General features: G+C 38.1%; 1 protein-coding gene across 6 annotated transcripts; it reads left to right on the forward strand.

The window, feature by feature from the left end:
* The first annotated feature begins 4,025 nt into the window (after window positions 1–4,025).
* On the forward strand, window positions 4,026–97,824 carry ZDHHC14 (zinc finger DHHC-type palmitoyltransferase 14). Of its 6 annotated transcripts, none has more exons than XM_041469816.1 (10): window positions 4,026–4,151; window positions 5,065–5,597; window positions 56,921–57,093; window positions 66,081–66,239; window positions 77,066–77,203; window positions 80,798–80,846; window positions 84,018–84,120; window positions 85,847–85,956; window positions 88,372–88,474; window positions 96,581–97,824. In XM_041469816.1, exons 2-10 carry the CDS (start codon window positions 5,347–5,349, stop codon window positions 96,980–96,982), a joined length of 1,488 nt encoding a protein of 495 aa, XP_041325750.1. In that variant the 5' UTR covers window positions 4,026–4,151; window positions 5,065–5,346; the 3' UTR covers window positions 96,983–97,824. The 6 variants fall into 6 exon arrangements, with proteins under 6 accessions (XP_041325750.1, XP_041325749.1, XP_041325748.1 ...); XM_041469815.1 differs by having other exon boundaries at window positions 4,048–4,151; window positions 4,784–5,597; XM_041469814.1 differs by lacking the exon at window positions 4,026–4,151 and having other exon boundaries at window positions 4,743–5,597.
* Window positions 97,825–135,985: the final 38,161 nt, after the last annotated feature.

Below are 135,985 nucleotides of genomic sequence, written 5' to 3' on the forward strand. Positions count from 1 at the left end.
AGATCAACCTGAGTCACAGATAAGAAATCAGAAGAGTACATACTGCAACACTCGAACCTACAAAGTTTTTGAAAGGAGAATATTTGTCCTACCTACTGTAAGATTTCAACTATGTAGTGCCTCAAACCTAAAATTATCATTAATGTGAATAAACAATAAATACTTTGAGGGATAATGGTGAATTGTGTGAAATATTTTGTGCTTTTTGTAGAGGAGCTTTCAAATTGTTTTGAAAAAAACTTCAAAGAGGTATTGATGTAAAAGATATGATTAACACTTTAAATTCCAATGCAATACAAGTACTGATTAGGGACTAAAATAGGCTATTGTGAAAAGTACAATGTGTAGGACTGGATGATCCTGGTAGAATCAAAATAGACTCACTACTGAAGATAAAAGAGTGTTTGTTCTCTGAGTTTGACTTTTAGAATTATTGTTCCCAGCACTCCTCAAATTCCTTTATGTATTTCTCTCAGTTAATATGCCTGAGGTTCACTTCTCAACTACAATGCCTTAAAATCCAAGGAAAGACTGTGGCATGAGACAGCAGCTTGAATGAGGTGCTGGTATTGTTTACAAGTGTTTCGCTATTGAAGAGTGTTTCTGAAATTAGCCTGAGTGCTACCTGTGAAGATAAGCCAACAATGACATTTTTGCATAAACCATTAGCTCTATTTGTGAATGTCTAAAATACTCCGTAATCTCAGGAGAGAACAGTGCCATTTGACATGATACAGTCATTAATATTGTCAAAGCACTGAAGATAGAGCTCCAGCATTATGCTAATAGAAACCTAATGAAGACTAAAAATGCTTGTCAGTGAACCAAAAAAAATCTGTCAGCAGCCTTCTGAATACATAGGTGCTGTATTCATTAAGAAAGAAAGAAAAGTTATTAGCTGTTTATAAAGACCATTTCAAATAATAAGAAATGCTGTGATATCTAAGTTATGAGATTGCAGGCAAACTGTTGACAACAGGCACTACAAGAGGAGGAGGAGATGGGAAGGAATAATGTAGCAGCATCTATTATATGTGTGGAAAAAGGATGCCAATGCATTTTCATGAGAGATGATATCAGAAGCTATTTTTACTTCCTGCTGCCAAAGGCCTACTTCTTTACACCTTGCAGATAGAGACCCCCCCCCCCCATATTTTTCCCATGTGTCATTAACATTGCCAAATTATTTCTGTGTATCAATAAAATGGATTGTAGAATCACCAGGAGAGTGTCTACCAGGCTACTCTGTGTAATTTGGTTACCAAAGTAACTCATTTCCTCCAAGGAAGGGGAAGTTACCCAGTGCTGGCCATTCTGTTCCACGGTCCCTTTGTTATCAGGCACTGTTTATGGATAAAGAATTAGTTTATTGTATTAAAGGGATAAATATTGCATTTCAAAATTCAAAATGAAATTATGAAAACAGAAAACACGTTGCCTGAGAACTCAGCTGCATCCTTACGTGGTTTTGCTGTCTCTCCAAGGACAACATTCAGCCATGAGAGATGCAGGTGATTGTAATCAACTTTTTTTCTCAACTTTTATAAAAAGTTTGCTCAGTTTGCTTGTGGCTTTTCTGAACTGTATTGATTCCTACCGCACGTCCCAAACTAGTCCATTCTCTATAGCTTACACAGCTCTGCTAGTAAATTGCAAAACTGTAAAAGATGAATCAGTGAATCTTTGTTAGCACTGGTTTATACCTGCTTACTCCTTACACATCATAAAATTATAGAATTATTTAGTTTGGAAAAGACCTTTAAGATCATTGAGTTCAACTGTAAACCTGACACTGCTAAATCCACCATGTCCCAAAGCACCACACGACGGTGATTCCATCACTTCCCTGGTCAGCCTGTTTCAATGCTTGACTATACTCCTAGTGTAGAATGTTTTCTAATATCCAACCTAAACCTTCCCTGGCACGAGTTGAGGCCATTTCCTTTTGTCCTGTTGCTTGTTACTTAGGAGTTGAGAGAAACCAACCCCACCTGCCTACAACGTCTTTTAGGTAGTTATAGAGAGTGAACTCTCCCCAAGCCCCCTTTTCTCCAGGCTTAACAACCCCCACTCCTTCAATTGCTTGTCATAAGGTGCTCTAGACCCATCACCAGTTTCATAGCTCTTCTTTGGATGCATATCGGGAACGTACTAGGCAGAAACGACAGCAAACAGCTTTGAGAGTGGTTCTGCCTTAACTGTGGGAAGCCTCCCTGGGCTTTCTGCAGGCAGCCCTGCCACCAGTGTCCATGTAAGAAGGGCTTGGTGCAGGGTGGCATTTATATAAAAGCTTTCCCTTTGTGGCTCATACCTTTCTGGCACATGCAGTACTTTCTGGGATGTGCAGTGAGGATCTGTACGAACATGTCAGCATTGGTGGACAAACCTTGTACTTCCAGCAGTGTGCCCCAATGTCCATCCTGGCCTACATCAGGAATAGCATGGTCAGCAGGAGCAGAGGGGTCATTCTTTCCCTGTGCTTGGCACTGGTGAGGAAGCACCCTGAGTGCTGTGTCCAGTTCTGGGTCCCTCAGTTTAGGAAGGATGCTGAGATAGGAGTCTGTCTGGAGAAGGGCAACAAGGCTGGTCTGGAACACAAGTCCTAGGAGAAGTGGCTGAGGGAGCTAGAGTTGTTTACCCTGGAAAAGAGGAGACCCAGGGGAGACCCTATCACTCCCTACAAAAACCTGAAAGGAGGCTCTAGCCAGGTGGAGGTCGGTCTCTTCTCTCAGGCAACCAGCAATAGGACATGAGGACACAGTCTTAAGCTGCCCCAAGGGAAGTTTAGGTTGGACATCTGGAAGAAGCTCTTCACAGAAAGAGTGACTGAACGTTGGAATGGACTGCCCATGGAGGTGGTGGAGCCACCATTCCTAGAAGTGTTTCTAAGGTAAGACTGGATATGGCACTTAGTGCCATAGTCCAGTTGACAAGATGGTGTTATTTCATACGTTGGACACGATGATCTCAAAGGTCTTTTCCAACCTAGCTGGCTCTATGATTCCAGCAGCAGAATGGAGCATATGGATGCCGCCGGTGCAGCAGTGAAGCATTGGCACGCCCGAGAAGCGGGGACAGCCGTGCTGGCCCAGCACCGGGGCACTCGAGCGCTTTGGGCGGGTGGGAGAGGAACCACCTCTGACTTACACCGGGTGACCCGGAACGCGGCGGGGCTCCCAACGGGACGGATGAGGGGTTCCAGCGTCGGCCTTCCGGCCTGACTGAAAGACAAACTCGGACGCAGTCCTCCGCGGCGGGGGAGAGCACGTAGGGCTGCCCGGGGAAAAGCGGGGCCGTGCATGGGGCGACGGATGCGGGGCAGGCCGGGGACAGTCTCTGCCCGCTGAGAGCCGCCGGGACGGCTCAGCCCGGCCCGGCCCCGCCTCGCCAGGACGGTTCGGAAGGCATGCTGGGACTTGTAGTCCCGCGCGACGCCGTCCCGCCTCCAGCGGCAAAACTACAACTGAGCGAAACTACAACTCCCAGCGGGCCGAGGGGCGTGTCTCAGGCGCCGTGTCCGAGCCCTCACGGGGCGGGGGCCGATCCCGCCAGGTCGGGCCGCGCGGGCGGGGCTTCTCCGTGCCCACCGTTCGCTGGCGGGACTCGCCCGCCCTCGGCCCGGCAGCGGGGCAGGACGCGGCTGCCGCCCCGGGTTGGCGGCACACACCGCTCGCGGCTCAGCGGAGCGTGGGTCGGGGGCGGCTCGGCTGAGCGGGAGGCGGCGGCAGTGGGAGCGGGGCTCCAGCGCGGACACTCTCTGCCCGGCTCGCTGCCCTGCGCTTCCAGCCCGGCCGGCGGGCGGCTGCCTGCGGGGAGGTGGCGATGGAGAAGAGTTAGTGCAGTCACCGCGCTCCAGTGGCCGGGGAGAGGGCCGGGCCGGGCCGGCTGGTGCGAGGGACCTGCTGCCCTGTCGCCGAGAAGCGGCTGAGTGACCGACCGGCCGGGAGCGGCGGAGGGTGCGCGCCTGTGTGGTCCCGTCCCCCGCCGGCTCCTCCCGCGGGCGGGCGGGCGGGCGGCCGGCGCTGCGGTGGTTACCGCCTCCCCCTGAAAATGAAGAGGTGGTGGCAGCTGCTGCTTCGGGGTCTGGCTGCCGGGGGGAAACCTGGATAGAGGCTCGTAAAGAAGGGTGAAGAGAAAGTCGCCGCTCTCTGGTTCGCGAAGGGGGAAGCCGGGCGTTTTTCTTACCTTGCTGCGGGGCTAGAGCACAGCGAAGCCAGGGACGCCGGCGGGAGCCGCTCCTGTGCGCCGGGAGAGGGGGCGGGATGCGGGGGGGGCCCCGGCACCGCCGCGGGCCGTGGGCGAGAGCCTGCGGCGGGGCGGGGTGCGAGCGGCGGCGCTGAGCCGGGCGGCGAGGATGGTGCGGGGAGGGAGAAGTCCTGGCAGAGATCTAGCGGCGGAGAAGCCTCCCTGTCCCCTGCCTCCCAACCTCCCTCCCGCGGGGCCGAGGCGCTGGGGAGCATGAGGCGGCGGCGGGGACCTGTTGTGTAGGGGGAGGCGCGGGCAGGGAGGATGAGGAGGACCCGCTCCCGAAGCGCTGGTGTCTGTCGGCGAGCGGCCGTGCCCCGGGCTGCCACGGGCTCGGGAGAATCCCTTCCTGTGGAGTGCTGACAGGGGAGCTCTGCGCCCCTGGGTCTGCGCGGAGCGGCGGCCGCTTCCCGCTGGACTGCGGCTTCAGGAAGAGGAGAGCTTCAAGTGTTCTTCGGAAGCTGGAGTTGCAGCCTGGTTCCTTACTTGCCTTCTCTCTCCCCTCCCCCTTAATGATTTGTTTCGCGTGTCTCTCGAGGGAACGAACGTCTTAGGAATGGTCATTTTTAGCAGTGGAATCTGCTGCGCAAAGGAGGATTATAACAAATCTCTATGAATGATAGACTCGATTGCTAAACCTTGCCTTGACCAACCTTCTGACCCTCGGAGAAAAGTCTCAGGGTCTGCGTGGGAAGGAAAAAACCTTCCCATTTGAAAATAAACTTGATTAAAAAAGACTGATTTTTTTATTTTTTTTGAGAGCCTAACTGATTTATAATTACTTTTTTTTTTTTTCTTTTTGTCCTGTTTTGTGATAAGTTGTTTTTAAAAGGATTGTCCTACGTGGCTGTTTTGTGACTGGTGGAGGAAGGAAGGATCCCTCTCAAGTGTTTCTGATATGACAGCTTTGGTTTCTGAAGAGTTAAGTGGTGTTTGCATGATACACTTATTGCTAGTCTGGTAGCAGACTTTTCATCGTTTTATTTGCTTTTTTTATTAACTGGGGCTGGTGGAGAGGGCTCTCTTGGTCAGAAAAATATTTGCACATATATCTTTGTATATATTTTTGGTGGGGTTCTCCCCACATTTTACTCTTTCTTGATGACTCCTGGAGGTGGTAGTGGGCCCATGAAAGACTGTGAATACAGTCAGATCAGCACACACAGCTCTTCGTCTCCCATGGAGTCTCCCCATAAGAAAAAGAAATCAGTTCCCAAGAGAAAATGGGAGGTTTTTCCTGGAAGAAACAAATTCTTCTGCAATGGGAGGATCATGATGGCTCGACAGACTGGAGTCTTCTACCTGACTCTTGTTCTCATCTTGGTCACCAGTGGACTCTTCTTTGCATTTGAGTAAGTGACTTTAAAGACTTCATATATTCCTTCTCCTCCTCTAGTTATTTATTTTCTGGCTGAAAGCAAAATTAACGTTTTTATTTAGGAGAGGATGTTGACTGAATTCCACCAATATTGATTTATATAATTGAAAATACCATCTGATAAGATGCTGAGGGGTGCACAATACAGTTTGGGTTATCATACTCTGTGGAAAACTAATGAGAATTGAAGTTGCTTTTGTGGAAAACTAATGAGAATTGAAGTTGCTTTTATACCATAGGTTTCCATCTCTTGCTGGTGTTGAAAGAGGAGTGTAAAACAGCAGGTTTGGGATGACCAGGAAACGATGAGGCTCCTCATCTGTCAGTTACTCTGAGAATCAAAACTGGCACATGCAAAAATACTGACTCTTTGTCACAGAACTGAATGCAAGAAAGGCAGTACTTTTCATTAGTTGATTAATCAGGAATGATTTTGTTTTCTCTTGACGTCATTTTAATAGCTTGTAGATGAGAATTCGAAGTGAGGAGAAAAAAAAGAGCTGTACAATTTTGCATGTACCTAGCTTTCCACCACTAGGTAACAGCATTACTTTCTCTTTGTGATAACTTGTATGGGAGTTTAGTCTTAGTTTAAGCTACATTTGCTTTGGAGGTTTTGACTGTATTTTTTTAAATAAGCTTCTGGTGTCCTTCTAGGGCCTTTTTCTCTGTAGCTCTGGAGTCCTTTTCATCTGTATAAAGTGAACACACAGTGACAGCAAATCAAATGTACTGATTTTTGCTCTTATATTGTAGTAGTTAAATTAACTACACATGGCAGTAAAGAGTTAGGCACTTGATGTGAGCAATATTATGCAACTTTTATTTACTTATTTAGGAACCAAGTACAAAGAAGTTCACACTGCTAAAACACGTCCTATAAGAATAATTGAGTTATCTTAAAGTGTTAGTGCTCCTTGCCTGCTTTAAATGATTGTGGTTTGACTTGTGGCAGTAAAATATCTTCAAATTACTTTTTTTCTGCAATAATAAGAACTGTTATATATAACTAAGCTTCATTGCTGCCTCCAGAAATTGTTTTGCTAAGCAATACAGTTGAAAACCAAAGGTCATTCATTACTTGGTGTCTTCAAGCAAGAAGATAAGGACATTAACAAACCCTAAATTGTACCTGTTAAATGCAGATCATCTTAACAATAGTGATAGCAGTAAAGAAGGTAAAAATGCTCAGCAGGTAACCAGTAGCTAAATGTATATGTGAGCTCAGTAGATGAATTGTCATTAGTGGGCTCCAGGTTACTTTAGAGGGGTTTATTAAATGTGAATCTTCTGCAGACATTATGAAGCGGCTTGAGTATCATTTGAGTAGTTGAAATAACACAGACAATGATGGTATCCACGCTGCAAGTGTGTTTACTTTGCTGGTTTTAAATAGGTATTAAAGGTGTAACTTTTAATAGTATGATGATAGTATTGCATTAGGACTGGGTGCTACTCTCTTCTGTTTGCCATGATTAAGCTTTTGGAAAGCTTTTCTATGTGGGCTGACACTGCTGTCTGTGTGCAGTCTCATCACCTTCAGCACAGCCTCTGAAGCCTGCTGGACTTCCTGCAGATACCAGAATGTAAATGTAGGATTGGAAGTATAATGTTCTATTATCAGGATTGTACAACTGATTTATTAAGCCACCATTTGCAATTTATTTATATGTTTTAACACTTTGATCTTTCAGAGATAAATTTTCTTTGCAGCTGCATGATTCAGAACTGCTAAAACAGGATGAGCTGTTAGCTGTTCATCACCTTCTGATTTCATCACTACTGTGAGCTACATGCTCTACCAGAGTTGAATTCTGCAACTTTCATCGCGTATTGGAGAATATTTGCAGTGTAACCATATGTGATTGATAAGATTTGTAGTCAAGGATTTTCATATATACTTGGTGCTTATTCTTACTGGCAGTCTTAAAGCAGGGAGGAATCTTGGGCTTTATATAATAGAACTGTATAAATTCTCTGTGTATGTACTGGTCTTGAGTAATTATTGTATCACATGCACTCCTAAGGAAAATCAAAATAGAAGGTGACAATGGTATTTCATTTTTATAATGATAAGGTAGATTTTGGTCTTTAGAAAGCCCTTGCCTGAAAAATTATTACTCATCCTCTGAAGGCTAATTAAAAGCCAAATCTAAAGACTGTGAGAATGGTGTTCAGTATGTCTGTGATAGTTAAACTGCAGAGAGTTGTTAATGTTAGAAAGAGGGGAGTCTCTTAATGAAGTGTTACTTTCAAGCAGTTTCTACTTGTGTCTGTTCCTAGTAGTGTAAAGTTACTATTTATTGATCAGTGATAACATCCTGAGTGTTAAGTGTCACTGCCATTATTGGCTGATTTGATTATGGCATTCCTCATTAACCAGCCATTTATTGAATATGACAGAAATGTCTTTCAATCCTTCATGTGCCTGTGGAGCAGAGTGGTTTTTAAATCAAACTGTGCCCTGTGTGTCTGAAACGTAAGGTCAAACTGCCATTGAAGAGGAAGGTATCCTGTATGTTCTTGGAATTGTTTGTTCTTTTTTTGCTACAGTGGAAATAAATTCTTTTGTTCCCTTTGGTTTTGGAAACTTGAAAATGGGTACTCATGGTTCAAGTCATTCCCTAGTTACAGACTGGGAAGTGGGGGAAGTAGGAAAGATTACTTTGACAGCTAATTCCTTGGAAAGCATCATGCTAACATAAACAGTTGCCCTTTATACTTTGGCTTCGTTTGTTCCTTCAGTGTGATTTCCCTCCCTTCTATTTTACTTTTGACATCCATACATCTAGAGCTGTATCTCATGTGCTTTGGAATACTCTTCAGGGAAGAAATACATTTCTCAGAGTCAGCAAATCCTGTGTCTCCAAAAGCAAATGTATGTCACACATCTTGACCTGTATAGCTTTTGACATCGAGTCATGCCTTTGTAATCTTTGTTTCTTTATATTTATGCTTTTGTGCTTTTTTCCTGCCTACTTTCTCCAGCTCCTGCTTTCAGCTGATTTTATTCCTTTCTCTCTGTTGACTTTTATCTCTCATATACTCAAAGTACATCACCACTTCTTCCTTTTATCATTTCACTGTTCTTTTTCATTTTCAAAGAGATAAGCCAGAATTTGCTTAAAAGAAAAACAACAAACCATGTGTTTTCAAGCAGGTAAAATATTTATAAGTCCTGTTTCCCTCCCTTTCCAAAGGAAGAGGTTGCAAATAACAAGGAGTTTTATTTCTGTAACTTGTTTATTAAATGTAAGATGAATTATTGCAAGCACTTATGGGTCCTAAGAGGGATGCTGTGCTGAGTTTTTCTTAAAAACAATGCCTATTTTAAATTGCTCAAGATGAGACACCACAAATTACTGAATTTGTCTTTGAAATTTGGCGATGTTACTTTACCTTGAAACTTTTTTTCTAACCCTAACCTTGGGTTATTTAGCTGTTTCTTCTTTTTTCTTGTAATTCTGGCCTTGTGTTGCATTTTGGTTTTGTCCTTTGCCTTGCACCAGTACACAGAGATTTTTCCAAACTATTTAGCACTCATTTATCTAGGTAGTTTCATTTAAAGCTTAGAAAACAAATTCCTCTCCACAGAGCAAAGATAGCATCTGTAACTGAAGGACAGATCTGTTGCTGTGTGTAGCCAGTTCAACCGTTGCATTTACATGTATGTGAAGTCCTTTATTTGTGCAATAGAGGCAGAACTAACATACTTCATACTTACTGCACTTAGCTAGGTGTACATATTCAAAAGAAATAAGAGCTTTTTATGCTCATGGTCATTTGGGGTCCTGTTTCTGTCGGTTACAGGAAAGCAAAATGGAGCCTGAGTGACATATTTAACACAGTAGGATTTGTGGAACAAACATATTGTTGTTAAATGGCAAATCTCATGTGGATGCACAAGATCACAAGTTCCAGGGAGATGGCTGACAACCTCAGCTATGTTGCTACTGTCAGTTGCCCCTGGGTGCTCCCTTTCCTCTTGGGTCTCACTGGGCAGGTATCAGGAAGGAACATGTCTGCACCTGGGCTGCTTCAGCTCAGGCAGGCAAATTAAACTTCCCATAAAACGTGGGTTTAAGGGAAGATGCCGACTGAACTGAATTGACTCCGGCACAGTCGTGTTTTCTTCTGTCAACTTATTTGCAGGGTGAGTGGCTCTGGAAGAAGGTTGAAACAGATGGTAGGATGCTGGAAGGGCTGAAGCAGTGCAGCTTTTTTCTCTGTAAATGTGAATCAGAGCTCTATCACTTCTGATACCATTTGACGCTTGCACTGATTCAGCAAGCTGGAGGGTTTTGTAGTTTGTTTGTTTTGAGCTAACTAACACTTGATATTTTTAATTTTTTTTTTTTTTGGTGAGCATTTGTGTAATTGCATTTTCTTGCAAAAGATGTATGCTGGAAAATTATTTAAACTGAGGCTGTTTATGTGCATATGTGTGTACAAACCATTGATTTCTGTGCTCTCGCAGTTGCTGGCAACCTGCTCCATGCCTCCCACTTTGAAAACTGGTGTGACTGGAGGACATTCATGAGTCACACTTTCTGATGCTATGTGTGGATTGTTCAATATTGAACTTCTGTGGTGGAGTGGTGTAACTTGCTGCTCACTGCGACAAACCTCTGTGTGTAAACACTGTTGTCAGTAAGCTGAGCATTTTCACTGTGGTATCAACAACCCTTCTCATCTTATGGCAGGCCTTTTCTGCTCTTGCAAGAGGTGGTCTCTTAGCATGACATTGTATGAAGTAGGTGGAATGTTCCTCTAGTTACATCCTTTATCTTTGTTCCTCTGCTCTTAAGACAAGTAAGTTACTTGTGTCGCTTGATGACCCTGTCCTTAAAATACGAGTTCTTAGAAGAAAGTGCTACCAATTCAACTTCAGCTGTTAGAGGCTGCTCTAAACTTATAGGGCATTTCTAGTTGAAGATATCAAAATGGATTTTAAACCAAAAATCATAGTGTATAAATGAAAGTTATTATTCAGTGAGAGAACTGCATTATTTTCTATGTGGAAGGCAGTCACTGCCTAATTGTGCATGGTGACATAGGTGAGTGCAGTGTTGAGTAGATGTTTTTTTCACCCAGTTTTACTTGGTTGTTTTTTTTTTTTTATTAAACCTGTCAATAAAATTAAACCAGAGGAATATTTCTGTTCCTTATTTAGTCATGCATCTCTGATAACTTAGTGAAAAAGACATGGAATACAGTAAGTCTAATCTTTAGGGTTTATGCTTTGTATTGAGCAAATGCTTTCTAAGGGACAGTATGCATTCCAAGCAGAATGTTTATTCTTTGCACTTAATTACCCTGAAAATATTAACTGTCAGAATCAAACATCTCCCATGTACTGAGTATATCTAAAACTTTTTTCTTGATGAGGGACTTTTCTTCATTACAAAATAAGAATCTCCTACGTTTCTCAGTGATCTGAGCAAGGGTGTCTGCTGAAGTTTCTCCCTGGTCAAGAGAGTAGTTTTGTACTACCATATCTCAAAAGTAGCATGTCATTGAACAGGTATGTCAGTATAAACTTGTAAACTTGCTTTGAATGAATTGTATGATATAAATTAAAATCATTCTGCCCAAAAATTAACTAATGGAATTTGATATTAGGTCATGCACTTCTCTTTTTAAAGGCTAGGTCTGTTTACATGGAAATGGACAATGATTAAGTGCTTCATTTTTCAGAGTATAATTCTGTGAGCATAACAAAAGGAAGGATAACCTCTCATGTTTTCAGAAGTCGTGTCTTTGCTTCCCCTGAAACTGCAGAAACTTTTAATGGTTTTGTAACACCAACCTGCTTTTCAAAGCAGCTTTTTTTCTTTCTTTATGAGGGTGTTTGATCTGTTGGTTTTGTTTTTGTTTTGGTTGGGGATGTTTTTTTTGTATTCAGCTTAGTTGATAGCCTTTATCTGCTGTTTCATGGAGAAGTTTTGAACACTTTTTAAAAGTTTTTCTACTTATATTTCCATCTTTTCTTTATGGAGGTGCAGGAAAATAAAAATAGGGACTATAGTGGTATCATGGGATGTTGGCTTCTCAGATACTATAACATTTGGGGACTTCGAGGAAATCATTGTGTAGCTTTGAATCATTAATACACATGCATCTTCAGAGTGAAATGTAACATTAACAGTCAACTTTGCCATCCAAAGCCTTGAGAAATTCAATCACTGCTGGTGGGTGATTTCTAGGCTCACCATAAGTGTTGTAGATAGGCATAAATCCTTACCTGGAATATTTTATATTCTTTCCAGAGTAGGTGGAAAAATGTAATTTTAATAGTTTAGTTCTTCTTTATATATATATACACACACACGCATACATGCGTGTGTATGTATGTATATGTTCAAATGTTTACAAATGCTGTGGCTAATACTTCTCTACATCTTGAATCTCCAGAATATGAGTTTTGACTTGTAATCTTGTGACAGTTGTTTGATACAATCTATCTTAATTTATCACTGAAAAGTTTGAGGTTTCTATTGTTGATACCTGCGTATTATGCCTGTTTTATTTTGTCCTTCCCTAAGTAGGAGCTGGTGTCCCTTTGTCTGAATGAATGTTTGTTAAAGGTATAAAATGTATCTTTTGGAGACTAGTGTAGTCATGTTAAATAAGTTTACACTATTGAAATCTCTGTCTGTTCTTCTTGGAAGACTGGTATTGTCATGTGGCTGTCTGGAAGTTTTCTCGTATCAACTCTGCAGAAATTTTAATTTGTGTTTTAAAGGAAAGATGGTCTTTCTCAGGTGTTTTTTCAAGCTGGTTTCTAAGGAATCATGTTGTATGTTTAGGTTCATGTGAAATATTTGTTTAATTCATGTTGAAAATTGGACTAATTATGCAAAAAATACCTTTGCTATATGATTTAATTTCTGTCATAGCTGTCATGTTGCATTATTATTTTGTAAATGGCATTTCATACAGAACAAAGTATCTCAGTGGATCTGGAAGACCAAGAAATTTTCTTTTGCGTGTGGACAGGGGGAGGGAAGGCAAAATACCATATTAAAAAATATCTGGGTTTTTTTGTAGATTTTAACACCTAAGTTTTACTTTTTAAATAGTTAAAAACCCCAGCAAACTAAAGTTTCTAATGGAAATGGTCTCTCCATTCTAGTGTAGCATTGAACTGTTGACTGTAACACTCAAACACGAACTAATTACGGAGAAAGTGAATATTGCTGCAGAAGAGGAGAAATCTGAGAATATTTTTAACTTTCTAAGCTGCATGCTTGTTTCAAAATGGCCCAGTCAAAAAACCCTACAACACTAGCTTAAAATACTGGAACATTTTGAAAAATTGCTTAAAAAGTTGAACAGCTTTATCTAGGAAATTTTTCTTATCCTGCTAGGTTGTTCTTGCAAGGGAGGCTGTAGTAGCTGATGATCACCTCAGGTGTAGGCTACTAGTAAAGGTTTGCACAGAGTGCAAGTTCAATTTCAAGCAGTGCAGTTCATCTTTCATGTGACAAAGCTGATGGAGAAAAGAGGAAAATCTCCTGAAGTCAGCTGGAACTACCAAAAGTTTATTAAACTTCATATAGTTACAGGTCATTTGTATTTCAGAACTTAATACAAAACTGTAAAGTGGATAAATTTTTTACAAATCAAAGAGACAATTTGAGAAATCAAGAGGAAGCCGACATGTAATAGCCCCAAATAAAACTCTGTTTATGTTTCTCATGTTGCAGAAGTACTAAATGATGCTAACATAAAACATACTTAAGGAAGAATGCTGAAGTTGTTTTGAAGTTTCAGTTTGGGGCAAAACACGCCCTGTCCCTTACTGTGTGGTTTCTGTTTGTATTTGAGCTCCTGCTCATATGCAGTGAATAGGCAAAGGGGGTGTGCATCAGTGGAGCTCTTACCCAAATGGATCCTGGAACTTCAGCTGCTAAGTTGATAGTGTGCTGTAGTGCTATATGATTATATATGATGATACAATTCTGTGTATGATCACTTCCATTTCATCAGTGTCCATAGGGTTTATTCACATTAATGTGGGATGGTGCCTAATCAGGTCTTACATAAATGAGCTCGGTTAATGAGATCACAGCTGGTTTTGTTTTATGTTTTTTCACCCCTGCTGTCCCCTGAAGTTGCTTATTGCAACAAATACTGGCGATGTGCATTTGTTGTAGTAAATACGCAGTCAGTTCAGCTGCTTCTATAAATTTTACTCTTATTTTAAAAAATAAACTATGAAACAAATCAAATAGAATACTGAAAATCAAACTGAAAACCAAACACCTGAACTCATAAGCTGATGTATACAAAATCTGAAGTGAATTTTTTAGTTTAAGTGCAAAATAACGTTTTTACACTGTCTGCATTGAATGAATCTATGAAAATAATTTGAAGGCTTTAGTATACATTTCTTGTACATATGATCAATATATATCAGCTCTTAAGAGCAAGGAACAGATATATTAGAATTTACTAGTATTTTAACATAAATACTTCGTATAATACTACAAATTATGAATGTCGATTAAAAATGTGCTCAGGAATTGGAAGCTTCCTCTTCCCGCCACCTTGCAAAAGGAGTACCAGTACAAAATTTCTCTGATTTTGATAAATTTTGTATCCCCTCTTTTTTGGACTGTCTGTCTATATCAGGAGCTTGCATGTCCATTGCACTTGTGAGGTACCCCACTGGTTACGAATGCCATGATTCTGGGCAGAGAAGCAAATGTCAGATCAGCCTGTACTTAAATTTTGCTGGCATGCTTGTTTGTGTACATGGTGTGGGTTTTCATGTCACATCTATGGATGTTCCTTAATAAACACTTGTATTAGCAAAACGGGTTTTCTAGTGTGCATTAGTGTATGGAAGAGTTAGAATTGTTCCTTATTTGGAACTGTGTAGAGCAGTTAAAATTACTACAAAGAAAAGTAAAAGCTAGAATAGCTGTGACTTGTCTCTCGTTAGCACTGTAACTCAATGTAATTAATAAACTTGCTTCTCGAGTGTGATTTTCTTAGAATTGAAGCTCATGTGTCTATATGAGGAAAAATAGAGTTTTAAAGATACTTTTATTATTTAACATGATTTGAGCTCTTTCTAGGGCTGAGAGGCACGGGGTGTGGGAACAGCAAGTAAACTCTATCATTAGTCAGGGTAGATGGGTTCATGAAGTGTGCTGCATGGTGTGATACCAAAGATTGGAGTGCACGGTTAAAAGAGGATATTCACTTCTCATTTGCTTCAGTGCATTAGTTTGGAGAAGAGAAAGCTCATGGGGGAATCCTATTTAATAAGTACCTGACTGGGGAGAGGGAATGAAAAAAAAGAGCCTTGGACCCTTCTCAGTTGTATTCAGTGACAAGACACAAAAAACATTACCTTTAAAACAGAAGAAAGAAGGGTGGGGTTTCTTGGCTATTTCTTTTTTTTCATCTGCTTGCCTGTTTTGTTTTGATTTGTAGGGTTTTTTTTTTTTTCCTGTGAGGATGATTTGGCATGGGCATAGGTTGCCCAGTGAGACTATGGACACACTGAAAACCAACCAGATATAGACCTGAGCAGTCTCCTCTAGCTGACCCTGCTTTGATCTGGAGAAGTTAGACTGAATTTTCAGAGTTCCTGTCCTACCTCAGCTGCTCTGTGTTATCTGTGAAAATCAGAGAACTTACCATAACACAGCAAAGCAAGATGTTTTTCATCTAGCAAGATAATTTTAATCTTTTGATGACTCATTTATCACCTGCATACTTTGAGACCTTCAGTTTTATCTAATAGTAAAATGTGAACTTAAAGTCTCAATCTAACAAAAGTGGAAGTCATAGCTGTTCTTTCTGACCCTTCTCTTTTTTCGCATTTGAATGTGCCTTTCTCAGTTCAAAGAGCATTTTCTAACAGTTTTTTGGGGTTCTTTTCGTGGTTTTTTTCTGCTGTTCTCAACCGCTTTGCCCTCTACTATTTATCTGGCTTTTGCTGAATTAAAGTTAGTATTTTATTTTCTTCTAGATAACTGCACTAAATTTAATAAATTTCGTACAGAAGAATGTCTCTGTATACAGTTGTTCCAGCAGTGTTGTATGTTCATCAGGTTGCCTTAGTCTTGCTTTCATAAATTTTTCTCTCCTTCTATCAATATTCCTAGACACTTGTTCACTTTAAATAGGCTAAGATCACTGTTGCTGTAGAAGGGGTTTGAAGGCAGTAAAGTTGAAAGACTGAATTTTTCTCTTTCCATAGTCATAAAAAATGAGGGTAATCTTTTTTTTTTTCCCCCCTGTAATCTTCACTGTTTGCCTATATCATTATGCAGACATGTGAAATCATGGGGTCTGTCTCCTAGTGCTTGAGCCAGGTCAAAAAGTCCTTCAGATGCTGCAGGTTCAGCTTTCTCCTTGAGCCTGCTACTTGACAAAACCAGCTTCAGATCAGCTTCTGTACCTTAAATGATAGTGTGTTCCAGCTTCTAAACTGCTAGATATGAATGAAGTGGTTTGTCTGAAAAGCTGCTAAAGCTGGATTACTTATCATTGGGAAATGGAAAACACCCCAGATATGTCAGATTAGTCCAAGCTCCCTTTAAAGGGTGATTTGCTTAAAAAATTAAATGTGTAAATAATTCCAGCAGGGCAGGTGTCCAGTTCTGGATTAAAAACTGGAAATAAAATAATAAGAGAAGAAATCTTAAATGATACAGAGTGTATTTTATTGAAGCAAAATATATATATGTGAGTCTCTATGTTCCATAACAGCTATAAGAATTACGTTTCTTCAAGGTTGGTGAAAGCCAAGGGGAACATCTTCCCATACCACATATCCAAAGCACTGTTTTTTTTAGGGTGAACTTCATGTCTGTAGACCTGCCTGCTTTGTTTGAGAGGCCAGAAGTTGACATTCTGCTCAAGAATTCAAACAAAACCTGAGAGTATTTTATAGGAGCATCCTAGTTTCCTTTCTGTTTACAAGCCTCCATTGCAGGAAGATCAATCTGATGGTTGTAGAGTGCTGAAAAGGACAGACCCACCTCTTCCCTTCTCCACACCTCAGATGTCACTTCTTTTGTCTTGTTCTGCTGTGTCCCCCACCCAATGGTGAGCCACTTCAGGGAGTTCCCTTCCTGCACCTAAACTGTCCTTCCCTTCCGCCCACACAAAGAAAAACTTTCTGCTGCTTTAAATCACTGAGCTGAATCTCTGAAAATTCAGAAAAAAATGTTATTACTAGTGGGAGGCAGGAGGTTGAGAGATCATCTCCACTGTGATTTGGAACTGTATCCTAACTTTAGGAAATTTGTTAAGTAGTCTTGGCTCTCTGGCATCTGTGAGGGTGTGAACAGAACATCTTAGTTGCTTAATGAAAATGTACAGAGTTGGACTTCTTAACCATACTTTATTTCTGAAGTAACTGGGTTGTAGTTTGTAGGACTTGAACTGCAGTGTCTTTCAAATAGCACCCCTTAGTTGTTCATGTCTTAGAGATTTTCTGATTTTTTTTTAAAAGACATCCAATTTGTAACACAACTCAGCAGGGGCAGTAACTGAAGCAGTGTTTCTTCCTGCATCATTTCTTGGATAGTCTGTGTCCCCCATTTCCAGACTGCAGAGCCAATGCATTGTATTGCATTTGATAGCAGAGCCTGTGGAAAGCTCCGTGAATGCTTCTTGACTTTAGTCTTTATAAAAACAGCTGAGTTAGCTCAAAATATGCTAAACTGAACCAGGATGGGAGTACTGTCAATCCTTGCCATTTCTCTTGGCTTCAGCTGAGACAGCAAACAGCATAGGGAATAGCATGTTTCTTCACAGTCCCATTTAGTTGCCTGCTTGGGTGGGGGTTTTGTTTTGTTGGTTTCTTTACTATGGTAAATGTTGAAACTTTCAGCTTAGGAGGTTGTAAGAAGGACGATAAAGCAGTTAATGGAAATCTGAAGAGCTGCATGCAAGAGACTGTTGGAGTGTATGTCTCTACTCACAGTGTGATTTAAAAATGGCTTTTAAAATGATTTTGTTAAATAAGACACCTAAAGCTAATTAGAGCAGAAGGAATTGTCTATAGAGCAGAAGACGGGGAAGAAGCTGTGGACTGAAATCTGACAGAGATTAATATAATTCAATATAAGACCTTGGAAGGGTAATCATTCTTTTACAAGACTGAGAGCTCAAAAGGCTTCCTTCACCTTGAGGTGAAGGAGGAGGCTTTGAGACTTCTCATCACTGATGAGATCAGTGTTCACCTTTAGAGCAGCATATGGGTTTTTTTCCTCCACAGACTCTTTTAGGATCAAGCTGCACTGTGCATTGTTTTTAATACTAACCTCTGAAAGCTGGAATCTCATTTCCGGTACTTGAGTATATCACAAGTAGTGTGCTGGGGGGCAGAAAGGCATTGCAGAGGAAATTGCAGAGTCCTACAAGGACTGGGTGGAGTAAAAAAATATTGCTTTTTTACTCAGCTCATACTCGAGAAGGGTTTTGGAAACAGGCAATTGACTATGAATGTGAAAATCCAAACAGTATGATTTGTGAAAAACAACTGACATACTTGAGTCCCAGTAAGTGAAACTGTTATGGGCTTTTATCCAGCTCCATTGAAAGGTAAACATGCCCTTCCCAATGCACATACCTTTCTATTATTGCATCCTAGAAAACTTTAACCAATAGTTCAGGTTGCTAAATGATAGTCTGAAGGTGCATTTACGCAGTGGTTGACTGTTCTTGGTGAAAATAAGTTTATTTTCTGTTCTGAAACTTTTATAAACAGTTGTTGGCACTGGTTCTTGCTCTTGCAACAAAGAAATGCCTTTTGCAAAAGGAGATCAAAAGTTTGTTGCTTCTTAGTTCAATACAAAAGAAGTGACATTTTATTGAAATAATACTGTCACATATAATAATATTTTAATTTCAGCTTTATAAGTGTTATTTCTGACTGCCCAGTAAATGTCAAAAAATTGGGGAGTGTATAATTTGTTACTGAAGTTGATCCCCACAGATAAGAGTTGCATAGTTCTGTTATTCATTCAGAATGAGTGCAACCCTAGGCCAGCTGTACTTGTCCTCATATTCTGATGAAAAGATGGACAGTTTTGGAAGGTTGTTCAATACATGCAGAAGAGTTGGGGATTGAGGGGGAACAAGAAGTGGAGAACTGAACTGCTGTAGTATTTGCTTCTGGAAATACATTTCATATACTCAAGGGAAAGTTGTTTTGTTTCCATATTTAGTTAATACCTATAGGTAAGGCAGTAATAGCTTTGAATACACGTGCTGGATTTTTCAGTTGTTACTGTATCCAGTACTGTAGACATAGTTGGACTATACTCTTAAGTTGCTTATGCATACTGTGTCTTGTCAACATCCCTCTTACCTCAGAGCCTGAAAGTAAGAAATAAGCATATGAAAAATGGGTGTGAATAGATACAAAATGTTGACAAGACGTGATGAAATGCTGACAATCTTGCTTCATCAGTGCAGAGCTAAGAATGCTGGGAATGACAGCATGAGGCATAGAACTTTGTTATTTGACTCCTTTGGAGTTTGGTTATTTATATAATTGTTTTAAGAGTGGGTCAGGAAAGAGAGCTGTAATAGACAGTTATGCTGGTAGTGCTTTGAGGTTTCAAATTCTTTTTTGTGGTTTTTTTTTTCTTTCAGTCCAGAAATACTCTTCACTTTTCTTACCATTCTTGATTTGTCTTGTGCTAATCTTTCATGACAGGGAACCTCTGTAGTTCTGACCAGCATTGTTCTTTTTTTGACTTCCAGTATGATAATGGTGAGAGAGACCTGGGGGACAGGCTTGCAGATTACGTGTAGAAGAGATAGTGGATTATTCTGACTCTTGGTTGTACATAGGCAGGACTCTGTAAGTGTGGTGGTCTCTCTAAGAAGTGTGCTGTGTTGTCTTCATAAAAGTACTGACATTTGCCAAGAACTTGATTTTTAACAAGTAAAATTTGATACCTGTGCCTCTGCTGGACATGCCTCTCTGAGGGCAAGGCAGAACTCCTTCACTGAAATTACAGTTTCGAGCAATGCCAGCCTAACCATGAGTTTGGTAGCACAGCTGGTTTTGGGAATTAAGCTCTGCTCTTTGGGGCTGCTTTAACCTGTGGCTGTAGGCAGCATAAACGAAGAAGCTCTTTAAACTGCTTCATTCACTACTTGCCTTCCAGTTTCTGCAATCTCAGGTTCTGTACAGTGTTATTATGCCGAAATCATCTTTGTGTGAACTCCAGTTCATCTCCAGAACTGTCCTACCTAAAGGTGGGGAAGGGAAGCAGGATTCTCTGGGGGTATTTGAGGTGGAGGTCTTAAAACTAAAAGGCATATGACAGAAGAAGGGGAACCTGGCAGAAGAGTATCAAATTTAACTTCTACAGGCCTGCAGGCATTTTATTTCTTTTTGGCAGTCTTGAATGTAGCAGTCTTAGAGTTTGTTTTAGAATAGCTTTTCTGTGTGTAATTATTAGACCAGTAAGTTCCCAAACAGGCACTATTTCTGTTCTTTTCCACATACTCCCTCCCAAATCATTATCTTCCCTTCCCTTCTCTTGTAGTACTAGCACCTTGCATGTGCTTGTTCTTTACTGTTACATTATGTGGATTGATGCTTCTTCCTCTGGGTCTTTTCAGAGAGACATAAAAGGGACAGCACTGCCTCTTCTGCTCAACAGTGTAGTTACTCTCTGTAGTTACTGGAAGAAACTGGGAGATGGTCTTTGCAGGCAACAGAGTACATTTGTGAATGAATGGAATTGGGTGTTCTGCGCAGGAGGCTGCTGCTCTGCTGTATGAATCAAGGTGGCTTGATGCATCACCTGTTTTTAACATGGTACCTAATGCATTGTACAGAATACTTGATCTCTTGTGGCTAAACACTGCTTGTATAGGAATAAAAATATAAACCCCACTTTGTAACCCTAAATACTGAAACTGCTTTTCAGAGTTCTAAGTAAGTTGCACAAGTGCAGCTGTTTGATTTAAGTACACATCAGGTGTGAAACGTGGTGTATGAAAGTGACCAGTGGAACTGCCTAGGTCTTGATGACATGGAATTCGTAGCAAATGTAGGTTAGCAAGGTCCATGATGCAATGGTTTTTAGTGTTTACACTTTTCATTTTGTGACCATTTTATGTGCTTAAGACGCTATTCTTCACAAGGTAATGTAATGCAGATAGTTTGATAATTACACCAGTCCTATATTGACTGGTTTTGATTTTCATATTGTAGTGCTTCAGAACCTTCTTGCTTGCTATCATTTTTTTGTCATTACTTCCAACATAATTCCTGTGTTCTGATTCTGACAATCAGCTTTCATTTGTGCTTTTTATATATCAGCATTAAATATTAATTTTGTTTTGTTTTGTTGGTGCAGAAAACTTACTGCTTCAGCTTTGGTCATATATCATAGTTCTAAATTTATTTTCAGTTTGTAAGATGACTCTACCTTTTGAGTAGACAGCTTGTGTTGACTAAAGTGGACTAAAGTTCATTTATCAGTGGAAGAAACTGAGGAGATCAGCTTGGTTCTCCAGTGACAGCACTGGTCTAGTATGGATAAAAAAAGAATAAATACATCAAAGTAGTGTTTAACTGTAAGTAGTAGTTGTAAGAGGGTCAGGTGTTGATCAGACTACAGGCAACTCAGAGGTGTGTGCCTGTGTGTGACAGACATGCTGGATGAAAATTTTTGCTCCATTAGAGATTTTTTTCAGCTGTTGGTGAGCAGGCCCAAAACCTAGTTAATACTAAACAGCTGTCAGGATGGAGAAGCAAAACTACTTTTGTTTTGCTGTTTGTTGTTATTTATTATTCCAGTCTGACTTGGGCTAGGTTTTTTTGCAGTAAGATTGGCACTGGCTGCTTCCTCAGCTAGTTATGAGGGCTCCCTGCCATTTCGAGTTTATTTTTCTTGCACAAAGCCTGGGAAAAAAGATGACCTTGTTCTGAAGGTCACTGTGTCCAGATGTCTTTCTGAGCAATGGGAGTGAATGCATTTCAGAACTACTTACCCTTCATATATAATATTGTGCCACTGACTGCCCTCATTTAAAGCAAAGACCCACAGGACACTGAAGGGATTGCAGCAGTGGTGGAATGAATGAGGAGCATGTCCTGTTAAAGCAGCTGAATGCCATGGATTCTTGTATTGACAGGTTCCACTGGAATTCTGGAATTTTCTTTAAGCAAAAATTCATCCACAAACAAACCTTTTTCTAGGTTTAAAGGAGACTAAACTAAGTTTTCTAGTTTTAAAGGAGAGTTATCTTTTTCTTCTGATAAGACATCAACTAAATTTTACTGCTGTTTGTGACTTTTGATACATGAGGCTGTCTGCTGGGTGAGGTTGAGTCCAGTAGTCTGCATCTGTCTCTTCATCATCTCATGGTTGTGAACACAGCTGTGTCATCACTTTAATAAAGGTAGATCTATAGGGTGGAGTTTGACACATGAAAAGGAGAAAATGGCCACTGAGAGATGCAATATTTAATTTTTTTTTTTTTTTGGGAGGCACTGTATTTTAAGATTGTATCTTCCCCGTTTTTTTTCTACAACCTTATTTTTTTCACATGCTTATACTTAAAATTGTTCTTCAGAATCTCTGTTTTCAGTTTGTATTCTGCCAGCAGGACTAACACAGTCAAACCAAACCCTTCAGAATAGTACATTTCTCCTTGCAGCATTGCTTGGTTAGATGCAGGATAGCAATTCAACAAATTGTGTGCTTTGTGTTGTGCAAAACAACGATGCAAAAATCTGTAAAAAGAAACCTATTCTTAATGAGGGGTACTGAACTATGACAAATAGGGCTTTAAAAATCCATTCAGAAACCAGATTAGATCTGATTATTCTTCTCAGATTTGAATGATTATTTCTGTGAAGTGAAATCTTCACATATTTGGAAGACATCACAGGCAATATTTATGATGTGTACAAAAATTGTTAAATCCTGTTAGCATCAGTGTAAACTGTTACTGTAGATTAGAAGTGGCATGTATTTAATTACTTGAGCATGTTGCTTTTACTGGAGAACTCGCTCTCCTTCCTAATAGTCGTGGGGATGCATGGAGTGATACAGGCAATATAATGGAAGATACTGTGTTTCCTGGGGTATTTCTTTCCTAACAATGGATAGGTTAGGTTGTTAAATTGAGAAATGTTTTGAATATTTCTGTTTTGATTTCCTGAATGCCTTCCCTTTTATTTTTCTCAAAAACAGAGGACCCATTACTAAAACTGGCAGTTTTCTTAATCAAAAGAATTTATTCCTTCTCTTCCCCCTCCCTCTCATGACCTCAGATAACTTTAAAAAGGCTGGGGTTTGTTTTAGTTAGAGGGGATGATGCTGAGAGAGTTGCATTTATTCCTTTGGTTATGTATAATTATGATAAAAAAAATGGTTTTCCACATTGTTTAGGATGTGACAGGACATTATGACTTTTAAGTTGCAGGAGAAAGAATTCAGGTTAGAGCTTAATAGATGTTAGGAGAAAAGAACCTTAAGTATGAATGGGAACTGAAATAAATTTCCTAGGAAGATTATGGAATTGTCATCACTAGAAGTTGTTTGCAAGTCATGGTAAATCTGAAGTGATTTGTGATCTTTTCTTGAAGAAGAGTAACTTCCAAAGATGATTCCACTGCCATTATTCCAGAATATATCTGTGAAATACTAGAAGGATTTTATCTGGAACTGTTGTTTTCATGTCTTTATTAATAATGTAGCACAGCTGGGGGTTGGGAGAAGGAGTGTGCTGTATATTGAGTAGAATACAAATATGTCAGTTACGTAATGCATTGCAATTATTACTATGTAGAGGTGATATTAGAAAGTGAACTTTCAAAAACAGACATGCTGTTGTGACTCAATTAAAAGTTTTAAAAGGAATCTACAATCTAGAGTTTAGAGTAAGCGTAGTATACTATTTATGTGTGAAGAAATCAAATTCACTGATGTCTTAGGAAAGGTAATTCATGAAGTATGACATGAAAAATTTCATAGGTTGCCCAATTGATTGGATAGTATTTTCCAGTCTTAATACATTTTAAAAAATCATTTTGTTATGAAGCATGATCTGTTTGTCTGTTCATATTAATCATCTAGTTGTAAATATATTTTATTGTTAGTAGGAAAAATCACACCCCACCTAGTGAACATACAACTTGCTTATTGCCCACTAAGGTGATTCATTTAGTCTATCTCTTGCAAAGCCCATAGGGTTTTTGAAACAGATGGTACTGTAGTCCTGGGCATATTTTTTTCAGATGTTACCTATGATATGTATTTTGTTGTAATAGGGAAGAGTTGGGGCCTTTTATTCCCCCTGGAAGAATAATGACAGATGAGAAGAGCTTGGTGATGCCCACAGCTGCTTTGATGGCTAGAGGTAGGTTGGATCAAGTAATTAGGAGTGGTGTTTAGCTCTTGCCTGCCTAATTTCTTGAATAGTGTGTGCATAGTTTCTGGGAAGCCCTGGAGCTGTATATGCACACTTATCAGCTGTCCTGACATGTGACATGGAAAGGGCGAGTGCCTGCAGCCATATTCTGCCACTGGGGAAGCTTATACAGTTACCTTATTAGAGACTGTGTGGGCCTGTATCCTAAATTTTTTGAATTAAGATCAAAGGTAGGATGAAACTTAGAAAATTTTCAAAGGGCTTCCATGTGATTTACAGAGCTCTAAATATGTGAATTTCTAAATTATAGTATGCGTCACCTTCCAGTGACAGAGTTAGAGTAGCATTGTCAAGAGATACATTAAAAATCAGAAGTGTGTGAAAATATGTTTGATATGGATTACATAAAACAAATGCTTATGGAATCTGTTCTTACTCTTTGCATTACTAAACTACTAAATTTTAATTAACTAGTACTTAGGATTATCTTAGCAGGTTTACCTATCCTATGTTATCTTTGGAATCAGAATGAGTCATGAAAACCTCAATTTAGCCAGATAACTTAGAGATAGACAAAGGCAGGCAACCAAAGCAAAGGCAAACAAACTGCAGAACCAATCTTGAGTTGACTGGGCAGAGAACAGACTGACCCACAATGGCACATGGAGGGTAGTTTGTTTCTCTTGCACTGTTGAAGTACATCTGGGACAAGGCTATTTATGGAAATAATCTCTTAAATATATGTGAGACCAATTTGAGAGTGAGTAAACACCTGGATCTTGCAGCATGGCTGTAATTACCATGCTCTGTTTGAATGTTCAAGTAATTTGAATAGGTAACAACCAGCTCTGAACAGGTTCTTTTGCAGGTCTTTGACATCTGGTTGGTGTGCTGTAGGTAGTTGTTCTCACTCACTGCTGCTGATAGTCTCTACAGCACTCAACAAGCAAAGACCAGCTGACCTGGTCTGCTGGTTACAGGTCACTTGTAGCTTGTTTCCTAAGGTGTGGAATCTTGCCTCTTGCTACTCTCTGTGACCACAGCTGTGATGGTGCATTAAAAATGAGAGAGAAGAGCTTTGTGTTATGAGTGGATGCCAAACTATTTTACTTTGTGTGTGCTTCTGTTTTGCAGCTGTAAAGTTTTATGTTATTAAAAAATATTCAATGATTAACTAACTATATGGGAATGGTAAAGCTTTCACAGCTGAATGTTAAAATTTTTGGGATAGGAAGGGGTCATAACTGCCTGGTATATTAATTGTGCATCAGTCTGAGGAGGGAAAAAGGCTACCTGTAGATTGTAAGTTCAAATATATTCCTCCCATTCCCCATCACATGCCTGTTAAAAACACTACTTTTGAGGCATCCTCTTCAGTGTATGAAAGCTCTAAATGAGTTTCTTTGTAGGCCTGCCTTGTTTCCTGGCAGTGGGACTTTGCAACTAATTTCATCATTGTCCTGTTTTGTTGGGTTCTCTTCCTTTTTTTCCCCTAAGGCGTGGTGTACTGTGGCAAAGACAAATTTAAGGTAAATAGTGTTACCTGTTTTTCAGAAATGGTAGTTTAATTGATTGTAGACTTTATTGATAGGGTGTATAAATAGGAGCATATTGCTGTGGGTGGTGCTAGACAAATCAGTTAGGGCTTGGTGTTGCCCTAACCCATTTCAGTTGGTCCTTCCAAGAAGTTTTCTGAGAAATGTAATTGAAATTGATACTGGAATTACTACTTGGATATGTTTGAGAATTAGCCAATAGAAGGGACAAGGCCACAGTTCTCCTGCCATCTTTCTTCTGCTTCCATTGACTGATAAATATACATTTTTAAACCTTTAATATTAGCTGGCAAAGCATGATTCATATCTCAAAGATTAGAAAATAACGTAACTTGCAGAATAAAGATACAATACTTGCAATGGTTTGGTTCTAAATTCACAGCTATGCTTGCATAAAGTTTGTGTGTGTTTATCAAGAACATAATGTTCTATTTTTTCTATTAACTACTTGAATATATTTTATTGTGTTGAATTTTTGACAGAAACCGCTTCAATTTTCTGTGAATCTAGGAATATTTAGTCACAGACTGAAAAAAATTAATCTACTTGTAAATATTAGGAATACTTGAAAAAAAATACCTACTAAGTAGATTTAACTCCCTCTTATTTATATTACTTCATTGAGATCAACCCAAAATCATGTAGTAGTCTTTATTCTCAGTTGGTATTTTCAGGTGTATAACTTCAGGTTAGGTGAAAACTTTGTGTTAAAGAGACCTAGGTGTCTCAGTGCCTTTAAACCAGCAGGCAGTTTCTTCATATATTCTGCTTTTTTTTTTTTTTTTTTTTTTGTAATGTGCTATGTAAATAGCCATCATAGCTCAGACTGGCTTAGTGACTTAGAGCACTTTCTTTGGGGCACACTTGTAGTTTGCTTTATTTACTTTTTTGGGGTTTTTTTCTGACACTAGCTTATGTTAGATTTAGGCCTCATATTAAGGTGAGTACAATTGGTAAAATTAATTGGGAAGTCTGCTTCTTATATGTCATTTCATAATGATAGAATTATGTCTTTGGTATTTTAGGTCAAAAATATAGTCACCAGAGTACTGCTCTTCCTAGTTTGGCAGCTGTTAACATACTTGGATTTTGTATGTGAGGTTTACCAACATCACAGAGGTTGATTCTGGAAAATGAGTAGACTACATGGTTTTGTGTTTCCAAAAGCAAAAAGCATTGATTTAAAATACAAATCTTATAATTATAGTTCTTGGGAAAGAGAAAATAGGTCATCACTTGAATAATAGCCAGTTTCATTACTATTGAAAGATAGTGGTATTTCTGTGAGTACTATCAGTGGCAGAATTTTGCAAAGAGACAATGGTGAACTCCTTTGATATAAGACAAAAGGTCGCAAAATCAATGATATGTGGGAGTTGATTTTTTTTCATTTACCATTGAAACTTTTCAGGTTTTCATTAGGTTTACACTCAGTAACTTCAGTCACAGTCGAGGCAGAAACATAAACTTTCTGATGAGCAAGTTCATTATTTATCCCATGCAGCCTGTTCTTTCCTTTTTTCAAAATCCTATGTGGATCTTTTCTAACTTTAAATATTTTGCTTTATTCTACACTTCTGTATGTTATAAAAGATTTTTTTATTGCAAATTTTTTTCTGATTCTTGTCTGTAGTACAGTCCTCTCTCAATCTCTGAAAAGTGCAAATTGAAATTATCTTCTGATCATTTTCCTAACTTATTAAAATGCTACTGCAGAGTCCATGAATTTGCTTTCTCTGATTTTCTGAAGTTAAGGAATGGAAGTATGAAGTAAAGCTTTCTTCCAGGTTTTTCTTTGGAGTTTGTTGTCTACTAATTTGTTGCTGATTTAATGCAGCAATGTGGCAGATAGTTTAATTAATTTCTTTTGTATGACTCTTTTCTTATATACACTTAAGAGTAATCTGAAAGACTGAAATTAATCAGAATGGGTATCTGCAGGGTATTCTGGAAATCTAAATCAAAGTTTGTTTTGGGTATCTTTTGGAATGCGTATTGCTATTGTGCCTTCTATGTGCTGTAGTTGGGGTTTGAGTAGATCCTGTACTTTGGCTAGCTGAGCCAAGATTATGTTGTATGGAATTTGTATAAATAGATATGGGTCTTCGTTTCTAACAGATAATGAAGATTATATTAAATCAGCTGTAAAATCTCCTTTGCAAATGAGCCAGTCTGACTTCCTTCTCAGTGAAAAAATAGTTTGACTTCTCACGATGATTTATTTTGTTGATGCAAACTATTTACAATATAAGCAGTATACATGGAAATACTGTTTCATTTCTGCCATGCCTCTCTTAAAGTTTCTGGAAAGAGCCCAGACTGTTTTCAGTATTTGTTTATGGATGAGATTATCCAAAGATAAGGGCAGGGAGATACAGGACTGTAAGGACAGTTCATTTCTAAACTTCAACAAAACAGTCAACGTGCCTCGGTGAGTTGGAGATGACTAGAAACAAATATAATCATGGGTGACACAGAATAGCATAAAGCCTATTGCCATCTTTGTGTTGGCAGCTCGGCTACATCTGACTGTGCAAGTCTTGATCTCTCAGCCTCTTTCAGTGACATCTTATTGCAAGTATCTGGCAACTCAGGTTTAGCAAGACAAAACAGCCTCCTCTTTCCACATCTTTGATCAGTAGTAGCAGTAAATGTACTTCCTATAGATTTTTGGCTTGTTAGCATTGAGTGATGGCCACTGGACATGCAATGACACAAATGGATTTCCCTGACTTTTCTCATCTGTCATGGCAATAACAGCAGTAGATTTTAGTCTTGTGTGTAGGCAGTGGGAAATACTCTATTTCTTGAGTACTTTGTATGTGTAGCCCCCAGCTCCCTTGCTGCTTGCACAGTGGTTTACTTTTGGTGTTCTGCCAGATGTTTGCTGGGATTTAGACATTTACAGAGGAAGAGGGATTTGTAAAATGTCTGCTGTAAACTCATGGAAAGGTATACAGGAAATACTGTTATAGATTACATGCTTTATATTTGTAGAAATGTTTATAGAGAATACTGTGGTTTTTAGAATTTTGCTGAAAGGGAGTAAAGGCTACCTTTGAACATGAAGGAAAACTAATTTGGTGCTGTTTTATTTCATGGCTGTCTGTAGACATGGCATCTGGTTGTGGAGCCCTGTCCTGAATTAATCAGTAATGTATGGTCAGGAGACTGAAAGATGTTAAAGCAAATCTACTTAAAGATGAAGAAAAGAAGTGGTTTGAGCAATTTTATGGACCAGTTATGGTTTTTATAAAGTAAGCATGTTTTTGTGCTGCTTTTCAGAGAGCAGGAGTCCAGATCCAGGGATTCTTCTGAATACTGTAATTACTAAAAATCTGCTCTTGCATAGTTGCTTATGGGAGAAAGCAAATGTTTCTCTTTGTTACAGTCAGCAGAAATGTGAATAACTCCCGTCAAAGTAAGAATTACTCCAAATTATTATTTTGGGTGTGTCAGTCATTTCACAGAGTAAGTAAAGAGTGGCCTGCTCTGGCACAGTTTCTTACTTCATAAATTTAGCCTTGTTATCAAAATTGGTTTCCTCCTTCCTTGCAGGCAACAAATTACATTACATCATACTTAATAGAAATGCAGCAGGAAACACAATCTTACTTACCCAGTTTCACAATAGCCACAATTATTTTTCCCTTATATGTTCAAAAACTCTTATTTTTTAACTTGTCAGTCTGTGCTTTCATTGCTCCTAATATATATACTCAGAAAAAGGTATTTATGTTTATAAGTGTAATTTTATAAGAAGAAAGTAGTGAAGCTGCTTTTTTAATCTTCATAAAATCCTTCTAAGATAACTGCATTTGCTCTCTGGGAAAATGCCATGGAAAACCCTCAGATATAATACCTGCCCCCAGCACCCTCTTACCCTTCTCCCGCAGTATCTCCACTATAAAAGATATTTAGTGGAGTACTAACTTCTTTGTCACCTCTGCATTTTGATTTTAATTAGAACAAGCATGTTGTTAGATGTTCTTTAGTTCTTTGTACTTTCTCAAAATCGTGCAGAAGCTTTGTCCCAGTCTTTTGGAAGTTATAGAAAAAAGCTGGAAAAGAGAGAGTAGATGGACAGCATGATTGTGTGCACTCTGGTCCTTAGGATGTCTAAGATGACAATAAAATGTCTGAACATCATTTCAGTTCTTCTTCACCTTCCTTGTGTGGTGGAATGCCCAGTAGAGAATTTTGAGTGGTTTTTGTATACATGCACGCATTGTACACGGTGTTTTAAAGTGAGGTGAATATACTCAAATTTTATTTAATGTAAAATGTAATTAATGTGCTTTTGTATGTTTCCCTTATTTTCTCTCTCTTGAATTCTTTTAGTCAGAAGTAGATAAACAGTTGAAACTTTAAAGTTTTTTTGAAAACTGGGAGCTGAGATGGCATGCTCCCTCAATTTATGCCTGTGATCACATTCTGAGTGGAAGGAGAATGTGCACAAAGTCCTAGAAGTGCAGATCATGCACAATGAAATGTAATACAAGTGAAAGAGTGATACTGCCTTGGATATACTGTAAGTTTTCTCTGATGAAAACAGCATGCCAAATGCAACAGTTTGGGTTTTCATCATGTCTTTTTTTACTCACTGAGATACTTTTAGGCTATTGGTTACAATCTCAACAGTAAGCCATATAATAGTCTATATCTGCCTCTTTCATGAAAATATCTGTTTGCTTTTGAATGTTCTTTTGTATATACTTTAAATTATTAGAAAATACGTGAGAGAGTTCTGCAATTGTTTGGCCTGCTTGGCCAAGAGAGTCTGTGGCAGTTGAAGAGGCTGGATCTCCAACTAGAGAGAGGAACTATTGCAGCTGGTGGTCACGGAATGTTTCTTTGGAATTCATGCTGTTACCTGTCTTTTCCTTGTATAGGAGTTGAGATAGGCAATGCTTTGGCTGCATCGTTTGCTTTTGTGTGTGTCTGACTGAGACAGATGCCACATTTTCACTTTGAGAACCCTCTGAACTTGCATGCATAATATGTAGTTAAAATTTGATTTAAATGTTAGCTAAGCCATATAGATTATTCTGCTTGTTTTTCACTGCTGCTTAGGTTTAATGGTATTGAGCTCTGTAGAGGACAGAGGAATTGGCAAGTTTGTTTTCAGCAAACACATGTCATCCACTTGGCCTAAACAGGATGCTTGTATATATTTTTAGCATAATTGACTGTCTTTCTGGTAACTTCAGATATGTAAACTCCTGGTTGTGATGTATTAATGAGGGTTTTTTTCTTGGAAATAAATGGTCTCTTAAATCATGCTACTATTTATTTTGCTTTTATATAACAGCAAAAATAAACAGTTGCAGCTTTCTCGTAATAAAGTTGATATCTATGGGATTATTGTACAAGTGGACTTGGGTGCACAAAGATGTTCAGATACCTGGCTTCCCGCTGGAATCAGTAGAAATTCAGAGAGACACCTCAAGTACATTTTGGAACCTGGCCACAGGTAGTTTTAATGCTTTTTAGGCCTCATGATAGTTATTTAAAGTGATCACTAGGTGAACTCTTCTTTAAATTATTACTTTATTGGTTAGAACTGTAAGGTTCTCTTGTGAGAGATATTGATATGATAGCTATGTATCACAGCAAGAATAACCAAATTTCAAAAGTTTTATGTAGATCTGTATATACAAGCAAAGTTTTTCTTGCTTGCTGCCAAAGTGCTGTACAGTTGTGTCCTTTAAGGACTTGACTTTGCTTTAGGAGCTGTGAAAGACAGTTACTGTTTTGGTAAATAGCCATGGTTTGAATATTATATTAAGCTGCCTGCTGACAGAAATTATTTTAATTGAGAATGTAATTAAAAAGAAAAAACTAAACAAGACAACAACAACAACCCAAAGCTGCTCTCCTAATTTATTTAACCTTCTTTAAAAAAGAACATCAGTGTTTGTGAGGGAGACGAAGATGGAGGAGTAAATATGATCAAGTACATAGCAAATTGAATTTGAATATAAGGAAGGAGGATGTTTAGCATCCTAAGGATGCTATTCTACCTTGTGGATCTCTGAAGGAGATCGTTACCTTTGGCAAAGAGGATAGCGATGAACTTTTAGGGTAGTGGGTGTGGGCTTGATTAAATTGCTTGTAATAATGTATTTATTACATGGTTTTCTTTGGGAGAATTTTTCATGGGGTTTATGGCTAGAAAGGGCCATTAAATTGCCAATTCTGGCATCCTTTACATACAACAAGTCTTTATCTTTCATTCAGGTCTCCTGATGATGAACCTTTTGACTTAACTGACCAAAATGCAGTTTCAGTTTGTGCTTAGCTAAAATGCATTTGCCAGAAGTATATCCATCCTTCATTTAAAGATGTCAAGGGAGTGAGAAGACACCACTTTTTGTGCTAGTTTTACTCTCACGGTTGCTTAACTTCCTTGTTTGTAGGAGAAAAATGTACTTCTGCATTATGGCAGTGATTTAAAATTGATCCTGACTTTTCAGGTTGATAACATGTTTAACAGCTGTATCTGTAGAATAGGAATGCATATATGCACTCAGTATATACACGCTCTGTCTTAATCCCATTTAACAAATTTTTTTGTTTGGAAATTATGCCCTTTGTCTTTTACATATGATATATTAATATAGTACAAAAATGGCAAATTGATCTGAACACATGTTTTTATTGTGCTTTTATTTAATACAAATATTTTAATTCAATTCTGTAAATTAATTAATGGAAACCCAGTTATTTCAGCTTTTTATTAATTATCTTTGCTCTGAATTTGTGGTGCAGAGCTTCCATTAAACAGCATTATCAGAATAGGATTGCACAAACATCTGCCATAGATTTTAATAACTTCTCATAGTTATTTATGAGCATGTGCTAGTTGGATCTATAATTCTTCTATAATTCTTTTTTTTTTCCACAATATTCTACAGGAGTTGTATTTTTATATTTATATTTTTGTCTCAGGTGTTCATGTCCCTAGTATTCATTAATTCCCACACTATATAGGGACTGAAAAAGCATTTTGGCAGTGGACAAAGTCCCTAATGGCTTTGCAGAGTCCTATGAGAGGGTTCTCTTCAGCCAGGTTTTGGGTTATTAGAATCTGACCCACATAGTATTAATAGACCTTCAAATACGGTGTTATTTTCCTTTCCCTTCATTATGTTGCTGTGTGGCATGCTACTGCATTAAAGTGCAGAGTTGCTTTCAGTATGTATGTTTTGGTAGACATTGGTGAAGTTTTCTGTCTTGTATTGTTTACTTTTGGTCATGTTGTGTGTCCTCCCCTTACCCTGTAACAAAGTTTGGCCTTTCACAGGTAATCCTCTTATTTTTAGTATATTGACCTACATTTTTCAGCCAAGTATATATATTTTAGAAGCTTGGGACTACTAGCCATATTGTTGACTTTATTTTAGAATTTAGTTGTAGAGTAGAGCTCAGTATGGTGTTGAGATCTGGGTAGTATTCCTACCTTTCCCAGGTCTCTTTTGGTTATTCTCATAAAATCAGAATTTCTGTAAGTCACTACTTCTGGGATTTTTTTTTTTGTTTGACTTAAGAATGTAGAATTTAACTAAGAAAAGTGCTCTGAACTCTCATGTGCAATTGAATTAATGGTAATTTTGTGTTAAGTAAATACAAAATTCTACTTTTATATTTAATGAAAATACCATGCAAGTACACTTAGTCTGGAAGATATGCTGCTGAGTATTTCAGTTTGACACCCAAACCTTGAATGTTTTTTGCCTTTCTGTCTGAATTCTTCCATCTCAAATTTTGAGGTAATGCTTTATAGGTTTTAGGGATGTGTTTTCAGGACAGTGTTTTGTAAGATGCTTAGTTGATTCAATTATGAGTCTTATTGAATACCACACCAGGAAACTAAGGAGTCCACCTTTTTACAAAAACTTGAGTAATGCTCAGTAAGAAGGTCTCAAACTGTATTTCAAATGCTGAGAAGAAAACCAAGTACTGAGTAGTTGCTCAGTAAATGTGTGTTGATTCTTTTTTTTAACTGAATCAGGGAGCAGCCTTGTGGGTGGTGGTAGGATGTAATTCTATAAATAAAACTCTCCATAATGCATGCACAGAGGGCAAGGGCAGATCAAGGCTCCCAGGCATCTTGCCCATTGCTTCTGGCAATGCCTTTGACATTTGCTGACTTTGGAGTGCTTGATTTTGCAGCTTGATTTATCTCTAGGCACGGTGTGCGTTCCAAGCTGTATGACTAGGAATAGCCTGCAGAACCTATGACACAAGTGAGATATGGGACGGAACAGCTTTTAAAAGTTGATTTTGACAAGGGCCGTTGTAAGGTTGAAAAGAAAAATGTCATGCCAGAAAAAAGGTCAGGCATTTAAGAACAAATGACTGATATACCAGTGTATTTGTAAACTGTGTTTAATCATTGCTGGGGACAATCCATAATTTATCTGCTACTAAGGAAAAGGAACATGAAATTTTCTTCTCAGAATGAGCAATCTAGTGTGGGAGCTATTCATCAAAGTTTGAATGTCAGAAAGGTCATGGGAAGAGATTTGTAAAATTTTCATAATTCCAGAAATAACCCCTTCGGCATCCAAAAAGAAACTTGAGTATTTAGGAAAGAGCCTAGTGTATCTGATACCATCCTGCAGCAGGGTGGGTCAGCTCTGTGATGGATGTTCTGTTCAGCAGGGCTGTATGTTTTCTCATACCTCTCCCTTCCACCCTGTGGGAAGGAAGGCGGAGATAACACATACGTTTGGGGAGACAAACAGAATTCATGCCCTTTGCTGCTTATGTGTGTCTTGTTTTGGTTTTGCTATTCTGTATGAAAACCAACAGTATACTTTAGAGACCCTATATTAAACTTGCTGTTAATTAAGTTCTTCAGATAAAAATCTCCCAGCAGGAGATTTTTGAATTGGGAGGATTTAAACTGGAGCTCTCATACAGGGCTTCCTGCTGTAACATGCTGTGCTCTCTGTGAAGGCTCTACATAACAGAAATGTCAGCATATGCAATGTATTTATCAGCCTGTTTGTTAATATTTTCTATTCAAATGTTTTCTACCTCTCTTCAGTTTTGTCATGTCTCTTTCCTGTCCTTATTTTTAAACACATTCTATCTCAGAATGGTTTTCCTAGTATATTTCCTAGTATATTTTTGTTCAAGTTCCAACTCTTAAACTTGTTAACATCTTGTGATTGCACATAGGAAAAGGAAATGTATTTCAGAGATTTTTTTCCCCTGGATTAGGTATGTCAAGATGCAAAATATTTGGTTGCATATTGTAAATGTCTGTGAAGTACTCTTGGAAAATTCTATTTCCAAAGAGATTAATGTGAAGAATCAATATTATTCCCTTTTTGCTCAGTTTTATTCTCCACTCCCCCAAGAGTTTAATAATCTCTGATCAGTACTGATGCAGGTAGTAGCAGAGAATATATTCTTTTCAAAGCAAAAGTAGCAGGAATAACTTTATTTTCTTTAAAAGCAAAGTATGTGGCTTTTAATACACAAAAAGGTCACCAAATGATTGAATTGTTTGGACTGGAAGAGAGCTTAGAGATCATCTGTTCCAGCCGTGTTCCACTAGAGTAGGTTGCTCAAAGCTCCATACAGTCTGGCCAGGAACACTTTGGGGATGGAGCATCAACCATGGAGCAGTAAGTGTGCATTGTCAGATAAAGGAACGCTTGCTGCATAATTGGTAGGTTAATGTAAATCTTGCAGGGAAGTATTTGATGGCAACAGGCAATATTGCCATGAGTAGAAAAAAATCGTCTAAAAGAAATTTCCTGTAAAATAATCCAGGCAGAGAGCAGAGGCCATTCAGGAACATTTTAGCTTCTTCCCTTACTGTTTCCACTCTTTGAGTAGAACCAGCATGTAACAAAGTTTTTGAAATGTTCTCTCTTCCTTGATCTAAGGCTGTTGATACAGTTCATATAAAAATGTGAAGCTTTCAGAAGAGTGTGGTTTTAATAGCAAAAGATTTAGTTTTAAGCATTTTGAGGACAAAGATCACAATGAACAAAAATTTCATTTTTCTATAGAGATTAAAGTGTGGCTTCTGTTTGGTTTTTCAGTAATGCCTGGTGTTGCATTAATGTTTTGAATTTTGCCTGTTTTTTCAACCATTTAATCTGTCTGCATCCACTTTCATCTTCTGTCTAATATTCTGTGCCATTTTTTTCCTGTTTTTCATAATCTAGAGTACAGCCTGGCAATTTTGTTCTTCCTGTATAGTGCTGATACTTGTAGTAAAAGATTGGCACAGTCTTTTCTTGAAAATTGATTTACAGAGGAGTTGTGAATTTACAGTCATATGCTACTGCTGTATGAGTGTATATAGAGAACAGATTTAATTGTAATGATGTTTTGAAGTGCCTTGACCCTTCTGAAAGTGGCTCCAGAAAGGATGGGAACTGCTGTTCTTTGTCTGAAAGGAATTAGCATTGCTCAAGAAGTGCTGTGTAATGCTTTTTTTGATGATACATAGTACATTTTTCAGCCAAGGGGAAAAAAAGTTACTTCACAGCCTGGTGTTTGGAAAAATGGTCAGAGAAATCGAGGAGGTTTGTTCTGGAGTGCATCACTCCTGCTGCAAAGTTAAAATGGGTTTAAGTGCACTAATCAGAATTTATTTTTATGTATTTTAAATAATTCAATTCTAAATTTAATTTTATGCTTTTTTTGAAGATGGGGCTTAGCTTTTGATAGAACATTTTCTTTCTGATGGCTTTCTTTTAGGCCAAAGAGACTTGTGGAGTTGCACTGTTGATTTTACGTCCTTTTACATGTATCAATGCTGCTCTGCAACAGACTTGCTGGTTTTAAACCAATTGCTGAATTGGAATAGTTAGGACTGATGAGAGAAAACAATGTCAGAAATACTTCTTGTGAGCTTGATTTATCAGATGTGTCCTAGGAGAGAATTTCCAGCTTTGCTCAGGCCAAATATATTTTTTATTCCTTGCAGTACCGTGTAGATTATGATTAGTAGTACCATAGTGTGAAGATACAGCTGTAAAGCTCTCTTGTCAGAATGAACTCCTACTGATGTTCAGACTTAGAGCTAGCCAATGTTAGAAGAGGCAAGGTTCTTTATGTTGACTTTTAATATATTATTTTTTCAGTGTATTGTCAAATTCCCCCTTTATAGAGGTTTAGGTCGGCTTTTTACAGTTGGTTTAAAAAAAAGCATGACTCTGGCACTGCTAGTGCTAAGCCTTTGCTTTGAACCTTTTTTCATTTTCCTTCCTCAGATTTCTCAAATTCCCCTGCACTAGCTAATGCCTGTGTCACCTGTCTTTGTTCTTCAGAGATAAAACTTCTAATTAGATTTTGGATTGCTCCATAGCTAGATACAGTTACACTGGAAGCACTTCAACGCTCCTTGGGACCATGAGGGTCAGAACACACGTGTATGTAGGTGTGTGTGCACACAGTTGTGTAAGGATGTATGCATGTGTGTCTCTGCAGACTTGTGTATGATACTAGATTCTTGTTCTTACTCAGGACAGGAAAAAATATTTTTATTCAATGACGTCTAGCAAATTCCTAGGGACTTGTGAGATTTACACGTGCAGCTATTTCAGAAGAGTTTAGAGTTTGTACAAATTCTGTGACTCTGCATGAGGGGATGGATTTTTGTGCAAAACATCTTTAATTCCCTGTTTTGCCTGGGAAAACAGGGAATTAAAGATGTTAGGGAGCTATATAGGAAGCTTCTTATTATGGTGAGAAATCAAGATGCTTATAATTTCATATACACAATTCAGGTATCTAATCTCAGTTGCAAGTCCTTGGCCATCGCCTTTGGAAGCTTTAATAGAAGACTAATTTTAAATTTCTGTAGCTAAAAAACTCTTAAAGTCTGGATGATACTTAACATGATGTGTTGTGGAGTATTTGATGTATCCTGTTACTGTATCTGGTATGTGACTGCCAGCTTTTCTGATTGCTTTGGTAGCAGCATGATGTAATGGTGTGCTGAGAGTGAAATTAGTGTTATTTATAATGAACATTTATTTCTAAGCTTTTAGTAGTTGTATTTAGCAATACTATGAGTAAAAATAACATTTTGAAGTGGTTTTGAGGAAGCAAAATGAAATATTGAGGCAAAATGATGACTTAATGGCTTACTGCTTTACAATAGTGGCTGCTATTACAGCAGGATTTTTTCAAGTAGCAGTGAGACAGCAAATGTAGTACTAGAAAAAAAGACCTTAAATCTGTTTGTGTTGGCTGTCTGCTGGCGATGAATTTCATGCTCAGCCAGAGAATATCAAAGTGAGTGGCTGTAAAAACCCTTGCAAAGCCTTGGCAAAGGTTGAATATGAAAACAGGTATCGAAAGAATAGTAAACTTCAGAAGTTTTGGGGAAATACTAGTGTTTGTTTCCAAGAGTGAGGCAGCAGTTTCTTCAGGTTACTGTTACCAGAAGAGAGCAATGAAGTTCTTAATCCACTCCCACCGCTGTGCCTATGGCACTTTACTCTCCCGTGCTCCGGTTCTGATGCTCCATGGACAATGCTGTGATTTCCTGCAGTAGCTGGTGCAGCTGGAATCACCCTTTGCCATCCCTTTGCCATCCCTTCATCTGCAGAGGGAGCTGGGCTGGCTCCCAAGGAGGTTGGCATGGGTGGGGAGCAGGACTGGGCAGTGCAAGGGGGTGTGGGCAGAGCAGGACTAATTGACTCCTTCTGTCACACGGAGTCCTACCTTTGTCTGTAATCTTTCTGCTTTTTCATGCTACGGGGCAGTCATTTTCCAAATGCACCCTGCATTAAAGTTCTAATTTTGTGCATTTGAAAACCACATTGCTGGTGTGTCCTACCAAAGCTGCTCTGCAAGGGATCAGATTTCCTTGATCTCTGGCTGATGGGGTTTTTTTTAGGACTTGCAGATTTTAGACCTCACCTTTTAAACATATCTTTTCCCACTTGCACATTACAGTGACTTAAAATTCTTTTTACTGAAGTTGGACTTTTTAGACTTCATATTTTGCATATCTTATCAATATGCCTATTGTAACTTATAAATACTCTGAATTTCTTACAAACTGTCTGCACTAATCCTTTCTTGTGAAGCTTTCAGTACAAAATGTTAACATAATTTTCTGCCTCAGCTCCTGGTTGATCTTTTTTGAATGATATGCGTCTCTTAATGTAAGGATTAGTATTGGTTTCCTGTAAATTAAACAATTTAGATGAGGATAATTCTTTTGGCTAAAAGTCTTTTAAATGTGCAGCTTTAACATTATTATTAAAAGTTTTTTACAGACAGAATTTTACTATTTTTATACAAGTTAATCATTATTAAGAAGATTATTATTTAATATAAGTGAACTTTTTCCCAGGTTTTCAGGAGTTCATCAAGAATATATTTTTAGCTCTTAGCAAAAAAGTGTAAATTTGAATAACTGTAATCAAGCCTAGACTTTCCCTAAGTCACTTTACTTGCTATAGATCAAAGATACAGACTTTTACACGTTTTAGTTGGGGGTAATTTGCAAGTTCCATCACTTTCTGTTATCTGTAGATTGATTTACTATTATGTGTGCCTTGGGTTTTTTGTGTATGACTGAATTTATAATTTTTCTTCTTTTTTTTCCTGAATTTTTTTTTCTTTGAAAATTGGATTTAAACAGCTGTTTTCAGTGAAGCTACTTCATATCTTTTCTTAAAACAAAGTTGCTTCATAGCAGCCCTTTTAATAAATTAGGGTTGTTCACTGTAGTACTAATCTGGGATCAGTACTCTGCTTTTAAAAAGTGTACTAATTTGAGAAAAAAATCACTGAAGCACACTGTCAAGTAGAGGGTCAACCACTTCATGTTGGCTTTTTGACTTACATGTGGAAAATGTAAATTGCCAAAGCAGCTGGGGTAAAAATGTGATTGTACTGGCAAATGCAGTGGACTGTGTTCTTCAGAAATTCCTCTCTATTCTTTGTCTTTTTTATTAATGGGTTATTCTGCTTTTGTGAGCTCCTGTTATGATTTAGATGAGGTAGAGGTTTTTGGCAATCTGGAGTAGAATAAGGGTTTGGGTCACTGTGCAGGTAATTTTGCGAAGAGTGTGGGACCTTGAATTATGCAATGTATGTCTGGGTAGGGCAAGAAGCAGGAATTTCTTTGTAAGTATTAGTATTTCACCTCAGTTGATCAGTAAATATGGAAAGAATAATAGTGGGAGATGAGACTTTCATTGTACTTTGTTTACTTTCTTCAGTTTGGTCTTTCAAAGTGTGTTCTAAAGCACTTTTTGTGGTCATTAAGGCAAATTCAGAGTTCTTGTCAGAATTGGTTTCAAAATGCAGTTATTTGTTGCTTGCTATTCATATGGTAACATATAACTACTTTCTTAGACTTGTTACAAAAGCTTCCTATTTAATTTCTGGTTTAATATGCTGCTTTATTCAGTTTTCTGGATTATCATTACCGTTATTTCGAATTTTTCACGTTGTATCTTCCAGGCTTCATATATTCAAATGCAAATGTCTGTTATTACTCTTCTGACCTCTCCTGCAAGAGTCATTCAGGTTCAGTTGTTTCATGAACTTTGCTGTAGCGACTGCAGTTCCCATCAATATTGGTTCCTCTGCTGTCCTTGTAGCTGGAGAATTCTTTAACCCTATGCTGTGTCTGTGTATCCAGCTTTCACATGCGTGTGGAAACCAAAACTCTGTTACTACTCTTTGGGACTCCAAAATCCAAAATCTGGGTACTGACTTCATGCAAAAACAAGTTTAAGTTAAAGCTTGTACACACAGGGAGAATCTGTATTTCCTTCCTAATGCCTCTGTTAGACATTTTTGCTTTGGTGAGTAGAATTACACATAAATTAACCTAAAGTGGATTGGGTGATTTACCTATAAAGGATAAAGCTGCTTCAGCTTGCTTACAGTCCTGCCTTTAATTAAGATGATGCAACTCTGAGTGCAAATGAGACATGATTAAATTCAAAGTGCAGTTAGTAGTGTCTTTCCATTCTGCTTCGTTAGACGAAGTGAAACAAAAGTGCCAAAAGAAGCATTGCTGGTTGAAATAATGCACAAATCTAGTCTTAAGTGTCACCTATGTAACACATGAAAGTCTGACTATATGAGGATTTTTATGAAGTGTATTTTTGTACTTCATCAACAAGATGGCTCTTGCTGGTCATTGCCACTGTGTTGACCCAATTTACTCAATATCATGTCCCTTAACAAAACTAGTGGTGGTGATGTGCAGGTAGTTAGTACAAATACTTTCAAGAAAAAAACGTTGTTAACTAAGGATTGTCTGTCTTTTGGATGTTTGTATTTCTTCAGGGATCTTTCTTTTCTTTTCTGAAGCTCCAGGCCATGCAAGGACATGTATTTTTGTATGGCATTCATCATTCACTGCACTGTTGGGTTTTGGTGGGTTTCTTTTTTCCCATTTCAGACTTTGCCATTGATTGCACAATCACAGAGTGAGCTGCAGGGCAGAGAGGGAAATGTACTTTCCTGTCATTCAAAATTTGCTTTTGTTGGAAAGGAAGAAGTGCTGAAAGGAACAAAAATGAAGCTATTCAGTTAGTGCTGCATTGAAAATGCCTTTCCCCCAAAAAATATTCTTTTCTCTTTTATTGTAGGTTTGTAGCACTGGAATATAGCTCTTTCCTGCCAGTTTGTGATAATTGAAACCACCGAGTTACAGCATCCCTCTGTATAAAGAGGCTCTCAGGTGTAGTCTCTGTAGTTGTTTCGCTACTGAGCAGAGGGAATTGTCTGGAGTCTGCAGTGTTGGAGCAGTGAAGCATTTGTCAGGTGCTGAGATAGTCTTATTACCTAAGTAGGAATAAAACAATTGGTTGCATTTTTATTTATAAGAGCTGTTTATCAGGATGTGTCCCTGGACAGGCATCTTCTAAAAGTTTAATTTCACTGTGAGCACAAGGTGCTGTTTTATGGCTGCTCTCCATGTCTCATGGTAATGTGCATGGTGGGTGGAAGCACAGCCAACACTCAGGACTCTTCAATAAGGACAACAGGAGAGGGCTGTGAACTAAGGAAAGCTGTTAGCTGTTTTGAAGGAAGGGATTTTGGTGCTTCCCAGCTCAAATGGTCAGTAAGCATCACTACTGAGTCCATTTGTAGTCCTGCTCCAGTGTTAATCCTTTCCCAATTTAGAGGTGTTTGTGTCATCTTAGAGATGGCACTGAGCATTTGGCTTTTGGATTAGGCTCATGTGATTCATTCTGTGTTTGCTGGAGTTGATTTAATCAACTCATACAGGCATTGGGAACAAATGGAGATTTGCTCAGTTTCTTAAGCAGAGATTTCTAACAGTAAATGCTGGAGAGACTGATGTGGAGATGTGCTTTTCTTGCAAGCAGAAGGTGCAAAATGCCTGATGTCAGTATTCAGGATTTAAAGAAGGAAAGTGAAAAATAAGGGAAGTTTGAAAATGTAGGAGGTCTTTTACCCATGGAATCATAGGATTCACTTATAATTTACTTAAGCCTAGAAATCATATAGTTATTTAAGTATTGTCACTAATTATGTGTTGTAGTGTGGAGAATATATATCAACACTAACAATTTAACTGTTGTTCTATCCCAAGAAGATTCCAGTTCTACTAAGTAAAATCATACAGCTAATATTTTTGCTTGGCACAAGAGGAACTTGCAAAGTAAACAAATTTTACATCAAGTAGCACTCTCATGTAATACCAACATTTTTTTTGTAATCCAGGATTCAGAGAACTGCTATATAACAAAATGAAAAACAAGAGAAAGGAGCAAAGTCAAACTTCCCTTGTTGCTGTGATGGTAATGATAGAATTTGCTTTGTAAATATAGTTCATATCTCTGCAGATGACAACCTATTTTAACTTAGATAAGTGTTTTGAAGAGCCTGAGTGGAATTGGAATTTCCGTTTCAAAAAAGTTTTGTCTGTAAAATTCTGTGGAATTCAAGAGCAAAATGTTGAAAGGGCTAGGGATTTTTATGTGCTTTGGCTTATTTCTTTGATCAGTCATCTCAATTATAAAGGGCTGGAGGTATTGCTTAATAGCACCTATTCATATTATCTCTGAATGTCTGATGCTTTCCTTTAAAGTTCAATATTACTACATAGTACTTACTATGCTGGAGTCAATCCTACGCTGTGCCTCAAATTAAATGGAGGTGTCTGATTTTTCCCTGAAAATATTTCAAAGCTTTTCTCTCTTGTAGCTGTGTTTACAGTTTAACTGAGTATTATTTGACATCTCTGAAAGTTGGTGATCATCTCTTTATTAGCAATCAACAATAAGTCACAGACAACTCTAAACAATGAAACCCAGCATTTTTAAAAACAAACAAGCAACCATCTCACTTCTCACCCTAGCACTTACTCCCTGGAACATTGTGTCAACACAAGGCAGGAGTGGAAATGACTAAGCAGGCTGAGAGGAAGAGGAGCTTCATCTGGACTCTCAACAAAAAGTTACTCTCAGCATGTTGGTGATGGAGGAAATTACTTTGGTCTGTATGGACTACTGTTATTCCTCACAGTAGCAAATAGATAATATCTGATTGCTTCAAGGCTCAGAACCTGAAATTCAGAAAGTCTAGGGCTTTTTTTTTTTGAAAGAAATTACTTTCTTGGAGCATGTTTTTTTCTCATTATCATTCACTCTACAGAAAAAAATAATTCACATATCTCTAGAAACTTTTTACCCCCCAGAACGTTGAAGTAATTTCCTTATTGTCTAAAATATTGACAAAGATGTGCTGCTTGTACTTGGAAAGAAACTTCCTAATGTGTCTGTCAGCATCAGGTTCCTACTAAATATATTTGAAAACCAGTAAAGTTCTTGTTTGCAGCTGAATTGTATCATTTTATAAAGCAAGATTAAAACTTACGAAGGACCAACACCTTGTCCATTTAGGAGAGTCTGGAACACTTTTGGCTTGATAAATTTTCTTAATTTTTTTGTAACCATCGTATTTTTTTAATGAGACAACTAATAATCGGCTTAGTAACATATGGAGTTTCTATTTTAAGTCCTCCTCTTTTTTCTTCCCCTGTTGTATTGTGTAAGCCAAGCAGTGTTTCCTGTTAGTAATTATTTGTATTTCAGTATTACCTAGAGATTCCAGCTGATTGCTTGCTGCTTAGACAGTATTTTTGTACAGTAGTGTCCATCAGGGTCCACTGGCAGCAAAAAAAAGTCCCCCAATAAAAATAAATAACCAGGGAAATTTTTATAATCATGAAGAATTTGGCACATAATTTTGTCTTGAATGTGTCCTGGATAGGTGTATGCTCCAAAAAAGGAGAGGGATCAGAGTGTGGTGAATTGCCTTTGCACAAGGTCACGCTACAGAATGCTAGCTGATCCAGGAAGCCAGCTTAACTGATTCCCGGTCTCCTGCCCCATGCACTGAACTGTTTCTGACCTCTATTGTAATGGGCCTCTCGTAGGTTGATCTGTCTCCTTTTTGAAAGAAAATAAAATATTATTTCATCAACCAAAACTGAAGTCCAATGCATACGTTCAGTGTCCTTCAAAAGAAACAAAAGAAGCAAAGATGGATTTTTTATTTAGCAACAGTTGGGGGATACAGTATTGTTTGTGCAATAGTCATTAGGTCTCCAGAGATTGTTTCCTAAGGACAGAAAAGCTGAGGAAGTGAAGGCATTGGCATGGTGTCGAAGCAGCTGCAGAGGGTTGGCTAAGCTACAAGCATCTGACTGCAGAGTAGTTCAAAAAATAAGGAAGGCTTCTTTGTTGTTTTGAAATGCTTATATAGTTTTAGCTAATTTTAGTATGAATATTATAATGTCATGTACAAAATAGAGATGATTGCACTGTAGTGTTGTAATGTAGCATATTAACAACTGGGAGGTTTACACCATATATTTCAAAAATATTTTCAGTACTTATTTTGTAATCTAGACACTTCCCTATACCAGCTTGACTCTAATAGACTGCTTCTGGCCAGTGATGCTATCAGGGCCTTTATTTGCCCTTTTGCTGATTACCTTGGCATAGAGATTTAATATTTAATTTAGATCTTCAGTACCATATGAGAAATACCTTGAGGTTTTTGTCACGGGCAGTGTGCCTGCAGATTTTCTAATTACTTTTGTCAATTGTATGTATGTTTCCATGAACAAGAGAGAAGTGGTTAATAAAGTACTAATGAATAAAACTCTCTCAAAGATTGGATTCATATTGGCACTAGGTCCTATTACAATTAGTGTTAATCGTGTTCCTAAATGCTGTCCTTTTCCTGGAACCTTATCCTAGGGGTAGGACAGACTTTCAGAACAAGTGTTTACTTTTTTTTTTCAGGTTACAGAAAAAATACAGCTGAAGATGCTATGAATAATTATCACTGCTGTTGAGAAGCAGCAGAATGTGTTCATGTTCAAAGAGGGAGATTTGTGCTGTCCTGAGGATGCTCACAGTGAGATGATCATACCCTCTGCGTAGTACATGAGCCTGAAACACAGGCCTGGCAGTGATTCTGGGTTGGCAGATGTGGACTGTTACATTTTAATGGCTCTTTAGCATTCTGACAGACTGAAAAATTGCAGAAAGCTCTTATCTTAGTGTTTCTCAGTGTTAGTGAGGATTCAGACACTAGTAATAGGGCTTATATGAATTTGTGGCTATGAATTTTAATTCAAGAGTAGGTGCATTAAAAATCTTTTAGGAGAATGAATACAGCTGTACTGGTGACTTGGTATTTGCTATGCTGCTTGCTCTTTTAAGGTTTGTAGCTTTTCTGAATAGGATAATTGCAGTCGTAGCTCTTGCATGTTTATTTCCCTCCAGACCTAGTATTTTCTGCATATTTTAAACAAGGTTGTTAGTATGTATTTGGGACATCGAGGTTATTAATGTTATATTGCAGTTTAGGACAAAAATGTAATGTTTCGTATTTAAATTAACATAAATTTGAAATAGAAGTTTCTCTCTAGATTAGAGTGTGGTTTAGGATAATGTCTTGTTTTTATAAGATGTGTAGCCTTCAGTCCTTTTTTCATCCATTCAGCAAAATCTCATTAGAATCTTCTGTATCCTTGTAAGCTTTGACTTCATGGACAGAATAAAAATGTATCTGACAAACTGTCAAATATGAGAAAAGAATGGAAGTGGCCTAGGAAAAAGGGGTTTTGTATACCTGCGAAGAAACACAAGCTTGTGCTCCTGGTCTGTCCTTTATTTGTAAATAGAAATTGCTTATTCTGCTGCAGTGTTAGATGTACACTTTGCTCTGTCATTTATTCACTGTGATCTTTAGTGTAATTTTTAGAACTAGGAGCAAGATGCACCAAGGTTGCTCCTTTCTGAACACTTGCAGACAGAAAATGCTATAAATCCCCATTATGTTGCTTCTTTTCATAGAAAAACTATTCAGAAACTGGGCACAAACCTGAAAACTCCTGAACTTTGTTGTCATGTAAGGGACACAGAAAGGAAGGAGGAGCGACACACTGGGCATATATCCTTTCATTTAGTGTAGCTATTTGAAGTGACACAAGCAGCATGCTTCTTAGTTCCATGTAGCTCGTGTCTTTGGCTGTAGTATGTTCTGCCAACCTGAAAGGCCAGCTTTACCACGGAGAAGAGATGTAATCAGAAGACAAGTTAGAAGAAGCTGTAGAAGGTTACCAAACTCTGGATCTTCCTCCTGATTATGGTCTGTTTGTGTTGCTGTGTATGAAGCCACTGATTAATGCAGGGTAGCAGCTTCTCTTTAAATTCAGTTGCAAATATCCTCAAATAAATTGGGACAATGGGCGAATGTTGTCAAATCTGCAGCTCTCCTCTGGTGCTGTAGCATGAAGAATGTGTGCATTCAGATTTGGCAAAAGAGCCCAGGCAGCTTCTCAGGCAGGAGAAAGTCTGAGGGACTGGCAAAGCAGCAAAATTTGTTAAAGAATGAAAACAACAGGGCAAAAGGTGGAGCTCATGATGTCAATTCTTGAAGGACTCAGTGAAGTAGGTTGGACATTGCTGATGTACATTTAGAGATGGTGCGCTACAGTGATGTAGGCTGTAATGTGATGTCATTTTGTACAGCCAATTGCAATCTTCATTTTATTTTAGCTTCTGTGCAATTGTTTTAGGTATTCAAAAGATTTCCATTTCTATTTAGCTTCGTGCCTTGCTGGTTTTCTGTTTATGTAAAAGTGCCAAAGTGAAGAGCAAGAGCTGGTGCGGTATTTGCATAGTTGAGAGTGATTGTGGAATGGTTTTTGTGTCAGCATCTGAAACTGGAAGGTGGACAGCAGAACATGTTTGACTGTGGAAAGATGGAGAATAAATCTTGCGTTGCAATTCCAGAGAGTATATTCTGGGAACAATGAAGTAACTGAGCTTCCCTCTGATTTTCATGGCTGGTTTGCCTTAGGGAGAGAGTTCACATCATTCCACTTGCAAAGCTGTCTGCTGATGTCTGTATAAACACTGGCAAAAAATGTATTCTTTCAGTGGGGATTGTGTCATATACAGGTGCTAACAAGTTGCATAATTGAAATGTTGGAAGAAGAAAAGAATTTGAAATTTATAGTCACAGTGGATGTAACAAAGACCTTTGCTTTACCTTCTTGTGACAATTTTTAGGAGTTTTGGCAGTCTGACAAAAATAGACAGATGTTAAACTGAAGAAATAAATTACACTTTCAAAGAAGTATAGCAGTAACACCCTGTGTTTGTTAATCTCCCCTATCTGAAATCCTATTTTAGTTTGCATTAAAATTAGGGGTAGTGATAATTACTGGACAAAATTGCATATTAGTTGGGAAAAGGCTTGAAAATCTCAATGAAACACTAGTAAAGGAAATTTGCATATGACAAAAAATTAAAACCGAGTGGGAATTTTGAATAAAATATTTTTAAGAAACTGTAAAAACTGGGCATTTCTTAGTTCATTTTACATTCAGATCTGGTTTATGCATTAGCAAACGAAATAATTGGTTAGTGTACGTCATGTAACTGTAAAGGAACTGTAGTACTTAGGTGACATTTGTGTGAAGAGCGTGGATTTTTTTTGTTTTTGCGCTTGCTATGGAATCTTCTGTGATACTCTGAACTTTAAACCATCCACAGGGATGATTTTCATCCTTAGTTTTAAATTTTTGAAGTAACATTTCTGTGATAAGTTTATTGTACTTTTCTGTGATCTGTATTTCTTCATGTAGCTGGCTTAAGAGAAAATGTGCTTGAATATGTTTTTTCTTATTTAGGTGGGTGATTTAATAATATTTATTTAATACAGAATTATTAATTATTAATCACCTAATTTAATATAGCATTGAGGTATGGTAGAAATAACTTCTGGTGAATTATAGAAGTGTTCAGAAAGAGAATATGAAATTAATAATTTTGGTCAATGGCTTTTCCCAAGAGGAAGGTGCCCCTTGGTGATGTGTTTGTGGAAGTACAGAGAAAAGTGTCATATAAATCAATTTTTTTTGTTTTTGTTTTCAATTTGAACATGCTTATCTAGGTTTGATAAGTATTTAACATAGAAGTCTAAAAAGAGCACTTAAATGTCTTCCAAAAAAAGGAAATATTCAGACTAAAGTGTTGCATTACTCAAACACTGGAAGCTTTTCTGTACACATCCTTGAAGGTAATTAAATGCTATGACATTGCTAAACTCTAGGAATTCAGAAGCAATCTTACATTTTAGTCTATTTCTTAGACTTTTCATGCCTGGGCTTCTGTGACTTGCACCCAAATCCCGGTTCTAAGGCAAAACAGTCAAAGGCTATTCCTAGTTGTTTCAATTATATTGCTAATCCAAATATTTGTAGTGGTGATGCTCTCTGTGTAGATGAAGCGCTGTGTGCTTTATTTTTTCTATGAAATAAATGATTTGCCTCAAGCTGGTCTTTGCAAGTTGATATATTTAAACTGACCCATTTTTAGATATGGAGATCTGGCACTGCTTTGGAATCATGAGTGCAAATTAGTTGTTGGGTTTTTTTTTAGTCTGAAGTAGCCTGCAGTATGCCAGTCTGCCTCTCCAATGAGTGCTTAGTGTGGGACAAGAGATTCACATGAGACTGTGAGGAGGCAGCAGGAGAAAGCAGGGATGCCATTTCAGGTAAAACTCCTCCAGCACTTGTGGAGACCCATGGCAGTGAAGTTACTACAAACAAGCCTCTTGAGTCTTTTTATGATCAAGTTGCTGAATTGCTCAGCTCTGCTTCTTTTGGGGAAGAGGTTAAGCTCTCTTGATTTTATCCTCCTCCTCGCTTTATGTTTCCAGTTGCTCTATTTATAACCATGTGATATATACTTTTGATATGTAGGGTGAGTAGCATTATCAGTTCTCCATTTTTTTAAGTAAAGGATCCCTAGGAAGTGCTGTATCTGCTTTTCAGTGAATATTCAAAGGCTTTTATTATAGTGGCTTTCACTGAGAAGTTAAGATTGTAAATATTTTTTCCTGTATTTTAGATGAAAGTTCATTTGTGTGTTCCATACAAAAGACTTGTGATACAGAGAACTGCAGAGGAAAGAAGAGTAAAAAAAATAGTAATCTAGGATAAATGAGTAGCTGTGTGGTGTTTAGATATCTGCCAGGTTAAATCAAGGCAATAAGATACTGGATCCACTATTCCTAAGACTATGATTGTGGGTGAGATTTCCATATAGCAGCTGAGTGGGTCTAGAAATCACAGCTGAACTTCATCCTGCCTTCTGTGTGTTCCTACCTGTTCTCTGGCACTCATTAATTGCACAGTGAATTAAATTGTTTTGGAAATGGATCAAACAGAAGATGAGTGTTTTTGGGAGTTTTTTGAGTTTGGTGGTCTTGGTTTTTTTTTAAATTTGGTGGTTTTGGTTCGTTTTGGAAAAGGGAACAGATGAAGAACAATTCTTCTGTTTTAGCTCAGCATTAGCCAGCTCATTTGTGCTATACAGGGTAAGTGAGAGTGGAGTGTGGCCAGAGATAGGGATTGCATTGACAGGCCTTTGCCCTTTAGCAAGAGCTGGGCTTTACATCTAGCTTTTAGACCTTATAGATTGGGGAGGGTGAAAACAAGCTATGGCTCATTGAAAGCTCAGAGTCCAATAACTGGCAGCAGCTTATTTGTGTGTGCTTCAGTTTCCAGAGGATGCTGTGAAAAATCACCTCGAAGCTCACACTCCTTCAGGGACTTAGTTGTGGAGTAAGGCATTTCCGTTTGTTTTGTCCCAGTTTTCATCTCAGTTCATTAGTACTTGGGATTAACCTGATGGTTTAGTTATAAAATCACATAACAGGAAATAATAAGAAGTAGTAAGGAAGCAATATGAAGCACAACAGGAAAGAAAGTGTTCTATATGGGCTGTTTAAAAGAAATTACAAGTTTATGTATTTAGTGGAATTCATTGATTGGTGGTCTTAGACTATGAAGACCAAACCTTGCACTTTGTGCAAAACTGGAAAATTTAAGTACAAATGTATTTTTAGTTTTTCAAGTAAGTAATTAGTCAGGGAACGGAAATAGAAATAAAGCAAGACTTCAATTTGCCGCATGTTTGGAAGCTATACCTTTTCTAAGTTTGTCTTTTGAGGCTATGTTATACTTGCATTGACTTTTCATAAGTCAGGCACTCGATGCATCTACCAGTTTGGTAGATATTTCACATTTTCTTACTACCTTGCTTGGAAATTTCTGGCCAACAGTTGATGGAATCATAGTTTCAAAAATAGTGCCTTGTAAAACAAAGATGTTCCTTATCTCTAGAACAAAGTAAAATATAATTGCCCTTGCAGGAGCTTCAGTAATCATATCTGTTTTGCAGACAGGTTCATTTTGCATTATGCATTTTATTTATTCCAGCTTTGAAGTTTGGCAGTGGATCGTTAGAGTTAATTCACATAGCAATAAAAATCGGGAGGTCATGCAAGGCTGTTACTTTGATTGTTGTATATCTGCTCGTTACTTGAGATCTTTACTTGTAGGTAGGAGAGAGTTTGTGGTTATATTCTACAATGTCCTAATCAACAGTGCTTGCTTTGCTTCATCTGAGCTCCTACATCCAAATCCAACCAGTGTAAATCTTATTTCAATGGTAATGCATTACAATTTAATGGAGTCAGTGGTGTAAGGAGTTCCATTGAATGCTTGCAGGTTTGAGCCAGAGGAGAGAGGTCTCTGAAGTCTTTCATTCTTGGTAATTGCTCATGGGTTTGAGCAGTTTTAAAGACTAAACTGCATTCAGTTTCTGCATGAAACTTTGAAGACCAGTTGTTGAGCTTTTGCTTTTCAGGGTAATGTTAAGCTAATTTTATTTTGTAATAGGTTGGAAAGAGCCTATGAAGCACTTACCTTGTTACATTTAAGGATCATGCTGGTTCAGTAATCTGCAGGATTTCATCATATTAATCTTCTTTGTTTTAAGTAACCATTTCTACATGGTGGTACAGGCTAGGACACTTAGTTACACACTAGAATCACTACTAGTTTATATATGTTTCCACTTTAAAATTACTTTCAATTAGAATTAATTTTAAATGGAGTTAGCCCCAAGAAATACAGCAAGTATCGAAAAAATAAGATGTATCTAATACTGTAAAACAGAGAATAAACTGTCAATGCCTCTCATCTGAATCCATTCAATAAATATGCCTTTCTGATTAAGACATAATATTTGAGATTATTAAGATGATGAGGAGGTAGTATTCTGGCTATTGCTTCTGTTCCTGTTGTCATTCTGCCTTTTGTTTAACAACTGTTCTGTTTTCCATAATCTTCACATGCTTGCAACATTCCAGATTTCCTGAATTTAAAATGAAGCAAATTGTCAGACGAGTGATTTTTGTCTTGTATTTTATCAAGTATGTTTTTGAAGTTGCTTTACCATTGTACAATGAGGGAGTATATTATTTAGAAAGACTGCTCAAAACAAATAATAATGAAGTAAATTAATTTTTTTAAAAGTAAATTTCAAATCCTATTGGAATTAGTCTGTGTGTTCCTTAATATCCCCTAAAACAATTCAATAGGGATTTTAAAAGCTGTACAAAAGAATGAAGCAGATGTGGGAAACTAATGCAAAACTTCCTTAGCTAATCTTATTAGGAATTTACATTACTTGGACTAATCTATACTCAAATTATACCACATTTTTTGTGCCAGCAACATGCTTCTGAAAAAACAAGTTAAAAGAAGGAAGCCTCCAAACCCCACAACAGTGAAAGTATTTCACTCTGATCATTCTCTTTGTCTTGTTTATCTTTATAAATTCTTTATCAGGCAGCAGCTTCCAAGGCCTTTGCTGTGCCCTCACGTTTTGCCCATCTTTGTCTTCCTCTGCCCGTGTGCTCTTCATGCATGTCCTTGGCTGCACTGGCAACTTATCATTAGAAAAATAAGTTATAAGCTATTTTTGTTCTGCTAGCCCAGAGTCTTGCTTTGCCTTTAATCTGTCTATATATGGGTATTCTGTTGCCATCTCTAAATTGGAAGAGGTCAAGGTTAGAACATGGTTTCAAAGGAGGATGTGGTCTGAATGAAAACCTTACTGAAAACTGCTGAAACTGAGGTCTCCTCCCACTGTCCAAAATTCCCTCTCCCTGTAGTTTTTGTGTGTGCTTCTTTTTCCTTTGCTTTGTGCTTATATCCTTTTCAGGTTCATGTTTGGTTTGTTAGACAGAAAGAGCAGTCAACTAAATGGTGTTATTTTCATACAATTTAGTAAACTAACTTCATTCACAAAAGAACATAATGAAGATTTGTGTTGGCATAAGGGCAGAAGTTTGGGACAGTGGCTTGGAGCAATGATGCAGTGGAATTGAAAGGAAGGGTAAGCTGAGAAGAGCCATAAATAAGAGTGGAAGGAGAAACAACAAACCCCTTGGGCCAGTTTAAAGAAAGCAGCTCTGTCTCATTCAGATGTTAACTTGTAACACGTGGAGCTGAACCCAGGGTGCCCAGTGCCAGCCCTCTGCCTTCTGCTGGACATCACCTGCATGCCAATAGCCACTGGTATATTAAACAGGCAGTATGTGCAGAAATAGAAATGAAGATGATGTAGGAAAAGAAACAATTTTATTTCTTTATGTTACGTCACTCAACTATATTTATATTTTTCCTAGAGTACATATATTTTATGTCTGCTACAAAGAGTATATATTGATGAACAGCTTGACATAGAGTATCCTCTTAGCAGTCTTGCAAGCCAAGCTTGTAGGGCTTTTTTGTTTTAATTAGTGTAATTAAGTGTGATAGCTGTTTCATCTTTGCATTAAATTTGTACTTTTTTTTTTCTGTATGCCAACTGAGCAAATATTAATTTAAATCTTCAATGTATAAAACCCTGGGGGTTTTGTTGTTTTGGTTTTTTTTTTTTTTTTTTTTTAATACAGGCTCAGCCCCTCTTCAGATATCTCTACTGGATAGATTTGTCATTTACTGAGTCTCTCCATCAGTGAATAACTGCCAGGGAACCTTTCAGGAAAGTCATCATCTTTCCAGGAAAAGCCTTCAGGAGACTTCTTTCCTCCCCTTTTCTAATGACAATGCTTGGAAGTTGTAGGACTCTGACTGTGCTCCTCAGCGCAGTTTCTAGATGCATTTTTCTGCTGATCTCAGTAGCCACAGGGAGTATGGTTACACAGTTACGAGGGCTGCTGGGTGGTAAGAGTTGCTTTTGTGCTTCCCCTGCATCCTTTGTTCACAGGGGTGATGCTTGATAATTATCTCTTCTGTGCCAGGGTGTTTTTATTTTTATCGAGCTGTGACAGACTAGTCTTCCACCAGATTTTGTTTCCCTCCTACACTCATGCAGACTTTCACATGATGCTTCAAAAAAGCAGCTGAGAAGCCAAGCAAAAAGCAGGACTAAAAGTATCAAAGTTCTCAATTAATTCAAAACTTCAAGTTATATTAGTGTTTGCTGTATATGGATCCAAACATTCTTGTTTGAAAAAGCAATTTTCACAGTAACAGTTTCTAACAGGGTCTGTGGTCTAGAAATATTTTCTAAAAATATGTTTTCTGGGATAGACCTAGTCAATGCTTGCTGTCCTTACAGATGCTGATTTAAAGCAACTGTTTTACCCTAAGATGTAAACTGAGGATGTCAGTTCACATCTAATCGTCACCAAGTGCCACTTGGAAAAGGTTTGTCACTGCTTGCTCTGCAGTAAGACAGACATCTGTCCTGGAGCTCTCTGCTGTTTATCAAGGTGTTACTGGCAGTGGACAGGTCTCTGCACAGGGTTTCCCTTTGCAGGGAGAATTTTCAAATTTGCTGTCAGGAAATATCCACTAGTGTTTGCTTTTAAAAAAAAAATCACTGAAAATACCCTTCAAAAAAGATAATTCCTGTAATATCTGAGGGAAGCTGCTGCCTGAAGGGATACATCCTCAATTAAATTAAGTAAGGAATCTGGGCAAACATGAGGGATAATCTGTTTCTCTGTTCAGTATTTGACAATTTTAAAAGTAGTAACACTAGAAGTGTTTGAAATAATATTGACTTAATGTAGCAGTACAAATACATTTGTTACATAAGCATGCAAATATAAAATATATAAATATGCAAGTCTATTCCTACAGATTTTTTCACCATTTTCAGCTAAGATCCATGTTTTTAATTTGAAGGCACATTTAATAGATTTTTTGATAACTCAGGAGAAGTAAGTTTTTTTTTCCCCTTTTTTTAAACAAATGTGAAGAAAAAAGGTGTAATGGTATCTGCTGGTTTTTGTTTGGTTTAGTTTTTTTAGATTTATGTCACAAGTATTTCAAAAATTAATTGGATGTTTTTAAAGGAGAGATGTCGTCGAGCTCTCTGCGAGCCCATGTAATACTATATGGTCTGTACATAAATCAGATTGTATTAAATGGTCTTGCCCAGACTTACTGTCTGAATCTCTGTAAGGAGCTGCTGTAAGAAACTGGTTTCTCAGCTTGAAATAATTTTTTAATTGGTGGAATATTACTTGGTTGTTATTCCCAAAGATGCCATCTTCAGTCTTTTCTGCATTATTGCTGAATTAATTTCAAATCAAAGGTGGTAAAATACACATTGTTAAACCTTGAAAGCGACTTTAGGTGAAGCAGATTACCTCATACTTGCTTGTTGTGAAGATTATACAGGGCTTTGAGGGTGGGGATTTTTTCACTGTAGGTGGACTTGGTTCAGCAAGACAGAGAGAGATTTTTCCATGCTTTTTTACTATACTGAAAACATCACTTTTCAGCAATGTTGGGCTTAATTAGTATTTCAGTACATAAATTTTTTCTTTCTACCAATTTCATTTGAAATTAGTGTTAAAAGGAAACATGTTAGACTCATGATGGCCCTTAGTTTCCATCCTGTGAGTATCCGTGAGAATTTGTGTATGTAATGCCATTGCTGGTTTTGTGTTGGCAAGTGTTGAAATTGTACTGTGCCTACTGTGCTACCCTGAGATTATCTCACGCTGCCTTTCACACACATACAGCTCTTGTTTGGTCAACAGACTTCAGCACAATTGCAATTTCTTGGGTACGTGTAATGAATAATGCAATAGAAGAGTGAGAGAACTGTGCTATATTTAGCGTTCATTAATGTACACGTTCCCTCTAATCCTTTTAAAAATATGTTCTTGCAGCCTATTTGTACTCTTCTCTGAGCACATTACAGTGGTTTTGATTTCAGTAGTCCTTTGTGGCGAGAAATAAATTGAGCAGTAGGACATTCATGCAGTGTGAAAGCTTCTCTTTGGCTGTTCATTCTGACTGGCTTCTCCTGACATGAGAGGAGCAAGGCTTATAGCTACCAAGGCTTACATCTTGCTGCTGCTTCCTTTAGCTAGCACTGATATCATAAATCTGGGTCTTTGAAGATTTTCCTAAAAGCATACATTTGAAGGATGTTTCCTAGCATTTCAGCAGTCTGTTTGTTGTGTGAAACCCCAGTGTCTCTTGGGCCTCACCTTTTTTAATACCCAGGTATCTTCTTAATATTTTATAACTTGTGGCACCTCTAGTATTGCATTAATGTAGGGAGAGATGATTTCCACTTGTTATGGTGTACACCGTGTAATGCATATGGACTCACTGCATCCATTAAACCCTCTAGGTTTGGTGAAGCAGTCACATATTTTTAATAGGGTTATGCAGGGAGATAAATGCTTTCTACATGGCAGCTGGTATGAAAAGTGTTTCCATTCTCTCCCCATCCTGTTGCAGAAGTGATGGACAGTGGAGCTGACATTGTCATCACTTGCTTAGAGTTAACATTCCACTGAGGTTAACTGACTTGTAGTGCAAAAGCTTGCACGTCTGAATGATCATTTAAGTCAGTCAGCAGAAATAGGGAAGATAATGTTAATTAAATTTGATCGATACCTAGAAACTTTAGATGAAGCCCTAAGGCCTAGAACTTGTTGATTTTTGACTTGTGTTTTTAGGCTTATTTTATGACGTCTTACACAGGCAACAGGAGTACCTGAAGCCATCCTGGTATTCTACCCACACCTACTTAACATAAGGGCTATGAAGACAGTCTTCAGCCTGTGTGTTTTCTAAGATGGTGCTGCAGTGCTTCTGTAATATCCAAGTGTTCATATCCCTTCTTTTTGCAGAGCTGTAGAGATACTTATATTTGTGTATTGGTTGGATTCCAGAGTTTCTGTCCATTTTAATTTAGTCATATGTGAAGCATAGGGGAAAATTTGCTTAAACTTAAATTTGCTTAAATTTGCTTAATCCAGCCTTAAACTCTGCTTGTATATTGTAAATCTGGTAAACATAGAGCCATTTTTGCCCTGGTCATGGGCTGTTGATGTTGACATAGGCATGCCCCTGGATTGTTTGATCCCAGGTTTGTTGAACTGTTATTCGTATTCTTCTTACTTTGTAAATGAATAAACAAATTTACTAAGTTACAAGAAATAGGTTAAGAAGGAAAATCAGTAGAGATGTTAAAATACTGATATACACCAAGACTGTTAAAGGAATGCATTGCATGTTCTTGAGCACCATCTTTCTGGTGGATGATAAATCCATTTTATAGACTTAATTATGTATTTCAGTGTGGCTTATTTCTTCATGTTATGGGCTTCTTAATGTTATTTCCCCTTTCCTCTCTCTGCCCAATTTACTTTTATGTAATTGGGCAGCAGGTGAAGAAATATATAAGCTTATTATGCTGTGATAAAAATATTTTATCTTCTTATGTAAATGAGTATTGCATATAGTGAGGTCATTATTATGCTACTTGTGCCTTTATTATATTGAACATGTTATGAAAAATTGCAGAACACATAAACAGAAATTTCAGCTTCAGTAAGCATTCCAAAGCAAGTAATGCATCAAGAGAAGAAAGTGAATTCTTCATATGCATTTATAGAGGCCAAGAGTTTTTGAGAGCAAGTTGCATTATTTGTTGTTGATTGTTGACTCTTTTTCTTTTTCCAGTTGCCCATATTTGTCAGAGAAGATTACGCCTGCTATACCTGCAATTGGTGGGATTCTTTTCTTTTTCGTGATGGGGACCCTGCTGCGTACTAGTTTCAGTGACCCTGGTGTCCTCCCCCGCGCAACACCAGACGAGGCAGCAGATCTAGAGAGACAAATAGGTAACACCGAAGGTCTGTTGTCTCCTCGCTCTCCTCCCGAGGGTGCATGTGCTGTGTGAAGGCAGTGTGCTGCTCTGCTCCTGGGAGGAGTTACTCCTACCTTGCCACAGTGATTGTTCTGGAACTGTAATGTTTGATGATGTTGCAGTGATTCCTGTGGAAAGATGATTGATCAGTTCTTCACCAAGAAAGTAAACAAAACCCTGGCCTTTTACAGTGATAGTTATTACTGTAAATACTTCTCAGCAAGTCTGGTAGAAATCTCTCTGTGATACATTAGAGAATATATTTTAAGTGTTTTTGACAAGAAAGCTGATATTGCAAAAGATCTATAATTGTGCATTTTTAAAACTGTGTGTTCTCAGAATTTAACTGAATTTAATTGTTATTTATACTGCAAAAGAGTCAGATAAGTCTTTGTGTTAATATACAGTAAACATGTTACTTTTTTTTTTAGTAAAGCCAGCATGATTAAAGTATAGAGCTAGATTTTAACCATTCTTGCTTAACAAGAGCACTGTTGACTAAATTCTGTAAGTGGGACTTCTACAAGTACAAATATGCTGAATAGCTAAAATGTGCCACGTGGATAAGAGAACGCAGGATGAGTTTGCAGAGCTGCTTCATAAATAGTGGGTTTGTGTGCTTACAACCTTACCAAATGCTACTAAATCTGCTTTGATGTCATAGTCAATAGAAGTCCCATTTTTAAATGCAGTTTCAGAGAAATACTCACTCATGTGATTGAAAAGACAGGTAACAGGTCTAGAAAAACACTTTCAGTATCCTTGGTGTTTAATACCGTAGTGCAGTCCTAGGCTTTTTATGATAGAAGTATTAAAACATTTGCTATTTAACTGAATTTCAGAAGTGCATAAAAATATGTAAAAACATAATGAAGCATTCATTTAGCACCTTTTTGTAACCAGTGTTATGGTTTCCTATATTGATCTCCTTCAAGGAATTCTTTACTTAGAATAAGGTACCACCTTTAGTACAAAACACTGGTACAGGTTCCTGTTCAAGGAATTGCTTATTTGCTCTGTGTTCACAGAAACATTGATCTATGTCAGGAAATAAATTTTTTCAAATAAGCAGCTCACAACAATAATTTTATGTTGTCATCTGTCAGAGTTTTGGCGACATACAAAACTAAAAATACAAATTGAATATACTAGAGGGGACAGTCAAAATGTTCCTGTGTAGAGCAAGTTCAGAACTTGTGTTTACAAATTATAATTCTTTTTAAATGGTACTGCATACTTGTTCACAGGTTGAGGCTGCTGAGCTGATCAAAGCCATCGTCTTTTCTTCAGCAGTAGCAAAGGCAGTACTCTTCCAAGAAGGGCCAGTGGAATATTGAAGCAAGGAATTACAGTGGCAGCAAATGTGGAGTTCCCAAGCATGAGGGCTTATGGCAAGTGTAATAGAGGAACAAGCTAGGTAGCTATAAGAAATCATTCTGCCCTAAAATTGTGATTCTGGATTCAACAATGGAAGTGGAAAGAAACATTTTTGTACCGTTACAGTATGGTTTTTTTATATGCCTGTGAAAGGTATCCTAGTGGAGTGGTATCTGTGCAGCAGGAAAAACTGAATGGCTCCTGGAGTTGAAAATACTAGATTTTCCAAAACTATCATGCAGGCTGGATTGCCTTGTAACTTGCTGTACCTTTCAACTTGAGGTGTCTTCTAAAGATGGGGTGCAAGGTTAGCAGTAATTTATTTTAGACAAGGCAGTTCTTCAGATAACTCACCTAAAAATAATGCCTTTACCAAATACTTTCTTTGCTAAAATGTATTAATGTATCCTGTCCTATTTGTAGCTTTTACTTTATTAAAATCATTCTTAGATACTTGAGTCTTACCCTGCCCTACTGATCTTTTTGGGAAGCAGCCTACCAGAAATTATTACAGATGCACTGAGAAACAGTCGTGTCCCAAGACAAGGAATTGTGATTTAAGAATGCTATTTTGAAGTTCTCTTGAAATGTATCAAACTTTATTTTTTTACATTAGAAAGCATAGAATAGGATGAGCTGATTTGGAAGAATTGTTCTCAAAATAAGACCTTCTAAAGAAGGTGACAGTACTTTGTCCTTTCAGGTGACTTTCTGGGAACAGGTTAAGTATATTAAGAGGCAAAAAAAAAAAGAAAAAAAAAATGTTTCTACCTAGGCTATCAGCCTTCTTCAGGTGAAGAATGTGGGACTAACGGAGATGTGATGCTGTTATTTCTCCCCCCTGTGTACAGGAATGGAAAGCAGTTATTTCTTGAGAATTTGCTGTGTTCATAGGTGAAGAAAAAGTGAAAAGAACTGAAAAAAAAAAAAGTCAAAAAAACCAAAAGGAACTTCTGATATTCAAAAATACTGTATTTCATGCAAATCATCAAACTATCCTCATATAGAGGAAGTTAGGAAGTGTAATAAGAGGCCATTTGGACTGTATTTTATTGTAGTCAAAAATACACTATTGTCAGAACTGGAGATAGTTCTTAAAGATCAGTATAAAAAGATGGCACAAGCATATTGGGAAAGGCAAAAGGAGAATAAAGTCAGTTACAATCTGCAAGGAGCAGTAGAAGACAACAGGACAGGTTCTATTAGAGGTCAGAGGAAGAAAGAAAAGCTGAAGGCATGCTGTGCAATTGGGAAATGAGAAATAGCAGAGGACAGTCTGTAGGATTCAACACTGCTTTGATCTCACAAGATAACTTGTATGCTTCTTGATCGCTGATAGAAAGAGAAGAAAGAAAACAGTTGTAGTTTAAAAGTCTGTTAATCTACTATCCTGTATCATTATTGGTTTATCTAGTGTTCTGCTTTAATAGAAATCTGTCAATTCTATCACTAGAAACTGTTCTATGTCTGGAATGACATGCTACATGATCAAATTATTAGAATTTGGGCTACCAAAGGGTTGGGGCTTGTGGCTGTTTAAGTCTCAAAACAAGCAACAAAAAATTTCAAGAGAAAATCAAGTGTAACCAATCTGATATCCTTCATTGAAAGAGTAACTGTCTTGGTGGGAAAGCAGAAGATGTGCTTAATTTTTCACTCTAATTTAGCTCTTGATGGTGTCCTGCATAGGATTCTTTCTGTATAAGTTTTGGAAATAAGTTCTAGGTGCAATTGCCACAAAGTCAGTAAGTACCTTTTCAAAAAGACACTCTAGCAGCAAATGCTAAGTGCTCAAATAGGACCTTTCAGAGACAGATTGTGGGCTCATGAGGAATCTGCTTAACTCTGAAGTTGGTGCTGAGATGGAGAAATTTGCAATCACTAGGTTTGATTTTTTCTTTTTTTAATGTATTTTAAATAGTTTGAGCAACGTTAGGGAAAAACCACAAAATGCATGAATACAAGTGGAAATCAAATACTAATGGAAAAGGATCTAAGTGGTGAATGGTGCAGGAAGAGGAGACTTGAGTGTTATTTCCAAACAGGTTGGGTTAGCACTGTGGTATGATGAGAAGGAGAAATCCTTTTTGGGGCATGTTAGAAGAAGAGTGGTTACATGAACCAGAAGAAGGGATATTCTGGGATACCCAGTGGTGATGAGGGCTCAGTTCACTGTCTGGTTTTCTACAACATAGGTAAAAACTCAAGAGGAAGGCAGCTAAACAGACAAATCTGGAAAACAGGACCTGTAAGAATATTTAATACATACATGCATTTGGCATAAGAGAGAGGAGAGGCAAAAGTCTTAAAATACTCTAGTTTTCTGGGGTTTTCATATAACGTAATAGAACAAAAGCAACTAGATATATGAGGCTTATATAATGTAAAAATCACTGAGGGAAACTTTATTATAAAAGTGCTATAATTTCACTGAAATGCAGCAGGATTTTTTTTTTGTTTAAATGCAACATTAAATGTACTGATGTAGTATTTCTACTTCAATTATAACTTCCATTAAAATTGAAAAGTAATTTTTCCAGGGGTATCCTAGCTGTAATGACATTATTGTCATGATGCATATAAGCATGGCTTCTGCAATCACAATAAAAATGCTATATTAAGAGGGGCTTTTTCTTTTATGCAAACACAAATACTAAGAGCAGCCTTATTTTGTAGCCTCTTTGCTACAAGTTACATGTCTTTCTTGGAGTTAAGTCAGTGTTAAGTCACTTCAAGTGGAAAAATTGTGAACTTCTGAAAATGAAGGCTTAGAAGGATAACCCAATCTAGGAGAATGGGTTTTGTAAGCAGGAAGGCATTTGTCCAGTTGATGTATACAAGTTTAACAATTCTTCCACAATATCAATCTTGTTTGCGCTGGATAGGTGATGCAGATAATTGAAAAGACGGTTATGGCAATTTATTCTTCCAACCTTAAAATGCTTTGGATTTTTCTTCAGGCTGTCATAAATTACATGTGTTTTCCTCATCTAATCCGTACAATTAGCTCAGGCCAGATCACAGGACAGCTTCTGCTTGCTTGCTTTTGTGTTTTCCAAGCCCTGAACTCAATGTATGAGCTACACCAGCACGCTGTCTCTGCAAATTGGCTGTCTAATTTATGCTGATGCTCAAGACCACATTTGAGACTCCTTCAGAATTCTTTGCCTGTCTTTGTTTTGTTTTGAAATGCACAATTGGATTTCATTATAGCCTTATAAAGTTAAATCCGTGCCACAGCACAGGCATTTCATAGAACTGACCATGGCCTGAGCAGATACATACCATTTGTGGTTATCATGTTTTGCTTTCTTTACAAAGGTGGGATATCAGCTTCCTAGCCTTGTAGTTGTACCTGATACTGCACCTATAAACAACATGCTTGAAATAAATATAGTGAAATTACTTGGTGTGTCAGGTAAGTCTTAGAAAGCTCTTCCTGTCTATGCTTCTTTCCCTCAACAAATCACTAAAGATTACATTTCTTTCTGGGAATGAGCATACCATTCACATGAAGTTTTAGGCTTCAAGAAGATCATGAAACTCTACTTTTAAGAAAATAATACATTATTTCAGAAAAATCTAAGGCAGCAAGTCCTTAAATTCAGGAGCAATATGTGTTCAGTATCTCTTGATGGCTATCAGATGAAAAACTATGTGAAGAATGCAGTTAGCAGCTGCTGGTTTCAGTCTAAACCACACTCCCAGTATTGTTTGTCCCTGAGATTACTGTCTTGAAACAAGAGCATTTTATTTAAGTTCTCTTCCCTCCAAGAAGTGAATTACTCTTTTGTCTTGTAGCCCACTGTTGTTAAACAGGTACCTTAAATTTGAACAGTTAAACATGTAGGAAGACATTTCTTAGAGATTTGCATTGTTAGTTTGCTTTGTTTTGTTTTGGTTAGAATTTTTTCTATTGTATTTCAGATGTTATGGGTTATACATAAAGATTCATTACCTTTTCATTTAGTCCTCAGGAAACATTAGAATTGTTTCAGTTTACTGACTTCTCAAATATTATTTTTTTGAAGATTGAAATTGTGTCCTTTTAAAGTTGTCAACAAACATTGCATGCTATGGTTATGAAGCTTGTATAGAGACAATGTAGAGCTGCCTTCTAGAGGCTGTTTGTCTCAAGTTCTTGGGAACATTGGCCAAAAAATCCAATTCTTAATTGAGCAGGAGAGTCCTGGTGATACGTATACAAACTTGCAGCTTCTGTCTTTCGTCAGCACCGCTTATTTGTTTGTAGCGTAATAAATTGAGACATCTAAGCGGAGTTTGCTGTCCCATTAGAAGGTTGCTAGGTTGTGCTGTATCTCCATTAAATACTTGGAGTATCTTTCTTGGAGCAGTTCAGGTCTCTCGGTCCTGCAAGGTCATGAATTGCTTACATGGAGTTTTTGTAATTATAGTAATAAAAATGCTGGAGCCCTATCTAGTGCATGAACAGTTAACCCTGCTAGAGAAGTTACAAAACGTGTCAGAACAGGGAGGATGGATGCAATCCCATTAGTGGGTAAGTTTTAGCCTTTTTGTGAAAGAACTTGCATTACTCCATCAGTAATAGGTTGGATGAATGAAATGTAGTAGTGATCAAACACAGTTTATTTGGGGAAGGTGAGTCCATAAAGGTTAATTTTTCTGTTCCTCAAAGAGACCTCATATATTGAAGATTTAACTGTGTTAAACCCCAGGTATGAGCAGTTGAATTGAAGGCAAACTACTGAAAATTCACAGTGAGACCAGGACATGTTTAGCACATTTAGGTTAGATAAATTGTATTAAATCCAAGCACATTTGACCTTGCTCTGCTGCTTGTTTCCAGGAAAAAGATGTTAGTAAACAGAAAGACTGGAACATTTAGGTTTGATTATGCAATTTAGAATTTTGAGAAAAATTCTCAGTCCTTGGAAAATCAGCAAGACTGTTTACACTGATTTCATTTGCATGAGCTTTCGCCCTTGGATTTCAAGATGAATTTGCCTCGGAGAGCTAGGATTTGCTGTCTCTGTGAACTTCCCTGCAAATGTTTGGGAGGAAGTCCTCTTAGAAGATCGGTGTTGTAAATAAAATGGGCTAGACACTAGTCTCACTTCTCCGCCAGAGAAGACAGAAGTTGCCTTTGAGATTCTGCCAAAGCCCATTTAAAATAATTGTGGTTCACTTTGTGATCTTCTTGAAAGGGAGGGGAAATACTAGCTTTAGTCAATGTGCCTTTTACAAAATAAATGTTTATCTAGGAAAAAGAGCATTTTCCGTCTAAACAATTCCCCTTGACTGGTTTAAGTAATTTTCTTTCAATTATTATGTACATACTCAAGAATAATAAGATTTTGTAAGAGAAAAAAATCTGAAATATTACTGTTATGTTAGGGTCAGTATTTCTACCATACAAATGCATCAGTATTTCTAGCATACAAAGCTACACCTAGATGAAATTCAGGCATTAGTAGTATTTTTATAATTATGCACCTAAATTTTAGTATCAAATGAAAATATTTGGGTTTTTAATGAACATGCCATGCCAGCATGTGTTAAATGCTTTATTCAAGAAAATAAATTTGTAGGGCTAATGACCTATATTTATGTTCACTGTTTAAGTCTTATCTTGACCAAAATATGGTCAGAAATGGGTCTAACATTTTGTTTTGTAATGCCCAAAGATTTCTAGAAGGACTGTGACTATTACAAGCTGATTGGTTATAATGTCACCAGAAGCTTTCTTAATGTAATATGAACTAGAAGAAATTCTTCCCTGTCTTCTGGATTTAGGTAATGTCCATGTCTCTCTAAAGCTTTAAATACTGTAAGCACAGTTGTGCTGTGTCTTCCAGAGAACGTCTTTTCAGCTTATACGCTGAAATACACCGGTAGCATTACTTAATCAGAAATATTTGTCAAGTAGTATTGACCTTGAGGTCAAAATCAGTATAACTGCGAGTTGTGGGAACCACACAATAATCTGTGCTTCCACGTGCAGGTTGTAGGACCTGGCCAAGCAACGCAAGCACATTGCAGGAGTTGCTTTATATCCAACACAAGTGAATGTCTTTACCTCATCAGGCTGTAGGAGGCTGCTTGTATGCTGCTCTTTTTTAGTATTCACCACTTCATTCTCATAATGGATGTTTAGGAGCTTTATACCTAGATTCCGTCCATCTCAGCTATTGCTCCCTTCATTTCATCCTCTTCTCCATTAGTGTTTTCTGAAGTCTGGTTGTTTTAATGGTCAAGTTTACAGTGGTGTCCCACAAAGACTTTTATTTATTGATGCATATTTATGGATCATATTTATGGGTGAGCACTTTGCAGATGAGAACTCCTTAAGTTGGATTTGCTGCCAAATCAGCACGTTGTATAATTGCACCTTTGCTAGCACAGCTGTGTTGTTGCCAGTTTGAATGCCTTGCTAGGTGGGAGACTTTCTTCTTGTCCTTTTGGAAAATACATCATTTGTAGGCTGTGTAATTGGCAGAAATCAAAATTGTGAGTGATATTTCTAACAATTTGAGCTCAAATAAAGTCATAGATCTTTTAGTAACAAGCCCCACATGTGAAAGCAGGACAACTTAAGACGCAGTTGTTCAAGTGACTTGACTGTGACTTTGAAATGTATTTTCATTCGTATATTGGAAAAATATTTTATTTTACTTCCCTGTTGTCTTAGCTGATCTGTTTTCCAAGTGTAATAAATTTAGGGGTTCCTTTTCCACTTCTGTGGTTTGACTTGATTGTGGTTACAGAAGAACAGATAAACCTAGAAAAAGGCACCATTTTTACATGTTGAAGTTTCAGAGTAAAGGTCAGCTTGGGCAAAATTGAACTTTATTAGCCTAATCAGTCCTTTAGATCCTGGAAAAATTACTGATAATATCCTAAAATAAAACAAAAGGAAGCTTAGAAACAAAACCCAAAACTCTACTACTTGTATCAAACAAGGTAGCTGGAAACCGATTTTGTGCAACAAACAAACTTCATGGTGTGTAGAAGTAACACTGGGAGTTGGGTGTTCAAACTTCTAAAGAGCAAAAGCTGTAAGATACTTTTGTGAATGTGCTCTGTTGTATCACAGCATGCAAGAGATCTCAGCATTAAGTAGGCTCAGACGACAGAGCAGCTGTTGTTTAAGTAAATGTGTAAAGTAAAAGTAGATTCCTTTCTAGGCTGTAGAATTTCTGCAGCATTTCTAGGGAGATTTTTTGTTATTACAGGAATTCTGAAAAAATTAGGAATAGTCTAAAGGTAATTTCCATGTTTTGCTGTTGTACACAAGTAGTTATCGTTGTCTTTAATATGTTATCTAAAGACTATTAGGGGATATGAAACTGTAAGAATTTTGGGATCAAGGTCATTGTCAGCATTTGAGAATTGGGTTTGGATGGTTTCTTTGATTCAGATTGATTGGCTTTGGATGCTATTTGCAATGAAATGTCTCTTTGCTGCTTATTACTCGTGAATTAGAAGGGGAAAAATTGTTTATTTTAAATGTGTTAATATGAATTTGAAATTTGCTATAGATTGCCATTAAGGACAGTTTTGTGCACACATCATAGCTCATGTGCAACAATTCATGTCTTGTATTTTCATGCTTAGATATAGCAAATGGCTGCAGTTCAGGAGGATATCGTCCCCCTCCCAGAACAAAAGAAGTGATCATCAATGGACAGACAGTGAAACTAAAATATTGTTTTACTTGCAAGATTTTCCGCCCACCTCGTGCCTCACATTGCAGCCTTTGTGATAACTGCGTAGGTGAGTAAAAAAGAGATGCGGCATATGTTCAGTTTAGTAGCTTATATATTGTAATGAATACTTTTCATAGGCAACAGAAAAAAAACAGTTAGTGACAAGATTAGTCATGAGGTGACTTGCTCTGTTCATCTTCCTTTCCTACAAGATCTGTTAAATCTTAAGAATTTTAGAGGAGGCAGAAAAGGAGACTTGGCCTAACAGATGTTGCTAGTCCAAGAAGGGAGATGATTTTCTGATGCATACATCTTTCCTAACCTGCCCTAATGATAAAGAACACACCCAACTCGAATAAGGCCACATATAATGTGCCATGACCTTTCCAAGCTTTTTGGGAGTCTCAGAATTGTTTTTTTCACCAAACTAAATTGAGGGCAAGGAGCTGCTTCTCCAGTCCATCAGTAACTAACTGTAAGGCACGGTTCAAATGGTTAGGGCTGTGTGATCAAAATACACACTGTAGGTGATTCTTGCCATTGAGCAGTTTGATGACTAGACGTACTGATGTCAAAATCCGTAAGAAATTACTGGGCAAAAATGCTATTTTGAGAGTAAGTAGATGTTGTCAGGACCTAATCATATTTCATAATTATGGGGTTGGGTTTTTTTCTCTCTGAATATCTTGTCCTTTTTCATTACTGTTTTCCATGGAGGTCAGACAAGGTGATTAAGATATGCTTGGATTTAAAAGCAAACCAAAAAACCCCTACCAATCAAATCTGAGTGGTTTCCAGTTAATTAGATCACATTTGCAGTTCAGTGCAGTTGATTAGCACACTGTCGAGTCTGGATCTTATGCATTCAAGAAAATAATGTAGAAAGATGTCTCCATCTGAGAAATGTAATTGCAGCATTCAGCAGTGATATTTTTAGATATAAAGCAGTCATTGGAAGAATTGGAGTTTTATGTTTAGATGATACTCATTTAGGGAGTGCCCTTACATCAGACGAAAAAGCTTATTAGCCTTTTGGCCCTATAGAATTGATTGGTATCTGTAGATAGTTCCTTCAGTAAATAAATTTTTCTGATGTGCTAAAATTTTCTAAGTGTTGCAAAAGCTATTAAGCTTGCTTTTATTGAGCAAGTAGGGATGTTTATGACTTGCAGTTGGTACATTGTTCAGAAAAATATTTTAGCAAATGTGCAATTTTAATACTACAGTGTTGTGATGTTGCTCAGTACACTGGATAATATGTAAATACAGTTGTTGACCAGTGTGATAAATGAAAGTTGAAAAGCTGTTGTCTTTACCAAGAGAGCAAAAACAAGAGCAACCTCACCTGTACAACCTGAAACTTTTAAAATAATGGTATGGCTTTTTAATGCACTGGTATGAAGGATTTTCCAATAGGTTATTCTGTAATCTGTCTCCTTTTCATACCACATCTGGAAAACTATTCTGTAAAACATAAAATTAATGATGGCAGGGAAAGAACTTATACAGTCTTCTCATCATGTCTGTGATGAAAAAACAAATGTGAATTATTATGAATATTTATCAGGAGTGAGCAAATGACTTATATAGCTGAGATGTCTTTTCTGCTCATAAGATAGGTATGATCATTGTAATTTCCTCTTGCACGTTTTTAAATTTGGAGTTATTAGTTTTAAAGTAATTGAATTTGCTGTATTTTTTCTCCTCAGTGTTTATAGTGGAAATTACAATAAATTTACTTTTTCAGGGTGCGCTGTATAGTAGCATTGTTTCCTGATTAGATACAGGTGTTTGTCATATAAACATTTGGGTGTACTTAATGCAAAAAGTGATATCTACAAGTACCTGCAACTAATTTTTTATTAAAAATAGGTGTCAAGAAAATTGGATGGCTCGTGTGTCTGTGGAAATGTAACAGTCTGAGAGTGTACACTTAATCAGAGTGTGTTATGCAGTTTGCCACCACTTCTAAGTTAGTATTGTCTATATGATGATGCTTTTATTTAGTTTCTGAATAAATCTTTTAATAGCAATGAGTATTCTTGTGCCACTATTTGTTAGTTCCTTACTGATTTAACTAAACCTATGCACAAGTAGTTCTACTTCACATGCATATGGATATTTAAGTAACTTATGCTATTAAAATATAACATATTTCAGCAGCTCACTACCAGGATGACCATGCATTCCTTTTCACCACATAGTTTCCAAAGATTTTGCTGCAGTTACAAACCAGCTACAGAGACTCTGTGGTACAGGAATGGGGTCTGTCCTCAAACCAGCACTGCTCAGAAAAAACAGTGTGCTACTTTTACCTAAAGGTGTCTTATGATACTTGGCAAATGAATGCAGTGTGAAAGAGAGGTTCTTTCACTCTGAGTTTCCTATTAATGTTGTTTTATTCTGTAAGGAATCTATTGCAACATTTTAAATATGTAAGTACATACAAAAACTTACTCTTTATTTCTGTCTAATTGTTTAGTAAGCATATCTGCTACTTGACATAGTTTGATTTTTGTTTCATCACTGTTTTTTATAAATATCTATGTCGCATTTGTAGATAAAAATAACAATAAATAGCTTAAAATAAGAAAAAAAAAAGAAGAAAAGAGATAATTTCAGTTCTAACCTGGTAATACTTGACTCTTTTAGCTCTACAGTATTTTCCTAGTAGTGTCCAGAAAAGTCTCTATTTTCATACAAATGTCGTTTGTTCCATTTATGTAATACTTTAAAAAATTTGGTTGAATAAGTGTTCCCTGAAGCACATACCTTGGGTGTGTTCCTGATTTGCTTTCTTTACTGCCTCTGTGAATGTCAGTTGGAAGTTAGCCCCTCAAGGGTTTTGTGTACCATTATGTTGCTCAAGAATTACGAATGAGTTAAACATAATATGCATCTGAAAACAAGAGATAAGAACTTTAGAATAAAAGTAACCAAACCAGACATAAATTCTGCGCTCAAGGTAGTTATTGCTGTGTCTTGACAAGAAGTTTTGATGGCACTGTGTAATGCTAGCAAGAAAGCAGTGGTTGGACTTGCTGCTGGAATGACCTAATGGTGGCTTTTTAATTTATTTTTGGTCATTGGAACATGGACTGTGTAATATCCTTTTGTTTTGTTTGGTTTTAATAAATATTTTTTGTTTTGTTTAATTTGATTTCTATGATGAAAGCTGAACAAGAAGCAGGTGGCTATATCTAAACAATATGGGGAATAATTTCCAAAGCACATGTAACACAGACAGTGTAAGATAGTGAGAATTACCAGTTTGTTCTGGGGACAAGCTTTTCCCAGTAGTTACTCCAGATACCCCCATCTTCCTGGATGAAGAACACCAATTACTTCAAAAGCAGGCTGAGAGGTGGCGTTGTAACAATTTGACTTTTCTGACACAGACAGTGTTTCTGAGAACAATTTCTCAGGACTTTGTAGTCCTTTATGAGCAATGTGTATGTCAGAACTTTGGTCTGCTTGGGTTTAATTCTCTTCTATAGCACTCTTTCTTCATTACCTTATTATTTCCTTTCTTGCCTTCACTTCCTTTTCATGCCTTTGCTTATTTCCTGCCTTACATTTCCTGCAGTGAATAGAGTACAATTTTCACTTCATTTTGAACCTGTTAAACCTTAGCTCCGATTGTCTTGAAATTACTCTTTTGCTGAACAGTTAAAAGCACAAATTTGGCTGCTTTTCTTTTTCTTTCTTCTCTTAGTATTTTTCCCAGTTTTTACAGGTGAGAAATTGCTTGGACTCTTTTTGTTTGGGTGCCCCAAAAGGTAGAACAAGAAGCTGCCAAATGGAGTACACATGAGCACTCTCAGAAGTGATGTGTTATTTATGATTATGCCATTTGTGAAATTAGATGTACTTTGGAAATTCAGAGAGCGTGGCATGTGTGTCAGGGTTTCTAAATCCTAAGCCAATGGACTGCAAAATATGTCAGTCTCTTTAAGAAAGAAAATCGTATTATAGTTTACTTAAGAGAGGTTGTGGCTTATGCATTGGTCTGCATATGAAAAAATGCAGAGATGATCAGAGCATCTGACTGTGTAAATGATGCTGTAAACCTCAAGGTGTCAGAGTAAAAATTAAAGAGAGAAATTATCAGTTAAAAACATTAGGAACGTAGGAAAATAAACACATGTTTACATTCAGTGCAGTAACAATTTGCACTGAATGCAGAATGGTTAAAAAACCCCAACTCCATTAAAACACAGCAGAAGTGTGTAAAAAAATGTGCTTTCCTGTAGAAAGAGAAAAATTAATCCGTAAACTTTGTGGATGCTGTTACTTGGTAAGAATACTATGCTTCCTCTAGTGACAAATTTGGGGTTTTAAAATCCTTTCCTCCACAGCTGGGTGTGTGTCAGGCACTTGTGTGGGTCTGCCAGGGTGTATGTACTCGAATGGGTATGTAAAGAGAGATTGTTAAGGAGTGAGGTCCTTCACTGTGCACTTTTGTACCTCTCAAAGAGCAGCCATTCTAAACTGCTGCTGCTGCTGCCTTTGCAAATGTCACCATTAATGTGCATGAAGTAGGAGGAGTTTGTTAATTAGTCAATATTTATTATTGGAGGGTGCAGTGAAGTGATCTGTGTGACAATACAGTTTAATTACTATGAGCTATCCTAGGGCAATGGCTGGATGTTTTCCTAATAAATCAATTGCTATTTTTATTTTGAAAATTAAGCGTGTTTATTTTGTTTTTGTGAATAGCAATAGTCTGCTAGCATTAAAGTTGATTAGCATGCAAAAAGTTGTCATTGCAACTTATTTTCTTAAAACCCCAACCAAATAACATAGCTGTCTGGAATAGTTTAAAGAGTCATGAAAGTGAAATACATGTTAATTAGCTCTTGTGTTTATTTTTCTGATTGACTTTTTGTTGTAGATACCCATGCACATTATTAACTTTTTCATTAATAGAGGCCCATCTTTCCCAGTGTTACATTACTATTTCAGTTTTTTCAGTTTACATCACCTTGTAGAGATTAGTCCAGATGTAATTTGAAGTAAACTTTTGGTAAGTATTTCCTAAATGTTAACATGAGGCCAGAAGATGCTTTCTTTCTGTTTGGTTTTCATGGTGTGTTTTGATTTGGAATCAGTGTATGAAAGTGCTGAAGCTTGGTGATTTAAAGGATCCATTGTGCATTGTCCATAACAGATGTTCTAAAATAACATCAGCATTCCTATAAATCTAACTTGCAATTGATCTTTTGTAATTCACTGCTTTTTTTGTTTAAATTTCTACTCAGATTTCATTCCACAAAGTAACAGCAAAGGTATTGTCAGGGGAGTGACTGTCAGGCAGGTGAATGGTGTGTAAGTTAAATTGATCCAAATATTTGATTGCTGTTGCCAGCTGATGGCAAATCCTATCAGTGGCGGTGTTTTTTTAAATATTATTTTTAAAATAGATATTATTTAAGAAAATAATTTTCTTAGGATTGATGATTTCAGTCGGTGAAATTGAACATCACAGCTAAGGATACTTTTTATGAATATGCTATGATTATTGAATATAAATTTGTTATGTTAAATTATCAGATATTTTGAACTGACTGTAAAGGACTTAATGGTTATATTTGCCTTTGTGCCTGTGTGCATCACTTTCAGCAGTTGGGATTGGACTGCTGTATCTTAGAAGAAAAGAAATACTCTTTGTAATAAAGCATATTTCTTATATGGACTTCTAAAAACCTCATTTGTTTTCTTAAACATTTCAAGAGCAATCACATTCTGAAAGTACTATTTGTTGTACAAAATATCAAGTCAAAAAGCCTGAATAGATGTGATCATATCATGACATCATAGTCCTTCAAAAAGCTTTAATTGTCACCATTATAAATACATGCAGATGTGTCAGTCTCTCTACATAATTACTCAGTGTGAGTCCTTGACAATGGACATTGTACTCCTGTGTTGTACTACTGCTACTATCAAAAGTAATTTTGAGTAATCATGGCCCAGATGGTTGAGCTGTAATGTGACTTCTTACTGACGCAGGATTTGCATAGTGGGCTCTTGAGTCTTTCCAATCATGGGATACATGTTTGCATGTTTTAAATAAAGATGGTGACATTCAGGGAATGCTTTAGGTTTCTGCCTTTGTCCTACAATGCTTTACTTGCACAGGGTGGAAAAATTATCGAGTGAATTCTAACTTTTGCTCACTGAAATCTCCTAGTAACATGACCTAGATATTTTTGCACCTGTCGACATCTTGTCTTTGAGTCCTACCTTCACATTGAGCTTTAGAAAATGTGTGCTGGTGTGCAGTGATCCAGTTGAGCAAAGAAAAAAGGAAACAGTTAATAAAGACTGCAAACTGAAGGGACAAGGTGGCCTAAAAATGTTCCATTTTAAAATCCTTTTGCATTCCTTGTAAATTATTAGGCTTTCATTAAATGTTTTGAAAAGGGAAGAAAAGCATTTGGGTCATTTTGTGCATGGTTTCCTGGAGCGTAGTGAATGAAAAATGGAAGAAGAACATTTAAGTATTTAGGAGTCTACATGCTGTGCTGTGGAAAAGTAGAGATTTGACTCTTTGGTTCTGAGCAGCAAGGAGCATGCTTTGGTGTGGCTCCTGAAGGAAACGCTGCATGTGTAAAACCATTGCTTAATAAAATGGGAAATGTTCTCAGTTTTGTTTTTATCTGAGATATCCAACAGTTAATGTTTCTTATGCAAGTATTAAATATAAATGTTTCAGGGAAGGTAAAAAATGGGGAATGTATGAAGTATAGTGTTTTTCTGTCATCAGTTAGCATAGATTATTAGGTGAGTGTTAATCAGACCACTTGGATGAGTGTTAATGAGAACACTGAGTCCTGCTGGCAGCTTGCTGCTTCCAAAGGGATGTGAATGTCCTCCTCTTTATTTCTTTTTTCCTTATTTCCACGATTCTCTTGTTTGTGCCTGTTCACAGACCATTTGGTAACACAGGCATTGGTAAGTCAATTTTTCCCATTCATCAATGAGCAAAATAATTCCTTTTTTTTTTTTTCCTGCTGGTCCAGGGAACTGACTTGATTCATCATCAGCTTAGGAAGAAGAAAGTGGGATGAAGTGGCAGGAAAGGCAGCATTTGACCATCTCTTTCACTGCTATCGTTTTGGATTGGCTGTTATCTTGTGAAGCCTCATCCTTTGGATTTAGTTATGGGGGTTCTGGCTATCCTCAGAAATTATTATTTAAATTCAAAGATGCTGATCACTTGGGAAAAAGTCATGAAATACTCTTTGTTACTGTTACTGACAGTTCCTGAAATTTCTCACCTCTTTGTTTTTCTGTGACTTGTATGGCAGCATTTATTGTCTCCATTTACTCATCTCCTCTTTTCATTGATGCTTTACCTTATAAACTCTTCACACATATTTTCAGTCTTTTTTTATTTGATTCAGGTTTTGATCTCAGACCCTGAAAAATTAATCAAAACTGGATTTCTCCTGCAGTTGTGATAAGTGCTAAGCTGTAGTAAGGTTGATGTCACAGCTAGGCTGAATTAACACTTAGCTGCTTCTGAAGGTGTTATTTCATTCCTTCTCTGGCAAGTGTTCTCACTGCTTCACTTGAGCTCACTTTGGTGTTTGTCTGATGAGGTGATCTGAGGAGACAGGCAAAAGAAAGCTTCAGTTTTAGGTTCATCTGGCTCTGTCAACCTGCTCCCTGCAGGGTAAAATGTGCACCAGGCTTGGCCTAAGAATGGAGAGCCATGAACACACAGGCAAAAGACAACTGCTGAAATGGTAGAAACTGGGCCATCTGTTCTATCACTGGTTCTTGATTAGGTAGATACAAGATACAGCTGTAACATCAAGAAGGCAAATATCTTGCTCCTTTTGTTTGAACTGGAGTGTAGGAGGATGATATAATGTTTCTATCCACACAGCGCTTCAGCTTTCTTCTTCCCTCATTATGAGTTCTTACATGCTTATATTAACAAGAGTTTGTGTTACCAATTTTTTTGTTTTAATTTCTGTTTGCCTCAAATATTTTTATGTTGACCTTGCCACAAATGTTTGTTTGACTACAGTAGTATGTTAACTATCCAGAACTGCATTCATGACCTCTTAACAGTCTGTTCTTCACAAGAAGTTGCATTTCTATTTGCTCTGCATTTGAAGTTCATGAGGGCTGGAATTCCAGTTTTTCTCAGCATCAGTAGTTTTTCATTTCTCAATGAAGTTGTCTTAATTTTGCTGCCAACATTGTCCAAGTGGAGATGTCAGAGATTCCTTTACAAAATCATTGGTTATTCAGTTGTCAGGCATCTGGAATGCTGGAGGTGAACCTTAAGACGCTGTTACTTCTTCATTAATGCTTACTACGTCATGTGTTTTTCTAAGAAAGAGGAACAGCTCCAGATTGAACAGATTTTATATTTCTTAACATCATTAGAAGTCTCTGCGTAGCATTTGCCTCTTCATTTTGCTAGGGTTGGCAATTTTCTTCTGCATTAATAACTAAGCAGAGCAGCTCACAAGCTGTAAGGCTGTTATCTTTAAATTGCATTTACATATTTATATTCTGCTGAGTGAATGTCTTGCCCTTTAATATACTGTTTTGTGGCACATGTCACATGCCGTTCTATTTTCTGACTGAGAAAAAAGAGACCAAATTTATTTATCATAAGATTCATGTAAGCCTTTTTATATGCCTCTTTTTTCATTAGAGTTTATTCCAGTTTAATACTGTAGTACTGGTTTTTGTATCCAGCCTTTTTGGTCCATTCCTCCTTTATAAATATTTTAGGTAGTTACTTACTTCACAGTAATTAATAAGGTATTTATTGAGAAAGCAGAGCTTTTCAGTTCACCAGGAAAGTTTGAAGATGGATATTCAAGAGGACTGACAAATAGGCTAAAAGCACAGAGTCAGTCCTCAGTAAGGAGTGTGTGCATGTATAGGAGCATGAGTTTATAGATGGAGGGGTTGTGTGTATGTGCGTGGTTTTTGTCTGCATTTATCCATCAAATAGATGTCTGCATGTATCTAAATGTTATTTCATGGCTAGGAACAGCTTTGTGTCTGTCTCTATTTTATAATTCATTTCCCTACTGTGTCAGCATAGAGGAGAATGAATCTATGTATACAGAATCCATCTTCCAAGACACGTAATGTATTTTTTTAGCAGTAGGTTACAAAAATACCCTATGATTCTGCTTTTTAAAATGGCTCTGTAGCTGTGTTTCTTTGTGGTGTGTTTGCTTCTGAGTTGTATGTATGAATGAATTTAAGTGGAGTGTTTATCAGAATATGAGGGCTCATTCAGAAACATGGATTTAAAGACAAGCACTTTTAGAATGCAATATCAATTTATTTTGGGAATACAACTGTAGTGCACTGAGAAAAGGTAGCATCACCTACCCAGAGTGTTTAGTTCTTGGTATTCTTAGCAGTACTCCCTCAGTCACAGTATTATAAAGCCTTATCCTAAGTAAGTTCAGTAACTTCACCTTGAATAGCCTTGTTGGAATTTGAAACAGATTTATGGCAGAAACATGTGGTCCAAACAGCTGTCATGCAAAACCATTTTTAAAAAAGCCCCTGAAAGTCTCGTAGACTCAGAAATCTGTTGTGCATGTTGTTTGGACGTTTTTAAAATGAAGATAATACTAAATACATCCTTCAGGAAAAACCTCTAATATAGGCCTTTAACATAAATCCACAAGTAAAATACGCTGGTGTACTTGGTCAGATGTGCCTTTCTAACACAGCACTTAAAGGACTTTGGATTTATAGCTCGCCTTTCCTGTGGAATTACAAATAGTTTGATAGTACGTCAGTGGAGGCATGAAAATCACAGAAAACAAACCAGGATTTGGACAAGGATCAGAGAGTGAAAAGAAAGAGTCATCATGAATGCATCTGTCTTAGGGTTTTGGATTTGATTAAAAGAACCTTAAAATTCTGTCAGTGTAATCTCTCCAAAGTAAAGTTAGGAAATGCAAGTTTGTTTCCTGGCAACAGCTCTGTTTCATTACCCAACATATTGGGACGTGGAGGGTGGATCCAGGCTGTCTGGGGAGAAGCAGAGTAAGCCATTCCCTCTGCTGCTTTCCAGCACTGAGGCATTTCCCCCATGTTGGGGACACTTGTTTCTGATCCACCCTGGCCTTTTCCTATCTCATGGATAAGTTCTCTCAGGGAAGTAAGGAGTAAGGGTTTTGCTTAGTAAAAAGGAGACAGAGCCTATAGTGCAAAGGGGAGCAGAGCATGCAGATTACCAGGTTTTATATGATGTATTTAAATTTTAACATTTGAAAAATGTTTTATGTGAATGATTCTGCTATTTCAATGATCTTGTATGACAGCGTCAACTTCAAGTGGAAAAATAAGTGCTCTAGAATGAAGAATATCTTGAACAAAGCAATAAAAGGAAGTGGGAAGGCATCAGTATTTCATGCTCCAAATGGATGGGTGATATGATAGTAGGCATAAGTCAGAGGTGTGATCATGACTGATGTAAAGGAAAGAACCTCAGAAATTCCAATTTTGAGTAGAAGATGCACTGAAGGAAAAAAAAAAACCACCTTCTTTTGAAAAAAATCAAATTCAGCTGAGTTGCTAATGCTCCATGTGACAGTGGATATATACATGCTTGCTGGTCTGACTGCACAGTTTGTCACAATAAGGCTGTTAGTTTAACAGGAACTCACCTCAGCCATGCTTTGATTTCTTTAAAAACTGTAAGGTTTCATTCAAGTACTCCTTTTTTTTTCTTTTCTGTTTTTTGTTCCTTTCTAAATAAGAACTTCTCTGTGGCTACTTTGCAAATGCCAGATTAATCATGAGTTTTAATATAGTATTCAGAGAGCATTTTTTTGAATAAACAGCATTTTATTAATTGTTTTCCATTTTTTTTTCTTCTGCCTCTCATTTCAGAACGGTTTGATCACCACTGTCCCTGGGTAGGCAACTGTGTGGGGAAAAGAAACTACAGATTTTTTTATATGTTTATTTTATCTCTGTCCTTTCTGACAGTCTTTATATTTGCATTCGTTATCACCCACGTCATCCTTCGTAAGTATGCTGGTGAAATCAGATTACGTATGTAGCCATTTGCTTGAGTTTTTTAAGTTAATATTTTGATCATTCAGGGTTTATTTATTTATTTATTTGTTTGTTTATTTGCCTTTTCTCTGAAGCTTCACAATCCCCAGTGAGTCCCATTCTGGTCTATAGTAGGCACTGCTCATAGTAGTCATTGGCCTGCCACTGGCTTTACCTTAATGCAGTCTTAATTTTTTTGGTTTTAATTTTTTTTGTCCTTTTATGGATGATTAATTGGAAGAGCATCACATATACTGTATGTTTAAGTATACAGGTAGTATAATTTACCTAAAGAACTTCTGTGTGCTTTTTTACTGTAAGCATGGGTCACTTGCCATCCAGACAAAGGTAAATTACTAGAAAATAGATTGGAGCTGTACTTTTTGTAGTTTCCTGCTTAGGTGTACACCATTCTCAACCCTATTTTTAACATGTGTTTTTTTCATTTGTATAGGCATTCTGAGAATAATCAATTCATAATAGAGTGAATCAGAAATATTAATGAGTTTGAGACTGATTTTTATTTGTATACTGGGTTGTGTTTGAGGTCAAAACTCTTTTGGGTACTGTCTTTTGTTTCCATACCGCTAACTAATTTTGCTGGCTCCTATATGATGATGATGATGACAGGTTGCATGACTTGTCTTTAAACACCTTTTGTATGTTGGGTTTTTTAAGCCATTATTGCTAGAAGAGCGTTCTATATTTTTCACTTATTATATAGGATATTGCCTAAAGGAGTGTTTCTTTAACCAGTTTAGAAATGTGATCTGTTTATTCCTTTGTATTCTGTATTGCAACAGAAACCTGATAGAAATAATAACTTCAGTATATAACACACTTACAAAGCTATCTTGATAATGATAATATTCAGAGAATGTTTTACTGGAAAAATATGTCAAATTTTGCTCAATTTCCAAAATTGTTTACAGCATGCAGGGAAAAGTTGTATTTTAAAGAGCAGAATTCCTCCTCTTATTTGTTCTTTGCAGAGCTATGATGCAAGCACCGAGAGGCCCTCCTATAGCTAGTTCCTAAGCTACAGCTAGGATCTGTAATTTTGAGGGACTCTGAATGAACAACTTGTTTATACTACCAGATACAGCATTTCTAATCCCAGTTGGAAAAACCAGAGATAAGATGTATATATTGTTTAAAAAAGGAAAATTATTGGAAAAGGAATACTTGCCATTAATACTTAAGTGCTTGTTACCATACATGAGCATATACATACACACTTTTTACATATAAGAAGAAATACATGTGGGTTTTTTCTGCAATCTTTGATAGTGTTCAGTAGCTGAAAACATTCCTAGTCTGACAATGTAAAGCTATTTTTGACACTATCCTACCTTCATTTCACAAGGAATTCAGTGCTTTTTCTTTAGTTTTCAGTATATGAGTTACCAATATAATGTCAGTATTTCATGTTATGTATGTTAAGTAGGTTTATCTAGTGGATTTGAAATTTACAGTGTCTATACCTAACTCCTTAGTGTGATTTAGACAAAGAGTGGAGTAATTAATTGTGCTTCTGTGTGGTTGAGAAGCACTTGAGCATTGTGTAGGTGTTACAGATTATGTATAGTAAATGTTAAATACTGAATTGCCTGTCAGCTGCAAAATATTCTTCCATGGAGGTTCAGCTACCTAGAATGAGACAAGAAAAAACATCCTTAAGTTCTAAAGATTGGTCAGTCCTCAAAGGCAATGGGAGCAGGTATGAAATGTGATTAGTTCCTTGATGTTTGATTGATATACTGAAGCTTCAAGCCCAGCTTTCAAATTTGTCTGCTATAAATTTGTCTTGACAGTGTCCAAAAGAGAGTTCTTTAAAAATAAGGTTTTCTTATCACTCCACTCTCTTTGTACCTACCATACCTCTAGAAGTCCTCCTGTCTACCTTTCTAATAATTGCCAATCAACAATTTGTGTTCTGGTTTGTAGCTCTTCAGTTCTTTAGCTGATGCTAACCATTAAGGGATTCTCAGTTACTGAATGTGAACCTTTGCTCTTGGCATAGACTGCTTTTTGTTAGCATGGCTGAAGGAAGTCTCAGTTTTTAGACCTCAGACTATGACCTTCCTACAATATTTCAAAGTCATACATAAGTCCTGGAAAAATTATTTTAATGCCTCTTGATTTAGACAAAATTTTTAAGTTTGTATATTTTTTATAATTCATCTTGCAAGCTGGCATTTTAAGATTTTGGTGGGCCTAAGTGGTGATGAGATATATGATACATCTTTTTGTTTTCTGTGGCCTTCTGAGGCATACATTGGAAATTTGTTCTTTCTAGGTTTAAGAATATGTGCACATTACATTACTGAAGATAATAAAACTAATTTGTGAATCAGTTACTAAAGGTACTGTCCTGCAAGATTTTCTTCCTTCTCCCCAAGCTGAACACATTTCCAGCAGTAGTATCTGTCTTTACAGTTACTTGTCTCTCTTTGAGGCATCAGTATTTCACCTGTTTGTTTGGGGCACTGCTTGGAAGAGTGTGACCAGCAGTAGGGTATAGAAATCACACCTATCTGCTGCCATTGCCATTAAGGATGCTAAAAATAGTAAGAAGGCAGGGAAAGTTCCATTAGTCTTGTACCTTGAGACTAAGAAGCAATTATAAGAGTCTGAAAAGGCTCAGAAACACAAGGTAAGTAACTTCCCACTTGTAACAATAAAAAGTAAAGCTGACCAGATAGATACAGAGAATTATACATATATTTCTTTCTTCTTGTCAAGACAAGATTCTTCTCTCCATACAGACATTCAGATTAATTTAGCTAAGTGGAAAATTTTTGCTCTGGGGAAAACTTTCAGCCTGATGCATTTAAATAATTTGTGTTATACAGTAAAGTTCAAACTGTGTGCCTGTAGCTATGTCACATTAAGTCAGTTCCTACAACAAATTCACTTGTTGCAATCAGAAAATTGTGAAATCATCCTATTTTATTAATATCTCATGGTTATGGAACCCAAGTGCTTTTTTACTTTGCATGCTTCTACATTTCTGGTTGATGGGCTCATGCTTCTTTTGAACTGTTTTCAGCTACTAGGTTGTCTTTAATTTGCCCAGAGATAATAGTAGCCTATTAGAAAAATCTTCTGTGTAAGTGCAGTAGGAGCAGAATTATAAATAAGAGAGTGTTGCTTCTAAAACAAAGGATGGAAAGTTGGGAATCTGAGTTTATAGAATAAATTTTCCAAGTCAAAAAATTACTTTGAAAAATGGTATTTCAAAACGAAACAGGAGGTTATAATTTTTGTTTCCATATTAGGTCTGAAAAGGACAGGGGTAATCAGAAATCTTGTTCATGGGAAAGTATGTGTGCATCAATTTAGTATGACTGAGAAAATACCCTGCAGATGCTAAATCTGATAAGTTGCTCAAGGGCTTTTTTGATGTTGTTGCTGCTGAGCAACATATTCTCAGATTCATATTAGTAAATCTATTCTATGATTATTTGGTTATCTTCAAATGTTAATTATTTTAACTATAGTAAAAACAGCCCATAGTCCAGTTTCTTACTTGGCTGGTAATTTTGGGTTCTATTTCTACAGGTTCTCAACAAACAGGGTTCCTCAATGCTCTGAAGGACAGTCCTGCAAGATATCCTTTCCATGAAACATATTGTAGATTTTGTTGCAAAATAACATCTGAGATGGTTTTGCTTGTTTCCTTGCTATTGTTGAATGTGTCATTGAGGTCTGTCAGTATGTAAAGAAGTCTCATAAGGAAAACAGAGTGACTTCCTAGCCTGTGGTGACAGAACAAGGTTTTAAGCTGAAAGAGAGCAGGTGTAGATTGGCCATAATAAAGTTTCTGCAATGAGAGTGGTGAGATATGGGAACAGGTTACCCAGAGATTGGGCTGATGTCCCATCTCTGGAAATGTTCACGGGCTGGATGGGGCTCTGAGCAACCTGGTCTAGTGGAAGATGTCCCTACCCATGGCAGGGGTTTTGGGACTATATTTCCTTTAAGGTCCCTTCCAACCCAAGCCATTCTGTGGTTCTATTCTGTAAATGCTCCATGCACTTTTTATCACTTCATGGGAGCCTTCTGTATATTTACTACTCAGTGAGAATGGAGCCAGAAAGCAGCTAACATAATAGAAAAACGGGAAACTGATGAAACCACTGGTTAGTTTCTGTACAGACAGTAAGCTTCCCATTGCTTATGTATATGTTTTGAATTATTCCTGTTTGAATAAACAGTTTTCACCTCTCACAAAGACACTATAAAAATAATTATTTCCCGTTTGTCCATTGTGCCTTACACAGTTTGCTTTTCCACACAAAGACAGGAAGAAAAAACCTGTCATTCATAGTTGTGCATAGAGACCTCTTTCCAGGTAATTTTCCCAAGTGTCAATTTTTTTTGTGTGCTTGTCTTCATCAAGTACAATCACTGAGCTGTAAAGTCCCTTCTTAAGCAAAGCCATGTTCAGATTTTCTTGCACAAATAATTTTAAAAAGCACAAACAAACAGTTCTAATTAGAATAACAGTAGCTTCCAATTAAAACAATTACAGTCAATTCTTACAAAAGATAATTCTTTCAAACTGTTTTCAAACTAAGAATAGCTTTCAGTTCTCTTTAAATCAAAAGAGAATTGCTTATGCATTTGAGGATTTTTGTACAGGAACAATGGCCTGGAATTCACAATTTTTCTTCAGAGATGTGCTGCTTTAAAAGGCTTAGTAGCAAATCTTGCAGAAATGCCTGGCTTGATAGTGATATGTTGGACAATTTAAAAGCTTGGTTACAATTAATAACAGTAAAAAATTAAATTGTTCAAATAGTATTGGGAATGCTACTTTGGAGACAGTTGATTCAGGCACAGAGAACATGGCCATTTCAATTTTGCTGACAAATCTGTGCGAGATACTAAGAGGAAATTATACTGTATGATGCTAGTAAAGTACTATACAATAATATGCTACCAGGTTGTACTTTGCTGAGAATACATTGCTTTTTTGTGTTTGTTTTAGTGTTAATGGACTTCAGTTGAATTAGTGGATGCTGGTTAATTTGACGTAAACTACCCCTGCTGTTCTTGAGTTGTTTTGGATCATTGTGTGGGGAACTGAAAAATGTCCCTTCCTGTCGGGAACTGAAAGAGGTCTTGAACTGAAAGGAATTCCCCTCTTTTTTCTTTTTTTTTTTTTTTTTTAATTTTTTTTAATTTTTTCCTTTTTTTTTTCTTTCTTTTTTCTCCCAGTAGGAATTACAACATGGAGAGAAAACTCACTTTTCAGTAACCTTTTGAGTGTAATTGTGATGAGGAACACCCTGTGATACGTTCAGGTTGCAGGGAACTCTTTTCCCTCTAGGGTTCTTCTTTTCTGACCATGTGAATCTTCCACCTGGTGTGTAGATTCTACCCAACCGTGCTTATCTGCAGCCTTCTTTACTATTTCTACTCTTTCAAAGCCCAGTTTGTATTGTGCATGATGTTTTGGGCTGTTTCCTTCTTTTACACATTTTGGACCCCTCTGCCAAGAGTCTGTTTCCTTACCCGTTATCCCTCGTGCTCCTTCCTTTAGCTGTGGCTGTTGCAGACACTCAGAGTTCCTGTCTTGTGCTGGTTTGACATCACACAGCCTGAGGAGGAAATGAGAGGCAGAGTAGTGAACCTGCTGCTCAGCAGTGCACTTTGGTCATCCTGCTGCTTTTGGAGCAGATTGCTCAGAATGCAAATGGCTCTTTTCTGGCTTTAAACCACTCTGATTGAAATAGGTCCTAGGGAAGATTATATAGGCACTTCAGGTATCTCCCACCTCATTAAGGGTGAGCAGCACTGCAATACAAAACTCTTTACTTTTAATGTTAGGATTTTTTATTGCAAGTATTTCTGTCCATCCATGCCATTTCCTGGTCGTGTCTCTGTGTAATGGTCAGGAGCTGTCATATTTTTCTTCTATGGATAGGTTCAGTAATAAGGTGTATTTTCTGTGTTCTAAGGCTGTGTCCTCATTCTGGAAAATTTTGAGTTGACGTTGTCTTGGAAACTGACTTCACTAAAGGTTGATATGGTTAATATACAGATTATTTTTATCCTATTCTTCTCTCATCATTTTGTTCCTGGTGATGAATTTTATGTATTTTTCTAGGAACCAAAACCTTTTATTCTGTTGAATCATGTTCCCTTAAAAAAATCCCAAAAATATTGAAATATTATAGAAAATAGCATTCTCAAAGCAGTTGTATTCAGAGTTCATGGCTGTTTTGTGTAAATAAATAAATAAAAGCTGTAGAAGAAAACCTTCTACAGAAAGTTTGGAAACTTCCTCTTTATGCTTGATTCTATACAGTTTAGAAGCAACTTTATTGTCTTACTTATGAGATAGTGACTCTAGAGTTAAAAGAATTATATAAACTGTATTAAGCATGCAATGTTCACTGCTGACTGTATGCATGTGCGCACTTTTGCTTCTCCCTTGGAGGTGAGGATGCTTGTGCTGGACATGTCCCTGTGCTGTTCCCTGTAAGTCACACGTGGTGGCACCCCGCGAGCTGCCACCCGTGCACCTGGGGTGTGCAGCCCTGGACATTGCACTTCACACCCACAGTCTGCTGGCTGGACACACACTCCTCACCGTGTCTGCAGAGTGCTGTGTCTGGTCTAGGCAGATGCCTAGAGCTTCTTTTTTGCTGACCTCTTCGAAGTACTCCAGAGATCTCAAAGGACTTGTGGGCTACCTTATATTTTGTGATTTTAACTACTTGGTTTTGGATTTTTTTTCCCATTTGTGTATATTTCCTTGACTTTTAATTACTGTGCTGGAAGCTGTGGTGTGTTTTTTCTCAGTATGGTCCATTGTTGGCCTCTCAGGTTTTCATACATATTTGATCAGCTCCAATCAAACAACGAATGAAGATGTAAGTTTGTAGTATATTTCTATGTATGTATTTCTAAATAGTAATGAGGAGGTTTTTCTCAAGTTAGACATGTCTGCATAATTTTGTAAATACCTCAGTAGGAAAGAAGGAAAGTAATATGGTCATGCTTGATTCAAAAGATCAGATGAAGTCTTTTTGACAATATTTGTTGAGGTTTGAAAATGGGCTTGTTATATACGTAGTATGTCCATTATGGTTTACGCATGTAGGATCTCTGTCTTGAAATGGGAAAATACAGGAGGGAGGAGACAAATAAGTGTATTTTATACAGTAGGAAATTAACAAGTTCTTTTCAGTATCTCCTTTTCACTGGGAGTTATAAATATTCTTTAACTCAAAAGTTGCTTACTGTGAAACTTGAAAAGTGTGTTGAATTCTCTAAACAAAAATTTCATCCTTTATGTTATCTTACCTCTGAAACTTTTTTGCCATTTGGAGGTCCAAAACCTCTGGCCAGGAGTATATCATTAATTTAAAGATCAACTTTTTCATTTATATAGCTGTCTATTTTGCATATAGGATTCCTTTGTTTTGGTGTTGAATTATGCTTAACTGTGTGTAGAGTTTTCATATGTCTTTCCCTAAATAAAAGGAGAAATGTGTAATGAATGAAAGGAGAATACAAAATCAGCTAGGGAGCTAATGATATAGAAGGCTTTTGGAAATTTAATAAGTGATATAACAAACACTGCAAGCTTTAAGTTATTTTATTGTAATTTCCTGTTGTACCTTTTTCATAGGTATCTGGTAGATATAAAAGGAGCATCTTTAGTATTGTCAAATATGTTTTGTTATTGTTTAAGGTCACAGTTAAAATTACAAATTTTACAATAAATATCAGTCATCCAGAAAAACACTTCCCAAGCAGAATCAAAATGAATTGTGCCTCAGCAACAAGTATCAGAATAAGTAGCCTGAGTTGGAAGAAATCTGCCTTGTTAATAAGACAGATGAGATACCCGGTTATTCCTCGGTCATTAGGTTTATGCCAAGGTTGTCTGTCTAGATGGACTTAGTGTGCTTCCACCCTCTTCCCTCAAATAAATGTCTCTTCTGGATTGTTGAAAGATAGATAGCAGAGAACTACAGCAGTGGAACATGTCTGAATATCAAGTAAACTGTTCAGTAATTTAATGTAAAACATAAATTCCCAATTGAATACAGCAAGACATTTTACTCAGGCTCTCAAGTATCTCACAAACAGAAAAGCAAACTAGCTAAGGGAAAATGTAATAGGCAATAAAAGGTAGCAGTGACTGCATTTGCTTTATGATATTTTAAAACTTTTTGTGAACTTTAGGGAAGATAATGTTGTGTGATATTGTGCAGTTTGAAAACTTACCCAAGAGGATGGAAAAGAAGCGCTCAATTGCTGGCTTTAATCATATTTTCCAATTGAGCCTCTTCTGTAAAACATGCTATAATATTTGTAAAATTGAACTTGGACCATTATGCTTACATGCTGAAATTCCTGTTTTGAGTATATTGATCTCTTGAGATTGTGGGTTGTCTACATCTATGGAGCTAAAGCATGTGCTCATATGTTCCAGCCTTCATAACAACCCAGAACTCTTTAAATTGTTTGGAAAGTGTCATTATGGATTTTCTGTGGTCTCTTCTGCAAGTAGCATGTTGCAACTTTAATTTCTCACAGCCATTTTCTGTATTGTATTACATGTGGTGCATGTTGTTCATATCTCTTCAGATTAAAGGATCATGGTCAAATAAAAGAGGTAAAGAAAACTATAATCCCTACAGTTATGGCAACATCTTTACTAATTGCTGTGCTGCTCTCTGTGGGCCCCTCTCTCCAAGGTAAGAGTATCAAAAGTATTGTTAGCATAAATGAAGCCCTGTGATGATTAATGAAAAAATTATTCTTTTTGGTTATTTGAGTTTATTCAGCAAAATGAAAGTTTTAGATTAGTGTCCGTTAGAAGCTTTAAGTTTTTCTTCAGTGGCAAAGAGATGAGTTGGTAAATTGTGTTTAAATTAAGTTAGTGATCAAATCTTGTAAAATTATATCTGAAATGGAAATAAGCTTGTTTGTTATTCGAACTTTCACCACTACAGTTAATATCTTAGAGCAGTAAGAAATTTTTAGTAGTTAGCTGTTGCATGAAGTTTGTGAAACTTTTACATATTACTTTAATGTGACATGAGTTGAGGAGAGTTGAGGAACCTTAAATCTACAACTAGCTTGATAATTGTCGATTTTTGTCTTTTAGCTCTGCAATGTTGTATTTAAATGGACAGTATTTTTTTTTTAATTTAATACTGTTAACATATATATAGTAAACTGATTTTGGTGGTCTTACACCAAAGCTATTCCAAAGAACATGTAACAGATTATGTTTTGCTGAATACATTTTCACCTCTGGAAGTCTGAAATATTTATATATTTCAGGTTGGGGATGTTTTTTCATCTTGAAGAAAATGTAGTACAGAGCTGAGTCTAGAGAAATAAAACTGGCAGCCAGAAAAACTTAATTCTTTTCTTATTCCAGTGCTCTACATACACAGTAGAGACCCAGTTTCACTGTAGAGAGGGGCAGAAAAACTTGTAGATAATTTTGTGGCCTGCTCTTGGTTGGTATGTTTTGCTTTGCCTGGAATTGCGAAGTTATGAATCTGAACAGGAAGAAAGAAAGTAAATTACTTTATGGTCCAGAGTCTCAGGTGTTTAATTGGAGTGAGATTTCTGGCTTTGCTGTCAGAAATGTCAGAGGTGGTTCTTCCATGAAAAGTCAGAGTTTAACAGGGGAGACTGACATCTTTTCCTAAAGGGGAAACAGCAGAATAGAGATTTCCACATACAGGGTTACCCCTGGTGAGAGTGAATAGCTTTGTTTCTGCTTCCTGCCTGTATAGATGTTGCCTGAAGCCAACCTTTTAATTCCGAAATTTTGCTTTTGATAAAAGTATGTGACATAAAAGCTCAGTGCCACACTTCAAATTCTTTTGACTCCAAATGAAAATCTTTATTAAAACTACATCATGTTTCTCAGTATATGAAATAGTATGTTAGGCTGATAAAAGTAGCAACACACAATTGGACCAGACTGGCATTGGCTCCTGTGTTTTATGAGAGTTTGTGCATTTTTTCCTAAATTCCATGTAGCAACATTACTTATACAGACATTGACATGTACATATAGAGGTTCTGCAGGGAGGTATTTTGTGACCACAGGGAAAAATTTCCTGACTGTAACATGTAAATTATAAGCTTGCGTTTTTTACTTTTCATCTCAGCTATGCCCAAGTCACTAAATTTTAATTTTTTTTCCTGAGATTCTGGAAAAGTAGCTTACCAGTAATTTCAACTCAAAATTCAAAACCTTCAAGTGTCTTTGAGCATGGAATGCAGATGAAGAGAGGATCCATAAATAATCAAAACTTATCTCACTTATGTTAAAGATCATTTATTATTTTTAAACCTGTGCTAGCAAATTCGGAGTGTATTTTACATGTCCTCAACAGTTACTTTCAAATCTTAATTTGATTCTTGGCTGTCAGCATAGGTCTAACCAGTATTCTGGTACAACAAATTATATAACTTCTTTAGGCATCTTTAATCTTTAACTAGGTTGGATTATTTCATTCTATGTATTTGGATTTAATCTTACACAGATTTTTTTTTTTTTCGCTTACATTTAGTAATTTCTCCACAGAGCATTTTCTTAGAAATAAGAAGTTTTATGAACGCATCACTGTGGTAAGCACAGTGGAACCCTATAAAGCAGTGTTAAGTGGCTGTCATGAAACACCTGGCAAGTTAAGTTATCTGTCAGAAAGAAAGATTAAGTTTTCTTCATTCCTGCTAAATTTTGTGGTTAAGTAGTTTCAATTTAGATGTGGAAGCTGGTAAAAAAAAAAAAATCTTTAAAAAAGATACTGAATCAAAGTGCCCTAAGTGAGTTTTTTTTCACCTGTGGTTTAAAATTCTTTGGTTTTGTGCTATCTGCTGGTAAGCTTCTAAGTCTATGTAATAAAAATCAAAAAAAGTAGCAGTGTGTGAGCTTATATGACAGTATCACAGTATCACAAAGAACCTGGTGAGTAGAAAATGAAGTCTAGTGCTTCATTTGGCTAAAAGGAGACATTAGAAGCTATTGGTGAGTCATTAAGGTCTGTTGTATGATAGAAAGTTTTTATTTCTTTGTATTGAGAGGAGCTAGTTATTGAGCAGCAACGTCTCTAATACTTCCCTTTATTGTGATTATTCTGTAGCTTAATTGACAGAAGAGGATTTATACAGCCGGATACACCGCAATTAGCAGGACCATCAAATGGCATTACCATGTACGGGGCCACACAATCTCAGAGCAACATGGTAGGAATCATCCCATAGTGTTGTTCATCAGGATTCCTGTGAATGTTTTTCTTCTCCACTTTCATGTGAACTAATCAAGTAATAACTAACTGGATACAGCTGACACACTGGGTGGAATGAGTTCTTTAATAACAGTAAAGAAAAAAACCTCAAAGTCCAAGGCTCTTTTTAATGTGCATTTCACACAGTGTAATAGTTACTGCTCATGAATTGTAAAAAAAAAAAAGTCTTTTCTACGCTGTTGATTTATTGAATATACTGCCATTTTGACTTTTGCAGTTGACACCTACTGTGTTTTGAACTGGAATATTCAAGTATCATGGACTTACTCTGGTTCATCATTTTCTAGCTAATTGTTATTTTGTGTGGCACTTTCTTCATACTCTATTTCCTTCTTTGCTTATGCACTGCGGTTTTGCATAGACTAATGTATTTTAAAAAGCAAAGATGAACAAGGAGGAGTTTCTAGGGGAGAAATATTTTGAAGAAAGAGCAGAAGGACAGTGAACCCAAACAAAAAATGACTACTGAATTGTTACAACAAAACTTCTTTAAACATCTTTGAAACTGTGTCAGTAGTGTTTACTTTGGTTTTTTGCTGGTAGCATTGGCTATCATAATGGAAGATAGGATTTCCAGTGCCAAGAAGAGAATAATTGGAAAGAGACCTTTTTCTGAAGGCAACCATCTTGCATATGTGCCTATTTCTGAATTGTTGTCCACATATCTTCACATTATGTGGGTTCTAATACTTTCTCAAAGAAGTCGTGAGTTATGGATACCCTTCTTCTGCCAAAAAAGAGGAAGCCACGAGGCCTTCTGACATAGTTCAGCCTTTCTTTTGAACAAAAGAAGAAAAGATGCACTCTTCCCAGACAGATTAGTTTTAGTCTCACTGATAAACTCGTATAAAAATTTTGCAGTAGTTCCTAAGCTGGTTTTACTTAATGTTTTGAGAATTAAATAGATTTGTTAGTCTCAATAAGAAAATGTATTAGAGACATTGTATGAAATCTGAATCTTCTGAGGTACAGTTGAGCAGAACAAGGTAATGCTCTATGTAAATTTTACTCAAAATATTGTAACTCTGAAGAGAGAAAAGGGAGTTTAAAAAAAAAAAAAGAGAAAGCAAACACTAAAATGGGCTGAGGTCTTTCCAGGATTACCCAAACTTTCTAATGCTGTCAAGGCTTCTTATTTGTGAGGATCATAAACCCACAATGTGTCCATGGCATTAAATTGTCTTTATCATTGCAAGAATTTAGACACTATCATTATTCCTAGATAGTAATGAGAAAATCTTTGTCAGTTTGTGAGAAAATTGACTACGTTTGTCTCTAGAAATGGAGAAATCTGTTATGGTATTACTTTAAATCAAATGGGTAGTTGTCACAATTTTAGAGTGTAATACCTCTAATTACACAAATTCTTCAAAGATTTCTTCTTATATCCTAGAATGAGCTGGAAAATGAGCTTATATCCACATGAGCTGGGAAAAGCCTGTGTTCTTTAACAGTTATCAGAGTTGCTCAGAAATGTGCAGATTTCACTCCTGAAAATGACCTCTTAGAAAAGCTTGAAAAATGTAATATGTCTTGTTTGGTTTGAAGGAATATTTTGGAAGACTGTAATGCCATTTTTCTCAGGGCGTCTTTTCTCTTCATCTGTATCCAAGACCAGTTGGTTTCTAAGGACTGCTGGCTATCAGCAATAAAATTTCTCCCTTGAGTTTGTTGTAAACTGTTAAAGACTGGCTTAGTTTACCCATCTCTCTAACACTATTTTCCCTTCCCTGTTGAGGGGAATATATCTGATACTGGAGCTGGTATTATGATTTCAGATAAAGATAGACAAAGTGAAATTCCTTGACTTAAAAGGGCACATGTAGATCATAGCTGTAGACCATAACAGTTTTTTAATCGCAGAAGCTTGGCCGTTTATACATCATCAGAGATATTTGTACTACTTTAGCTTTATTTATACTACTTTAATGCTTTTTGATTACAAGAAATAAATTAGTAGAAGTCTGAAGTGTGTTTCCGTACACCTTTGTGGTGTGTATCTCTTGATTTTATTGCAGAATGTATTACATCAGGTCTTCATTCTAGATGTTACCCTGCTTAGTACAGTGTGCTAAAATATCTCTCCTCATCATTGATAAAAAATAAAGATTTAAATCAGCATATTCTCTCTCACTTGTCTTCTCTTATTCCTTCCCTCTTTCATTTCCCTTTCTTCCCCCAAATCTTTTACAGAATCAGCTAGGTTGGAAAAGACCTTTGAAATCGAGTCCAGCCTATGACCAAACACCACCTTGTCACCTAGACCATGGCACTCAGTGCCACATCCAGTCTTAAACACCTCCAGGGGTGATGACTCCACCTCCTCCCTGGGCAGCCCATTCCAATATGTAATCACCCCATTTGTGAAGAACTTCTTCCAAATGTCCAACCTGAACCTCCCCTGGTGCAGCTTAAGACAATGTCCTCTTGTCCTGTCACTAGTTGCCTGGGAGAAGAGCCCAACCCTCACCTGGCTAAAACCTCCTTTCAGGGAGTTGTAGAGAGCAATGAGGTCTCTCCTGTGAGCCTCATACTTAGGCTAAACAACCCCAGCTCCCTCCGCAGTTCCTTATAGGAGTCAGTGACTTGTGGCTTTCTAAATAGAATTCTTGTGTTTCACCCAACAAGTCTCTTGACCCTCATTAAGTCTCTGTGGGTTGCTTAGTATAATACTCTCTTTTCATTTATTTTAATGAATCTTTTAACTTAGCCTCATTTTTGCAGTTAAGTTCAAAATAAATATCAGGCTAAGTGTAAAGTTGCCAGACACTGGTTTTCAGCACAATACGTTATCTCTTTTTCAGGATACCATTTGTGGGGCACTCTTTCTGTATTTAATAGCTTTTGTGGTAGTTTTGCCTCTGAGACTTTGAATATTTTGTACAGCACTTACCCATACTCATGGTAGCAACCCAGTTTGTCACAATCTCAGAAAGTCAGAGCTTGATTTTGGTTTTTTTCTAGATCTTCATAGAAGAGGTTTTTCTCATGTTCTCTCCATAGTATCTACCTTGTTTTACTAAAAGCTGAATCTCTGTTTACTTCCATGAAGGCTGGAAGCACATACATTTATTTTCCTGGTGCATTCCCAGTGTTTTTAATTTCTTTTTCAATATAATTTGAAATTATTCCAGTAAATTCATTAGGCAGCTTCTTAATATCCTTATCCACATGAAAAGCATGGTCACTTGGAACTCATAATCTGTAGATCTGGTAATTACCAAAGTATTGCCCTATTGCATTTTATTGCTGATTATTTTTATGAGCTCATTATCAGTTTGATTACCCAAATATTTTCCTTATTCTTAAGAATTTTTTTTATGAAGCACAGTATCTCACCCATTATGAAATAATAATTTTCTCTGCAAATTATTCTTTCTCTTTTATTTTAAAGCTTATTTTCTTTGTGTTCTGAAAAAAGTTCTTATTTACCCATAAACCCATGAAATTACCACTACTTGGGTCTGGACCACTGTAGTACTTAATTTTTTCTTAAAGCTGCAGTTGATTCTTGGGTTTTGATATAAGGTATTTTATTCTTTAGTAGTCCATTAGGGGGAAACACAGAATTTGTCTCATTCCTTGAAGTTTTTTTGAGGAATTAGTTTGGTTTATATTTACAATGATGTCTCTAGGAATTCTCTCATGCCTTATAAAGTGATAGACTTTGCTTTGGTTTGGCTCCATGTCAGGACAGGTTTACTTCCTTGTTTTTAAGAAATGTCCTTATATTCTTGAATTCCTAGGCATTTCTTCGTCAGTGTATAGGTAGTTCTGTGTGTTCCAAATTCCCTTGTTTCTAATTCTCCATTTCCTTTCCTGGATGCAAATTCTTTAGTGTTTTCTTACATATACATACTGCTGAAAATTGTAGGAACTGTACTGCATGCACAACATTTATTACCAGTGATAAGTGCAGGAAAGTCCTCTCCCACATGTTCACTTAAGTATTTCTGTTACTGATCTGGAAATAGATCCAGCTGACTCAGGGAGCATTAACTCTGACCGTCCCTTGCTTTTCATATTTGCATTATTAGGAGTAAGTATTTCTATCATGACAATAACAGAATTGGCAAGGACCACAACCCCATTTTTCTGGGAGTTTTGCAAGTGTGTTTCCTTGTATATTTATTGATGTACTTCCCAGATGCCCAAAACAAAACTCAGGGCTCTTACCAAGTCAACATTTTCACAGTCAGAGTGGATAGAGGTTTTTCCTTAATGCATTTTACTTCACAGGCAAAATGGGTTACAGGCACATGCAAGTAAATAAATTTCAGCATTTGCTTTGGGTTGAGATATGTTTTAGGAGCAATTCTTTTGATAGTGCATGTTTACTGAATTTTTATTCACATCTTAGAGCAGTGTTGGAGCACATGAACTAGATTTATTTTAGAAGATACACCCCTGGAATGCACCCAAGTTGCTCTTAGCATTCTCAGACGTTCAGCCCATAAGAACAAACAGTCTCCAATCTGAAGTAAAGTCTCTGGGCCAAGTGTAGCTTCCTGTTTGGCTTCAGAAGTGTTTCCCTTCGTAGATCAACTTATCATGAATCTCTACCTACTCATCTACTAGCACTGTACTGCTTATAGTAGAGCCATTGACTAGGGGGGCTTGTGGCTCAGCTGTTGCACAGTATCCACAGCACATGGATTTTGATTGTGAAACGCTACACCTGCTGGGAGCAGTTGCACAGCTCTGTCGCTCCACTCTTCACCCATCTGTTGTGCCCAGAATATGGTATTTCAGCATTCTTCCTGTACCTTCATGCCACTGTCAGCCTCCTCTGAACTCCGTGTTGTTTGTGCTTTATTCAGAGATTGTGAGGCTACTCATCCTGCTTTTTTCCATCTCCTGAGAATTGTAACAATTCTTGAATGTTACTAGCGTTTAGGAAATTTTAAACTTAAGTTTATTTAATATTTAAAGTAATTGTGATTATTTCAAAATAATCACATTTAGAAATGTGAAAAATATATTGCCATGTACAACAATGTTATCAAATTTCCTGTGTAGCGTAGAAAAAACAGATTTTCTTCAGGAAAGAAAAATATTTTTCCTTAGTTGTTTGTATTTATTGTGAAATAAACAGTATTCTAGGTTTTGTCCAATTTGCTTCAATTTCTGCCTTTTTATGTGGAAAATAAACAGATATCTAGAAATTTATCTGCATATATTTAGTTGAACTTCTGTACTTGTAGAACTTATTAAACTTGTCCTACCTTCAGAATCTGCTGTTTTGGAAACAGTGGAAATTTTAAGTGAAAAATAAAGTCAGCATATCTGAAATAAGAAGATGCTGGTGGAATAATTTTTGCAGTAGATTTTTAGTTATTTAGATTTTAATGCTCCGCTTCCTTTTTGTAACAGTCATACGCTTTTTTCTTTTATTTCAAATTCTGGTGTTGGATAATTCATGTGATTAGTAGCAGCTAAGACTTCCTGCCCTAAATTTCATACAGTCAAAAGTGACATAACTAAATCAACAAAAAAACCACCACGCCAAACCCTATAGCAAATATGATTTCCTTGTTTTAGCTTTGTGTTGGCTGTTTGGACTCAAGAATAGTCTACCTGTGTATTATGTGTTGTTTCTATCAGATGTTTTTGAGAGCCTCATAGAACACACATGCTTTTTCTGGCTTAGACTGTGTAATAGTTCCCTTTCTAGAAAGTTATTTACAACCTGGATTTTCCTAAGGATTTTGTGCTGATCACTGTTGAACAGACAAGAAAAAGAAAACCTGAAATTAATCTAAATGAAAGGAGAGGCTTTAGGGAAGTGACAAGTGCATGGAAAATGAAGAGATATTTAGCACCTGAAGTTATAACACTATTTAATGGAGCTTTATGAGGCTACCTTATCTTTTTGATATTAATTTAACTGAAATGCAGTAGCATTCCTTAAGAAGAAAATTAACTCAGACTATACAATGAGTTCAAGTAAATTATTCTCAGCTAATACAAAGCTGTGTACTTGTTTGCCTGGAACACATTAATGATTTCCTTTTGAAGATCAGAACTGAAGGTTCACTAAAGCAACAAGTCAGCTGCTAACATTATTTGTTTTCAGTGTACCCCAGTGGTTATAAGCATTCCTTTGTTATTTAACTTGTTCTTTGGCTACTGCCTTTCAGAGAAAATAGATTTTGGTCGTCTTTTTGAAGTTTGAAAATTCAGTTAACATATTTTTAAGGTGTGCATAGTAAGGTTGGTTGAAGTTTTAATTTAAATAAGCAGGCGTGAATAACAGGATATTAATGAAGAATGAGTTATTCACACTGAATTACTAATTGAAAGCTTGACTTTAAAAGATGCTGACAGTTTTCTTCTTAGTAAGGTACTTAAGCAAGGTTATGGCTTTAAGCCTGTGAGTAATCCCTCTGAAATGATAGGGAACCACTTTAGTTGTTTGGCTGGGGCTGTTCATCATTTTGTGGGGCGAAGATTGCTTGCAATTTATATGAAATCAATTTACGTAACAGGAGATCAGTCCATTTATCTTTCTGAAAGCAGAAGTCTTGGAAATACGCACCTGAGTAAGGATTGAGCTTCTGCCTGTCAAAAGTAATCGGTCTGGGAGTCCTAAACCACTTAGATGTGTTTTAAACACTACCTATCTCTTATGACCAAGTAGTCTACTTGCACACTTGCTGAATGTTAGGCGTGTGCATCCATCATTAAGTTATTCAGTGGAGAAATTGGAGAACCTGAAAATAACAGAGTTATTTTAATTAACCATTGATAATCATAGTTTTCATCATACAATAAAGGAGGCAAAAGTCTTCCCATGAGTTTTCGGAGAGTGTGGCACAGTGGAATATTAAACTCAAATGGACATTTTAGGGAATTGACCATTTTGTAACAATGTTAGTAACAATGGTTATGGTCAGGAATATCTGAACAGATGATGGATCTGTAATATGTAGTAATTTGATAAAAATCTAAGAAGTCAGTCATAGAGCAGAACATATTGCTTTAACAGAATACTTGAAATAACAGTGAATAGGATGTCTTACCTCTGGATATATCTTCTATTCTGCTTGCTTGCCTCCAAATGTCCTTCATTGCATTGTAGTTGTATTCACTGATTGTAGAGTTTTTCTTACCCAGCAGAGCAGTACTTTGGCAAATGAATCAAAAAAGATTTTGAAAAACTGCAATGTTAGAACTGATCAGGCAATGAATTAAATATTTATTCCTTAGGAGCTCTCAAAAATCATGCCAATTCATGTTAAAGAAACTTAATTTGGCAGTAGGTGTACTACCCGCTTAGTTAGCTGGACATCACTGAAATGCATGCCTGTCTCAAGGAATGATGGGTACTATTGTATAAACAGGTTTTAGGAATTGTGTAAAGCAAAAAAACCATTTCTGCTAACACTCACTGAGCTTAACAGCATTTATATATTACTGAATTTGGTTTATTATTGAGACAGTGCTTGTTAGTGTATGTGTGTATTGTACCTTGATTCATCACATTGTCAGGATTAATCACGAAACAGCCTAAAAATCAGTAAGGTTGATCTCAATACATCTGCAGTGCTGCCTGCTTTCTACACATCCTCTGGAGTATGGAGTATAGTGTAGGACATTCTCTAGAATTTATATATAATGTATTAAGTTGTGAGGGGAAAAATTTTACTCATAGAGCTTTATTACTAACTGTGTAAGATATCTCTGTCAAAAGAATTCTTGTTCTGGAAAACCTCTGTGGTAGGTTAATTCCTACATGTGAAGACCAGTTAAAGGAAAAAATTGCCTAGTGTTTTTTAAAGAACCCTTAAATGAACACTGTAAATGTATATAATCATTTTCTTTGATAATAATCCAAAGCATTGGCTCAGTTATGCATGCCTTTCTTTTTTTTTTCCTGGGCAGCATGCAATGGGATGTTGGGGTGGCTAACCATGGAATGATACTAATGGCTTTCTTTTTTTCTCTTCACATCCCATTCTTTTCCATACCTTTTTATCCATATTGTCCCTTTTTTTTTCTCTGTTTTATTTTTATATGATTTTGACACCCTTCCATTCTACAGTGTGACCAAGATCAGTGCATTCAGAGCACTAAATTCGTTTTGCAGGCTGCTGCCACCCCCCTCCTACAGAGCGAGCCAAGCATAACTAGTGAAGAGCTCCCTTTACCGGGAAAGACTTCTCTCAGTGGGCCTTGTGCAACTCTGACTCTAGGGCAACCAACACCACCATCTTCTATGCCTAATCTCACATCAGATTCAGGTTTGACAGACATCATACCATTAAAAGAGGAGCACGAAGGCCATCAGTTCCTCACTCCTGAAGAAGCTCCGTCGCCCCCCGGGATGCTGCCGAGCGGGAGCCCTATTGCACACAGCCGCACCATGCACGTCCTGAGCCTAGCCAGCCAGGACTCCTTGCACGAAGACTCGGTGCGCGGCCTCGTGAAGCTTAGCTCGGTTTGAACAGCTTTTCTGAACATCACACCACGCCCTGGTGTCTATACAGATCTGTGCTTGGCAGGAATGACGCTGCAGTACCACTGTAAGGCTTCGTAACATGCCTGTAATGGAAACTTTATCACTTAATGGAGTCTACTAAAAGTAGACAAGTTATTTTTTTCAATGGAGCTATGGCATTTTTTTGACCAGGTTGTTAACGGTTGTGCTTTGATGGTGACTGCATTTTATTTTTAAATAAAACCAGAAAAGGTCAATAATCTCGTTTCCTGAAGCTGGGGTACAGCGAGTTGGAAGCCAGCCTGTACCAAACACCATGTACAGTACAAAAGAGAGAGATTCTTGGATGTAAGTGTCATGCTCTGTGTTCTATGCTCTTGTAATACACACTTGTTACGGCTTACCACACCTGTGGCCAGAATGATCTGCACTTACGTGTTATGCTACCAATATTTGAGATAGAAAATTGCCATTCCATTTGTTAATACAAAACAAAACAAAAGACTGCAGATGTGGATTTGCATGCCACGCTACAGTATGTGTTACAGTGGTGTTGGTATTAAGAGAAAGTGCTGCTTTTTTATTTGTGACTTTCAAAGTGCTGTTTCGTTTAAAGACAGTACAGCAAACAAATTAATGGACTATATTTTTTGAATTTATTAAATTTTATTTTAAATTAATCAGTGGTGCCTAGAAGATGATGAATTACTGATTTGATCATGTTGCATATCATTTAACCTTATGTTTAAGTGTTTAAGTGAGGTATTGTGTTGTGCCATACCACAAGATCCTTCCAATCCCTAATGTGATACAATTACCTGTGGACCTCCAATAAAATGACATCCTCTATTCCATTGATGTGTACAGTTATCCTTGCTCAGTTTTCATGGGGCAAAGAGGGGAAAATCATGACTTGTTGAGATAATTTGTAAAGATTTTACTGGAATATGTGTACATGATAAAACTAGACTATGGAGGAATATCTGGTTACAATTAGAATTGCTTCACCATTTTTTATGGTTTTGTTTGAGCTGTGTATTTGTTCCCATAGGAGGTCTTCATTTGGAACCATTAGAATTAAACTCTGCTTGCACTGTAATTCAGTGTGGCTGAAAGGTGAGGAGCTTAAGATTCAAGACTAAGACAGAGCTTAGTGAAGTAATCTTAAATGAATAATAGTCTATCGCTCTTTCCGGGCCATTGTTTGTCATTTGTATTTGTCCTTTGAATGGAAATTTTGATTTCATGGAATTCTTCTGTGCTTTTTGTTTGCTTGTTTAAGTGAAGCACAACTGAAATATTAAAGAGAATTTTATAAGTATTTTTTGTGACAGCTGAAGAGAACCCTAGTTAAGCTGTAATAGTTTTAATACTGTATTTACCTGCTTTTCAGGGTGTGGAGCCTGGATTCTTCTTTTCCTAGGACAAATTGCATACAGAATGGGCTTTATCTGATGTTTCTATGGTATGGAAGCATTTACCAGTTAAGAAATGTAACAGTTCTGTATTGTTGACCATGGTCATTCACTGACTCCCAGCTAAAAAATCTTTGTTCTTTTAACTTTTGTTGTTTAAATTGAGAACAATCAGTCTGCAGAAAATCATACACCCATGCTATTGAAGATTCAGACAAAATACTGACAAAATCCCTATTCCTGTAGCTTTCATGAGCAGTGTGTTTCTAAAACTGACAATTGTTACCTTGGGCCTAATTCAGTGTGTAGAACATAGCAGTGCTTTCTGTCTGTAAGTGCCACAATGGGTCCACCAAAGAACCTCAGGCAGACAAATCTGTCCTAGTTATTTGAGCCATTGAAGAAGCTCTGGCAGACAAGTCTGTCCCAGCTATTGTCAACCACCTTCCCCATACTTTCCAGAAGCTGGGACAGTCTGGAGTTCTTTCTACCAGCCAGAGTGTAGTGACAGACATGTCCCAGTTGGCTGGTCTCCCAGTAAGCCATGAGTTTCAGCACTTCTGTGTCTGCTCTTGAAGAAGTCAGTCATGCTCATCTTGATTTCACCTTTCCCTGGCATGGCTTCTTGGGTGTGAAGCCATGAACATCTGCATTAAAGCAAACAGTGGATTGAGGGCTGGAGATGCTGGTCTGATAGACCTGGGTAAAGAATCCCAGCTTTGAGTTTGTAGACTAGTACTTGATGAATCATTCTCTTTTCTGATAGGTGTCTGTGGGTAGTTAACTGTGGATGCATTACTCACTACTTAGAAGGGCAAGTCAAATATTTTTAATGTGGTATCAAAACTTTCCATTTGTACAAGTCATGATGAGGATGATTATTTTAAGGAAATTGTTCTTTTTAAGTTTCCCTGAAATAGCAAATGGATTTTATATTTCCAAGAATACCAGCTTCGTGACAACATTTGTATGTCACTGCCACTAGGGAGTAGTGAAGAAGGTTCTGTGCACAATGAAATTAGTGTCAGTTTTAACATTAAAGGGAAGGGAGGGGGACAGGATCAGAGCCTTTATGCTGTTTGCCTTCTGCTCGTGCTTTTCACCATCATTTTTTAAACCTTCTGTTTTGTTTACACGGGAAGTGTAAGAATTACGAAACATGGTGGAAACAGATGTGCTGCTTCAAACCTACTTGTTCAGGTGGTTTCTTTTAGTTTTTAAGATGACACTCCTTTTTTCTAAACATGCTGCCTATGTTTTTAAATTTGGCTTTTGAGAATATACTGAATACTTTGAATTCGTTTATACATTTATGCCAGCCCTATTTTAAGTCTTTTCCTCCCCGTCTGTTTTAACTGGTGACATCTTGAACCTCCCAGACATGCCTGCCTTGCGAGGACATCTGCTGGAAGGCTTCGGAACTAAGTGCTAACCCATCCGGATCGGTAATTGCAGCCTTTGACTGACAGCAGTCGGTGGTTCAGCAGCAGGTTGATCACAAAGGTACCTCTAACAGGGTTTCTAGATGCTTCCCCTCACGTCCATCACACCTGTCTTCTGTTCTGGGCACTCCCTTCGTTGGAACTTGTGTCTGGAATGAGTCAGCAAAGTAAACTATTCATCAGCTTCTCTACAGATTTGATTGTTGATATTTTATTTTGAAGTATGATTACAGAGCATGCACACTGAGGATCCAAAATTATAATCCTTGTGAGTACTGCACAGGGTTTTTTCTATTTTTATTTTCTGTGACAGTATACTACTATTAAATAGCTCTTTCCATGTTGATTTATAAATCTAGAATAAAAATTGGTATTTTCAGAAGAGTACTTTTTTTTTTCTTAAAAGCCTGAAATCTTTGAATGTGTAAAAACGGTTAGTCTATCTGATTTTAAATCTTTATTCTGCTTTGGTTTTTTAATAATATTTTCCCCTTCTAGTTGTCTGTATAATCTTTGTTGTAGAATGAAATACAGTGCTTCATTAAATTTTTTGAGGTTCTTTATTTTTTGTGATTTCTCAAAGATATTTCTATCTTAAAGTGAGTTTTGTATTCATAGCAGTTAAACAGTAATGTAATAAATGTCCAAGTGTTGCTGTATTTTCCTCTTATAGTACATCCTTTGGTAACTTTTCGTCCCTTCCTGTGAACTCATGATACAGGTAGATGTATTTCTGCATTCCTTAAAAATAATCTTATAGATGGAAGATTAGCTGTTTTGCAGTTTTGTGCATCCTGGACAATGTTCCCAGGAGATCTCATAAACCCAAAGACATAAGACACGGGTAAGACAAATTAATGAGACATGTCTTACAAATGTGATGACCAACTTGTGGTAGTGGAGATTTTTTCCCTTTTTTTCAGTCTATTCAGTGATTGTAACAGTTCACAGTAACTAAATGGTTGCTAACGTTCAAAATCCTAAACAAAGGGGCTTCACTGGAGAACCAACAAAACTGAGTTTCTATTTGTCTTTTAGATCCCAAATTCAATACAATTTGAAAAACAACTCAGCAATGTTGTAGAGAGATCTAGTCCTTACTTTAGTTATATTCTGGTTTATATGTGGGAACTGTAATATATTTGTTTACTTATTCCTTCTCTCCCTTCCCCTCCTTATCAGCAGTGGTACTCTGAAGCTGCACATGCTGTGTTTGACCACGGGCCATTCTGAGTCTTGGTATTAAAAGCCAGCTGCTGCCCAAATGATCCTGTTTTAGGGACTGACATGAGATGAATTAGTATACTTCAACACAATTTCAAATACTCATAGGCCCAAAATATGAATGAAATGTGTTTTAGACAGTTGTGTGTGGATTTAGCTCACTTAAATTAGAGCTGTCCTAGTTTTCAGGATTCATCTGGCTCAGGGCTCCCTGATTTTGGTTGCCTGCTTGCAAAGACGTTGCAGTTTGACATCTGAGTGCACTGCCTGGGCTACCAAAAGGCTCATGAGATTAAGTGAGCTATTTAAACCTGTGGATATCTAGATTAATGGTGAGTCATTGCAGCAATTCAGTCCTATCACCAGAAGGCAGCTGTCTGTTGATATTCAGCTCTACAATTTGAAAGTTCACCACAAACAGGACAAGTTGGGGAGAACAAGTTTTGGATGTTCTAAGGAGATTAGATAGGAGTTTGTTTCTAAGGTAGGTCAGAGAGGACAGGAATAAGAAGATGAAAGGGAGAAAGAGTGAAAGCAGAACAGAGATTATCAGATGACATGGAGGAAAAGAAGAATTACCTGTAAGCTGTGGAGGGCAAGGCGGGGGTTAGAAAGAAAAAAGCCTCATGGGAAAGGAAATGAGGACAGCTGTCAATATTGATCAAACAATATTTTTTAAAACCCAAAACAACAATTACTCACTGGTATTCTTTTTTTTTGAGAAATTTCTTAAAAGTCATTCTAGAAAAAAAAAATAAGGTCAGATTTTGAGAGAAAGTGATTGCAGGAAGATGGTAAGGAAAATGTGAGAAGTTAGTTTGCCCTCAAGCTTCTCTCCCTTAACATCTTTTTCTATTTCTGTTTTGAAAACACATCTGTAAATATAAAAACAGGCGAAGTCTTGGCTCCTTAGGGGTTGACAGGAATATAAGGACATCAACTATGATAAAAATGGGAATTGCTTTAGCATTTTGAATTTCCATACTGTTAATCATTTGAGCATTCTGTATTTCCACACCACAAGTGCCATTGCCTTGGAAAAATGAATGTTGTAGTATGGTTTAGTGTTTCTTGGTGATGCCTTAATTAAATTTGCCCATCCTTTAGTGAAGTGTTTTCCTAAGCAGTAGTCTCACCAATTTAACATGGAGCTTGGAATTCAGTCAGAGTTTCTGTGACTATTGTGCAAATTGGAATTAAGACTACAGGCTAGGTAAAGTTTGTTGTTTGAAAACTGGAAATATCTGTCCCACAGAGATGTATTTGCTTTGCAATATATAACAAAGTCAGTTCCACTGGCAACAGAATGTTAATGACAGTTATCTTGATGTATTTTATGTTCTTTCCAACTTTAGCTACATTGCCCCTTCTGAAAACCTGGAAAATCAGAACCAAGTTTAATCCAATTATAATTAAAATCTCAAACCCAAAGCTAATAAAGCTGCTGGAACTTACCTGTGTGTGTTTAGGTGTAGTTACAGAAGGGACCACCTTAAAAAACCTTGGCTGAATGATCTGTGATGGAGGAGAACTCTTGTAGTAGAGCTCTACAAGAACAAGAGTTCTTGTGGAACTCTTTCTTTAGCTCCTCTTAAAAGCACCATCTGCAACTGAGAAAAACAGGCTCTAAAGTGGCTCACTTTGGGATTGTGCTCTGTAGTCTGTCCATGACAATCTGCAGGGATGCAAGTGCCCTGGGCACTGCAACTCAGAGGTGGAAATGAGCTGGACTCCTTAGAGGCTGTACTTGCTCAGGAATGAGCTTTGGAGAGCAGGGAGAGCTTTAGCCAAGGCGGTGGCACTGCGGTTGCAGCCGAAATGTGTGAGCCATTCCTGTCATGTGCTGTCACTAGGCATGAGGGCTTTGGTAGCAAAGGTGTTAAAAGTTCTGCCACCTGCTTCCTGAGTCTCCTGTCAGGAGAGAGAGTGCTGGTGCAGATGGGTTCACCCAGGAAAATTCATTTCTCTATTTCACGTTCTTCATAGTAGCTAGTTTGAGGCTATGCTTTGGATTTGTGCTGGAAGCAGTTGATAAATCAAGGATGTCATGGTTTTGCAGGCAAACTACAACTTCATTGCAATAAACAGAAAAATGATTACAGGATTTCTGATGTGCCTGCCCTGCTACCTGCTTTGTGGTAGTGGAGCAGTTGATGGTGGCTGTTGGCTGGAATGGGAAGGGCGCAGCTAGATAAACTTCCTTTTTTTACCGAAATGTTAAGTTTCCTTCTATGTAGGTCACAGAAAATTAAAAGCATGCTCTGTAGTGCTGACCAGCTAATTTTCTAGCATGCAGAAGATACCTAATATTTTTATGTACCTTAGTTTTCTTCCTAAATGGAAAGGAAAAATAGAGTTCAAAAAAGTTTTCCACAGGTTCTGGAGATTAGAATTGAAGACTCTTTTGGAACACAAATGGTGTTTGATTTTTAAATAAACAGAAAGTCTTTAGTGTTTATTTTATTACATATATGAAGTTGAAATAGTAACAAATAATCTCAAAGTTCTTCTGTTGTTTTTGTATTCACAGTGTCATAAAATGGTTTGGAAGGGATGTTAAAGATCATCCAGTTCCAGCCCCTCTGCCGTGAGCAGGTACACGCTTTTACCACAGTTAGACATGAAGAAGAAAACAAAGTTAAATGCATTATTCCATAATTACATGTGTATCAGCTGTTTCTAATACTCTTGTCTTACTCTTGAATATTTTTTCTCTCATATGAAAGATTTAAAATCTTCTTTCATCTGTAAATGAATGTTCTGTAACACATTGTACCTTGTTTTTTTAATTATTTAATAAACTTCTGATAGGATAAGTCAGGACTACTAAAACAGTTTACACAAATCAGGGGGAAAAATCAAAATGCTATTTTTTATTACTTCTGTCTCAAGACTTCACAATAGCAATGGATTCATGCAGTTGATATGAGATGACTTGATCTGGATTCCACATATTGACCCATACACACAGGAAACCATAGTGAAAAAAACCCTAAAAAATTTGCATTGACAGCCTGGAATGTTATGGAAAAGGAATATCTTGCTGAGGAGGGAGAAAGAAGACTTAATCAGAATATTCTGGTTATAAATGTCTGGGACTGAATTTGTTCTGGCCTTTGGTTGAGTATGTATCCACATAAGTATTTCAATGTATTTTGGAAATCTGTTTTCTTGTTACCTCTGCTTAGCACTTAAGACTCATTCCATGGAGCAGTCTTGTGAAACAATCTAGGTTTCTTTTAAATAAAAACTAACCAGAAGGTAAGTTCCAGCAGCAGACCTAATACAATGCAAATGCTCACAGGACCAGACTGGAGCTGGTTCAGAGTTTCTGTCCTCAAAAGAAGTAGTGTGGACATGAGGTGAACAGCACCAAACGTCATGCTGCAGAAATCTATGCATATTAAACTCACTGCTTGTGAAAGTACATATAACCATAGATTGGTTTTCCAACTGACTTGTATTGTTTCTCTGGTTCACACTGCTGAAGTTGTGCTTTCTTAGCTAAAAAAAAAAAAAAAAAGCAAAATTCCAAGGACCTAGTATCTGTCAAAATTAGCTTTTATGAATTCGTAGGTTGTTTTTCTTTAAAGTATAAAAAGCAATTCTTACATGACTAATATGCCCAAAACATGCTCCTGGAAATTTGTCAAATGCAAGACTAACACATGCATTTCAAGGATGAGCTTTCAGTAGCATCATATTCCTCTGTAAGGAATATTCCTCTGCCTATTCACTCTGACAACTTCTTGTCTAGAAATCTTGTGGCCTCTTTTCTGGTCCATATCAGTTTGGTTAGTTGGTGAGCCTTAGCATGAATTTTTATAAGGAGACGGCTTCTGCTTTGTTTTAATTTATGCAAGTCTATTTGAAGTGTTTAAAGTATGAAGTATTTCAACTATTTATGTCGTTGCTGAATTATGGCAAGTTTTTTGTCTCTGCTCAATAGGCAGTTGCTCTGATCTTACATCCTCGACATAGTAATTAGTGATCCTGATGCCTAAGGAATGGATTCATATTTTAAGACTGATGGTTGCATATTTTCTTCCTACATGCCTCTGCTGGCTGTAATGACAGTAGCATCCTACAGAATTTTACTGACACATATGTCAAGGGTAATTAAGGAGCACTGATTAGATTACACGCCTAAAAAGTATTTAAGAAATGCATTTCTCCCACTGACTGTAAGGAAGGAATGTTGAGTTGCATTAGAGAAATCAGAAACATGGTGTAGCATGTCGGCATTTATCTGGTCTCATTCAAGCAGTATCACATTCACACAAACCTGTATTTGGGGTCACCCTACAGTTTGTGGAAAAGCAACGTGAGTGTGAAGAGGTCACCTTAAAGTCTTTCATTCAGTGTCTTTCCACCATGGTACACAGCAACGAGGTGTTAATAGTACAGTTCAATGACAGATGCATTGCCTTTTCATTAAAGGAAAATGAGTGGGGAATGCTCTGTGCAGCCTGGTGAGTCACAGGGACTGTGTGCAAATCAAGAGCACATACAAGCCTAACATTTTCAACTGGTCAGTACTTTTGTCTTAGTCTGGAAACTAGCTCTTGACCCAGCATGCTGTTGATGTTACCTGTGCTTGAACATCCGCATTGAAGCCGTTTGTTCCTACTGAGAGTTCTGTATCAAAGCACTGATTATTGTAAGTAATCACTCTCAAAATACATCAATTTCTTGATTTTTCTTCAAGCTACCTTTTGCTTATTTCTCAATTAAAAAAAAAAAAAAAGAGGGCAAAAAAATGCTTTACAAAATGTTCCCCAGGGTTATAATTAGGCAGTTTTCTATAACTACAATGATTGAGCTAACGTGAATTAAAGGACATGCAGTGTGACATGATTAGTTATTACGATTAATTTTACAATTTGTAAGTAATTTAGAAATATAACCACATGCATGTCTTTGTGTGAGATCACAATTTCGGATATTTGTCTTGAGAGAGGTGGTGAGTTTAGATAAGTGGAATTTCCAAAAAAAAACCACAGCTCAGAGGCCAAAATCTATGACTTCGTTTGGGCAGCCCCACATAATTAAAGGCTTTGTATTTATTTTGGTTTTATCATTTCAGGAGTTACATACATGGCAAATACTGTGTTCATGTAACAATATTCTTGACATGCAGACTCTTATAATTAAATGAGCCATATTTTATGAGCAAGATAGATTAAAAAACCATTTTACTATTCTTGAGTGTAGAAAGTCTGTTTGATTTTACTTTTTTTTAACCACAGCTTTCTAATACTCTGTTCTATTATATTTGATATCATATAACCTGTATCAAAAATCAAACAAATATCCAGGTTTCTTGTCTCACTAAGGTGTTTAGCTGATTTCACAGAGCCTGGTGTTTTCCCAAGACATGATGATCATGTAGATCTGTGGTGCTTTTTCTCTCCTCACAGATTTAGGCAGTGTTCTGCTTTACTCAGTGTTCAATGTTAAAACTTTTTCTAATAGATAATGCAATTGCCTACAGTTCTGCCCCTATCAAGGAGCACAAAATCTTTCCAGGCTTTTTTTCTGCTACTTGAGTTTCATACTTACCTGTACACTTTCTCCTGCTCGTCCTTATTCTAGGTTTCTAGATGTTCTTCTGTCCTGCTCTGCTTTTCTGATTTGTTTCTAGAACAAGATGTTTTACAAGGAAATTTAATCTAATGAAACATTTAGCTGTGTTTCTCTTTTGATTTCTAGTTGCACTTCTTTCAAGGAGGGATCAGCTATAAAGAGAGTTTCAAATATTCAGTTCTTAGATTGGAAGCTGGTGAGGTCTGTAGCCTTCCACTGGGTCTCAGGTGTCATGTCTTCTGTTCGAGACAGGACTTCATGTCTGGGTGGGGTCCCCACTTGTGTAGGTCTTTTTTAGTCTCCTCAGTGATTATAGGAATTTACAGGTGTAACAAAGATGCAGTTATATTTATGATCACGTGAGTGGATAAATTGAAACTTGTTCTGGTGATGTATGACCTGAAAAAGTTTTCCTCATGGTTATATGATTTTCAAGGAATAGGGAATAATAGGATTGTATTGGGTTTATCAATTAAATATATTTCAAAAGCCAACAAAAAGGCACATCCAATTAACATGGGAAAGAGCTCCTCTGCACTCTGGGATTTTTAAAGGAGGCCTTTTTTTCTGGCCACACTCACCTTTGTTACTTACTCTTAACTGTCAGTTGTCATCACTACTCATATTTGTGTTTGCATTTGCTTTCTAAATTCAGAACACACCAATTTTGATTCTGAGCTAGGTGATGGAAGAATATATTGCCTCACTCTTTCCATTTTAAGGGTATTGGTTTCCTACCTAAGACTCATATTTTCTATGATTCTCTTGCCACAGCAGCATGACCATCTCCCACAGCCTTGTAATGTTCATATATGTATAGATAGAAATAGATATAGATATAGATGTAGATGATATATACACACACACATGCTGCCTGTATTGCTCCAGGGGTTTGTTGTGCTCTGGCTGCCATGCTCTGTGTTGGCTTTTGCTGAGCTGCACAGGGATGCTGCCAGTCCTCTGTCCTGCCTCAGGCTCCCTCGGGCAGCCCTCAGCACACTGACAGAAGCCCATCTCCACCCACCACACAACAGCTTGCTGTCATCCTTCTCTGGCAGCTCCAAGGGGTTTAGGAGGATCCACACCCTCAAGCTCAGGCTGAGTGCTTGAGTCTGTTTTTCCTTAGAAAACCCTTCTAAACAGTCTGCTCCGTTTTGCTCTATGCTTTGGCTTTCTTTACAAGCAAGTCCACTGTAGCATGGACTTTTATCCACACACATGTAGTGCTGAACCTGATTTTGTTTTCCTGTTCAAAGAATATAAGTCATAGAGTAGAGCTTTTTTCAGTATACTTCTGCAGCTCCCCTGTGTTTCTGAGTTTTATCTAAAGTAATTCTTTGAGCTCATTTGGAAGTCTGCTGAAAGCTTCAAGATAGCAGATTACTTTGTGTAAGTGGCTTGGTGGACGACTCAACCAGTAAATTATTTAGTGCCTATCTTTCCAGAAGGGCTGAAGCTAGGTTATGTGTTCTATAATTCAGAAAATACTTAACACTTGAGTGAACAGGCACATACAAAAAGAAACATGACTCACCCAGTATTAAAGTAAATCTGTTGCTTTCAGGTGTAATTTTTTGTCCTTCATCATTGTTCAGTGTTCCTCATTCTGCATTAAATAAAGTAAGGGTTGTAGGATTATGGACCCAGATCTAGTTGGTAACAGGAACAGCAACAACCCTGTTTAATTGTAGCATTTCAAACCTACAGGATTATAAAAACTGACATTGTTTGTTCTTTTTTCTTCCAGAATAACTGCTTGTTTTGGTGCAGTTGGGTTCTGTGATGTGCTATTTCAGTCCTCCAGGAAATTTACTTCTTCTTTTCATGTGAAAATGCATGTTGCAGAAGGGATCTGTGCTGTAGACAAATGTGTTATCTGATCATCTTAGTATGCATCTCTTCCGTTAGTGTACTGAAGTATAATTCATAGCTGCTGTTTTCTTAAAAAGGAAAGTTTCCATACAATAATTGTGCCCACTTAATATGGGAAGATTGTTGTGTAGTTTTTAGTAGTGAAACTGTAGAATTGTAGTGAAACTGAAGAAAAACCACTGTGAAATGTGCCTTCACATACAGCACCTGTGCAAAATTGTGGTCTCTATGTCTTTATGTTGTGAAGACCTTGTTCTTGAAATGGGAGTTTAATTGGGAATTAATATATTTATCAATCAAAGAAAAATAATTGCTTTTTTCAGGATTTGATGTAGACAAAATTAGCAAAATGGTGTGAATAGGTAAGAGTTTTGTAATAATTCCCATGAGGAAAAAAAGGACCCCACTTCCCCAATTTTGTCTGCAGTAAGATCATCTGAAAGTCTTTTCCTACCTACCTGTAATGCTGCAAAATTGGCTAAGCAATTGATGGTTTTACCCATTGCATGTAACAGGAGTTACTAACACACATGGTATTGTACAAAACTTCATCATCCAGTGGTTTGATCAGCCAAGATTTAAAGAAGATTAACAAGTAGGAAAAAAATCCCTTTTCATTTGATCTCTTTATTGCATTATCCACCAAGCTTTGAGTCACCGTTGCCTCAGGTTAATGTTTTAAAAGAACAATTAAGTAAAGAGGTTTGCATCGATGCAGGGCTCAATTTCTAAATTATAGAGTCAGCGGTGCTCTGCAGTGATGAGAGTTAGATGTGTGTGTGACCTAGCAAACTGATTACATTTCTGTTATCCTCTCTTTTTTGCTGCTTTAATGTTGCCTTCAGTAAATTCTGGGATTTGGAGTTTTTTATTTGTCTCTTATAATTTCCAAGAAAGTAAGAAGCTTTTGTGTCTTTCAGGAAATTAGCTGGGGATTTTTTTCTGCTTGAAGCCTCCCAGTCTTAAAATTGGTGTCATTTGTTCTAATTTAACCCATGGTCTAGGCTCTGGGAATGGAAAGTTTAGCTCTACAAGGAAGTGAAATATGGGTTTTAAGGGGTTTTTTTGTTCCCTACTCCCATTTTCACTGTGAGGAAACCAAATTAGAAGTGTGTGGCCCAATCAAATCATTAAACAGATGTTAGTACTGCAGTAGGTTATATCTCCCAGAAAACAAAATCTATGGGTTGAGTGTTAAACCCCAGATTAAATTCAGGAAATAGTTATTGAGAAGGAGTATTGCTGGAAGGGACCCTGAAAGCTTCTAGTCCATCCTTGTGTCCCAAGACATACAAATGTCTCAGTCCTCAGTTCAAGCCTGAACTGTTTGTGGTTATATCATGTTTAATGAGGGAGGCTCTCCAGGCTCTCACCTTCTGTTGTTTCAGCAGTCTGAATTCATTAGACATGTTTTCTTAAGATCTCAATTAAATCTTAAATTGTATTTCCTATGAGTTTAGATTCAATCTCCCACAAGGTGGCTGGTTCCTATTATCCCTCATCATGGCTGTTGAGGGCATGTTGGGCAGGCAGCACTTTTCTTGGCACTGGCACCTGAGCTCTCCTTGAGCAAAGGTGCCACTGGTTTGCTCTGGTGAGGTTCCAGCTCTCTGACAATGCTCATTCCCCTTCTCCCACCTCTCACTAGACCAGCAGCAATCCCATGAAAAGCCAAATCTGAGACTCTGAGCTGCAGATCTTTACTGAAGAGCTGCTACCCAGCCAGCTCTACTTGCCTGAGCCACATCTGCACTGTTTCCATAGGATACTTGGGGCTGTTTTGTGAAAACAAGTAACTGTTGTTGTTTAGGGAGGCTTTATTAATCCTGCTTGTAAAGGTCTTCAATGGACATCTTGCTGGATTTGATTTTATTTTGTTGGGGTTTTTTTCCTAAGATACAATAAAAGTGATGAAAATCTGAGCAAGTACTTAGATTCTATTATCTTACTGAAAGCACGGGGAGGATAATGGAGATTTTAAATAACTTCATTTCAGTGGATGCATTGTGACAGTCTGATGCCATTTCATTCAAAATTCCTCATACAACTGGTATAATTCTTTTGAAAGAAAACTTGTCTTCATAATACCATTCTGATACAGTTTGGGTACAACACAGATCATTCAGAAATTGAGGGCTGTTGGGAGATGGATGGGGAAGGAAGAGGAGAGAAGGAAAGGGATGAAGTAAAGAGAAAGCATGTAGTTCTACAGGCATGAACTATGGTTTAAGTAAGGTTATTTGTATGTAGTTCTGCACTTTAGGATGTGTTGTGCTGAAATCATTTGGATATATGAAGTCTGTACTTTGCTTTTACATGCAAGTTCTGCTTGCTCAGCACAGAGTAAACAAATTTTATGCTCCAGCAGCTGCCTCCTGATTGCTCTGTGGAAAGGACCTTAAAAGCAGCAAATCCCCTGCTCTCACCCCAGAGAAAATAGTATAAATAGCAAATAGCTAACCAAATGGAACATAATGTGTAGTTTCAAGCCACCTACCATTTGCAAGGCAGTTCTGGATTTGCAGTGTTCATTTAGTCCCTCAGGCTGCCTTCTCACTCATGGGGAGCACCAGTACTCCCCAGTAATACTGCAGTAAGTGCTGAGTCCCCTTGTTCTGGTGTGAAATATCCTGGGGCTCAGCTGCCCCAGCAGAAGTCTGAGCATGCAGACTGGTCAGTTCAGGGGTCCTTAGCTCCCTTGTCTCACATGCTTGAAATGCAGCCTGTTTGTATGAGAGATTTATTGCTGTATTTATTTATCAGAGAACTTGAACTAAGCAGCATTGCTGATGTTCTCTGTTTGGTGAGGGGCTGTGTCGGGCCAGAAGGGTGCTACTGTTCACTGGCAGGCAGAATGTGTCTCGTTCATGCAGTGCCCTAAGGGTGTTCAGAGGATTTGAAAGGGAGCTCTAAGGAGCAGGTGAGAGGTGTGTAGGCAAGGAACTTTGGGTACATGTACCTCCTGCCCTAAACAGGCAACTACACTTCCAACAGTTCAGGCTTTTCCAAAGCAACTTCAATTATTACTTACAAACAACTTGGTGAGATAGCTGTAGAGGAAGAGAGAAGTATGAAAGACATGCATTCCTCAAATGCATGTCAGCTTCTGGTTCAGCTCAGCCCTCAGCAGAAAACTTCTGAAAAACTTCAAGCAGAGGTGAAGAACAGTTCTCAGAAATCCTGTAAAAACATCAGTGGCCTGGAAATAGCAGAGCCCTGAACTGGCCACTTTGCTGAAGTTATCACTTCCACAGGGAATCGGAAACAAACAGAAAAAAAAAAAAAAAGAAAAAGTAGGAAACACAAAATTATAGTAGTCATTGCTATGAAAATTTGATGCTTCACAAGCACTCAAACCTCATGATCTTTCCAAGTAGTTTTTTGTTGAGATGAAAGGCCTCTTTTGAATACAAGGCACACAGAGGGGTGGGGGGTGGCTTGTAAGACTGGGAACGTTGAAGGCTCATCTGCACAGTAATCACAGGCTAATTAATCTTGGTGTTCAGTCAGCAGAGCCAGTCATCTGGAGCAAGTGTGCCATGCAGATCTACGCTTCGTGACTGAGCTGTGGGACTCAGGAAGCTGGATGGCTGACTTGCTTTGTGTGATCTCAAGCAAGTTGTTTATTGTCATCATGTTTGCTGTACCAAATGTTCCACAAACTGGTTGAGTTCATTTTGGGAACTAATGTTGTGTTACAATACAAAGATGCAGTTCCCAGGCAGAAAAGGAATTTCTCATAATCTTCTGTTTCCTCATATGTAAAATGTGGTTTCTTGCTCCCTCCCTCCCCTCCAGAGAGGAATTGTATTTACTTAAATTTGCTTACTTCAATGAAAACCTGTACCAGTGATTTTGAACTTGAGAATTCTGGAGTTCAAGTTTATCATGTTCTGCAGTCTCCAGGTGCTTCAGGTTGCTGGAGTAATATGTGCTGTAGTGTGATGTACTTGAAGTGTATGTTACAGCACATTATAGACTTGTCAGGGATCAAATATTTTTCACACAGATCTTTACTACATAAATTTACTACTTGCATAGTGTACCTACACCTAAGCACATTATAATAGCTATATTTGTGTGTAGATAAACATGTTCTGATATTGATAATCATGGCAGGTTACAGTCAGCAAAGAGGAAAATCACTCCCCTTCCTGAGTTATCATCAGGCATTAAACTGCCTCCATTCAGGGATGCTTTGTTCTGTAAGGAGAGAAAATGTGACAATGTTGCACTTCAATTGAAGTTTATTATCATATACTTACTAATAATAAAGTAAGTACTATATTGTTAATAAGTATATAATGCAAAGTGGCATTATATTTCTTAAGTGGAACGTGTTTCCTATGGTATGCTGCTGAACTAAAGCTTGTGGTAACTTTGACCATGTGTTAGATGCTCTTCAGGGGTCTAATGATACCTGAAACGGTGCTTTCCAAAGTCTGATTCTCAGACTACCTGCAGTTTTTGAACTTCCTGTTAGTAGTCCATTAAAAAATGAGCAGTTCTTCTTTGCTGCTGCTGTTGCTGCTGTACTAGGCTTAACAGAAGCTGAAATTTATAATTTGGTTTTTAATTTGTTGCCTCAGTAAGAAAAAAATGGTTGTTATTGCCATAAAGATGTTATCAGTCACTAGCAGAAGGAAGAGCAGTCGTTTTCAGTCTAGGAACTGAACTGAGAACCTCTGGCTCTGCCAGACTTTTCCAGACAATGTTTCTGCAGTGTCTGCCAAGCCACGTGATTCTGTACTGAGCTGAAACCTTTTCCTGCTCTTCCAGAATCTGTGTGGACAGATTGCAGGCCAGGTTCAGAAGATCTTAGCGCAGATTTGTTTGCTTCCTTGTAAATCTGTCCTTCAGATTTCCGGGAGTTGCACAGGAGTTCAGATGTGCCAGGGTGTTGAAATGCCAAGTCGTGTCTTTCCTCCCCCAGCTGTCTCTCCAAGGCATCCACAGAAGCACTTTCCTGAGGCAGAGTGCTGCCACCTTCCAGATCCTGGAACAGTTTTTATGGAGTCCTTATTTATGGATCCTACACACTGGTCACAGGTGGGATGGTACAGCTCTGGGGGGAGACTGCACAAAAATTACTTTACTCTTTGTGCTGCCCCAACCAGTGACAGCTGTGAGCTCTCCTGATGCTCTGAGTTGCAGGGTGGTGTCCTACAAATTGCTGCAGCTCAGGCTTATCTGATAATATCTAAAGGAATCCAGTGCAGCAGAAAAGAGCTGGCAGAGTGTGAGGATCCACACTTCCTCATCCAAGAGGAACACAGTGCAGATGCTGCACAGTCATGGTGCCACTGGAGATTTGCTCTCCAGTGTGGAGACCTTGCAATGACATCAGCCTTAGAGCCTTTTAGTGCTGCCAGGGTAGTTCAAAGCAGTGACTGTGCAAGCCAAAATCTAGGCCAGTCCCTTTTTAAGCACATGGAGTTGGAAGAGAGGAGGAAATATTCTGATTTCTTATATTTGGGCTGTGAGGCTGCCTCATTGTTGGCAGAGATCAAGTGTATCTGCCAATGTCGGGCAGACATGTGTGCTGAGAGACTTGAGAAGCAGGGATGAAATGGTGGTGTCCAAATTCTAGGGCTGTCCTTACTGGATGCAAAATAGGAAAAGGAAGACAAATTGCAACTTCTTTCTCTTGCAGTCTAGCACTACCCCAGCGTGGACAGCAAGTTTTCAAGTATCCCATTAACTCTGACCCCTTCCTTACCTTTGTGGTTATCCAGAGCTGAACATGTGCCTGTGCTGTAGCTACCCTTGTTATCAATTAGCCCTCTCAATCCTTATTATTATTTCATAGGAGTGTGTAAGCCAGTATTTTCTGTGATCTGCATTTCGACACAGTGCATGGGTCTGCATCCATAGCACAATCTTATTTCTGCACCTTCTTTTGTCCTGTCAACCCATATTTCAAGATGATTCACATACAGTCATGTTGGCTAAGATTATACACGTTTGGAGGGTAGATATATGTTATTTTCAGCCTATCATTAAATCATAGTGGAATTTCAATGTCTATTTTCCACATTGTGGCTGGGATGATTTGTTTGTTTGTTTGTGTGTGATTTTTTAATTGGTTGGGGTTTTCTGATTGTTTGGGTTCTTTTGATAAGTCAGTAGATTGCAAGGAGAGGAGAGGGTTTGATTTCAGTCAGCCAAAGGCAGTGATACATGCCACAGTAGACACAAGGGAATGAGGACCAGCTGTATCTGCTTGGCTTGTGGCTGCTCTCCCAGTGCCCAAATGAACAAGAAAAGATACCAACAGCCCAGTGGGTTTTTGTTCATTCTGAAGAATTTGCTCTGTGGAAATTACCTTACTGAAATGAATAGCTTCTTTCTTACTGAAAAGTCTAGAAAACTGTGAAGAACCTATATAAGTTAAGTTCACCTCAGCAAACTTTAGGAAATAATAGTTTTTATTGCTCCTTTTCACTAGCACTAATGTAAAAGTAAAAGCTGTTATGTAGAAAACTCTTGGCTAATATCACAGTTTTGTTCCCTAAAAATCCACTAGTAGAGCAAATCTGTTGAACATGAAATTAATTATAGTATTTATTTCTTTTTATTTAATTCCCTGGGAGCAGAAGGGGTGGCATCTGTAGTGTCCTAATAAATCATTTAGATTAATTCAGTCAGGACTGGTTTCACATGAAAGGTTCCTGGAGCTGGTTGGTTTCTTTATTTCCTTATTATTCAGGATTCTCTTAATCATTTAGAGATGTCTTTGTACAAGTAATAAAATTACTTGTACAGAGCAAGTTTCAGAACTATGTGTTACTTGAAGTTGTAAATTTTAAATTTGCCTCTTCTTTAGGCTTAATTACACATATAACATAGAACCAGAACAGCTGGCAGGTCACTGATCTGTTTAGTCCACTCACATTTGATTGCAATTGGCCAGAAGGAAGATGCACCATGTCCTGTCATGAACAGTGAGGAAATAGTCTCTCAGAAGAAGGGCAGGCCCAAGATATGAAACCCGATGACTTTTAGCCATTTCCTAACATCTAGGATGGTGGTGTTCTTTTCTTGTTTAAAAAGACAAATATAAAAAGGTGGACTTGTGTTTCCCTAGAAATTTTCATTGTTTTTTATTCCCACTAAGATCTTGGAATTTGTGATACAAGTGGTAGTAGCTTTCCCAGCTTAATCATTACATGTTTCCTCCCCAAAATTAATTTTTCAAACACTTTTTCTTACTTTTGATCCCCATATTAGATATTATGTTGTTGTTTGGTTTGTTTTCTCCTTTGCCTTCTGAGGCAAAGCAAAGAGTTGCATTGCTTGTCTATGGTACGAGATCATCAGTGAATTTAGGTTTGCTGCGATTTGCTTGCATGTAGAGACAAATGCAGGGCCAGTTCTGGAGAGCAGCACTCCTTGCAGATCATTCCTCTTCAGAGCAAAGCTCAGGATGCCCTGGGCTGTCTCCAGAAGCTGCTTTCTCCAGAACCTTCCTCCAGTTAAATCATTGGAGCTGAGCTGGGGTGATTCCTTTCGTGCAGCTGCCTGGCAGTACAAGTACTGTGGAGCTTTGACCATCCAGTGTGCACATTTAAAAGTGTGCTCTATTTAAATGTAGCAATGTACAAAGCCCTCTTCCACAAGGGCTGAGGGCATATACCTTAATGTCTCCATAGGGCACCTTCCAGCTAAACAGGGACAGATGGCTTTTTGCGTGGCACTTTCACAGGGCCTGCATGGGAAAGCTGCAGTGTTAATTAGGGTCTACAAACAGTGCAAATGTCATCTTGACTTCTGGCCCTCTGATATTTGTGCCGTGGTGGCAACAGCCGGTATCTGTCACGCAAGCCCTGTGCTCAGCCTCTGATGTGTTATTTGCTCTTAGAGTACACCTCTATACATCCACAAGGGTTCTGGTACTGTAGCTCAATTTTAGAGAGCTTGATTTGTGCCCATGCTTTTCCTTTCCTCTCCCCTGATGCCTGTTTTTAGCAAAATAAGACCTTGTGATCAGGAGGGCAGGAAAGGCTGACCGCCAGTGCTGGGAGGCTGTGGGAGAAATCCTCAGGCTTTCCTCCCAGGGCAGCAGAGGCTGGGGCAAGGAGGGTTTGGCTGCCTTGGGCTTGCTTGTGTTGTTGATTTCTCAAAACAATTTTTGAGAAATCAACAACACAAGCAAAAATTGAGAAATCAATTTTTGAGAAAATTTGAGAAATTGCCTGAATCGGTGTTTTCATAGCCTTTGTGCATGACACTTGCCAGCTTTTTTGCATAACATTTTTTAAATTGCTTGTGTTGTTGATTTCTCAAAACAATTTTTAAAAATCAAAGAAACTGCCTGAATCAGTGTTTTCATAGCCTTTGTGCATGACACTTGCCAGCTTTTTTGCATAACATTTTTTAAAAAGGGGTGCATTCTGCTGCCTGCTGCACAGATATCCAGCTGGAGTAATTCCATCACTATCCAATGAACCAAACAGTTTTGTTTGAACAAGTAATTTTCTTGGTGAATAGAAGGAGAATAAATGAGTGTTCCAAATGTATTCTCAGCAGAGGCCAGTGGTTTAGGTTGTGTACAGCACTAACCATGCAATTCAACAATTTTTTCCCAAGTTAGAGGATTTGAGGTTCAATCGAGTGTCTCTGGAGGAGGTGTTCCCTTAGCAAAGCTCAAACCCATGTGCTCTGAAACAGCTTTACTTTTCCCAGGACTCATTTGTGACCTTTTTTCCCTACCATTTTGCCAGGTTCAGTAAGGTGTGCCTGAGGAGTTGTTCCAAACTCCCTGTGAGTTCTTATAAAAGACAGTATAAAAGCCATGCTTATTTATCTGATGGTGAAAGTCTTGGATTCCATCTTCTCTAAGTGACAAGCTGTAGATGCTGAAAAGGGTTGAGTCTTTTCAGGGTGTATTTGCAAGGGACAGCTTCAGATTAACAAAGTAGGATCATTAGTATATCCCATTTTCATTTTATTTTTGAGCCTGGAGTTTAATTTTCCTTTCTGCCAAACTTTGTGCTGTTATCTCCTGCTGCAGTTCCTGCCTTCCCAAATGTTAAACTCTATTGAGTAACTAGCACTTCAGAGCCAACCTGAGTCTTAACAGATTGCAAACCCACTGTGAAGCAGAATGTCCTTCCACATGAGGCTGGACAACATTCATATTGCAGGTTTCAGGTTCTTTCACATAATTATCCATGTACTTGATATGAGTATATGAATTTATGGGGGAGTATACAGTAGAATTTGTCATATAAAATTACTGGGGTTTAATGCACATAACCTATTACTGTGGATGCAGTATTGATTAAATCCCTTTACTGCAGTATAGCCCCTGTGAAGAACAGCTTGCCCAAACCCTGCTTCTGAAACAGACAGAGAGTTATCTCTTCATGTGACTTATTAGTCAAAGCAGCACGCTTTGGCTTTTCTTCACCAAGGCACTAGATCTGAAACAATACCTGGGTCCAGATCATTCCTTCTGCAACAAGAGGCCTGGGGGAAGCTGAGGGACAAAATCTCTGTCAGCAGACTGCACCACAGTCCCTCACTGAGGCAGGAACTGATGTACCATAGGAGCCTCCCCAAGGGGTGGCAAAACCTGGGACCTTACAAGACCTAGTAGAGGATTCTATGCTTCTGTGTAGGAGCATTCCCCCATGGCAACTCCCTGAGCTGCAGCTGCCTTGGGATATTTATCCATCAGTATTGGGCTGTTACTGTTGTCTGAGCTGCTGCTTCAGGCCCTGTGGCTGTCACATCTGAGCACTTGGCCGTGTCCTGCACCTGCCCAGGATATGTGCTCATAGCACCCTGCACCTTAGCCATGCTCCTGCCTGTGGCCTGGGCTGAGGTGAGGGTGGTTGGGCTCTTCCATAACCTCCCTTCAAGTCCTGGACATGGACTGCTTGTGCTTTTGGTTCCACACCAGCATAGCCATATTCAGCTGCTAGAGACCAGGTCTGCAAAGGTAGTGGGCACCTGCTACCTGCTTCAGCAGTCTTTGTAGGACTGCTGGCACTTAATTAAGACTGGTGCCTAAATTATTTTGAAGACTTGCTGTGAAGCATTTGAGTGAGGCTGTGTTGGAGCAGGGAGTTGAAATGTGCCTTCCAAGGCCAATGGCTTACTCATTCTGACCTCTTCTGGAGAGGAAAAAGGAAGTCAAGTCTTCTGTTCCTGGCACAGTCCAACTGCATTTCCTCCCCAGAGCAAGCCCCCAGCACAGTCCTTGCCTGTGGGCTTGGCAATGATGGGCTTGCCTGGGGCCCATCATTGCACCTGCCTATGGATCATGCCCTGCAAGCGTGGGATCTGTGGGGTGCACACATGCCCAAGTTTCCTCCTTGCTGGGCACTTCAATGCTGCATCCTTGCAAGAGCAATAGGAATTACAAAGCAGCCAGCCAGCTGGTGCCCTGGCAAGTATTCAAGCTTTGCTGAGAGCAGCTACATTGGCCAGAACTGCACAGCTCCCTCTTCTGCCTTCATCCTGGCTGGATAAATGTAGAAAGACACCTCTCCGTTAAAGAGCATTCCAACATCTTCCCTGGTGCTTTGAAATATTTTCCTATCTCTTTTATCTGTTAATATTGGCAAGTGCCTGTGTTGGCAGCTTTCCGGCTTTTGTCAGAAGCCATTGGATTGCTCTGTTAAGCTTCAGCTCCTGAAGCCAAATGGTAAATGACAACCTCTAGTCTTGAGGGGTTTTTTATGGCTGAGAAAGAAATGCTGCCATATCAGAATTTTAAAATCTAGAAATTGCGGGGGGAAAAAGAGAAGTGACTGTTCATTGTTGCTAATAATAACAAAACCATGATGTTACGCTGCTAGTCGCACTGTGTGAGACATGTGGCAGTGAATAACCCTTACCAAAGTTCACAGACATTTAAAATTTTGCTAGGAGGAAATTCTCCAGGAAACAACACACTGACACAAATCTTCATGGTGTATCGCTTCAGCCATTTGGGCAGCAGTGCTTGCCTCTCATGCCGTAGGTTTGTTGGTGTAATAGCTGGTTCTACAAGGTTCCTCACTGTTAGCAAGGACATGTGGGTACTTTCCAAGGCAGAGCAATTCCCTTCCTCCAAATGCCTCTGTGTCCAAGGCTTGGCCTGTTAGTCCTACATTTCTGCGCTCTGTTTCCAAGGGGAATGTGGCAGCCAGCCCGCATCTCTGAGCAGAGGGGATCACGCTGTCGGTAAGCAGAGGTAAGCCATGGTTTCCTTGGTCAGAAGGACAGAGAACAGCTCGTTGTACAACGTTACAGCAGCTGCCGGGATCCGTGCAGGCAGAGCTCAGGAGCATGGCTCTCAGAGGTGAAAGATTAGCAGCAGCACACCTCCAGTCACAGGATGACTCTGCCCCTTGCCCTTTGCTCTGTCCCCGGCTGCGGGCCGGCTGTCCCAGGGAGAGCGCTGGTGCCTCTGCTCTCCGGAACAGCCCCTATTTGTTTCCTGGGAGAGCCGTCCCGCCCGGGCAAATGCAGCTGCCTCGTCCTTTGCCAGGGAGGGAACTAGGGACAGGGAGGTTAAATGACTAAGCAAGGCCAAACAATGAGTCAATACCAGCAGCCGAGCTGGAGCTCACGAGTCCTTGGCTTGTGCTGCCGTGTTTTCTCTGCCGCTGGAGGAGACGGGAAGCCGGGAGGCGGGCGGCGGGGAGAGAGGCAGCCTGCGGAGGGCAGAATAAATACTCGCTTGTGCGCGGGCGAACACAACTCGTCTGTGTGCTCCTGTGTGCCGAGAAGGAGTCCAGTGTGTGCTCCTGCCATAAACTGGAGAGCCAGATCCTCTCCTGCACTGCAGCTGCTTTGTGCTGCCCGGAGGAGCGTGGCCCCAAGGCTGGCACGGCTGGGCAGGAGGGGACACCTCCGGCTGTGCCATGACAGCTTTCCCTGGGGCTGCCGGAGGGATCCTGCCTTGGAAAGGAGGATTTGTGCGCACCTGCAGGTGGCTGGCAGGGTGCTCCTCTAGCCTCCATAATTTGGGGAATTTTGGGGAACCTACAAAACACCAAGATCCACTTGACATCCAAGTTCTGGGAACTGTCCTTGGCCACCACTTGTAGCATGGCAAGCAGAGAAAAATGTGTTATAGTGTTGGCTCATTAGATGGAAATAGCTTTTCTGAAAGCATTGCATACTTTTGATCAATATAATTAATGTTATGAATCCAGATGGTTCAAATTATGAATCTGGATGGTTTCATGCTAGATTTCAGTCCAGACTGGAACATTCACAAATGAAATCTATCCTCTCCTTGAGGGAGTTGCTCATGGAAAGAACAATAAACCTTAAAATGCAGTGAGTGGCAATATTAGAAATAGTTTCCTTACAGTGTCGTTTAATGTACATATAAAATGTATAAACTTAACTGCTTTACAATTTTAATTTAGGCCTTATATAAATCTAGTGAACTTAACAGAGGATATTATGATGCTTGAATTAAATAAAGCTAGATTTGTTGCATTCCTGGTCCTGCCAATATGAGGTGACTAAAAGGTCACCTTCAATGACCTCCTGCCTTTTTATTCCAAGATGCTTTTGACTGTTTCCTGGCTTTGTTTTGCAGAAGCATCCAGCTCTGTCACAGAGCTGACAGTCACTGAGAGTGTCATGCTATATTTATTCTTTATGCAATATTTGTGTCAAAAAGCCTCTGTCTAAACAGACTCAATGTCAGTAAGAGATGACCCTGGAACAAATGGTCTGAAGTCCCAGAAAGCTGATCTTTTCCCAAAAGTGACTAATGTGAGGCAAATGGAAAATATGGTTCTGAAAATGTTGTCTGGTCCAGCTGTGTGCATGTGATTAAAAACATCAATTGCTAGAGTCCTAGTCCAAATAAATTATGACACGTTTTGATTAAACAAAACCAGGAAACTTACAATTTTTAGGACGCGTTTAATTGTGCCAGTATCTATTATCTCATATACTGATACTTTCAGTATCTATTTCAAGGGACTCCAATGTAGAGACAATATATACTCTAACTTTTATCCCAAATTGCTTTTGTTTCCTTGCATCCAAGATGGAAATTCTTGTCCCCCCTGGCAATCCTTCTGAAGATCACATACAGCTGGTTTTCCAGTAAGTCAGCTGCTTTTCTCCAGCTGGCCTCTGTGCAACTGGATAGGTTTTTTCAGGCCTTGTATAGATCTATCTGGAGTGTTTTCACTGTAATCTGTACTCTACCTAATAATGGGAAAATTTTTAAAGTGTGTAACAGAGTATAAAATCTGAAGAAATCTGAGAACTCAAAAGAGAAAAATTCAAGATGAAAAAAGTCATGTCATTTCAAACACAAGCCATAATCACCAGAACAGCTTAATCCAAAGAAATTCTCGTCAGAATCAGCATGGGGCGTATGACTTTGGAAAGAGCTGAAAATGCTTCCTGGCACCATTCTTCTTAGGGCTTAGAATATCTATGAATCTGATTCTAGTATCTTAAATAAACAAACAAAAATGTCATCTCAGTTCAACAGCTGAAAAGGAAATCTAACTCTTAAGGTGTATGCTCCATTTACATATCAATAATAATAATCATCTGCTTCTAATAATTAATTTAGTAATTACAGCCAAACTCTAGTGGACATAGAATTCTGGCAAGAATTACTTCGGAGGAAATATGGCACTTCTTTTAAAAGTAACACAAAGTGGAATGTTAAAAGCGCATTTTCAAGACGTTGGACTGCTTTAACTACTCTGATCTGTTGAAATTTGGGCAGGTGGCTTGACAGGGAATTCTGCATGGCATGAAAGAATGCCTTCTAGTTACAATGTAATGTGGCAAGATAAAAATTTGGATTTAAGAACTAGTTTTCAGGAAATTCAGTCTCCAGTGAGCAGCTTGGGACACAGGGCAGAAGGGCACGGGAACTGTGTGAGATGATGCATGTTAATACCCACGGTGTGGGGTTTTTAGACAGGAGCAGCAGTGGGACAGCAAAGAGGATTGTTCCTGGATTCAGCATGAAGTGGTTTCACAACGTTCCCAACAAAACAGGAGGAGTGACTTCAGTACAGCAGCCCTTGCTTCTGTACCAATTTGTTTGGGGAAAGGGTGAGCCAGTGCAAGGGAACATCCTCCGCTCTGCCGGGGGAGGGCAAAATTCAAACTGCCTCAGACTGAATCCATCTGTCACCACAGCATGTTTTGCCCTCTCTGTAGCAATGTGGTGATAACAGTTCCTGATCCCTCTGGCATGTCGCCCTAAGGCAGACAAGGAGATTAACCTAAATTTAGCATGATATTGTTCAAAAAATAACCCTATCTCTCAATTCTTTTTCCTTAACTAAGCAGTGCCATTCTGGTGAGTGGAGAAGGTAGGAAAGGGAAATGCCTTTTTTGCAGGATAGAGGCCTCTTAATTGCAGGATACCATCCATCTTCTCAGGATGCATCTGACACTGAATTTCCTCCAGAGGCTTGTGAAAAAGAAATATTTTATCAAACATCCTGAATTTCGCTGCTGTTTGGGTCTAATTATGCCATTTTCTAGTTGGGAGGATTCTGAGATACTTAAATATGCTAAGATACTGTGAAGTACTTTGAAGGTCTTTTTGTAAATTATTTTGTAATTATGCATAAATCCAATCTGAAGCAGATGGATACAGATAAAGCAGTGAAAGTTGATTAAAGGTATGTAGGTCATTAGAGTGAAATTCAGGATTTGTGTTGGTTTATGTTTTTACTGCCTCTACAGGATGCAACCTTGATAGCTGCTACATGATCTAACAGAAAAAAAATGTTGTGTCTTGCCCAAGAATATGAGTTAAATCTTTTTTTTTCTGTTGTAAATCTAGTTACAATCTAAATTATATAAATTCGTGTTTTATATAATAGTTGCTGCTTCCTCCGAAGTATTTGTGACAGGCATCACAGCAGCTATCAAGGGCTAGCTTTTCCAAGATTTCTATGCTCTGAGTACAAGATTCATCTGAAAAAATTCTCATTTATTGCCTGCATATAAACTTGTGTTTGTTCAGAGATTTTATGTGCTGTGAAAAGTAGCCAGATATTCCACACAGGCAACTTATACAGAGCCAGTTCCTGGTTTCCTTGTGTTTACTGGGTCATTTTCTTCAGCAGGTCTTTCTGTAGGGGTGAGAGTACAAGGAACTTAGAGAAAAAAATAGTGGACAGCCAACATTGTTTTGAGGATGAAGTTCAGCACTAGCAGGGGCACCAGCCCTGTGCATTTGCCTTGCTCCAGTACAGGCTGCTTCTCAGAGACACCATCGTGTCACTGTGTTTTTCAAGCTCTTCCTGAAGCTCTTATCACATGGTCCTTATTTATGGTTATTGCATCAGGACAGCGTGAACAGGCTCTATTTGCTGATGGGTGGAGGACTGGTTTGGCAGAGGAGCGTGATTCACTTTGTGAAGAAATTTGGCCGGCAGGTCATTAAAGCACACACACACAAACAGAGGAGCCGTGTCTGGGGAGGATGTGTAAATAATGAGTAGCAGAGGGGATTAAACACCTGCTGACCCATCAGGTTTAAAGAGCTGGGAAAAGGAAGTTGCCTATAATCCAGAGCAAAGCACGTGATGAAATAGCAGCAAACTCATGGGTTAGGAATCCCTGAGTGGATAATTCAGTCTTTTCAGGCTGCAGTGATGAATCACTGAGTGTTTCTCTGGGTGTGAGCCCTCAGGTGAGGAGATGCTGGCCACACTGGAAGTGACCTCAACAACAAGCTTGCTGGCACAGATCAGGGGCTGTTCTAAGGCAGAAAGGCAGCGGGCCAGCAACACACAGCATACAGCTAGAGTTTAATTGTAAGGTTAGGATTAAATAATGATTTGTGAAGATTTAAGCGCACAACTGCATTACATGTCTGAGGCCAGATAGGTGCATCTAGCTTAACAAATGATAATTATACATGCTACCTTCAAAAGAAAAGTAATCTGAGCTGCAGTGAAATGAAGTTATAAAGGCAGCAGAGACTGAAAAAAATGTGAGATTTTTCTCTCTTCTTTGTCACTGCAAAGCACTGATGGACAGACATTCAGATTCTAGGTTTGGAGATCAAGTGTAATGTTCTTGTAGACCCATCAAAATCAATGAAAATACCTTAAGCATGGATTCAGTCATATTTCTGTGATCACAGAATGATACACCCATCTTAAAATATAGTATTTGAACAAAATGCTTAAGTAATCTTAATACACTCAAGAGTTTTGAAAGAGCATATGAAGTTTTGACCAGGTAAGCTTGAGTAGCTGTGTGTACATACTCAATGGCTTGCTGTGATATTTCTGTGATATTCTGTAAAATACGTTATCTTGTCATGCTGTAAGTACCTTCAAAAATAAGTTATCAAAAAAGCAAAGAACTAGAGACAAGCTAGCACAGCAAGCAAAACTACCTGTCCCTGCATAAACTGTGCTCCAGGAGAACAGACAGACAGACAGACAGACACCACTGTAATTGTAGTGAGGGCCAGCACCTTGCAGACATCAACACTGCTGGAAATGAGGGTTTGGATGTCACGAGTTTCCATGACCTCATTGCTCACAGAAGTTTGCTGTCTGGGCAGAGCTGCTGTTGCTGCAGCAAGCCGGCTCTCCCCCCGGCGAAGAGTGGGTGAGGAGGGCAGTGAGGGGGAACTGCATTGAAATTTGACAAATCACTGCTGCTACTCGTTGTTTTAGGAACTGTAAGAAGTCAGACTTATTCCTCTTCACCTTTCTGATTGCCATGTAGGAGAATACATAGACAGCAACAACCCAATTCTGCAGCCTTCTCCAAATCTGGTGGGTTTAAGGAGCAATCAAAATTTCATAAAAGGACAGCTCTGACTGTTGGCAGGCAACAACTGCCTGCTCATTGTACTGAGTCACGCTCCCTTCCTCGGAAAGAGGTTAATCTGTCTGCCCAGCCACAGCTCTGACTCGTGGCTCAGCATAAGTCTTGATCCGAAGCCTGTCCACGGTCAGTAAAGGGGTTTCTCTCAGCTTTGGTGAGACTAAGACTCTGTGAGGATTCCCAGTATTGAGATAAATCTGTGCAAGGGCTCTTTGGCTACAAAAGGAATGCATAATGTCTAGTTTTAAGAAGCAACACAAAGAGTGTATACTTGAGCAGAGTGTGGTGTTTGAGCAGTGTCAGTGCCAGTAGATTGCTGAATGGAGTTAATTCAGGAACTCCTTTGCTCACCAGGCTGTAAAGTCTCCATTAAAGAACAAAAACAAACAAACCAACTAACAAACACTTCAGCTTTATTTATGCTGTTATGAAAAGCTGAAAAATGAGAGGAAAAAAAGAAGCTGTTTACAATTCCCTGAAATTTGAGACAATGCAAAAAGTTTTATTTTATCTTGGTTTGCTATTTAAGTGCTAAAAGAAATTTCCTATAGTCAAAAATACTTCTGCTTTTATAAATCCAAATGTACACATTCCATCAGCTGAGGCAAAGCCAACAGGGTTTGGAACATGGCAGAAAGTTTTAATAATGAATGATTAGCATTTATCTCACAAATAATATTACTTTGTTTCAGTCTGGCATAGGACAAAAAAGTATCTGAGTTTCAAAAGCCTCCTCAAGAAATCATTACCATAAACTTAAAAACACCCATTGCACTTAAGAACAGGGAAAATGGAAATTGGCATGCTGTGCTGACTGTGCCCTCCTGTCATTCTCCCCCTTAGAGATGGCTCCAGATAAAAAGCTGCTGCCTCCCATGCCAGCACCTGCCCCCAGCATTTTAAGTGTCAAGAGAGGAGCAGATGTGGTCTGGGGGCATCATCTTTTGTGGGGAAAAATTATCTGCCATGATTCCAAAGAACTGGCTGGGTGGAGCTTATAGAGAGTCCTTAGTGAGATAGCTGCAGCGTGGTGGCTAAACCACTCTCTAACCTGTTAGCAGTTTTAATTTAAATATGGTCACTTTTACAGTATTTTCCTCCCACCTACAAGTTCCACAGTCCCTGAGAATATGAAGTCCTATAGAAACTTTTTCCTTGGGAAATACATTAATCCAATATTGTAATAAAATATCACATGATTAATACTGTGCATTAGGCTTTGTTTACTTCACAGACTTGGTTAATGAGATCAAAACCAAGAACTTTTATTCAGAGATAGAGTCCATCCACCTACATTTTAATTAATTAAAAAACAGACATCCCATTTCTCTTCACCTGGGCCATTGACCTCTGCTCCTAAATGTCTTGCTCTGGCTATAGGATGGCACAGAACAGTTTGTGGGATCAGCTCCTCCACCAATAAAACCACTAATGTCACTGAAAGGACTTTGTGGACTAAATTTTTTACTCCCTACACAGGGTCTATACTTCTAGGCCATGCTTGTCCACAGCCTTTTCCCTTCTTTTGTATTCATGTGTTGCCACTTGCAATTTGATTTTACTGTAGCAGATAATTTCCTACTTTAATAGCATTGAACTTTTGCCTATTTGATCAGCAGAGGTACTGGAATCAGGAGAATTCTGCCAGCTCTTCCACATACTTCCCATGCAACCTTGTGTACCAGGCACTTGGGCTGGGTAGTGTCATCCTTACTCACATGAGCAGACTGCTCTGGCTGCAACACATGAGTGAGCAATCACCAACCTGAGCAAAGGTTACAAAATCTTGTACATAACTTCTCTGCACCTGGGTTAACTACTAGGAAACATTATTATTTCATTTTCTTAATGAGCAGTGCAAGCTAAAATACCTTAGCTTGAGAAGAAAGATAGTGCAGAAGGGTAGTGGAATGACAGGATGAAACTATTAAGCTCCCCATCTTATGATGTGATACTCAGTAGCTTTGATAATACTCTCTCTGAAATACCAAACAGGAGACTTCCTCCCAGGTGTGAAATATTCTGGGTCAAAGCCCAATTACTGTCTCTGAGCTGTGCTCCCACCTGGCCTCCTGCAGAACATCTCTCTCAGAACAAGCATCATGATCATATTTAAATATTTAATCTTCTTTGAAATATGTTACTGAAAAACTTGACCGAAATCCATTCAGAAAATATCTGTTTCTGACATAAATTATGAGTTTTCCTGATGGAAGTTTGTTTGTTTGTTGGTTTCCCTTTGACAGAAAAAATGTCCATGTTGTCTCTGCCAGATGAGGAAAACAGGTCATGTTGAAAAAGTGGGTAACATGCTGTTAGCACCCCCACCCCCGAACAAACCAATGATAAATGCTACTTGAAGCAGGTTTAACATATCTAAGAGATTAGGATCAGTCTTTGTCTCTACCCTAGATAGCTTGCTTTTAAATGTGACCTCTTTTCCTTGCCTAGACAGATGCTCTTTGTCTGCTGGGACCTCTCCCTGTAAAGCCATCCTGACAACTATTTCGCTTCCCAGTCTCTCCCGAAGGGCCAAGGCTCTTCCAAGTGGTTTCCTCCTACTGAAAAGACTATAATTAGCTGCTTCCTCCATTTCCCTCTGTTTAAATTTGGCGTTATCCAGCCTTTCTTCCTATCTTCTGAAGCCTCATTCCCCATCCTGTCCTGCTTTTGGACACATGTAAAAGGAAATGCTATGCTATGGGAGTGTAAGCACATTGTTTAATAAAGACAAAATACAAAATTTTATGGTAAAGAATCAACATTTTTTTTCCTTTCCCATTGGACTGTGGCTTATCTGTATCCCAGAATAGATACTACCTCCTTCTTTCTGAGCTATGACTTCCTCCACATTTATGCTAAATATTGTTATTACCCTGTTTATCTCAGTAGCCCAAATATTAAGATTTCCTTTATTGCTCCAGTATATTTTCCCCCTATATAAGTAGCTGCATAATAAGCTTTCCTGTCCATTTCTATCAGTGGAATAGCTTTTGAAAATGTAAATCCAGCAACAGTACTCAGATTCAAAAACTTCAGCTGAGAATGTATTTTGAAAGAATGTTATGAGGAAATTCTTGGTTTATAAAGAATTTGAAGCTGAGAAGTCTCCAAAATCTTATGAGCAGAGACTTTTCTTACAAAAAAAGAGGCCAGATTTCACAGTTCATTTAACAGAATTTAGTGTTGATATTTTTAAACTTCTCCCAAAAAATCCCCAAAATAAAGAAAAAAACCAAACCCCCAAAACCTCAGAATCTTAGCATCTTCTAAAAATTGGCTCTGCAAATTTAGGGAACTTGTCTTAGTTAAAAAAAAATAAATTATGTGTCAGCTTTTCAGATTTTTCCTACTCAATTATGCAGGTCTCAGATCACCAAAGAAATGACTGAAAAGCTATTTTAAGTTATTTCATGTGCTAGTTTATCCAAGCCAAGCTTTGTAATAAAAATGTGACAATTAGCATTCCTTTGTAATTTAATACAAATTTATTCCTTTTTAATTTATTATAAATTTATTCCTTTTAAATTCATGTCAAAGGAGGATTACTTTACAAAATAGTATTCTAGCTTTTTGCATAGGCTTTGGCAAGTACACTCTTATCTTCTGAACTATATGTGTTTGAAAATAGATATACAGTACTTCAAACAGCAGTTCTGAATTATTGTGGAAGCATAGATGTTAGCATGTATTTCTTTTTGGCTTTCTAGCCTAGGACATTTTGTAGGACACATATTCACTTTGCCAGTTAAAGTTCTTGTGTCAGTCTCAGTCTTGAGAAGCCCTAAATCCTGTTGTTCATTTCCATATTTTGTTCCTGTCAGTTGTATCTGTCAGTTGTATCCTTCAGTTCATAAATCTAAAGTCTAAGTTGCTGAATCCAGAATCTCCACCCAGTCCAAAAGGCTTCTGCATGTCTTTGCACACCATAACTTTCAAGACAAGTACCCTATCAAGACCTATAGAATAAGCACCCAGTTAGGTTTTGTGTTTCAAACTACTCAGATGACATACTAGACAAAACTCACTTATTCCTTCACCACTAAACATAAACTCTGATTCCACCTCTTCAGCTACGGTCTCTATTAGTTAGCATTATCTAGAGGAATTTCTGGTAGTCAGAATGCAGTAGGTTGAACAAGGAAACATCTAAAATGTGAGCAATTTCACCCAAACTCTCTCAAAACTCTAACACTACTGAAGAAGTGTATCCTACTCCTTGTCTAAACTCAAGCTTATTGCTGGGTTTTCCTGGTGAGGATCTCTGCTATCATAGGTTGTGTACGCTGGTATAAGCCAGTAAAGTTAAGTGTATGGCCTAGGAAATCCAGTGTGCCTGGGGATGTTCCCAGGCCAAAATAGAGACAGAGGAAAAACCTCATGGTTTACCAATGTCAATGACAGCCTGTAGCCTACAAATATAGTCACAGAACACTGGCAAACCTCAGGAGTACTGCAGGCACTTGGTTCTGCTGTGCTGGCATTAGCACAGGAATCTTCTGCATGGACAGATGTTCAGAGCAACAGCAGTGTGCCACTTCCAGAGATTTTGTGCCCATGTTGTATCAGAAAGGAGAATCAGTACCTGTCTCTGGGAGCATTTATGCTGAAGTCATGGGGAGCCCCACGAGCTGTTCTGCCATGAGGATTACACTGTAAAACAAGGGGCTCTCATCTTGCTTGACAAATAAGATGCTCATTTGATTTAAACAGAAATACATTGTGACGTCCTTTATCAGTGGAGACAATTTTCTGCTTGAGAGAAAGAATGGCCAAATAATGATACAAGAACAGAAAGCTGTCAGATAAAAGCTATTACACATTCAGCTTTTATTTGAAATGACCTTTGGCCCCTAGAACAGCCAGGGCACTTCCCCACACGCTTCTGCCACTGTTGGCAGAGAATGAACCTTAGAGAGAGCAAAGTACAGCAGCAGCAGTGGCAGCATCATCCCTGCCAGGCCCCAGCTCTCTGCTGCTTCAGGTTGTCACTGGGCCAACAGAGACTTTCATTGCACAGCAATTCATCTACCAGCACTTTAAAACAAGACTGCAGCCCCTTTCCTCATCTGACTGCCTCACTGAAAGGCCACAGCAAAATCTGCTGGTTTAACTTCTCCTATGGATTGTAACATTCCAATTATTTTGACATTGTGAAATCTGGACTTTGCTAAGCAGGTAGAGAAATAAGAAATGCTATGAGGTTACTCTGAACGGTCTGTTGGCATTCATGTCCCAGGAGACAAGTGGTTGGAGTAACAACTATGAGGCTCAGTTATACTGGAAAGACACTTGAAGAAAAAACTGCCAGTTAATGGGGATACCTGAAGGAAGGTTGGTGTCAGAGGAACTCAGCAGAAAACAACCTGAAATGTCCCTTCTCACATGCTCTGTAATTAAACATAAGAGGAATCAAGAATTTCCTTCAGAAAAAAACACTCCTAAGGGAGATTCAACAATTTACATAAAAACAAATGAGAGAAAATTACTCAGAATACAAAATCCAAGGCTGTAACACAGCCAGAGGCATTTGGCTGAGGACAGTGAGCCAGCAGCAATTGCTGCAGGGGACACCACTGTAGATTTGGCTGCAGAGATGTTTCCAGGCAGTCAGCCCACATGAATGGAATAATGGCATCTACGTGGCTGAGAGATATCCCTGCTGGATCAGATCAGGATATTCTGATGGCTGAGTTAAAGGAACAGTCCTTTTTGTTTGAAAGGAGCATATCTGGCTATCTCATTGGGCAGAGGATACTCGATAATAGGTTTGCCTGTGTCAGGGAACACCTCTTAGCTCCAGGTGAACAGCCTTTTTGCAGAAGTTCCACCTTGCCCATCCCCATCCTTCCCCAAATCATGTGACTGAGAGGCTGGAGAGTTTAAGTCTCTAAGTCATCTGTCCTTGAGGAGAAGTCTGCAGTTAGAACTGCTTTTGTGCGAGGAAGCTGCTGAGCAGCTGTAGCCTGAAGAAAAAAAGAAAACCAAACCAGCCAACAAATTGTTGTTGCCAGCTGGGGTCAAAGCAGAAGCTCAGCAGGGTTTGTTTGGGGATTGCTAGGGAAAACAATGAAGAGGTTAGCAATGAGAGAAGTGGCCTCTTCAAAAGTGAGTTTCTGTGGACTGGGGAAAACTTCTTGGCAGGTCAGGAGCCACCTGTGGGGACCAGGATGAGGTAAGGCCCAGATTTTTCTCTGTGTTGCAACTGCCTCCTTGATGGTGGTCTGCAGTGCCCAGGGCTCACTTCTCTGCAGAGATGCTGTGGGTCTGAAAACATGCTAGCAAACTGCAATTTCATTGCCATTCAAAATCCCAGGGAAATCTCTGGATCTGATGTGGAATTCAATCTTTGAATTTGCCGTGCAAGGCAAAGAAGGAGATGGTTAGGAAACCTGACAGACAGGTCAACTATTTAGAAATGTGGGGAAAATGTTCAGTGTGAGTACAGTCCTTCACAGGGAGGGCCATGATTGTAGACTGGGTGGCCAGAGGCTGCCACCAGTCCTATCTCAACAGATGCAGGGTGAATCCTGCATTGTTTATAGTGGAAAACAAAGCTTGGAAATAGAAGATTCACAAAGGACAACTAAAAATATTTGGTTTCATGACTCACTGCAGTGCTTAAGGGGTTTTATGTTTGTTTGGGTTTTTTTAAATGTCACATTTTCTCTTCCATTTGTTATCATAACTTTAAGGAGTCTCTTTTCACTTTAACTAATTTAATTTTGTGACATTTTCTGTAGCAGCAATTTTTTTATTCTTCTAAACACCTTGGACCAATGTAGCAATGACAGGAAACACCAGCAACCTCCTGATAAAGAACAACTTTTGGGTAAACACACCACCAGAGACAAACTGAATGATGTGATATGCTGAAAAAACCCACAGGTTGGGTTCGAGAAAATGAGAAAAGGTACTTCATCATATAGCAGGTCTTGTCCTCAGCATCTCTTAGGTAAGCTCACTGCAGTAATTTCTAAATGTCAGCTGTTACTTTGATAGCATAATGCTTTTTTATTTGTTCAGTGACTGGTTTTGATGTCAAGAGCAGCTGTGTTCAGTCTTCTTTATTTAAGAAAAAAAATAGAGTAGAGGTTAGCATCTGAAAAAATTGGCTTTGTGTGACTAACCACAAACAGGACACATGACTGAGTGGTGCTGCGTTTGCTGTGTCCCCTTCAGTTTGAACAGTTTGAACAAGTAAACTTAAAGGGGAACTCTCAGTTTACAGAATGTGTTTAGAGCTCCTCATCAAAGCAAGCTCCAAATTTTGCCCTCTATCCCCTTAAAAAAAAAAAAAAAAAAAAAAAAAAAAAAGAATATCTGTACTCTGGAAAAGGGAGAAGCAGAATTTGCTCCTCTCTGTCTTCTCTCTTTAACCTCAGTGTAAGAGTCAGATTTCCAGAAAAGATTTGTAGGGTTTTTGACATCTGCCTTTCCTGGGTAGCTAGAGCTATCCCTAGGGCTGCTTCTGATAATCTGAAGAAAAGTGGCAGCTAGTATGAACATCTCACATGCAGAAAGAAGTGAAGCACTTAAATCCCTAAGGTATCATTTTTATTTTAACACTGGTAATAAATGCTTGAGTAGACTCATTGGTCTTGCTAGTAATACTGGATTTTTAAAAGAGGTTAGAATACTTAATTCTATAAAGTATCTTGGAACTTCCAACTGTTTCATACTCCTACTAGTCAATTATGTTGTACCCTGCAACCAAAGAAAAATGCTTTTCTTCAAAACCTGAGGCAGTGTTATAAAAAACCCCATAGATACTTGAAATTTTCTGACCTGCCCACAGTCACATAATTTGCTTAGCAGCAATGCAAGATATGCAGCCTACAAAGCCTCTTTTGTAGCCATCATGTAGCCATAGGCTTTCCTTTTTCTTCTCTTGTGCATTATTATCTCTGTACTGGGATAGCATGGTCTTTATTGGCTACAATGCACAGAAACAAATCATAAGGGTGTAAGGGACCTAAAGAGTCCAAGATCCTCCCTCAAGACAGGATAAACTTATAAAGGTCTACATTTAGTTACAGTACAATGCAATTCATGAAAGCTTCTATTTTCTCCCTTTATTTTATACCCTCTTGGCCTTGTCTGGGCTAAAAGACAGGTTATGCGCTGGAGATCTAACATGGGTTGACACAAGTGAGAAATACATAAGCACTAGAAAGAGGCTTCATAGCTCTTTCTCTAGCTGCAGGACACCCTAACCCTACTAGAGAGAACGGCTAGTGGAAATTAATACTGCTTTGCATTTGCTTTGAAGCATTTCTCATCATCTTGACCTTAAAGTGATCATTAAAGGTGGGTTTATGAATGCAGAGAGACCTGCTGATCAGCAGCTTCTTCCTGTGGAATAATTTCACTGACAATTATTTCTAAAGGGATCAGTGTCTCAAAATATTATTTGAGGGTTAAAGGATGCTAAAACCTGATTTAGTCTTTTGGTGATCTCATAATACAAATGCTACAGGACTGACTTCCTTGTGTATGGAAATAGAGCCAACAAGAGACTCTGAAATTCCCAAAATTTCCACGATGAAAACAGAAGAAATGTGACAGAGTAATAAACTGTTAGAAATGGAAAATTACAAACTATTTGAAAAGTCAGAAATGTATTGCCCCAAAACATCTGTCTGTGTCATGGGGAAAAATTGTGAGTGAGTGCTGTGCACACTGGGGAGCGAAGAGTAAACCAGGGATACAATACATTTGAAATCCGTGCTGGTCAGTTGAAATGCTAATTCTTGTTTTTATAAAGAGAGCGCACAAATTAGTTTATTTACATTTAAAAGCATATACTCATGACAGAACATTTATCCACAAGGTCTGCAACTTTGCTTGCTCACTGTCACAATGCAGAGCAAAGCTTGCCTTACAAAGGTTTGATACTGACTGTCCTTTGATTTTAAATATAAATGCCCATAGATATACGCCCATAGATTTGACCCTACTTTCATTAAGCTGCCTCAAAAAACTGCAGCCTGGTGCTGCACTGGCAGACTCATAGTGTGCCACTGCTCCTCTCCAAAGAAACTCAGACCAGCACAGAAGGGCCCTGACCACATTTGTCCTTCTGTAGCCTTCTGTAGCTTTCTTCTCAGTGAGCTACTCAGTGAGGACAAACAGCTGGGCCTCCATCTAAACGTGCCAGCAGAGAATAATCATTTACATCTTTAGCACAATCAGCTATCTTGTGTGTTGGAAGACAATTTGTGTGCCACCTTAAGAAGCAAAAGCTTATTAAAGTTAACCTCATCATTTATTTATTTGCACATTGAGGTGAATACATAGTGGATCACTACTGTTGCTTTGCTTCTTGAAACTGCAGTGCCCTGAGATGTGAGGGCACAGCAGCTGGCACAGCCCTTCCACCTCAACAGGAAAAATGGAAATAAGCCACAGGCAGACAGCACTCCAGACGGAAAGGGTCAGTAGTGGTAAGAATCAATAGTGCTAATGGTGTGTCACTTTTACTAAAGCTAGTGAGAAGAAAATGGAAACATCCCTTTTAAAATATACTTTTTACTAAACTGTATTCTATTTTTCAGGAAATCTGAGTTCGAAACCCATTGATCCCAGCAGCCCTTGCATTGAAACACAAATGAACATAGAGTATGAACAAAAGATCTAAATGCAAACCTTCTAAAGTGCATGACATATATGCAGGTACAAGTATCCCATCTCAGATGTAAATATCTGTAATACCAAACAGTGTACAGCTCAGAAGGAAATGCAAAAAAGTAAGAATTTTATTAGTGTTAGGTATTTTAAGAAGGACCTTGCACAAGAAAGCATGATTTTTGATTAATTTCTTTCAAAACTTACACTGCTAAAAATTACATACATCTATCACTGATTATTCTGCTGAAAGGTGAGAAAAAGAATACCAAAATTGTTCAAAACATTGGTTACATTTAAGGAAAAAAGGGGGAAAAAACCTGGTCGCCCCACTCTTATTCAAAGAAAGAATAGCTCATCATGACTAAGCAAGCTCCAAACCGTTGCAGCCATGGTGCTCATCCATAAGGATCTGCACTAGGTATTTAATCCATACATCTCCCTCTCCCTTGAGTGTGGTCAAAGCAGCACCAAAACATGACCTTTGCAATCAACTTCAAAAAGAAAAAAAAAAAAAAAAAGATAAAAACTGCTTTCAAAATATTGACCATGTCTGAAAGCACATTGCAACAACATCTTGTCTCTGGAACACCCACCCTTTCTTTCTCTCTCTCTCTTTTTCTTTTTCTTTTTCTTTTTCTTTTTCTTTTTCTTTTTCTTTTTCTTTTTCTTTTTCTTAAGTAGCTGAGTAGCTTTTTCACATCTTCTGTGAACGAAGCTGTTTTTATGGATTTTTAACAGAAAATGGAATCCAGGGAGTCCACCATGACTTCAAACTGTTAGCTTCACAAAGATGTGCTAAAAACACCCCAACACTCTGAGAGCAAAGATTCTGGCATAGCGTAGCATTGCACTTTTCCCACAGTGTAAAGAAAGCAGCGTATTCATACACAGCACAAAACCAGTCTTGGCTGCATGTTTATTAGAAATGTAACTATATAAAAATAGAACTTACCTTGAAAAGGGACCATATTACATGCCACAGTTCAGATAATAATGTATTGGATTATCAACTCTAAGAAGATAAAATTCTTACTTCACAATCAAATGCA

This window comes from Pyrgilauda ruficollis, unplaced genomic scaffold, assembly GCF_017590135.1.
Source record: "Pyrgilauda ruficollis isolate IOZ18807 unplaced genomic scaffold, ASM1759013v1 scaffold24, whole genome shotgun sequence".
In the NCBI taxonomy this organism is placed as follows: Eukaryota; Metazoa; Chordata; class Aves; order Passeriformes; family Passeridae; genus Pyrgilauda; species Pyrgilauda ruficollis.

Excerpts from the sequence above, each read along its gene's own strand:
- ZDHHC14 (XM_041469816.1), top strand. The coding sequence starts at position 5,347 with ATGACTCCTGGAGGTGGTAGTGGGCCCATGAAAGACTGTGAATACAGT. Across the intron at positions 77,204-80,797 it reads TATCACCCACGTCATCCTTC|GTTCTCAACAAACAGGGTTC; the intron begins GTAAGTATGCTG and ends CTATTTCTACAG. Across the intron at positions 80,847-84,017 it reads CTGAAGGACAGTCCTGCAAG|TGTGCTGGAAGCTGTGGTGT; the intron begins ATATCCTTTCCA and ends ACTTTTAATTAC.